We start from the raw sequence: 108,034 nt of genomic DNA, 5'->3' as shown, positions 1-108,034 counted from the left end.
TTGTTAGTTACGTAAGCCTGTTCACCACAGCAAGGCCGTATCACATCGGATGGGAAAAATCGGTTTTGAGTTGTCCTGAGGCCAAAAACCGCACAAAAAGCATGAATCACATCGGTTTTCAATTGTCCTAAGGCCAAAAATCACAATAAAAAGAATCAATCAAAATCAAATCAGGTTATTAATTTCCATGTGACTGGCGCAAAACATGTTCATTATGCCATCCACTGTTTTTTTGTAACAAGTTGAAATCGAGAAACAGCATGTTCCACAACTGATCGAAGTTTTTCTGGGGTCACGTTCAGAATGTGTTGTGCAATGCGTGCCTTCAACGCAGCTAAGTTTGCAAGCAGAACACTAAACACAGCATCTTTCAGATGGCCTCACAGCCAGAATTCACATGGATTAAGATCAGGTGATCGGGATGGCCAGTCTGTAGTGCAATTCTGATAATTCTAGCATTTCCGAAATAGCGCTTCAGCAGCTGCTTAACTGGATTTTCAATGTGCGGAGGTGCTCTATCTTGCATAAAAATGATCCCATCCACACATCCACACTGTTGGAGAGTTGGAATGACATGCTGTTGGAGAACTGGAATGACGTGATTGCGCAAAAGACACTCATAGCGCTTACCAGTGACGGTAAAGATAACAGGACCGGAAGCATTGCCTCTTCAAAAAAATATGGCCCTTTGATAAATGATGCCATAAACCCGCACCACACAGAGACCTTTTCAGGATGAAGTGCTAATGGTTCATTTGCATGTGGATTTTCCTTTGCCCATAATCGACAATTCTGTGTATTGACATATCCTGTCAGATGGAAATGGGATTCGTCTGTCCACAAAATCTTCCATGGCCAATCATTGTCCACTTCTATGCGAGCAAGAAATTCTAAAGCAAAGATCTCTGTTGCTGGCAGGTCAACAGGAAGCAACTCGTGTACATGAGTAATTTTGAATGGATAGCAAAGAAGGATGTTTCATAGGATTTTACACACTGTTCTCACAGGATCGCAAATGTTCGGGCAATTCTCCGTGCACTACACGTTTGCACACCACCACTCGTCTCCTCCTGCATTGCTGTGGCCACTGCTTCCACTGACGTCGAATCGATTCGTTTCCTCCCTCCACCATGTTGCACACCAAAAGAACTCGTCTCTTCGAATTTCTGAATCATTTTCTCCAGACCATAGCCAGACATCAGACCAAATCCTTTTTTCAAACACTTCAGTGTCCAGAAATTCAGCAGAACTACGTGTGCACAGTCATCATTCTTGTGATACAGTTTTATGAGCAGAGCGCGATCCTGCATTGAGACAGTCATGGCGAACGTTGCAGACGCGAAAGGAGGAAAAGCCATGTACCCGGTGTGTTTATACCAACATAAATGGGTCGTGCGCATGACAACTGTTTCATTTACGTATTCTGACACATATAGCGCCGTCTATTGATCAATTTCGACACTATTTTTTTCTCTGCCATACCTTTTCCCCCTTGCCCGATAATATTCTGTAGCAATTTGATGTCATTCTGACCAGTGGTGTTATTTCTACAGAGTTTTGAATGTTTAACTTTAATTATAATCAATTTGTAAATTGACAATACTTAAATTTGGGTCGTAAGCAATGGGCGACATGCACATAATCAGTGTCCTTCCACATATACAATTTTCATACAAGCAATGAATATAGGGCACAAGTCTCATTATAACAGTTAGGATGACGACACTTCTAATGCTCTCTGCTAGTCCGGGTCTACTAGTGTCCGTCTTCTATTGGTCGCTCGAGGCTGGCAGGATCGGCGCTTGTATTCTCTTCAGATAGAGGCCGCTCCTGTCGTGGTGCGGTCGTAGTCAGCGTACTACTGGCTGACGTCGTCTCATAGCCTTCTCTTCAGTTACGTTCTTGATCCTCGTGCCGGCGCTTGTCGTTACGCCGGAACATTCTTCTCCCCCAAAGCGACGGACCGTCGTCGTATAGGGAGTGCGACAATGGCGGGGGAGGCAATAGTGCGGGTGCACCGCTGGACCGGAAGCCGCGGCTGCAGGGGACGTCAAGCTTCCGGTCGTACCCCGCCATCCGGCCTGCACACTGGCGGGAACGTCCCCCGGAAGGAGGATGCTAAGTTCACTCAACCTGGATATGATATGACGTCATTATGACGTAGATACGCTTTAGTCGATTAACACATCTATCGATTTTTACGAACGTTCGAGATTCTAAACTGTCGTCAGCTAGTGGTTTGTTTTGACACGTGCGATTCTGATAACAGCTCAGTGTGGCAGCGTATATGTACTTCGCCAAAATAAAAGTAAAAGAGCTGGATATTAATAGAAATATTTCTGACCGTGGCCTTGAAAACACCACGCACAACACGTTTCGTAAAAAAGTGAAGTCTTCTTATGTCCCGACCAGATCAGATTGTGTGATTGTTGTACTGAACGCTTACGCCGAAAATAATATTTATTTATTATCAATATTTTAGTATGGTTTCATACAGTTGGTTTTGTCAGTACATATTAGATTGTAGCAGCACACTCTTGCTGACTTTTTTTTCTTAATTTATATAGCTGAAAGAGAACTCGTGCTAGTTTGTTAGCTAAGTAATTTATATGTCCATTCCAAGTAATTTTACACTCGGACGGCAGAGACACGTACCTTAGTGTCCAGTAATGACTAGTGTGTAGAATAATTGAATTTCGAACTTAAAAAGAAAAATATGAGGCATTGTTGAAGAAAAATTGTCGACCGGAGATGAAATACGAGGGGAAGTGGATTTCTCAATGTAATCTTAACCAAAGGTTAGTGTCTTGACGCATCTAAAGATTTTGGCTGCTGAGTGCTTCTCACCAAGTACGAATAACCGACGCACTTCAGCTGGGTCAGAAGTACATCAATTTCTGCTTGAGATTAACAATAACCACGCAATTGCCCGTCGTCATCGATGCTGAACTCTTTCAGATTTTCTCTCATTAGTCTCTCGAATGCTGAACACATAATTAGAGACGAGCAAACGAAAAACAACGCACAGGACACACACACAGTACAATACACGATTTAAACGCAAGGAACGCAAAACACATTTAAAAGAATGGCGCAGAGCACAGCGCTACCCTGTCACAACCTCTCGAAAGTTCACAAAAGTCGAATAGTCGATATACGGTTTCTATCGTTTTCGATGTATCGTGTATACGTCATAATGACGTCACATCGTATCAAAGTTCGGTGAACTTAGCATCCTCCCCCCCCCCCCCGGAAAACGACCAGAAGGTACGCGTCCATCTCCTGACGCCTGAACCAGATGAAGAAGGTGACGACTTCTGCGGTGTGGGCGAGTCCAGCTCCAAAGGTAGGACGACAGGAGGCGGAGAGGCGAAGGCTCCGTCTCCATGGGGTCGTCGTGATGACTCCTTCTTGCAGCTGCTGTGGCCGCGCTGTACACGGAATCCGTGAATATGGGGGAAGACACACTGAAAAATCATCTTGCACACGACACAGGCGAAGCAGATTTTGCTGTCAGCGATCAAGCCATCTAGACCTGAAATAAGATACACGCAAGCGCCAAGTCGACGCAAGATTTCGCCTCGCGCCCACCGTCTGCTGCCGCTAAAAACCCTGTAAAAGACAATATCATGCGGCTCGAAACGATACTTGCGGCCTTCCTTGGTCGCCGGATGCTGAGGTGGGTGGAGCAGGTGGCACAGTGTACGATGGCGGCGGGCGTGAAGCAGTTCCGCCGGCGATGGTCCATCTCGTGGATGCGAACATAGGAGGCGAGAAACGGTTGCAATGCTTGATCACTGGTGTTTGCGGAGGAGCGGAGTTCGGACATCTGCTGCTTGAACGTTCTGAAAAAAGGTCCCGCTTCGCCGTTTGACTGTGGATGGAAGATGCACTAGTTAGATGCTGTATGCCACTGCTTTCACAGAATGTTCCAAATTCATTTGACGTGAACTGAGGTTCGTTGCCTGACTATGTGACTTTAAGTAAACCTTCGAGGCAAAAAATAGAGGACAGCACCTGAATACGTACTACGTGATGTTGTCGAGTTCATTAGCACAGCAAAGGGAAACTTCACTATATGAGTCAACCCCAATCAACCAACGAGTATTCCAAAAACGTCCTGCAAAGTCTATGTGCACACGTTGCCATGGTGATTGCAACTTAGGCCAAAAAGAGAATTTTTGTGGCGGAGCGGACTGATTTTCAGCATATGGGTGACACTGTGATGTCATTCTTTCTCTTTGGGTGTTCATACCCTGCCAAGTACAGTGCCGTCGCGCTAACTGTTTCGTACAAACAATCCCCCAGTGTCGCCGGCTGGTGTGACCGAGCGGTTGTAGGCGCGTCAGTCTGGAACCGCGTGACCGCTACGGTCGCAGGTTCGAATCCTGCCTCGGGCATGGATGTGTGTGATGTGCTTAGGTTAGTTAGTTTTAAGTAGTTCTAAGTTCTAGGGGACTGATGACCTCAGATGTTAAGTCCCATAGTGCTCGGAGCCATTTGAACCATTTTGAACCCCCAGTGTCCTTGGTGAAGTAACTGCAATACTTCTTTTTGCAAAGCTTTAGGGATCAACACACGTGACTGTCCACTGTCATTCTGAACAAGAATCACACCTTTCTGTACAGCGATGCTATGCCGATGGCCAAAGTATCGGCGCACTACAGAGTTCTTTATGCTATTCAGTGAGTGTGCGAATGTGTGTTAGCAAAATGTTCAAATCTGAATTAGCTTCCGTGGCCTGTGCAATTTTCCTATAGTTCAGCGGAAAAGAATGAAGCAATTCAAAATCCTGAGCATCGATGTGACAACAAGATGCAATAGAAGCGTCAAAGTCTGTGTCACGGCCAATCGGAAGACGTGAAAGTGAGTCCGCATTACCATGTTGAGCCGTCGGACGATACACTATCTCGTGCTGGTATTGAGACAACAAGCCCATCACTGCAATTTTTGGGCAGTTCGTACAGGAACCGGTTCCGTTGGATGAAACAAGGACTTCAAAGGCTTGTGATCCGTTTCTAAAGAATTTTCTGCAAACAAATAATGGTGGAATTTAGTGACACCATACACAATAGCCAGAGCCTCTTTCTAAATTTTTGAATAGTTGCTCTGAGCTTTGGACAACAGTTTGGATGCGTAAGCAAAAGGCCTGTCTTTATCATCAATTCTGTGCGAAAGCACTGCACCGATTCCGTAAGAGGAAGCGCCAACTTGCAATACAACTGATTTGTCAGGATCAAAATGAACCAAGCATCGATCACTAAGCAATGAATCTTTAAGTTTTTGAAAAGCTGCTTGGCACTCATCTGTCCAAACAAAGGGAACATTCTTGAGACGTAAGCAATGCAATGGAGCCGCCGTTTGTGCAGCATTCGGTATGAACCGAATATGATAGTTCATTTTTCCTAAGACTGACTGCAATTCTGTGTCACTGCGAGAAACTGGCAAATCTTGTACGGCTAACAAAATCTCTGAAGGATGTTAAATAACTTCAGCTGACTAATAATTCAACATATGCTCGATCAGCTGAGAAAGGAGATGCATATGTTGATCGTCAAACAGCACCTTACATCAGCCCTGTTATTGGTCTTGAGATAAATGGTAAATTCAGATTTGTTTTCCTGTGGAATTGTGGATGTGTGTTCTCTGAAAGAGCTTTGAAGTTAGTGAAAACACAAACATTTCACAAGTGTCAAAAGCAGTTTGCTGCTGCTGCTGATGTTATCCTTGATCCAGTAGAGAAAGATATGCCCCTAGTAAAAGAAAAACTGGAGGAGAGGCATGCAGAAGTTAAAGCTGGAAAGAAACTTCATGCAGAGGCAAACAAAACGCCAGAAACAGCTATGTCTGGCACTTCAAATCAGAAAAATACCGAAGAAAAACAAGGACGCTGTAATTGAAATGTTACTGGATAAAACAAAAGCTCCAGAAAATGCTAAACATATAAAATTCTATCCTTATCGCCAATGTGGTGTCCTGCCCACTCGTCTCTTATAGGGTGACTAAAGGATGCTACTTTCTCGGATAGCTATACAACAACTCAAGCAATTCACATTAATGGTTTTTATTACAATAAAGTACATAGATAATACTTAACTTTGGGTGGCAAGCAACGGGCGACATTCAAATAATCAGTGTCCTTCCACGTTTACAGTTTCCATACAAGCAATTAATATGAGGCAGAAGTCACAATATAACAGTTAGGATGATGGCTCCTCTATTTCTCTCTTCTAGTTTGGGTCTACTAGTGTCCGTCTTCTACTGTCCGGTGGAGGCTGGCGGGAGGGGCACTTATATTCCCTTCGAATAGAGGACGCTCCTGTTGTGGTGCGGTCCTAGTCAACATACTATTGGCTAACGTCGTCTCACAGCCTTCTCTGCTCTGCGGTTATGTTCTTTATCCTCGTGCCGGCGCTTGTCGTTACGCAGGAACAGTTCGTAATTATAATTCCTAGGTATTTAGTTGAATTTAAGGTCTTTAGATTTGATTGATTTATAGTGTAACCGAAGTTTAAGGAATTCCTTTTAGCACTCACGCAAATGACCGCATATTTTTCGTTATTTAGGGTCAGTTGCCAATTTTCGCACCATACAGATATCTTTTCTAAATCGTTTTGCAATTTGTTTTGACTTTCTGACAGAGTTATCAGCAAACAACATAAGACGGCTGATCAAATTGTCTCCCAAATCGTTTATACAGATAAGGAACGACAAAGGGCCTGTAACACTACCATCAGGAACGCCAGAAATCACTTCTGTTATACTCGATGACTTTCCGTCAGTTACTACGAATTGTGACCTCTCTGAGAGGAAATCACGAATCCAGTCACATAACTGAGATGATTTTCCATAAGCATGCAATTTCATTAAAAGTCGTTTTTGTGGTACAGTGTCAAAAGCCTTCCGGAAATCCAGCAATACGGAATCGCTCTGAAATCCCTGGTCAGTAGCACACTACACTTGATGCGAATAAAGAGCTCGTTGTATTTCACAATGACCATGTTTTCTAAATCCATGTTAACTGTGTGTCAATAGAGCGTTTTCTTCGAGGTAATTCATAATTTTCGAACACAATATATGTTCCAAAATACTGCTGCATATCGACGTTAATGATATGGGACTGTAGTTAAGTGGATTACTCCTATTACCTTTCTTTAATATTGGTGTGACCTGTGCAACTTTCCAGTCTTTAGGTACGGATCTTTCGTCGTGAGAACGGTTGTATATGATTAAGTATGGAGCTAATGCATCAGCATACACTGAAATGAACCTAATTAGTATACAGTCTGAACCAGAAGACTTGCTTTCATTAAGTGATTTAAGTTCCTTCACTACTCCGAGGATATTTATTTCTACGTTACTCATGTCAGCTGTTCTTGATTCGAATTCTGGAATATTTACTTCGTCTTCCTTTGTGAAGACGTTTCGGAAGACTGTGTTTAGTAACTCTGCTTTGACAGCACTGTCTTCGATAGTGTCTCCATTGTTTTCGCGCGGAGAAGGCATCGATTGTGTCTTGCCGTTAGCATACTTCACATGTGACCAGAATCTCTTCGGATTTTCAGCCAGGTTTCGTGACAAAGTTTCGTTGTGGAAACTATTGCAAGCATCTCGCATTGAAGTTCGCGCTAAATATCGAGCTTTTGTAAAAGATCGCCAATCTTGGTGATTTTGCGTCTGTTTAAATTTGGCATGTTCTTTTCGTTGTTTCTGCAACAGTGTTCTGACCCGTATTGTGTACCAAGGAGGATCAGATCCGTCATTTGTTAATGTATTTGGTATAAATCTCTCAAATGGTGCCGATACTATTTCTTTGAATTCAACCCACATCTGATCTACACTTATATTGTGAATTTGCAAGGATTGGAGATTGTCTCTCAGGAAGGCGTCAAGTGAATTATTATCTGATTTTTTTGAAGAGGTGTATTTTTCGTTTATTTTTGGAGGATTTGGGGGTTACAATATTCAATCTCGCTACGACAAACCTGTGTTCACTAAGTCCTGTATCCGTTTTGATGCTCGTTATTAGCTCAGGATTATTTGTTGCTAAGAGGTCAAGTATGTTTTCACAACTGCTATTCCCGGAGGCTCATGAACTAACTGCTCGAAATAATTTTCAGAGAACGCGTTTAGCACAATTTCGGATGATGTTTTATGTGTACCTCCGGAATTAAACATGTATTTTCGCCAACATATCGAGGGTAAATTAAAATCACCACCAACTATAATTGTGTGGGTTGGGTACTTGTTTGAAATCAAATTCAAGTTTTCTTTGAAATTCTGAGGAATAGTATTATCTGAATTGGGAGGTCGGTAAAAGGATCCAATTATAATTTTTTTCCTGTTGCCAGCAATGACCTCTGCCCGTACTAGCTGACAGGAACTATCTACTTCAATTTCGCGACAAGATAAACCACTTCTAACAGCAACAAACGCGCCACCACCAACCGTTATTAGCCATTCCTTTTGAAACACCGTCAGGCTCTCCCCAAAAATTTCGGATGAGCTTATCTCCCACTTTAGCCAGCTTTCAGTGCCTATAAAAATTTGAGCATCATTGCTTCCTATTAGCGCTTGTAACTCTGGTAATTTCCCAACACAGCTACGACAATTTACAACTGTTATACCGATGGTTCCTGAATCTACATTCTTCCTGCGTTCGGCCTGCACCCTTAGCGACTGAAGCCCTTTTTGTATTTTCCTGAGACCCTCTAACCTAAAAAACCGCCCAATCCACGCCACACAGCTCTTGCTAACCGTGTAGGTGCCTCCTGCGTATAGTGAAACTCGAAACGGAACCACGCTATGCCTCGAGTCGAGGAGTCTACAACCTACACGTTCGCAGAACCGTCTGAGCCTCTGATTCAGACCCTCCACTCGGCTCTGTGCCGTAGGTCCGCAATAAGTCCTGTCGACTGTGCTGCAAATGGTCTGAATCAGAGGCACAGACCCTCCACTTGGCTCTGTACCACAGGTCCGCTATCAGTCCTGTCGACTATGCTGCAAATGGTCAGCTTTCATAATGCAAGGAAGACTGGCAGCCTTTATCACTTCTGTTAGTCTTTCGAAACCAGAGAGAATCTCTTCTGGTCCAAAGCGACATACATCATTGGTACCAACGTGAGCCACCACCTGCAGTTGGCTGCACCATGTGCTCTTCATGGCATCCGGAAGGACCTGTTCCATGTCTGGACTGACTACACACGGTATGCACAAGGAGTGCACATTGACTTCCTTCCCCTTCTTGGCAGCTGGGTCCATAAGGGGCCCATAACGCGCCTAACATCGGAGCTACCAACTATCAATAATCCCACCCTCTGTGATTGCCCAGATGTTGCAGGGTGAGAGGTTTCCTCGGAAACAGATGTGGTATTCCTGCTGTGGCCGCCAGTATTTTATCTTGCTAGAAGTTCGCCTTGGTGCAGCTTGATACATGTGAAGTAGTGTATGGTACAAAAGTAGTGTGAGGTACAAGTAAAAGATGGTACAGTATGTACTATTCCCGTGGGAGAGTCCGCCACTAGTACAGAACTATAATAGTGCAGAACTCTAATAGTATATTTTAAATACTACAGTATACCATCTTAGGTACTGTATAACATTAAAACACGTGATAATGACAACTTAAAGCAGAAATCTTGATCGTGTAAATGTAACACTGCAAATTAAAAAAAAAAAAAAAACAGTCTAATGGCGGCACTGACTTTAAAGGTTGCTTCTGATTGGTCGGCACATTCGGGTATTAGGCGCCAAAACGCCTAACCTCTCTTATTAATTATTTATGTATTTTTCATTGTATTAAACCCAGTTTTCAGTATGACAACCTCTCATAGTTATCCTAGAAGTCTAGCGATTTTGTTTATTAAATATCACTAGTTTTGAGAAACATAAGAGTAGTAATGTTACAATTGAAGTGCTTCGGGTATCTTCGTGCCACTTTGGTGTGCCTGGGAGACAAAGTACTTCGGCTGCACTAGTCACTCTGTTTCGGGTGTTCTCCAGAGCTGGACGTGTATCTCTGTTTCGTATGGACATTTCATATCCTATATCGGAAGTTGTCAATAAAGTTACCATACTATTAAGAAACAATGCCAAGGTTGTAGAAGACAGTGTTAAAGTGATATAAAATATAAACAAACAAGATACATTAATGAGAGGTGTTGCCTACTATCATTGTCAGTACTACAAGTCTTGCCCTCTGTAGATACAGAGACTAACCTGGGCAAGTCTCAGCCAACAAAAAAAAAAGCACAAACACAGGTTCAAGGTCGAGATGACAGCATAGCAACCTCCTCCGAATAAGCTCCCATGACCGACGAGCTGTCTTCTGCGCTGGGAACACAACTTTAGAAGACGACAGGTTGGTGGAAAGAACGGTTAGGTATTCTTATTCAATCTCTACAGATGTGTCCAGCTTCCAGGACTGACTTCCAACACGACAACGTGATAATTTCCACATAGCATCACTTGTGGGAACATGTATTTAAAGAAGAAGCAATCCATTAACGAGAACTGTGAACCGAGTGAGATGTGGAAATCATAGTGAGATCAGTGAACTGTAATGATTATCATAAAATGCTGTAATCAATAGTATATTAACAGTGAAAAAGATAAAAAGCGACACTGTGTGAACTGTTAAATTACATCCTGTTTGAACTTTTGTAGGTTTCTTTGAACTGTTATGCAACAAAATCTATAAATGCCGCCAATTAATCCGTGTCGCATAGATGAAAGTGAAAATGCGAAAACTCAAATCGAAGTGTAAAGTTATAAGTGTGTGAGCAGTCCAAATGAATTACGTTTTACTTCACCGCTACGAGAAACAACGATTCAGGGAGCACTTAACAAAGCAGCTTACAGCAGGCGAGGGGAATGTCTCAGAAGCAACACCTATCGCCTCCACCAGCTGCAGTCCAGCGTCAGAGAGCGGGAAATGGCAGGGATAGGCATCTGTGATCGACTACGGCAGCTGAAGACACCCAACGTGGCAAAGACAATGCGGCGAGCAGCAGCATAGAGCTTGAGGAGAAGATAGCTTGTACGCTAATCACTTTACAGCTAGAGAGGGAAGCTAGTATTAACAAACATAGGGATATTTAAGAATATTGTTAAATTGTTTCGTAATAATTGTGGGGGAAAGTGAAATGCAGTACAATCTTAGAAGTAGGCAGTACAGTCTCAGGGTAATGAAATTCAAGAGGCAAGCCAATTACAGAGTATGCCAGATGAAATTAGTAATAAAAGTAAAGAAGAAAGTGTACAAAATCAAATGGATGATAGCTATTTACCAGAATCATCTGATGTAGAAACTGAAATTTTCCAAGAAAACACAATTTCAGATAGCAGCAATGGTGAAATTAGAGAGTTGGATTCTGTTGTAGATGACGTGAATGTTAATAGTAAGTTAAACAAGATGAATGATGATGTCAGAGGTGATGACTCTGACACCATCGTTGCTAATGAATCAACAAGTAGACCAAGCCACAGAACAGAATCAGCTGATACATTGCGTACACAAGATAATAATAAAAGTGCGGTTGAAATGTTAATGTAGTTATTATCTGGGCAAAAAGAAATAATAAAGGATTCAAATAATTATAGAAAGGGCAAAAATTACTTGCTGATAAAATAGAAGCAACAAATGAGGAGATAGCAAAAATTAATCGTAAGTTTAAACATATAGAGACCAGGGTTGATTCTCACGAAACTAGAATAGCGGCTTGTGAAAAAAATTGACCATAAGAGTAAAGAATGGTGTCAAAAATTAGATAATGTAAGCAAGAGATTAATCATAAGATTGATGATTAAGCAGTGAAAGTAAATGACCTCATGCTTTTGTATTGTTAGTTAGGGATGACGTCATTAAATTAAGCAATTACCAGTATAAAATAAACAAAACTTGCAAAGATACCCATGAAAGGCAAAACAAACAGATCGTAGACTTAAAGGACGAAAATGCAGTCCTTAGACATAAAGTATCACAAATACAATCTGTTTGTATTGGTAACACAAATACGATTTGGGATCGTTCGAAAGAAATAGAAAAGAAGGTAGAAAACATACCTCAACCAAGTGACATGAGTAAAAACATAGGTAATGTGGAAGTTGTGCTAAAACAGAAACTCGAAATGTGGATTGAATGGAAAAAAAATTAGGGTGTCGTTCATATTATAGAAGTACTCAGTAATGACAATGCTTACAAATTTCATGACTTTTCTGGCAAACGTAGTATAAATCTTGTTGCTTTCATTCTTTAGTTTGAGGGTATCATACCTGCAGAAAAATCAAATTTGTAGCCAGTCGTTGAGCAGGGGGCGCAATATCATGGGGTACAGGAGCCAGTAACACTTATAAAATATACCAAGAATTTATTAGAGCATTCTTAAACCAATACTGGTCCAAAGTACACAAAACAGTATAAAAACAGTAATATTTGAAGCTATGAGCTTTGAAAACTGTGGCTGCAGTAGTTATAAGCAGTACTTTCAGCACTCCTGGGGAAAGAACTAGTATTTAACAGATCCTTTACGTGAGTCCGACTTAGTAGAAATGATAGTTTGTAGGTTTCCAGTGTCTGTGTAGGAGAAACTAATTCAAGTCAACAAGAGTGAAGTTAAAAAACTCCTGTATATGTTAGAACAGCTGGACGCCCTTTCAGGCAACAGACAAGTGCTGGAAGGCTGGTGTAAAAACAGTTGGTGTACAGTGAGCCGCATGCACCGTGACTCATACAGGAACAGCATCTCGAGAAACCTTAGGCGCCAATAGCACCCTTTGCATTGCTCAAAATGTTGTTCAAATGTGTGTGTGTTCTTAAGGGACCAAACTGCAGAGATCATCGGTCCCTAGTCTTACACACTAATTAAACTAGTCTACGCTAAGAACAACACACCCATCCATGCCCGAGGGAGGACTCAAACCTCCGGCGAGATGGGCCGCGCAGTCAGTGACATGGTTTGTATTGCTGGGTAGCCGATGCCTACTAGGTATTTGAGTTAACTAACAGTTTACTTCCTTTCTTTTCAAGCTGTTAGTTCGTCCCTCTTCATCACTCTGAACTAAAATCCGTCATCTATCCTTTTTCTCTATTCAAGCTGAAGAAAGAGAAAAATAGGGACCAATTGAAACAAAAGACATACTAATTGAAAAGTTAAGCAATCCATCGTAGACTATACTTATGCGTCACAAAACATAAAATGCTGCATAAAGTTTGTAAAACGAGTACAGAGCCTAGGCTATAAGACCTAAATTAATCATCCAAACAGGCAGCAGAACACCCTATAAACTACATACAAAAACTTTTCATACATGTTATGAAACACAAAGAAATTACATACACATATATACAGAGAAAACAATCTTCTGTATTTCTTTATTTAGCTAGCTTGCAGCTGATGCAGAGGAAGAGGAAGGTGCCAAACCAAGTAAGTGGACCCAATAAGAACAAACAGTACGCAGTGGTCCTGAGACGATTAGATTAAACTTTATTTGCAACATTTGGCAGATGGTCTGCGAGTGATTACAAGCAGTGATAGAGTTTCCGCTGCAGTACACTTGTATTTAGGCTGGGATGAGTCCAGACAGTTAAAATGATGATGAAACAGTTTTGGATCGACCAGAGCATTCGATCACTTGTACATAAAAATGGGAATAGGAAGGTAACAGGCGAAGTGAGAGTCGGCCACACATTTAGGGATTAGTAGAAGAGGTGTTTCCGCCAAAGCATTATCATTAATTGTGTCACGACACAGAAATGCTACCCACACAGCTAATGAACACAAAACACGAATCTCACATAGGACACAGACAATAATAAATACTAAGATACAAATCCATAATGCACATGAGACATGTTTGTTATATTCATAGTGTTTACATGTTTGAGCGAATTAAAGCAAGAGGATTTGTTTCGCTATTTTTCTCTGTTATCACGATCTAGGGTATCTTCAGTTCTCTCAAAAGACTTGTGAATCTTGTTTAAATGCCTAGTTAAGATATCAAACGAAATGAAAATAAAACCTGAAACATAAAATGAGAGCTATTCTCATATCATTTCCATTTTCAACACACAGACGAAAGATATGTAGAAGTGCATCGAGAGCCGTTATTAACTTGAATGAAAGAAAGCGCTGACTGGGATGAGTCACGCCTGATACATAACGCCAAAACATTTAAAGGTGGTGCGAGAGTGCACTGTCTGATGAGTCAATGTTAGGAACACTAGCCACGGAGGAGACAGTTCATATGAAAGCCTTGTGGTCACCATAGCAATAACAAAGACTTAGTAAATAATATTGTATTATGTTGAATGCAACATTTGTGTATATAATAAAACTATGTAACATCTATATATGAATTTTATGTAAGGACACTTATATCCTGGTTTATGGAACCTGCTTGGGTCTGTAGGCCGTCTTGTGCTGACATCGTCTTGACACATGATGCTTATTTCACGAGTGCGCTGCTGTTGCCTAATGGATGAACTGCTGTTTCTGCAGTCTGTGCATGCATTTGGCCTGGCCTGACAAGCGTCATCGCACTGTCGGCACGATATTACTGGCATTTGGAGTTCGCCATTGTTGTTACCTTGTGTAAAGTTGCTCCACAGCATGGTGACTGCTGTTTAAGTGTTTTCTTCACTGGTTAGTGTGAGCCTAAATCTTTCCAGAGTTCGTGTATTTTTTACCTTTTGCCTTGGATCCCTTTTTGTGCTGTGCCCTTTTTGTATCAAGTTTTCCTTGGTCAGACAGACCACTTTCTGATCCTTGTATTTGCTTAAATATATTTGCTGTCTCACAGAAACGTGTTAAATATTGGCCTGTAACTTGATACCATCCTGTTAGTTCCGGAAAGTTAAATTTGTTTTAACCTTTTTATTAAGTTTGTGCTAGTCATTGTTATTTTTGATTTTTAGAATCTTGCTTTAAATTTATCAGGTCTCTTAAAGGAATAGGCTAAATTTTGGTCTGTAATTTAAAATCATGCTGTTAGCGTGGACATTTTAATTTGTTTAAACGTTTTACTTGGTGCTAAATTTGTGCTAGTCGTTGTTACATTTAACATTCAAAATTTTGTTCTGTAATTTAAAACCGCTCAGCTAGCTTGCGACATTTAAATTTCTTTAAACAATTTACATCTTACTTAATCGGTGCTAGTTCTTGTTGCATTTGACCTTCAAAAATTTTCTTTTAAACATGTCAGTCTCTTAAATATCGTGTTTAATCTTGAGTCTGTAATGTACAACCATTTTGTTAGCCTGGGCCTTTAAGGTATCATATTTGTTTAAACAATTTGCCGTTGTTTGTTAAATTGGTCAAGCCATTGTGCTCTGTTGAATTTAAAGCATTCCACTCATTGTTTTAAGAACTGCTGATTTCTAAGATATTATTTAATTGTTGTTTTACTATTGCTGCTTTTTTAAAAGATTTTTAATAAATATGAATCACTCAGCAAATAACGAATGATGTCGTAATGTCGGACCTATCCTTCCAGAAATTAACCTTACTTGCTGGAGCTCAGCCCTAAATCGACTGAACCTCACAATACATTATGTTCATACTTACATATTTAGTAATCAAACAAATGCTAACTTCTATTACCTATGGCTTCCTATGTTGCCATAGGTTGTCATTTGAAATGGCTACGGGCCTGTACCTCAAAGCAACCAGCCGGAGTGGCCGTGCGGTTCTAGGCGCTACAGTCTGGAGCCGAGCGACCGCTCCGGTCGCAGGTTCCAATCCTGCCTCGGGTATGGATGTGTGTGCTGTCCTTAGGTTAGTTAGGTTTAATTAGTTCTAAGTTCTAGGCGGGTGATGACCTCAGAAGTTATGTCGCATAGTGTTCAGAGCCATTTGAACCATTTTGTACCTCAAAGCAATAAGTATAGCCGACCCAAATAATATGTATTTCAGAAAAAATTTTTTGGTGTTTTCTCATTTTCAGAAAATATTTTTTGGTGTTTTTTTTCAGTAGTTTCATCAATGCTTGTTTTTCATCAGAGCCTACTATCTAGTATATTTTATTATTAATCATATCTTTTATATTTTTGTTTCACCTAATAAAGTTACACTTTTTCCCCAAATCTTAAAGTCACTATTCTGGTTTATCATGCCACAAGCAGTATTATCTTTCTCACAATTCTATTTACTTGTGAGCACCTCGTCCTTGTTACCTACATTTGTCATTATTCTCTCAGTACAACAATTAACTTCGTTTTCCAAAATTCGATATTAATATTACTATGTTTGCTTTTTTCCAACTCATTTTTGCAGGTATTTCATCTTTTTTCTCCTTTTAACAATGCAGTTCTCATATTTTCTTTTACGATGTTTACGTCTAACTTAACTCCATAATTCTGAACTTTACTCCTTCCCGTACGTTAGTTTCATCAGCAATAACCTATCCTGACATTTCATGTGAAGTATTAATTCGTAATCTGAATTATCTATGTTCCTAGAAATCAACAAATTTTTTCCATTCTGTCAATTCAGAGATCGTTTGAGTCATTTCAGTTTTAATTTCCTTCCATGTGTCTCTAAAGTAACTGATCTACTGACCAAGTTGTTCATTGGCTTTATCAGTCTTATTGCTAGTTAGCTCATTGTTCAGTTTCGTCATTTTTATTTCGATCGTTTTTCTTACGAAAATTCTCACTGTGTCGTTGATTTTCTTTTGACATCTGTCTTGTTTCAAGTAATAAGCCTCAAAGACTAATACTTGCTGGGGTTCCAATACTAACCTCACTACTTAAAATTCTGCTGACTCAACGAGACTTATACAGTCATTAACATCCCATTCCCTATTTACTTCAACAGTGTCGTCATATGCTACATTATCAACGTGATTCATTAAAAACTTGCTCCACATTTACCTCAACAGTGATGTCATATACTACATTATGAGATTCATCCAATCTTAATATGGTCCTCATAATCAGCAGCATCCACTTGAATGATGATCTCCTCGCCCATATTACCATTAACAGACCTGATCTTACCTTATCTGCTATGGCAATAACTCACAAAAGACAAAATTGTATCCATAAAATTGCAAGAAACTATGATGAAAGTTCTTTTATGAAGTAAGTTCACCAACTGCAAATGTGCATTGACGCCTTCTGATGTGACACAAGACAATTTGTGGCGAACCAGGACTCAAACTCAGATTTTCTGCTTCTCACAAGCACTTTGGCTATCCATGCAGGGCTCCAACACTGATCCAGACTTCCATAAGTCAAGTAGTGACAACCCTTATGCTTGACCAATTCGTGATTCCTCAAGAGGTAGACGAATATGATATCACATTTTAGCCTGTCAAGACATGGATGCATCACTAGTGTTTACAATGTATGTGTTTATACAGTGAGCACATCTTCACAATACAATATCCTTCAGGCCTGAATGCATAACTGAAGGAACATACACTGCCATTGACTTGTACAGCTGTGGTAAACATTATGAAATAAGTTCAAAGACTTTGAGGTGACAAAAGTGATGGGATAGCGATATGCACATATGCAGGTGGCCGTGGTACCACATACACAACGTATAAAAGGGCAGTGCATTGACGGAGCTGTCATTTGTAATCAGGCGATTCATGTGAAGTGAAGTGATCTTGGCTGCACGATGGGAATTAACAGACTTTGAATGCGGAGTGGTAGTTGGAGTTAGACACATCGGACAATACATTTCGTAAATCATTAGACTGTTCAGCATTCTGCGATCCACAGTGTCAAGAGTGTGCCAAGAATACCACTTCAGGCATTACTTATCACCACATACAAAGCATTGGGTGATGTCCTTCACGTAACGACCGAGAACAGCGAATTTTGCATAGAGTTGTCAGTGCTGACAGACAAGCAACACTGTGTAAACTAACCACAGAAATAAATGTTGGATGTACAATGAATGTATCTATTAGGACAGTGTGACGAAATTTGACGTCAATGGGCTATGGAGGTGGACGACCGACGGGAGTGCCTCTGCTAAGAACACATCGCCTGCAGCAGCTCTCCTGGGTGCGTGACAATATTGGTTGGGTCCTAGACGACTGGGAAACCAGGGCCTGGTCAAATGAGTCCTGACTTTGTTTGGTAAGAGATGATGGTTGAGGTTGAGTGTGGCGCAGATCCCATTAAGCCATGGACCCAAGTCGTCAATAAGGCACTGTGCAAGCTGGTGATGGCTCTATAATGGTGTGAGCTGTGTTTACGTAGAATGGACTTTATCCTCTGGTCCAACTAAATGGATCATTGACTAGAAATGGTCATGTTTGGCTACTTGGAGACCATTTGTAGCCATTCATGGACGTCATGTTCCCAAACACCAGTGGATGACAATGCGCCATGTCGCATTTCGTTTGAAGAACATTCTAGACAGTTCGAGCGAATGATATGGCCACTCAGATCGTACGACATAAATTCCGTCAAACATTTATGTGACATAATCTTGAGGTCAGATCGCGCACGAAATCCTGCACGGGCAACACTTTAGCAATATGAACAGCTACAGAGGCAGAATGTCTCAGTAGTAGACTTCCAACGACATGTTGTGGCCGTGCGACGTCGAGTTTCTGCACTAGGCTGAGCAAAAGAACGTCCAACACGGTATTAGGCGGTATTCCATGACTTTTGTTACTAGAGTCCTGCATGACCGAGTAGGCGAGCACAAAATAAGAGATGGGGCGAGCACACCCTAACTGGATAGGCTGCCCGCACTAGTTGTAGTGACCGAGCATAGAAGCCGTGACCGGATACGTAGCACGTAACTGCAAACACATTACACGTGTCATTATCCGTGTGAGACTGCAGCCAGTACAAGCTTCTCATTTGTGGTGTGTCTCTCTCTGTAATCATGCTGTGCGAGGAAGCCAGTGGAGTAAGACGTAAGATTGAAACCAATGCTTACACACTGAAGAAACGGGAAGGTCTAAAAAGTCAAGTATGGAGTACATTTCTGTTGGTTGTAGACGAAAACAGTGCATCTACTGGGTACGTATCAAGCATAAACTGATCAACCTTATTGTGTTTAGAGTCGGGAACCACTCATCTAAAGAAACATAGTTGCAAGAAACCTCACAAAGATACAGCTCCTTGAGGGATACCGGCAATAATAAAAAATAGTACTACAGCAAAGTGTCTTGCAATATGTGCTAAAGATATCAGTCCTTTTAATGCTGTTTCTGGTGAAGGTTTCAGAGAACTAGGCCAAGAATTAATACATCTAGGTGCGCATTATGGAAAAGTTAACGTGGCAGATGTCATGCCACATCCCTCTACTATAAGCAGACATGTCAAAGAACAAGCTGATGCAATAAGAAACAGCTTATCCCTTCTGTTATTGCGGAAGTTATTAATAAAACATGTGCTACTACAGTTCATATGTAGACTGATTCGCGTAATCAGGTGCACTATTTGACGCTTACAACACATTACATTAACACAGACTGGTCTCTTGTGAACAATGTTTCATTTACAACAAAATTCCCGGACGTTAAGAGGACGGGAGTAAATATTATGAAAGAAATTGAAGATAGGATGGCTGATTGGGACATTTCGCCTGACATGTCGCACAGTTTTGTTTTTGTCTCCGACGAGGGTGACAATGTACATAAAACACCTCGTTTTTACGGGAACGTTTCGATGATTTCCACATCAGTTCTGTATTACTTGTTTCTTTTGTTTATTATCAAAGATCCTTCAAGTACTTTGTCATCACGAGCCAGAAAGAGATTTCGTTTCAAGGAGTGGAGGAACAACAGATCATCCGCAGCAGATGAAGTAGATCTCTGCATTTTAATGCACCCCAGCAGACATGAAACAGATCTGCCAGGCCTGACTGCAGTTGCAAGACGTATTTTATGTATCCTAGCAACAAGCACACCTAGTGAAAGATGCTTTAGTAAAGCCGGCATGTTACTAAAATATGGCCACGCCAATTAAATCCGGTACGCGTTAGTGATTTACTGGTGATCAACAATAACTATAATTTTGCTTCTGTTACAAGCAAATGAAAAGTATGACAAGTTAACGTCTGTAAACGTTTAATGTTCTTTGTATGCTTTCTTTATGATGATGGTTGTCTTGTAGATTACGGGAACAGCACTTATTTAATGTTTACATTAATGAAAAGAAAAATATATCTTCTTTTTGGAAATGAGACTCGTCTTGTATCCGCAGTTGTATTGAAATATCATTTTACTTTCCAAGTGCTTTATGAATTTAGCTGTGTCAAGTATGCGGTCTTGGAAACGTTACTTTTGTATTAAAAGAGAGAGAGACAGAGATAAATACGAGTACATTGTGTGTGTGTGTGTGTGTGTGTGTGTGTGAGAGAGAGAGAGAGAGAGAGAGAGAGAGAGAGAGAGAGAGAGAGATGCGTTGGCAGTACGGTGCAGTGAGCCGGGGCGAGGCGAGGTGAGACGTCAGCGGTGACCGGCCATGCTCGGTTATCCGCGTGTCCGGAATCCGGACATCAGACATGGGGCGAGTACGTGACCGAGCCGAGCCGCGTGGGGCCGGACACGAGCGGCTCGGGCTCCCCGTCAACAGGCGAGCCGTGACCGGTCAAACATTGAGCGTTGCAGCACTCTATTTGTTACCTCAGTGTATTGCATATATGCAATGACCTCACCTGTTTGTGGCGCATGAAAATTTGTCTCAGACTGGGACTCGAACCCAGATTCCCCACTTGCTGTGAACGGCTTCCTTAACAACTTGGACTGGGACTGGGACAGGTCCAGTCTTCCATGTGTCACTTAATCAGAACCCCTATGGTTGCACAATTCGCGACTCTCGCCCAGGAAGACAAATATTATGTCGCCTGGAAGACTCGCACTCGTTCAACACGTTTATCACTCTTCGTCATTCCACACTCTTCCCAGTGCGCACAGATATACAAAAAAAAATTGTTTGAGTTGCTCTTTCATTTGGAGTATTATTTACAATTGTAAGTTGAACGTAAGAAATGCTACAACGCCTTAAAACTGGTATGTTCATTTTGATACACCCTGTAGTTGAATGTTTCTCCCGCCGCACGTGAATGGTGACGTACAATAAATCTCGTCACTCGTTATGTGTAACATCGCTCGTTAAGCCAGTAATTTTTTTTTTACAATTCGTTTTACTCGTTACGCGAATTGCACGTTTTGGATGGTGCTCGTTATGTGAGGTTCCAGTGTATAGTGAACTAAACAGAAATCCACGTCCCAGACAGTACAAGATCGATTAAACAAATGATACGAGTTTTTACAAACATGAGAAAATTAATCTTCTACATTTTTCCTCGCTAGCACCACAGGCTTGATTTCTGTGGGCATACCGCGATATAATCTTTGCCGTAAACTGCTTAGGTGAATGAATGGATAAAAATATACATAAAAAATAAAACGTACATCGATGTAAGTGAACTAGCATGAATCCCAATAAGTGTCTCCCCCCTCCCACCGTATCATATAGTGGCGTGGTACACGATTACTGGACTACAGTACACAGTAGCAGTGCCCTTTCCGATATACAATCGTAACATATTAAAATTTATTTTCAGTTATATTGCATCTTTGCCCCGATTGGGGTTTAAAATACCTTTATTGATGGCCAATCTCAGTTTAATGTGTACTCTAAATAGGCCAGCTCTCTCTTATTTTACAGTATTATTTACACATTCTTAAAGTTTAATATTCCAAGTCCATCCTGCGACAAAGGGTATGTTCAAAGTTAGAATCCGCGGCTCCACGATTGCGGAGTAACCACTACACGCCTCTTGCACGGCTACGCTCCCACGCGCTCAGCAATATTTGATGCTCGTGTACCTTGCAAGTCCACTAGACGGTGCAGTCCACTAGGCGGTGCAGTTTGTTGACATAGTATTAACACTCTGCCGTGCGACGACACCACAGTTGTGTGCGCAACATTGTGCATTGGTCAACGGCCGGCGACACTGTAGTGGTGTCGTGAGCATAGTACCGCGCAGTGGCAGGCGACAGCACTTTAGTATCTTTTGCATTCTGTTGGTGTTTTATTCAGGTAACAGTAAGTTACACACGTCAACAAGTTTTTTTGTTTTTATAATTTCTTGTGCTCTTTCATCATGGCAGATGAAAGAGACGATAGGATTATTTACGATGAATGTGCGGACGTCTTGTCTGACGTTCCAGACGACTTGGCCAATTGAGAAGATGATGATGACGAAGTCCCATACTCCTTGACAGCGCGTAGGGGACGATGCGGGAGACCCGCATTGCTGTACTAGGCAAGGTCCTAGCGGAGGTGGTTTGCCATTGCCTTCCGCCTACCGTAATGGGGATGAATGATGGTGATGAAAACGACACAACAACACCCAGTCATCTCGAGGCAGTTGAAAATCCCTGACCCCGCCGGGAATCGAACCCGGGACCCTGTGCTCGGGAAGCGAGAACGCTACCGCGAGACCCCGAGCTGCCGACGATTGGGAAGAAGACAGTGAATATCGAAAAATGAAAGTGAAGCTGAATCGTCGGAAGATAGTGAAATACGTCCATGAAGAATTCGGCGAACGCTACGGTTGCCAACTGATTCGGATGAATCAGATGAAGAAGACAGTGCACAGTGGCCAGACTTTGATTTACTGAGGACCAATAATTTGAAGGATCTCCGAGTCCAAACATACTGCCCGAAAGATAGACAGGGCGTCGAGGATATCATACAATCATATATTAGGAACGATCTATTTGAATATAATAGCAACGAAACCAACAAGTACTACAGTCAAAACTGTAATACCGAGCGGGGTGGCGCAGTGCTTAGACACTGGACTCGCATTCGGGAGGACGACGGTTCAATCCCGCGTCCGGCCATCCTGATTTAGGTTTTCCGTGATTTCCCTAAATCACTCCAGGTAAATGCCGGGATGGTTCCTCTGAAAGGGCACGGCCGACTTCCTTCCCAATCCTTCCCTAATCCGATGAGACCGATGACCACGCTGTCTGGTCTCCTTCCCCAAATCAACCAACCAACCAAAACTGTAATAGAAGGAAACTGGATAAAAAATGCCAAATTTGGTTTGGGCTTGCTGTCCCTACGGGAACTGTAAAAAAAGCAACGATCGATGATTGTTGGTCAACGAATCCGTTGATAGATACACCGATATTTCGCAAAACGATGTCCCGCACTCGATTCAGAAAAGTCTTACCATTTTTACAATTTTCTGACAGCAACACTAAACCGGATAATGCTTTTCAAAGTGCAATTCGTAATTGATTATTTTTCCAAAAGGGTTAGATAAAAGATATTTGAAACAAACAAATTTTGTATTTATTTCCGTAAGCATATCTTTGAAATTTCATGAAATTAGGGGAACAGGGTTTAGAGGGTTATGAGAACTAACGATGTGATTAGTAATACTTCACAATTTATAATCTCCAGATAATGTCAAGAACGGCCAGCGACAAGCCAAGTAATCCGAATTAACGCTGCCGGCGCCAAGCGTATCAATTTGTATGTGACGTGCGGACGGCAAAGTGTTAAGATAACGACGAATTTGATGTCCTCAAAATGTCCGTAGAGCTGCTCCGTGGGATGGTGTTTATAGGCAAGTGCGTGATGGAGAGTTTCCGATGCTGCAACGGAAATGTCTGGCATTTCCGACCTGTGGTACTGGAACCACGTCGTGCGTCACACATTTCAGTGTCCAAGATCTGTCCGTACATTCCGCATCATGTCGAGATCTCGCAAAATTTCAGGTTAGTTCATAAACTGTTTTACCTTATGTGGTCCCTTGTAGCAAAGTCTAGCGTCCCTCGCCACTACAAACGAACCAAAAACGCTTCGCTCGTTGTAAACACTCGCATCCTCACTCACTACAATACATGTAAATGTAATGTTTTCATGGCACACGCCAAGCGTTTGATAATTAACTAGGTCATCTTGATCTTTTTTTTGTCAATACTTATGTGGTTTCATATATCTATAAAATAAGCATTACAATCAACATCATTTGATTTTATCTATGCATACATAAGCTTACATCGACATGTTGCTGACACGTCGGGTACATATATGGTATAATTTATACATTTTCACATCTTATGTAGAATAGTAATTAAAATTGTTTTTTTCAATTTCAAGCTTGAAATGACAATATAGATATACACAGTTTGATGATATGCAACATTTATAATTGCAAATTTATAATTGCAAATTTATAATTTATGCAGAAAACAACATTTCAGAACCACTGTATGTTCTTTAAGGTTTTACTTTCGTTTTGGGGTGCATATATTAAAAACTTATGACATTTGAAATACACAATACTTGACATTTTCCCTGACCATTCAAAGGTTGCTTCTCTTTTACAGATTTGTCATGAGCAGGTACTTCTCTTAATCTTTGAGTTCACAGAATAGTATTACCTTACATAGAATAGTAATTAAATTGTTTTGTTTTGAAAGACAGTATACATATACACAGTTTGATGATATACATAAACCATGTCCTCACGCCCCTATAAATCCAGATTGTCAACGAAAGAGAAGAAATCTTAATTGCATGTAAACCAACACAATCAGACATAGCTGTGCTTAGCTTCGCCACACTCAAGTCTACTAGAAAACCGTCTAATGATCTACAAGGAATGGTGACAGGGAATGGAAGAAGCATTTTTTTTATCTGCTGCTGAAATCCATCATCTACATGCCATACAATAATTGAATAAACTTTTTGTTCACACTTCTTTGTATTTTTATGAAACTACTTATTTAGTATTTTCTGAACTAATTGAAGAATTCTTACATTACACTTTCAAATAAGTTATCAGTATTACTTTTTTCAAAGTACATGTGAGTGTAATTCAGTGTACCTAACTTATATACATATCTTCAGGATACCACTCTAGTGATACTTAAATATGTCGCTACAAAGGTTGTGCCAAGAACATATTGGAGAAGAAGGTTCACATAAGTCATGATCCCGTGCAAATACGTCGTACCTACTCATATTTGGCGTTTATATCTATGGCTTGCACTTTTTAATGTGCGATCTGACCCCTTTTTCACTTGGTAGTACTAGATCTAAACTTCAGGTAACAACATTCTAAATACTGTAATCTCATCATATACACACACTCATTCACATTGTCAGATTCATAAATATACTTATATACATGTAATCACTCACATTGCGGTGTGACCCATTTTCTTTGGTACCAGCAATCTAAATTCTCCTTCCTGGCTTTACTAGAGCATGTACTCGCAATGTTATGTGGAAAGGAAACTTAATAATAACTTATAAACTAAGAATGTAGTCTCTCCATGCTAACCAACTGTTACAGTTTGGATGACAGCTTGTGCATCCTTACATCAACAGAAGACTACTTGATGGAAGATGCTTTCAAAAGGAAACAAAAAGTGACCTTCTTGGCCTTGGATATACTATGAGCCTAAATGACACTGTGCACATATGAACCACAAACCCACCAACAAAAGACAAAGGTGTTCCGTGTGTCCAAGAAACCTAGACAAAAAATAAGAACAGTTAATAATAATTGTGGAAAATTTTTATGCCCTTCCCATTCCAGACAGATTATGGTGTGCTTAGAACACAATAAAAATGAGTAAATGTGTTGTGCTGTCATGACCATTTCTAAGCACAGTAAAACTAACTGATATTTCATTGCATTGGAGTTTTCTTTTTTTCATATTTATGATCACTATAAAAATAATGTGAAGTGAGCAATTGAAAAAAATTTTCTTCAAAAGCATAAAATAAAATGGCATGTTCTGAAAATGTTTAATAATTAAGATAACAGCAGCATGTAAACTGTAAAAAATAAATAAAGTGACTATAACAAAAAGCAATTTAAAACAAAAGGTTGAAAAAATATATAATGTTGAATTTTCCCCATAAAAAACAAATTTACATTTCATGTGTGTGATCCAATAATAATAGAATCAGTGTGGAATATAACAATTTGATGTTACAACAAAGAAAAGATGAAGTGCTCCAGTAACATGAACTGAGGTCTTGAAAGACCCCCAAGTGCCAAGTCATGTAACTTTTCCAATGCGCACAACAGAGAGTTAAGAGGTTGTCCAACAAAAGCAGTATTGTTAGCAGCACTAGCAGCAAGCATCCTCATTTCAAGGATATTTTCAGTGAGGACAGTGGCCCATCGAACCTCTTCAATGATGAGACACCTGCTGCTTTGATGCGAGATGAGGAACTTGCACGCAAGTACCATCATTTCTATATGTCTCTCTATGCATGTACAAGAGTCTCAATGTGTTTTCTTTCACTTAATCAGCATCGTTGTTGATTCAGAACCGATAAATGTCCCTAGCCGGTTTAGGCATTGGCAGCATCTGAGGGGTGGCAGGTGAACTCACCCTCTGTATTCAGATGTTGGCTACCCCTTCGCAGGAGAGTGATAACGACCCAACTTTAAGGCTAGTGGCATCTAGTGACAGTTAGGAAAATGATGTAACTGATTCTCCACCATATGTGTGTGTGTGTTTTTCTTAACCTGTGTATCGTTTATGCCACTTTCTTCATATACATATATATTGCCTTCTGATATTCATGGGCTGCTGTATTGTTGATTCACAAGAAATGCTCAATGCATTTGACATGCCCCCCACCTCTGGTATCACCCCTACCTGTCACACCAACAATGAGGCAATCCACATACTAATAACGATGAGCTCTTGAAGGAAATGGAGGAGAGGCTCAATTGCGGGGGGTGGGTGGCGGCAAGGCAAGAAGCAGCTATGAGTTGATTGGGGGATGCAAAATTCCTTATCAAATGTCTCTTTTACTGATGCTTGCATATTGTTGTTCTGAGATGTTTGAAAATTGTTTGACAATCTGGATTTCCCATCCCTGACACCATCAATGCCTGCATCAAAACTCCAGAAGAAGCAACTCCTGTGGGCAGAATGTCACAAGCTGTTTTCCATCTATGTTTGGACCATGACCGATGATGGTGTCCAGACGTTTGCCGCCTCTTGCACCTGAGTTGACAGCTGGACCATCAGGATGGGGTATTCAGTAGTAACAGTGACATTCAACTATCAGTCAGCAGCAACCCCTCAACCCATACTGACAGTGAGGATGGGGATGTTCAGGTACATGGCACACAATTACCTCTTTCTGGTTTCAAAGTGCACTTGGAGACAACATCTTGCTTACTCACTTTCGTAACATGGTCGGGTATCAAGACTCAATCTTTTTCATGAATGGGTGCCTGACCATTCTGAAAAGGGAACTTTCCAAGACCTCAAAGGATCCATGGTATCCTGCCATAAAGTGCTTTGCTATGATACGTTGTGAGTTTACAGTCCCACCTGAGGAAAATGTGTCAATGGATGTCGTCATACATAAGCAAGGTAACAAACTGAAGTAAAGCAGGGCATCTCAATTGCGAAATGGTTTGATGATTGTATTGATAATTGTACTCTAAAGCCTATACAGGCACATCTCTCTGATTTCCCACAAAGAGATTTGGGTAAAGCTCTCTGTAGCATTCTGTATTTGGATGTTCACATACATGTGTATGCCCCATTATTGATGGGTTCTCACATATCCACCTTCCAAAAGATATTGCTGATAAAAAAGCCGTAGTTAATGTCAAAAATAACGATCAGTACTGCTTTCTGTAGTAATTTCTGGCTTTCGAAATAAATTGTAAGAGACATCCAGATTGTCCTGAATGATACCATGTGAATATTAACAGGATGGTATTAAATTCTCCATGAGACCTCAGGATATTCTTAATTTGATGGGTAGAAGCCCCAATTATCAATTCCTGTATACAGCATGAGGGAATCCAAATCAGATGATAGTGTTGTTACCCACATGGTCATTGGACCTGTCTGCTTTTCTGAAGCCTCTGGTCAGTGAGTCAAACATAAAGATTTGACGCTAATCACTGAGAGTGACAGACAACATCACTGCTGGGTCAGAAACACGTCCCACCTTCTTTCCTGCCAAAAGAGTAAAAACGATCGTAGATGGCATTTTTTCCAGGTGCCCGAACTAGTTTAAAATGAGTGAGAGGTTAACAAAGCATCAGGTAGATTGCTCTACCAAGGATCCAGTATGTGTTGTAATGCCTACCAAAGAGAAAAACTCTTAAAGTTTAAGATCTTTCTTCACAACGAGCGAGTCCCATTTGCTGTATACGCCAACTCTGTATGCCTTCTCGCTGTTGCGGCAGGCTGTGGAGGTGATACTACTACCTTACATTCCATTCTCACAGAATGGCATGTACATTTTGGTGCTGCCTATCAGCTTGTATGTTTGTGCAATTCAAGTCTTCATCATTTTGATTTGTGCCTTTGGGGTAAACCTACAGATTGCTTGCTCTCTGAGTTTGAAAACCTTGGAAGGAAAGCTGATGGCGTTTATGACGACATCATTCCTATGGCCGAAATGGGGAGGGTAAATTATTATACAAGAATGCAGTTGACTGTTATATCTGTGAGCAACCATTAGATAAAGAAATGGAAAAAACATGTATGGATCATTGCCATCTAACCAGCAAATTCCATGCTGCTGAACACAAGCCGTGCAAGTTGAATTACCAGCTCCCAGGGCACATACCTGTTTTCATCCACAATTTAAGCAGGTATGATGCTCACTTCCCAGTCGAGTCCCAGGATGAGTATGGAATGAGTAAAGATCAGGTTAGTGTTCTATCTGATACCACTGAGAGATCCATTTCGTTTTTGAAGAGTATAATTAAGATAGTTACTCCAAGGTTCCTCAATTCACTGAGATTCATGCTGCCAACACTACAGAAACTTGCTGAAACATTATATCAGCTGGACTTACATCTCAGTCGAGCTGCATTTATCAATGGTGCAAAGTTTCAGCTTGTAATGGAGAAGGGGATTTCCCATGAAAATATCTGGTTTCATGGGAGAAAACCCAACGAAGCAGCACTGCCTGACATAAGATCATTTTTCAACAAAGTTTCAGGCCCTGCCATGTCAGATATGGTGTATGGGCATGCAGTGAGTGTATGGCAGGAGTTTTATATCACTAATTTAAAAACATATGGAAAACTTTATATGGACATAGGTGTGTGCTTACTTTCGAACAATTCCAAAGCGTATGCATGGTCACATATGAACTAGATCCTGCCTACTGCTACACCAAGCCTGAGTTATCATGGGACACTATGTTAAAAGAACACATGTTAACATCGAACTCTTGAGCAATGCTGACTTGCGGTTGTTTATCGAATAAGGGATTTGTGGCGGAATTTGTCAATATGTCCGTAGGCATGCCTAGGCAAACAACTCACAAATGCATCTAGTGATTTAATCTACATCATTTACTTGGATGTAAACAACTTACACAGGCAGGCCATGCAACAACCTTTGCCTGTTGAAGGGTTTTGATAGCTGTCTGGTAAGCAATGCACCAGACTAGGCAAAAACATCGAACATGTGTGGGCAGATTCTGAAACGAGATATGTTCCAGAGGTAGATTTAATGTACCCTGTAAGTTTGCATGACGAGCATAGTGATTTACCACAGCATTCAGAGCACCGAGTTCCGGAAAATGGTTCTCATCCCAAGCTGACGACAACACTGGAGGGGCAAACAAGATACATACTACATTATCGAAATCTCCAGCTATGTCTCCATGGGATTGCAACTGGATAGTTATTTGCGTTGATTCCCTCAAGCAGCATGTACGGTGTTAGGAATACACTGATTCAGACACCGAAAAGAGGGCTCTCGTGATGTGTAAATTTGAGAAAGATTTTCGGCAAGATTACGCAAAAGTCAGAAAACATCTCGAAATTCACTTAGTTAGCAGAGGAAAGGGGCCTTATGGCACAGCAGATTACATCACCAGGCCATATTTTAAACAGTCCACAACCTTCAACAATAATTTCGTTGCTCTGGAGATGGTTAAGGTTTCGGTAGAGTTCACGAAACCTCCTTATGTCAGTATTTGTAAATTGGATCTATGCAAACTCCACAAGTACCAGTTCCATAACAATTTTGCGAAACCTCACTTCACAAATCCAATGTCGCTTTACATGAATACCGAATGCTTCATGATTAGGTGAACGGTTGTGATCCATATGAAGTAATAAGGTGCCACCCAGATGCATCTAACACATCTGGTTATGTGGCCAATAATACCTATGGCATAACACCTACCACAAACAACGTTGTCTGTCTCATGAAAAATGTGGCAAATGGGTCGCCAATTGTGAAGATCTCCACTCAAAAATGGATTCATGCAGGACCAATTGCTCTCATGGTTGAAGACTACTTGCAGCACTTGCATTGAGGTGTTGGGGATGCTCTGCTCCCTAGTCTGCACATGGTACGGCAGTTCAATATTCAGTCCTGAAGACATGAGGTACACACTATATCTCAGTTGAGAATTGGTTTGTCTTGGTATGATGACAAGCAAGTCATTTGTGCTGCAGGATCAAAACCCTATTGTAAGCATACTATTCATGTAGGCAATAAAATGTGAACATGTGCTGAATATAAGGCGAAAAAAATGTGGGTGTGGCTGTGAAATAGTATGAGATTATATATGTTGTGACTTGGCAAGACAACCAAGCCACTCTGAGGAAGTCGAAAGGCACGCGTTTAAGCTCACGCAGGCTGGCGTGAGGTCTGGAACAGTTAAAGGAGTTGAGTCTAGTAAAAAAGGTACGTAGCTTCTGGAATACTTAACTTTAATCCATAATTGGTGAACATCAGTCTGACGGTACATGCATCACGAGATAAATAGCAAATGATAATGGCGCCTTGCTAGGTCGTAGCAAATGACGTAGCTGAAGGCTATGCTAACTATCGTCTCGGCAAATGAGAGCGTAATTTGTCAGTGAACCATCGCTAGCAAAGTCGGCTGTACAACTGGGGCGAGTGCTAGGAGGTCTCTCTAGACCTGCCGTGTGGCGGCGCTCGGTCTGCAATCACTGATAGTGGCGACACGCGGGTCCGACGTATACTAGCGGACCGCGGCAGATTTAAATGCTATCACCTAGCAAGTGTGGTGTCTGGCGGTGACACCACATTCCTCCCCCGCAAATCGGCGGACGGTTGTGGTATAAGGCTTCCGCCCGCCTTGGAGAGGACCCCATGTTGGCGTATGCGACGAGGTGGGGAGCCTAACAACAGGCGAGGCTATGCCACCCGCACCCTGCCATTCGGCCCAAGGGGAGCTAGGAAACGCGTGAAAACCTGCTTCAGGGTGCATGCCAGCATGCGATGTATGCGCCCGTAGAGAGACAGGAGGGGCCGAAGGGTCGACCTCCATCGAGCCGGGGCACCCGACGGGCGAAGACGACATATGGTCCAGAGCGGGCAAGAGTTCCATGGCGGAGGACAACTGGTCACGAGAAGCGATCGGCGGCGCGTGACCCAGGGAGGCGCCCGGCGGTTGCAGCGACGCGTCCACTGCGGGCGTCGCCGGCGAGAGAACAGGCGGCGGCGGCGGTGACGGCGCGTCGCCATGGGGCAAAATGGAAGGCAGTGTCGGTAACACCTGGGGCTGAGGCGAGCCAGTAGATGCGTCCCCAGGACGCTGACCGGACGGCACCGTCGCTGAAAGCAGACGGGGAGCGGCAGAACCCAGGCGACGACATAGGCACAGCTGATTGAGATGCCGGCGCACCTCACCAGAGGCCCCCAAAACTAGATACATAGCGCGGCCGAGGCAGCGAAGAATGCGCCCTTCGAGCCAACGCTGTGAACCTCGATAGTTGCGATAGTATACAACGTCGCCTGGGGCAAAAGCAGGTGTCTGCCGCTGCACAGGAACCTGATGCGGCGGATGTAGCAAAGACATCAAGGTTCGATGAGGGCGACCGTGAAGCAACTCAGCCGGCGAGCGACCATCTCGAGGCTGAGAGCGATACGAGGACAAAAAGAGCAATAACGCGTCCTCCCGAGAATGTGACTCTTTCAACTTCAACATCTGTGACTTGAAAGTCCTGACCAATCGTTCAGCGGCACCGTTTGACTGTGGCGAAAACGGCGCGGACGTCAGATGTTGAATACCATTTGCCTTGCAGAATGACTGAAATTCTGCGGACACGAATTGTGGGCCATTGTCGGAAACAATAGTCTGTGGAAGACCTTCAATGCAAAAGATAGCGGACAACGCTTGAATGGTGGCAGAAGACGTCGTGGAAGACATCCGGACAACAAAAGGAAAATTACTGAATGAATCTACCACAACCAACCATCGAGCATTCCAAAATGGACCAGCAAAATCGATGTGTAAGCGTTGCCAAGGGGAAGTGGCTTTCGGCCATGCAAAGAATTTCCGCGGTGGTGCGGATTGGTGTTCGGCACACACCATGCAAGAAGAGCACATATTCGTAATCGCAGCATCGATTCCGAACCAAGTACAGTGCTGACGAGCAAGTTGTTTCGTTCTCACTATACCCCAATGTCCTTGGTGGAGAAGCCGTAAGACAGAGGACTGTAACGAACGTGGTACCACGACCCTGGACTGATCATTATCAGAACGCAACAGCAAAACACCACGTCGTACAAAAAGTCTCTCTTTGTGAGCAAAAAATCGGCGAACCAACGGATCCTCGATCCGTGACTTTGCTAAGGACCATTGTGTAGCAACAAATCGCAGAACGGTAGCAAGGACAAAACTCCCATGACATAGAACCTGTCCCAGTAGTCAGAATCCTCCCCCAGTTTTCCAGTTCAGCCATCCTGCATCGCCATCTTGTATTCTGACATCATAGCAAGAGTATGCCGATATTCCAAGTCTTGGGTTGTGACATCATATTAAGATTGCATCAGAATTCCAGGTCAGCCATGTTTCGTCCAGGTTGGGCATCTTGTGTCGGCCATATTTTATCCAGGTCGACCATCTTGCATTGCCATCTTGTATTCTAAAGTCACAGAGCTTGTCCCAGTATTCCAGGTCTCAGACTCTCTGTCCCAGTATTCCAAGTCAACCAGCATGATAATGCACTTTTTAGAGTTTTGTGTCAATTTATACTTATGGCAACAGTTCTACTTCCAAAGGAAGCACACAAGCGCAATTTGACTATTTTCGTAGACTCCTGGCAAAATTTTGAATTTCCTGCCAAAATTTGAATTCCTATCATTTTATACATAGGGCTGTTGGCTTTTGTCAGGTGGGGTGGGGGTGGGGAAATCACAAGACTCATCAGTGATCTCATCGATGACATCATCAGCGACACATTCTGTGCGAAAATTGGCCCAGGCTATCTACTGACAAACAGAGATGACATGGTGAAATGACAATTCCAGTGAGTAAACCAAGATCAAAACCTTTACTGAACGCCCTTCTTCAGCAAACACTGCTGCTCCTGTAAATTTCGGGGTGAAGTAAAGAGTCAGTAGCAGAAAAGTTGTGGCCAGTGGGCTGGATTGCTTCTTTATCGAACACATCTTCGAGTATTCCGCTTGCTCTTTAAGAAACTGTCATTTCTGTAAGCGGCACTTGAGCCCTGCATCATACAGCGTAGTAAGGAGTGTAGAAATATTGTGCAGGTGTTCCTGATGCACAGCACTTATAATAGTTAAGTCGTCGAAGTAGTTAGCACAACCTGGGATGGACATAGTTAATTGTTCTAGGTATCTCTGGAAGTTTGCCGTAGTGGAAGCCATACCAGAGGGAAAACTCTTGTATTCTCAGAAGCCAAAGGGAGCTTTGATGACCATAACACATTGCGATTTCTCATCCAGTGGGATCTGTGAATATGCAATGGCAAGGCCTAATCTAGAAAACTATTCACCTCTGATATGCGTCGTGAGGAGGTCCTCTGGACGTGGAATGGGGTAGGTTTCCACTTGCGCCTGGGCATTGATTGTCAATTTAAAGTCTTTACGTAGCCAGAGGATGGTTTTAACAGGTTCAATCACCCAAACTTCATAGAGGCGATCGAGTTTTTGCTTAAGGTCATCTGCAGAGGGGACATAAATAGCATATGGCCAGCAGAAACGGGGCACAGTGTATGGATGTACTGAGATACTGTATGAGCTGGAAACATATGGTGCCCCCCAGACCGGGTGTGAATAGAGGAGCAAATTAGCACAGAGGTCGTCGAGCTCCTGGAATGAAACTATGTCTGAGACAACCTGAACATCATCAGTGATGGGAAATCAAAACAGCGAGAAGCATTCAGACCGAAAATTTTCCTAGGCAACTGACTGTTGACAACAAACAGAGCTATCAACCATGTGATATGAAACTTCCTGGCAGATTAAAACTGTGTGCCCGACCGAGACTCGAACTCGGGACCTTTGCCTTTCGCGGGCAAGTGCTCTACCAACTGAGCTACCGAAGCACGACTCACGCCCGGTGCTCACAGCTTTACTTCTGCCAGTACCTCGTCTCCTACCTTCCAAATCTCATTCTGGAACCATGTGATATTTTCGTATTCAGCGTGGATTGTGAACTCACAGTGGTGGGGAGTCGAACTTTCCCTGTACGTGACCAACATGAGGGACGGTGACTCCAAGACAGGGGAACCGGAACAGAGCACACGTCAGAGGAAGCTGAAAAGAGCACACATTGAAGGTTAACCGAAGAAACGGTACCTCCTGTGTTCACCAGGAAACGGGCATCCAGGTTCGTTATCATGAGGTTCATAAACGATTTAGCGATGGAAGGATTGCCAGAGGAATAACAGTCTCAAGTTTACGCACCACTCATCAGACATATGGATAGTTGGATCCGACTGTTTCGATGATTTACGACACACAGTTTGGAGGTCACTGTCTTTCCCCCAATGTGTGCAGTTTGGAAATGATGGGAGACCTAGCTGCTTGTGCCAGTCTGATGTGACTGGCTGTTCAGAGGCAACTGACGCATTCGAAATTGAGGAGTCACGACGTCACAGGGCAAAAGACTTACTAGAATTCAACCCCTGAGGCGGCGGCTGGACCGATGCCACATGGGATCGAAACATGAGTCGTTTATTTGCCGCCTGTGCGATATCGAAACGGTGCACGATTTTCAAAATATCGTCCACGGAAAGGTTGTCGATTTGAGGGCAGCAGTACATACATCTAGATCAGGAGCCTATTGGACCACTATGTGGAATCTGTATAAGAACTTTCGCAAGCAACTTTCTTACAAGTGGAATGGCAATATTGACTCAACCTTTGCAGATCAGTCAACGACGAGCAGTACGACGGACCACGTTGCTTGTGGCACTGACGCAACTCGAAGTGCAATTGCTCACATGGAAATGCTGCAACTAATAAGGTGACAACAACGAACACGTCTCCTCAACAGGTCAGGATTCGAAAGCGAAGCCAGTTGCTTTGACAAGAAAAACGCCCTGATAAAGCCCGAGAAAAAAAAGAGCGATCATTGGAGAGCATCATCAGAAACTCTAAATGTGGCGAAGTGCTCTTTCAGCCACTGAAAATACGTGTCCCATCCTATTTGGCATCGTGAAACGGCGGAAACTCAGGTTGACAGCTCTCCGCAACTTTTGCTATTGCTGTACCACGAACTGAACGAGCTTTGCGTGTATGGGAAGCTGCTAACCTTTTACCTCGTCATCAGTTATGTGAACGAGATCTGACAAGACTGGGAACGACTCGAGTTTCTGCGGAGGCTGCCCAACTGACCGACAGCGCCAAACAGCAAGCCACCAGAGGGAAGCAGATGCTAAACAATGAGAGGAAGACAGTCAACAAAACGACAAGGCGGAACAGCAATTCTAGCAAGTAAACCAAGATCGAAAATCTAAGATGATGTCAGTCCAGAACCAAAACAACGATGTGTAGCGAGATCATCAAAATAGCATAGTCAAATCACGACTAACTGACTGAGTGACTGTGTTGCTAGCTTTAAAGAGCAGCTGTGATCGTTGATAGAACGGCAGGATGGGCACGTCTGCACACCCAGCCCTGCAGCGTCGACAGCAGCGGTTACAAATTATAGCAGTACCATCTAGCAGTCGTCGAGGTCTATGCCTTCTGGTGGGCTTCCAAACTCGCAATGCTGATATACTAGAAACAGAAAATTAGGAAAAAGCCTGAATATCTGCTTTGAATAGCGGTCTGAACATGAGGGGGAAATAAATGATTTTCAAGCCCCTCACCTATTGCCTCCTCTGCATGACAGAGGAGTTGTGAGAGTAGTATCGGGACTGCTTAATTGAACTGTGCTTCAAGGGCTACATGTGCCAATGAACTTGGTTCATTGGCACATGGGCAGAGGAGAAGAAAGGCAGCATGAGGAGAAGGAGGAGAAGGGCAAGGAGAGGGGGAGAAGGAGATGAAGAGACAGAGAGAGTGGGAAGGAGGAGATAGATAGAGAGAGTGGATGTGGGACGGAGAGGATAAGAAGGGTGGAGGAAGTGTTTTCAAAATACACTACTGGCAATTACAAATTGCACACCAAGAAGAAATGCAGATGATAAACGGGTATTCATTGGACAAATATATTATACTAGAACTGACATGTGATTACATTTTCACGCAATTTGGGTGCATAGATACTGAGAAATCAGTACCCAGAACAACCACCTCTGGCCGTAATAACGGCCTTGATACGCCTGGGCATTGAGTCAAACAGAGCTTGTATGGCGTGTACAGGTACAGTTGCCCATGCGGCTTCAACACGATACCACAGTTCATCAAGAGTAGTGACTGGTGTATTGTGACGAGCCAGTTACTCGGCCACCATTGACCAGACGTTTTCATTTGGTGAGAGATCTGGAGAATGTGTTGGCCAGGGCAGCAGTCGAACATTTTCTGTATCCAGAAAGGCCCGTAGAGGACCTGCAACATACTGTCGTGCATTATCCTGCTGACATGTAGGGTTTTGCAGGGCTCGAATGAAAGGTAGAGCCACAGGTCGTAACACATCTGAAATGTAACTTCCACTGTTCAAAGTGCCGTTAATGCGAACAAGAGGTGAGCGAGACGTGTAACCTATGGCACCCCATACCATCACACTGGGTGATACGCCAGTATGGCGATGACGAATACACGCTTCCAATGTGCGTTCACTGTGATGTCGCCAAGCGCGGATGCGACCATCATGATGCTGTAAACAGAACCTGGAATCATCCGAAAAAATGACGTTTTGCCATTCGTGCACGCAGGTTCGTCGTTGAGTACACCATCGCAGGCGCTCCTGTCTGTGATGCAGCATCAAGGGTAACCGCAGCCATGGTCTCCGAACTGATAGTCTGTGCTGCTGCAAACGTCAAACTGTTCGTGCAGATGGTTGTTGTCTTGCAAACGTCCCCATCTGTTGACTCAGGGATCGAGACGTGGCTGCACGATCCGTTACAGCCATGCAGATAAGATGCCTGTCATCTCGACTGCTAGTGATACGAGGCCGTTGGGATCCAGCACAGCGTTCCGTATTACCATCCTGAACCCACCGATTCTATATTCTGCTAACAGTCATTGGATCTCGACCAACACGAGCAGCAATGTCTCGATACGATAAACCGCAATCGCGATAGGCTACAATCCGACCTTTATCAAAGGCAGAGATGTGATGGTACGCATTTCTCCTCCTTACACGAGGCATCACAACAACGTTTCACCAGGCAACGCCGGTCAACTACTGTTTGTGTACGAGAAATCGGTTGGAAACTTTCCTCATGTCAGCACATTGTAGGTGTCGCCACCGATGCCAACCTTGTGTGAATGCTCTGAAAAGCTAATCATTTGCATATCACAGCGTCTTCTTCCTGTCGGTTAAATTTCGCGTCTGTAGCAATTCATCTTCGTGGTGTAGTAATTTTAATGGCCAGTAGTGTATGTATCGAATCCATATGCTGGTGAAGCCACACAGAAAAGGCTTATTGTATGTATGTCTGGGATCTATCCCCATACTCCACGGTAGAATTCAGCTAACTTTGACACACAAACAGCAAACTTCCCAAGTATTAACACTGTGGGGTTTATAACCCCGTAGGACCCATAGGGATGGAGATAGGTCATAACGAATTTTTTTAGACCATGATTTACTGGCTGCCCTGCACAACAGGAATGATGTGTGGAACATTGGCCTGCATTATTGATCTGCTTTGTGAGGCAGTCTACACATTGGGTGTAAGAAACCGTTTTCCAACTCTCTGACATGCCTACATCATCAACCTGCTTTGCATATGTCAGGGGAAAACCAGTTTTCAAAGCCTTGGTGTGTACGCTACCCTGCATGGTAAGCATGAGGTGGGAGTAGTATTGGCCTGCCTTATCAACTCTATTGTAGGGGCTACTCCTATGGTTAGGAATGGCTGTGGGGAAGTTTGAGATGGGCAGAGGATGGGTTGATGATGATGATGTTTGGTTTGTGGGGCGCTCAACTGCGTGGTTATCAGCGCCCGTACAATTTCCCAACCTTTGCTCAGTCCAATTTCGCCACTTTCCTGGATGATGATGAAATGATGAGGACAACACAAACACCCAGTCATCTCGAGGCAGGTGAAAATCCCTGACCCCGCCGGGAATCGAACCCGGGACCCCGTGCTCGGGAAGCGAGAACGCTACCGCGAGACCACGAGCGGCGGACCGTAGAGGATGGGATATACAGAGAGGGGCAGAAGGGGAAGGATAGGGAGATGGGGCAGTAGAGACTGATAGAGGAGGAGAATGAGATGATCAGGGAGGGGGAGCAAGAAGGAGATAGTCAGAGAGAGGGGAGATATGGAGATGGACAGAGAGGGAGGGGGTAGAGGAGATGTACAGGGAAAGAGGGGATGCAGGAGACGTACAAAGAAAGAGGGGGAGGACGAGATAGACAGAAAGACACAGGGAGAGTAAGGGGACAGAAAGAGGGGTGGCAAGTATAGATGTGATATGGGGCAGAGGAGATCTCCAGGAAGAGGGGTCAGTCGAAATGGGCAGAGATGGGGAGAAGAAGACTGCTAGAAAGGGGGAGGAGATTTGCGCAGAGAGAGGGTTGAGGGAATAGATTGGCAGAGAGAGGGTTGAGGATGAAATTGGCAGGGAGTTGGAGAACGAGATGGACCTAGAGAGGGGAAGAAAGAGATGAGTGCATTATGTGTGATATACTAGTATGCAGATGAAGCTGTGGGGGGCAAGGCTAGTATATTTACTAGTGTGTGTGTGGGGGGGGGGGCTGTGTGTGTGTGTGTGTGTGTGTGTGTGTGTGTGTGTGTGTGTGTGTCCATGACCACCTCCCAGACCCCTGGATCGTTTTCAGCCAAATTTAGCAAACAAACAGCAAAAGTCACATGTATCAGCCCTATGGGATTTATAATCTCCAAGCTACCATAGGCAGAGAAATAAGCAAAAAAAATAATAATTTTTTTAGCCCTTGCTCTATAGGCTATCCTTCGTGAAACACAAATTTTTTGGGAGAAGTATTGGCCTTCTGGGACTACTGAAGAATGAGATACAACCTGTCGGCCTTGAAAAATGACATCACAAGTCACCACAGATGACACATTGCAAAGACACAGACGAATCTTGAGAAGAAAAGGAATGTAGTACAGAGAACACAGATTGTAGATATATACCACATATATCCATATTACAAACGTCATTTACAGATATCACTTTTATCACAGTAGAAATTACTAGTATCCTATTCTTTAGTTGATTTATATAGGTCAACTTCTTAGTTCAACTTGGACACAAGATGCCATTGTTATGTATGCCACCGTTTTTACTTCTGCTAGTATTAGTAACAGTAACTAGTAAATAGAAACAGCAATTGGAACGACTCACTATGAGACAAAGGTACAATTCAAAATGTGTACACAAATAATTTAAAATTACCACAAAAGCATACTCAATATCTATCTCTTAATGACACATTCATTCATTTTTATTTACTGTTACACTTTGCCACAGAAGATAACTGATTTGTTATCTATGGCTCGAAAATAAACAGCTAATCTATGTGACTAAAGTATGACACCATTGCTCGAAGCTGACGAGTTGTATCCCATTCTTCAGCTGACCCAGCATTCCTTATCGACCCACTTTTAAGGGCAGCCTACATGTCGGGACCAAAAAACGGAGAGGACAACCAGTGAGAGGGGTGAAGAAGGAGATGTTCAGAGAAAGGGGAAGGAAGGGATGGTCAAAGATTTTCCAGTGCAGGAAGAAAGAGAAATAGGTCTATATGACGTGGCCTGCTCCTCATCTTTATGCAGTTTCGGTACAGGTAACACTACTTGAGTTGTCCAATCTTCTGTTAATGCGTTGTTCATCCAAAGTTAGTTAAATATCTATATCAATTTCTGGAGTGCTGTTTCAGAGAGATTCTCTATAATTTGGCAGTGGGTGCTGTCCTTGCCAGGTGAAGCATTTGCTGCACTCTTCATACTCCTCATCGGTTCGTCATACACAAATATCACCACGAGAGGATGGCTGTGATCCCTGTGTTCTGGGGAACAAAACGGCTACTTGGCTGCAGAAGCTGAAGCTATTAATTTCACGAAAGCTTCTAACGAAACATCAGTTGATGGCTGATGATTAATTAAGTTCTTGTGTTTAAAAAACTTTAATTCTTTCCATACATCAGCAAGACTAACATTATTAGTTCAAGATTCACAAAAAGTTTCCCAACTGTTCTATTTAATGTCATTTAATTGTCGTCGAACTCCCACAGCTATTTTCTGATACGCAAGGAAGTTTTCTATTGTCTTTTGTTTCCGAAAGGTACTGTACCCAAGTTTTCGCTGTGCTATAGCTCTAGAGCACTCCAGTGTCCACCAAATAGGGGGGCTTTGTTTTAAAGCAGCGATTTCTCTTTTCCTTGGAATGGATGCTGTTGCAGCCTTTTCAATAACTGAAAGGGGCTGTTGATAGGCATCTTTTGTAGCTAAGAAACTGTTACAGGAGTGAAATCCCTTGGCTTTAGCACTGTACAGTGGCCATTCTACTTCCTTACTATGCCAGCTGCTGGTTGGATAAAACATTAACTGGATTTATAGCGGAATCTAGCGCAATTTTCAGAGGAACATGATTCGAGCTAAGAGTCTTTTTTGACTGTCCAATCCATTACACAGTGGAAGTCAGTACAGCAAAATGTTTATCAATGGCTGACGGTTGTCTGTATGGCTTATGTATCACTTATGGAGAGACGTCGCTAAGAAGTACTAAATTGCGAATAACGAGAAGTATAAGAAAATCTTTATGTATCACTTATGGAGAGACGTCGCTAAGAAGTACTAAATTGCGAATAACGAGAAGTATAAGAAAATCTTTGCCACATACGTCGTCTATTTCACAACCTCATGCAGTGTGGTGTGCGTTAAAGTCTACACAGAGGAGAAACGGCGTTTGAACCTAGCCAAGAATCTAATCTAGGTCAAGGTTTCGTAATTTACACTGAGGGGGTGTGTATATGATGACAATGGTAAATGATCCATTAGGAAATTAAATTACTGCGGCCACTGTTTGGAAGTCCATTATCTTAAGATTGGTAACAGATTTCTTACACTGAATGGCATCCCTAATTAAAATGGGACACCTCCTGCTCCATCCTCTCTGTTTTGTCTAAGTGTTACATACCTGTAGGCTTTGAAGTACATATGCTGGGATGGCTTAAACCAAGTTCCGCAGATACTAGCTACCGATATGTGATTGCTGCTAACTTCTCTACAAAGACTTCCTCTGTTCGAAACAGACAATCTTGCATTCCGTTGGAGAACTTTAAAAGCCATTGTCAGATTTGTAGATGCCTTCAACAGCATTCCAAATGAGCCGATGTCCTTACTATGTCACCGACTTAACTAATTTTTTTTAAGGAAAGAAAGATCTGCAGTATTAAAGCTCAAAAAATTTTAAGCGGCTTCTCAGTCTGGCTGAGAGGCGGCCAGAGGAGTGGGAAGATATGGATTTCTTTGTATTGAGCGCTGTGCGCCCTGAAAGTCATATAATATGTCAGAATAGCCATGCCTGTATGGACTGTGAGTGAATGTCTTCTGTTTGTAATACCTGGGACCTGAAACCGATATAACTGCATGCTTAAACCCTGGATGGAGTCTGTTTTCTGTCATTGGCAAACTCACTGCTTTCCCATATATTTTAGGCCAGCCACAAGGGGAGAGATCACTCGAGACGGAGGAATATCGGCTGTAACGTTCGCAAATAATGGATGCTGAGGCTGAGCATCAAATACGTACGAAGTACTGTCTTCTTCACTGTGCTTGACTTCCATGTACTGGTGATAAATTGGGTAAGAGCGGTCGTTGGCAATGTGATTTGCGTTCCAGTGCAAACATCAATGTTCCGCTATGGAAGCACTGTGAAGTCTCATGGGCTCCTGCGTATTTAGCACAATGGAAATATCGAAGGCAATTTTAGCATTTCATAACTGACTGGTTGTACAGTGCAACTAGACAGCAAATACCGCACAGATATACATATTGGGGAAGTTGTAGAGATTTAAATGTTAAGGCACATTTAGGAGTGGGAGTGTGCCTCACCTCATCATCTCCAATGACTTTCTTGTGGAACCTTCTCATGTCAGTGACTAAAAATTCATACTTCATTTCCGCAAGGATGTCTTCATTAGATAACTCAATCTCAACATCTCGAATGACGCTCCACCTAAGACAACTAAGAATGTAAGCCTCCGTAATCCCTCTTCCAAAAGATATCAGACAACCATAATTTATTTGCTGACTGCCCAAATTTGGTTTCAATTTTATATATGTTTCTGCCAACAACAGAGATATTAAGAATTTCAGGCCACAAATAGTTACTTTCATTAAAGGACATTCTGCCCAGTGCTATTGGATGCATCTTCCCCATATTACCATTTTGTCTTCTACAAATACAACATACAGACCCACATCTGTTAACTGATGTGCATTATCCCTGCTAGCAGTCAATACAAGCATGGCTATTCTGATATGTTATATGCCTTTCAGGGTCCACAGCGCTCAATATGAAGCAATCTGTATCTTCCCACTGCTCTGGCCACCTCTCAGTCAGACCGAAAAGCTGCTTAACAGTTTCTGTGCTTTATTACTGCAGATACTAGGGAATGCATTGCTTTCTGCAAGAGTGACCATGGTGGCACTGATCTGTTTTTGAATATGCTGCCAATTGCAATGGCCATTTAGAGAAGTAGCACGAAAGTTACTGTCTTCAGCTACAATGTCCACAGTGCAAGCAACATTTGCAGGGTCACCCGTATCAGCATCCACTGCAACAGTATTACAATGCGTGTCACTTGCCTTTACCCTTTTCTGCAAATTTGCATCAGAAGCTGGTACCTGCCATGATGACAGTGAATGATGTCTTGACTTTTGTCTCTGTGTGTTGTGCATCAGAGGATGTCATGAGACAGCTGCATGTGAAGAATGATGTTCCGCTTCAATCTGATAATTCTGAGAACAGCGATCTCGTAATCACATTTCAATGGTACCTGACTGATGCAGGTCTGTAATTTGTACTGTTCGTGGAGAATGCGTCATGTTTGGCTCAGTGTTATGGCCTGCTTCCAGAATACAGACGACCCCTGATTGGTATCAGCAGGGATCACATCATTAGTTTCCATTTTAACTATAGCCGCTGGACTTACCGAATCACTTCTCATGAACAATGTGTGAGCTGCACGAATGAACACAGAACTGACACGTGAACCTAAACAGCCCAGACGAAAACACAGTACTGGTACACTAAGAAAAGCATGTTTGTGCACAGTAAGCTCGCTGTGATGTTGACTCTTCCGTGCCTCAGCGACTGTTTTCTCACTGTCTGAGGCATCAGAACGACTTTCAACTATAGTTTTCGACTAGGTCGTTTCTAGACCAGAGTCCTTTCCCTCAGATTTGTACATTTTACTCTTCTCTACCATCCCTGGACGTTTGTAACATCGTCACGGAACTGCCATATATATTTGTACTATTCCATATTCGTTCGCAAACAATTTCGCCAATCGTTCGGTTCGCCTTGTAACTTGACAAGTATATTAATATTTGAGTATTGCCGTCGCTTAGGGAGCCATTGTAGATGGTTCCATCTGCCTCTAGCACTAATTCATTGTTTTAGAAGATAAGTTACGAATACTGGCCTCAGAAGGATTTACTCCGTTTCGAGTTTGGACTTAAATATCCATTACAAGATGACTGGCCAGCAGCAAATTAATACTATGTGTTGTGGACGCACAAGTTTAACAGGTATTTATTGCATGCACAGACATATCGTTGCGTGTGGACAGGAGTCAGAGCCAGCCAGGTTGTTTCCACAGGCAAGTTTACACGCCGGCTCGGTCGTTCAGGGATGCTTGCGCAAGTTTCTTATTTGTGGGTGAGCGGTTTACTCTATGATACCACACAATCCGCTGGAAGCTACAGAACAATTACGGAAGGTAACAAAAATATTGTCGTTGAAAAACAGGAGAGTGCGTTGATTGTGTATCTTACTGGAATATGTCATTATTTATGACAATTTATTTAGGAAAGACCCTGATGATAAGACTATTGCTTGTGAAAGAAAGTCTCTGACACATCACATGACAGTTGATTGGAAGTGGAGCAAGTGGGAAGGGCTGAGTGTTATAGAAGTGCAGTGTAAATATATATATATAAATCAATTGTTATTTTCTTTACAAAATCGAAATGATTGGGTGTATGTTCAATATTGATGCTGGTTACTTGGAAGGCCTGTGTAGAGGGTTCAAATGTGGAATTTTGAAACAAGCTGATTACTTGAACTTAGTGCAATGTGAAACTCTTGAAGGTAGATATATGAATAATATTTTTATGACGTAGGACGTATTTTACTTCTGAATACTTTTGTCAGGAGTTTAACTTGTTCCAGATCTGAAGTTACATCTTCAGGGCACAGATTATGGAAGCTTCTTAGCAAATGAACCAAGTCCACTCCAAGTGTCTGTCATCGATGATAAGCTGAGGGAAAAATTGGTTATCGAATTTCAGCACATGAGACATCATGCAGTTGAACCATTGTCCACTTTTTTGGACTATATTACGTAAGTAACAGTATAGCATGTAAGTTCTCGTCTTCCCTATTTAACAACTACATTGGGTACTGCATCGATCTTATTTGCCATAATCTTTCGGAATTAATATGAAATTGATGACGAGAAGTTGAACATAGCGTATAAATCCCACAGCGCTTTGCGAATGAAAAGATTTGATGGCGTAGAAGGGTGCTAGGAAAGCCCCAAGATTCATTTTAGCCCTCTCCCTAAGCTGTATTGCATGATCGAATTTTTCTGACGGTGATTGATGTTGTGAGGATAATATTTTCTTTTCAGGTACAGCTACATGATAGATAACATCATTCTTCTTATCACTGGAACCTTACATCAGCGACCAATATCAGAATTGATCCCAAAGTGTCACCCACTCGGGAGTTTCGAACAGATGGAGGCTATTCATGTTGCAGCAACACCTGCAGAACTGTACAGTGCAGTCTTGGTTGACACACCACTTGGTAGGTAAAGCTGTATTCTGTGCTTATAAAATTAGTCACATAGCTACTAATTGGACTAAGATTAAAATGTGTATGGTAGATATAGAAAATTTCCATGTTTCTGTACTTAGCCAAGCATAATTAAGTATTATTGTAATTAAGTATTACATTGAAAATAAAAGCACTCGGTTTAAATTAACTGTTGAGGGAGGCATAAAGAAAAATATTTACAAAGAGACAAGAGTACTGAATGGAGGCTTGCCATGTGACCAGGATAAAAAAAAAAGCAATAGACAGTCAGTCAGAAACTGGCTGTTTACTAGCAGTTTGATACATTTGTTTTGGCAGTTTGTCTAGATACAAAAATGCACTGTCAGCAACCTCCCTCTGCCTGCTGTGTTTTCAGTGTTTAATAATTGTGGAGAGTGTAGTCATTTAAGGATTAGAAGTATGGGTTCTCAAAAAGACAACAGAGAAAATAATTTCTGTATGTGGTACTGTAGGATAACTTTACTAGTCAAAATTAGGATGATGGAAAATGCAATAAGCATGAGAATTAAAGGAACCCTTCAGGAATTATCAAGACATGGTTACAGTGGGAGAAGCTACCACATTTTGACTTGACTTACATCCCAGAACCCCGCACTCAACAGTATAAATCAGTTGAGTTGTGGCCCTACTGCGCTGATACATAAAGCATCCAGATCTTTCTATGACAAGTGAAAAAACCTGTAGAGATCAATTTCACATAGATGGCAGAGGCAATGGTGGCGAATTGTTCCCAATTCAAACTTTCATCTCTAGTTACCTTGTTTATAACTTTCTTCAATAGGATGGCTTTTAGTGTAGAAATGTGGCCAGTTTCAAACACGAATAAAAGTTTGATTAATATGCTGCATCAAAATTGACAAAAATCTAACACAAGATGTAATGAACTCGCATAATTTCAAGTAGTGTGGGTACTCAGGTGATTAAAGATTTTTTACCATATTGTTCGCCAAAATCTGGAATTTATAATGAACACTTCATAATCAAATTTCAGACTTTGGTTGTAATTTGCCATTATTCTATGAAATGAAATGCAGGCAGATACTATGTTCTGCTGCTACCGTGGTCAGATAGTCTTTGGGGTTTTACCATGTAGTAATATATACTTCCATCAAATCATAGTATATAAAAAATAAATTGCAGTATTTTGCATGTGCTGTGATCAGCACTTTAGCTTGTCGCAGTACTTCTAAAACTACTAAGTATTTCATTTATTCGCTTGTAATTTATCTATTCACTGAGATCAGTCACATCAAATGATGTATGACAGAAAATCTCCTCACATGTCCAATTACCATTCTTAATTTGCAGCAACCATAATTCCCATGCTGCATCATTGAACTGTGAGGCTAGAGACCAAAACAGTGTGGTTATTTTTTCATAATTGGAAGCTTATAAACTAATGTTATTAAATGACCTTAGTCCACAATGCTACTTTCACCTTATTAAAAGAAGTGTCAGTCTCTTGCTATTTTGTTTGACTGGGATATCTTAAAGATACCATGGGGTCAGATAATGACCTCATTCTGTTCACTTTGACTGCAGGCTCCTCTCGTCTGCTCCAAATAACTGGGCTAGTTAAATAGAAATATGACAAAGCTTATTGAAAAAGGTATTCCGCATAAAAAAGGAAAGGCCCCCATTTCTACTGCACATGTTAGGTGTTTGGCATGTGACTGGTTTGTGGCCATATCAGAGACAGTATCTTTCACACGCATCCCAGCAAAAATGTTCATGGCTCCCTGCAGTAAATTGACACAATATGGCAGAACCCAGAACGCTCTCAAGCTGTGGCTTTAAGACGATTAGCATTGAGAGAATTTAGACTACAGCCCACAGAGGATATGTACCTAAACTAAGAACAAGTTGGCAAGAGGGTGATGTGACCCCTGAAGCATTGTGAAAGTAATGCTTGGAAGTCTTTCTGTGCCTCACTCACATGCTATGCTGCTAAGGTGGACAGTTGTCAGAAGGTAAAGATAATTAGAAATAGAATACATTCTCAAAATCAGAAATAGTTACAGTCTGGATAAAAGGCTTTGTGAATGTGATCACCTCATCTCTTATTTCAGTTGGTGTCACTTTCTTGCCACACACATTACAATGAAGGATTTCAACTGATAAGCAAGCCTTCCCCAGGATTAATGTCATTTGTTACCCATACACATGTCATTGGTCTGCAGCAACTGCCTCTGTTTGTCCTCAGTGAAATGTAAGCAAAGAAGTTGCTCCTGCTGATAAGGGTGACACAAGTAATTGTGCTCATACACATTCAAAGAAAAGAGCTGGTCATGCCAACTGCATTAAGTTCATCATTAGCAAACACATGGATTGGATTGTTAACAAGACTAGAATGGTGGCTGTAACATACATGAGAAATGGCTTGTTTCTCCAGGATACTTGCAACAGTTTAGACGGTGTTGCCATAATACTTGATGATTGGTTGTTATAGTGGACTAACAATATCGCCTTAGAAATCACCAACTTGTTGTTTATTTTCAAATGTCACCAGCATCTTGTTCTGAAGATGAAGTTGGGAGATGGTACAATAACATCAACCTAAACTGCATGATTCTTGTGATTAATCTACAACTAAAAACTTATGTGGTGTACTCGTGAGATTTCTCCTTCTGGGGCTACAACAAGGAGTGTGTGTCTTGGCCCATACTTTATGGAGTCCGCATCCTACCTCAATGCTATCCTTTATTTGTGAAACCTGAAATGTGTTACGAAGTGGTTTTGTACCCCTGAGTAACTAAATTGGCACTCATCAAATTAGAAAAATTACGGTAGTGCTGTGTTAAAAACTGTGTGCCTTCAACACTAACCAATCCTCAGTTCTTGAAAAAAGCAGAAATGCTTCTTCATATTGGACACTTTTCCTGTTGGTTCAATTTGCTGCAGGGAATTCAGACTCTGGAATCACTCATTATTTAAAAATTATCTAAGCTATGGGAGTGTCTTTGGACCAATTATCGTATGTTTCTAGAAACTAAGTGTGTCATTAAATAAGTCACTAATCAACAATAACATTTCCTCACAACACAGTTCATGAGATTAAACAGCACTTCAAATTCCCCTCTCTATTCTAAGTTCATGCACCATTCATCTGTTACCCAAAGGTGAAATGTCAAATATTAACTACATATTAAGGGCAACCATGCAAAGGGAGTGACCTGGCGCAATTCGAATAGTCACTGACGGTAATACGGAAGCGTCCGATCCCGCCCGTCTGCTTTGACCCATGACGTCACAAATATGGCTGAAACGATCATAAACCACGATTCCAATATGGCGCATATAAAGTCGGTACGTACACATTATGAGGACGAAAATACATCGAGAAACAAACACACACACACGTTCCACAAAAAGCCTAATGACACTAACGGGACAAGCGCGGGAAATGGGGTGTTTTTGGATGCGAGAAAACTAAATATAAACAGATTTAGACACCCACCCCCATACAAAACCACACAAAACGACGAAAAAAAGCGACATCACAAAACTCCCCAAATACCACTAAACACAATATCATCTGGAATCTGACACTTCCCTTGACCTATATAGCTCAACAGCAGCTGCCGATTCCATAAATTAGGGTCAAACACTTCCCTTGGCCTATATAGCTCAAAAACATCTCCCGATACCAATATCAACACACACAACCACACATTGGGATCGAACACTTCCCTTGACCTGCGCACTGTTAATTTTATCCGTCATATCCATTCCTGAACAAGAACAACAACCGATTAATTTTACTAAAATTACCACACAATGTACAGCGAACAACACTAAATTAACCTTCACACAAAATCGTTAACTCACTGAAACGAATTCCACTACAAAACACAACCGACACTCGAACAATTCTGGATAATGAGCAAAAGCAAACTGAGCCCATTACACCACATAAACGAAAACCCTGAACATACCAACAGAGAGCACAACAAACCACAACACGACGACATCTACAAACACGCCACACTCACAAAACAAACTCCGCGCCGTCATGACGTCACACACAACACCCTTACGTCACAGGTCAAAGCCGACGCGTGGGATCGGACGTTTCTGTCGACACTCACTGACTGGTTGAAATGAAACTGCCATACAATATGTGGGTAGCTCCTGCTTTTGTCCTTATCTCTAAACAGAACATTCATATGATCTTATTAGCCCATAAAGTGTAACTATCAGCTACCAACACTCAGAAATATGGAAGGAAAACAATGTTCATTTTGTGAACATAACGCAAAAACTGGTTGAGCTATAGTAGTATATGCAACTGCAGTGAACTTTCTCTCTGATCCGTCACACCAAGGTCACCAATAAAACTAGTTAAGGGACATCATTTCAAGGATGCATCGTACAGCAAGCACTTACATGTCCCAAGTTTCAGTGCATTGAATCACATCCCTGAACTTAGAGAAATCATGTAATGCTTAAAAAGTAGTGTAGGAATAAACATGGGCATCAGTGCTATAATGACCAATTTGCATCCTGTGGAAGTCGGTGTTCCATGGACAGTACATTTGGCAGATGGTATCTTAATATCAGTCACCTCTAGAGGATAGGTGTTACACATTTTCCAACTTTGTGACTCAAAGGCAGAAAGTGATTTAAATGTGAGTGCTTTGGTGATCAGTAAGTAACTTTGTGCAAGAGACTAATCAGACTGAAACACTTAATTTCCTATAAATATCAGTGCTGCCCTTACATCAGAAAATACAAGAACTTACAAAATAGTTATTGTCTTTAACAGATTGCAATCTATACATTTAATTGTGAGCTACTATGTGCTCTGTGTATATTTACATGAGTTTGTTGTAGTCGTCAGATATATTACTAATTTGCTGATGTAGTATGGTGCTGGCTGCATGGTGTGGACAATATATGTCAATAAAATAAAGTAGTAATTTGCTCTAGGTGTACAAGTAAGTTTCTTTCACTTTGTTACATTTAGGCTTTAAGCTTTTGTTACCTCCATATTTCACTTAAACATTCACAAACAATAGTTTATTGTGGATGTATTGTGTGAAGATTGCAAAGCTCCCTTCATACTACTATTCTCTCCACAGTGGCTTTTGTATTATTGTTTAATTATTCCCTCTGACAGCTCCACAGCTCTGCAGAAATAACACAATTATCATTTGGAAATCAAGGTTTTTTTAAAAGAAAACCTATTCAGTGGGAAATTCAGTGCATGTGCAACAGTGCTGTGAAATAACGATCATATGATGGCCAAATAGTCTCGACTGTTGTCAGTAGTTCTGGAGCAGTGGTTGAAAATTGTGGCCCTTTTTGTTTTCTTCTTCCAACTGTGACGTTCGTTCTGTGATACCATAAAATAGGGTGAAGTTGACTGAATATCTGTTGTGATAATTGTAGATTGTTTGATACTAAAGTGACTTTGTTCTGAAACTTTGTCAGTAATTGAGAAATAAATTGAGCATAATAATTAAATTTAATACTAATTTCAGATATGAATATAATAGAGGGAAACATTCGACATGGGAAATATATATATATATATATTTATACACAAATATCCTGCACGTCCAGGGCCTCGCTGCGATGGAGCACTTCCTTTCACGCCGATCACCTGCCACCCTACCTAAAACCTCTTTCCTCATTACCTTAGCCAGCTTCATCCTGACCCACAACTTCTTCACTTTTGAAGACCAGACATACCAACAATTAAAGGGAACAGCCATGGGTACCAGGATGGCCCCCTCGTATGCCAACCTATTCATGGGTCGCTTAGAGGAAGCCTTCTTGGTTACCCAGGCCTGCCAACCCAAAGTTTGGTACAGATTTATTGATGACATTTTCATGATCTGGACTCACAGTGAAGAAGAACTCCAGAATTTCCTCTCCAACCTCAACTCCTTTGGTTCCATCAGATTCACCTGGTCCTACTCCAAATCCCATGCCACTTTTCTTGATGTTGACCTCCACCTGTCCAATGGCCAGCTTCACACGTCCGTCCACATCAAACCCACCAACAAGCAACAGTACCTCCATTGCGACAGCTGCCACCCATTCCACATCAAACGGTCCCTTCCCTACAGCCTAGGTCTTTGTGGCAAACGAATCTGCTCCAGTCCGGAATCCCTGAACCATTACACCAACAACCTGACAACAGCTTTCGCATTCCGCAACTACCCTCCCGACCTGGTACAGAAGCAAATAACCAGAGCCACTTCCTCATCCTCTCAAACCCAGAACCTCCCACAGAAGAACCACGAAAGTGCCCCACTTGTGACAGGATACTTTCCGGGACTGGATCAGACTCTGAATGTGGCTCTCCAGCAGGGATACGACTTCCTCAAATTCTGCCCTGAAATGAGATCCATCCTTCATGAAATCCTCCCCACTCCACCAAGAGTGTCTTTCCGCCATCCACCTAACCTTCGTAACCTCTTAGTTCATCCCTATGAAATCCCCAAACCACCTTCCCTACCCTCTGGCTCCTACCCTTGTAACCGCCCCCGGTGTAAAACCTGTCCCATGCACCCTCCCACCACCACCACCTACTCCAGTCCTGTAACCCGGAGGGTGTACACGATCAAAGGCAGAGCCACGTGTGGAAGCACCCACGTGATCTACCAACTGACCTGCCTGCACTGTGACGCATCCTATGTGGGAATGACCAGCAACAAACTGTCTATTCGCATGAATGGACACAGGCAGACAGTGTTTGTTGGTAATGAGGATCACCCTGTGACTAAACATGCCTTGGTGCACGGCCAGCACATCTTGGCACAGTGTTACACCGTCCGGGTTATCTGGATACTTCCCACTAACACCAACCTATCCGAATTCCGGAGATGGGAACTTGCTCTTCAATATATCCTCTCTTCCTGTTATCCTCCATGCCTCAATCTCCGCTAATTTCAAGTTGCCGCCACTCATACCTCACCTGTCATTCAACAATATCTTTGCCTCTGCACTTCCGTCTCGACTGACATCTCTGCCCAAACTCTTTGCCTCTGTATATGTCTGCTTGTGTCTGTATATGTGTGGATGGAGAAGAATAAAATTTCAGCGGCAGAACACAAGGCACTACGAAGCACTCAGCGAGGACCAGGACACAGTGATCTTGGCAGTGGACAAAGGGAACGTGACGGTGCTGCTCAAATCAGAAAACTATTGGCAAAATATCGATGCACTCCTGCAGGATCCCTCCTAAAAACAACTAGTGAAGGACCCCACCACAACAGTGACTCGCAAGACTGTTGAGATGCTCAACAACTCAGGACTAGAGAAGAATATCATCAGGAAGCTGTACCCAAGAGCACTGGCACCACCATGTCTCTATGGCCTCCCAAAGGTCCACAAAGGTGTCCCATTACAACCTATTTTAAACACTATTAACTCGCCAACATATGGTATTGCTAAGCACTTAGCACAGATGCTAAAACCCTTGTTGGGTTACGGTCCACACCATGTGAATAACTCGGCTGAGTTTGTGAAGGTACTACAAGGCATGCGGCTGGAAAATGAAGACCTACTAGTCAGCTTTGATGTGACATACTTATTCACACAAGTACCAATAGAAGACTCCCTGGCTTAACTTGAAGAACACTTTCAGGACGATATCATCAAGCTCTTTCGCCATGTGCTAACCACCACTTATTTCAAATGTGGTAGGAAGGTCTACGAACAGATAGATGGTGTAGCTATGGGCTCCCCCGCCCCCCCCCCCCCCCCCTAGCACCAGGCATAGCCGACCTATACATGGAGCACTTCAAAAAGCGAGCACTGGACACTGTTAAATACAAGCCTAAAGCTTTCTACAGGTACGTTGGTGATACTTTTGTAGTTTGGCCACATGCTAGGGACAAACTGGTAGGGTTCCATCAACACCTCAATGGTATACATGGAAATATCAAATTTACCATGGATATAGAAGAGAACAGAAGCTTACCCTTTCTGGATATCTTGATCACAAGAAACATGGACGGCACGCTAGGACACACAGTGTACAGAAAGAAAACACACATGAACCTTTATCTTAATGCCACCAGCTGTCACCGCTCTGTGCAATGTAATTCTGTTCTCAACACCTTAGTGCAGTGGGCCAGGTCCATCTGCAATAAGGCAAGTTTGCTAGGAGAACTGCAACACCTCAAGGACACCTTTGAGAAAAATGGATACAGTGAGACACAAATAAAGAGAGCTCTGAAGACCGACCACGAGAAGAGAGACCGGATGAAGATGAAGCAATGGGCTGTGTGTTCTTGCCATACGCTGGTCCTCCAGCGGACAACATCACGAGAATTCTCAAGAAACAAAGTGAAGACCGTTTTCTGCGCAGTGGGAAAAATCAAAGACCTTCTCGGTTCAACCAACAATCCACAAGGTCTGATGGCACCTGATGTGTACAAGATTGGATGCGAATGTGGGATGCAATATATAGGACAGACGCAGCGTTGAATCCCACAGCGCCGCAATGAACATGTCAGTCATGTACGCTTGTGTCAGACCAACAAATCTGCTGTGGCGGAACATAGTGTTGATGAGAAGCACACCTTCAGTTTCAAGGAGACACAGAAAATATGCAGAACAAACAGATTTTGGGACTCGGTAATCATATTCCATAGTAATAGGGTTACACGGCAACCTATTCAACCGCGACAGTGGCTACCATCTGAGTACAGCCTGGGAGCCTGCAATCAGGAAAATCAGAGAAGAACGTTCCATTCCACCAAGGGCCACGAACAGAGCAGACAGAGGCAGGGACACGAACCCCACACACGCATTCCCCCAACCACCGGCCACTCTACGCGCATCGGGCGATTCCTCGGGCGCGTGATTGGCCGGCGGCAGGAAGTGGAGAGCAGTCAAACAGAGATATCAGCCTGCAACTGACGATATCCTGACACTTCGCCTGAAGATAGAATGAAGACTTCATATATGAAATTCCCTGAGAAAGCCTGCACTCACATAAAAGTCAATCACTTTATTATAACTTTAGGAGCTACACTCAGATGCTGCAGCATGGTGGCCATGTCCCTAGCAGCATGTAGTGAGGTGGGTGTAAGCGGTGCGGTGTTGACCGGCATCCGACATATATGCCCCAGAATGCTGATAACTCTGACTGACTGACTAGTAATATGTAGCCCAGATATGAATGCCCCACTGTGCATGTGCTGTCCACAATGCAGGAGGGGACTGGAACTCTTGCAGAGGGTGCCAACCTCCAAGTTGGGGAGTCATGTGCCCATGAGTAGTGGTGCAAGGCACCAAGGTGCCTACACTAGCATAGACGGGAGGGTGGCTGTACCACCCCAAGTGCCCCCTAGCATAACCAACTGCCCCCTGGTAGGAGTCGAGCAGCTGCCGCTGCTGCTGCGTGAGCCTGGAGTGGCTCACCAGTGAAGTGAAGACAGTACCAGAAGGGAGATTTGGCACTAACAGGTGAAGCCATGGTGGCTACTTGGTATTCCTTGGTGTGATAGGGCCCGGCATAGCCCCTTCATCATTGGTCTGCAAGGCTGTGAATTTCTGCTAAAGAGTCACAGCTATTTATACGAGATAGTGTCTCATTTGCTGTGTCATGGCACTACATCTAGTCACGTTTCTGACAACATTTCTGCACTCTGCCGGTTGAGAAACTACTTGGCTCAGTCTGTAACACCCCTGCTTCATTGCTGTGCTGGATGGTTTGTGGTGCTGGGCCTGTTCTGTCTTTTAATACGAAAACAGCTGTGTTCTTTTAATCAGTGTAGCAACATCATGTGTCTGCTGGCTGGCTGTGGCATCTGGAATGCTATGCTTCTGCAGAAAATGGTGGTGGCTCTGCAATCGAGGCGAACGTCAGAATTCCCAGACTCCTGAAAAAGACTTGACAAGAGGCTCATTAACTTATACCACATATTGCTCACACTGCTCGTTTCGGAGCCAAAAAATACCCTCTGCAAATAAGACGACTTACCTCAGAATATAATACCATGTCATAAATGAATGAAAATAAGCAAAGTAGACTAATTTTCCTGTTCAACTATCACTTACTGCGGATACTGTTCTGATGGTCAATATAGCAGCATTCAGGTTTTGAAGAAGATCCTGAATATGGGCTTTCGATGACAGCTGGTTAGCTATTTAAACACTAGGAATTTGAATTGTCCATGCTGTGTAATAAAAATGTCAGTTTCAGTTGAATGGTGTGATAGAAACTGTAAAAACTGAGTCTTACTGTGATTTAGCATCAGTTTATTTTCTACAAGGCATGAACTTGTCTTAACTGCACTTTTTGATACATTGCCTATGTTCCACTTAACATCCGTTAGTACCAGGAATCATCTGTCATATCATATATAAGAAACAGCAATGGTCCCACCACTGACCCCTTAGACACTTCTTGTTTAGCTCTGCCCCAAACAGGTGCCACCTCATAGCCTTTCTCATTACTGTGTAGAATGACCTTTTGCTGTCTGTTCTTAAAGTATTTGTAGAACCAGTTGTGAACTGCTGTTCCTATTCCATAGTGGTTCAGTTTCTGTAGTAATATTTTGTGATCAACACAAATGCCTTAATTAAATCAAAGAAGACTCCTACTGTTCCAAATTTTTTATTTCATCTATCCATTGCCTTGCAGAGAAAAAAAGAAGATAGCGTTTTTAGTTGCTAAACTTCTTCCAAAATCAAACTGTACATTTGACAGCAAATTATGTGAACTCAAATTATCATTTGCCCTTATAAATACAGTCTTTTCAATAACTTTTGCAAACAACTATGGCTTAGAAAAAGCTCTGAAATAAAGCAGATTCACTATTACTTTAACTGGAAGCTGTGGAAGCTGTTTGATCATCTACCATACGGTTCTTTACTTGCTTCTAGTAATTTCCATCTTTCTGTAAGTCTTGAGAAAACCAGAAAGCATTTTTACAATGATGAAGAGCTGAAGACTGTCACACACCGGTTCCATTTCCAAGTGGCAGTCTTTAGAGACACAGGAATACAACATTTTATCTCACAGTAAGATAGATATCACAATTCTCTGGCGATTGTTGAAAAATAGCTCGAACATTGCTGTATCTGTTGCCAGTGAAAGCTCTCTTTTTTTTTGTAACACATTGGGGAAACTTTTTTGTAGATGTCCCTACTGTGGAGGCTAGTTTTGCCAACACAGATTCCCCTACAACTGTCACTTATTTGAATTCTGATGCTTCCACTTTAATCACAACATAATTTGAGTTGATTCTTCTGTTTACTTAAAGGTTTCTACTTCAAAGAATGTTCCTTTTAGACTGTCACTCCCAATAAAATGTCACATTCTCATTCATAATTTAATTGATGTAGACTTAAAATTAACTCTCCCTCTTTCGCCTTGTACAGAATCTTGAACTGAAAAGATGTACAATATTCAAAATTTTGTGCAATATTTGACGATTAAAAAAATTGTCTTTCCTCTGTGTCTGACTGCAGAATTTAACAAAAGATCAACCTGATTCATGCTGCAGTTGGCTGCATGCTGGTAGCAATTGCTGTAACTTATATAGGGTTCAACAGAATTAAAGTGGGATGTAAAAAGTATTTAACTTTGAAACAAATTGGCAAATTTATTGAAACACACATTGAAAGCAAAAAATATATATGCTGTGTACTTGTTTTTAATATAACATCATACGAATAGTCGCCATCTCATTCTGTGGATTCCTCCAGGTGGCAAAAAAGAAGCTTCCATCACCTGACCCAGTATGTTCAGTGGGATCTGCTCCACAGCTGCACACATTCTTTTCTTGCGTTCAGCCACAATGTGACGACATGTAGCTTATGCTTAACTCTTCAGTATCCTCACTAGAAAAATTCAGACACATTCAAATTGGGTGATTGTGCTGGCCAGTGAATGTCTGCAAACATGGAAATAAAGTGACCAGGAAAATGTCACTGCAAGACTTTCACTGACTGGCAAGCCATATGATTTGTTGCCCAGTTCTGGTGAAACCACATCATTGCTCAACATTTAAAGAAAAGAGTCATTTAATATTTGGACCTGTTGTTGTTGTGGTCTTCAGTCCTGAGACCGGTTTGATGCAGCTCTCCATGCTACTCTATCCTGTGCAAGCTTCTTCATCCCCCAGTACCTACTGCAGCCTACATCTTTCTGAATCAGCTTAGTGTATTCATCTCTTGGTCTCCCTCTACGATTTTTACCCTCCACACTGCCCTCCAATACTAAATTGGTGATCCCTCGATGTCTCAGAACATGTCCTACCAACCGATCCCTTCTTCTAGTCAAGTTGTGCCACAAACTCCTCTTCTCCCCAATTCTATTCAATACCTCCTCATTAGTTATATGATCTACCCATCTAATCTGTAGCACCACATTTCGAAAGCTTCTATTCTCTTTTTGTCTAAACTATTTATCGTCCACGTTTCACTTCCGTACATGGCTACACTCCATACAAATACTTTCAGAAAAGGCTGCCTGACACTTAAATCTATACTCGATGTTAACAAATTTCTCTTCTTCAGAAACGCTTTCCTTGCCATTGCCAGTCTACATTTTATATCCTCTCTACTTCAACCATCATCAGTTTTTTTCTCCCCAAATAGCAAAACTCCTTTACTACTTTAAGTGTCTCATTTCCTAATCTAATACCCTCAGCATCACCCGACTTAATTCGACTACATTCCATTATCCTCATTTTGCTTTTGTTGATGTTCATCTTGTACCCTCCTTTCAAGACACTGTCCATTCCATTCAACTGCTCTTCCAAGTCCTTTGCCATCTCTGACAGAATTACAATGTCATTGGTGAACCTCAAAGTTTTTATTTCTTCTCCAGGGATTTTAATACCTACTCCGAATTTTTCTTTTGTTTCCTTCACTGCTTGCTCAATATACAGATTGAATAACATCGGGGAGAGGCTACAACCCTGTCTCACTCCCTTCCCAACCATTGCTTCCCTTTCATACCCCTCGATTCTAATAACTGCAATCTGCTTTCTGTGCAGATTGTAAATAGCCTTTCGCTCCCTGTATTTTACCTCTGCCACCTTCAGAATTTGAAAGAGAGTATCCAATCAACATTGTCAAAAGCTTTCTCTAAGTCTACAAATGCTAGAAACATAGGTTTGCCCTTCCTTAATCTTTCTTCTAAGATAAGTCGTAGGGTCAGTATTGCCTCACATGTTGAAACATGTCTACGGAATGCAAACTGATCTTCCCCGAGGTCGGCTTCTACCAGTTTTTCCATTCGTCTGTAAAGAATTTGCGTTAGTATTTAGCAGCCGTGACTTATTAAACTGATAGTTTAGTAATTTTCACATCTGTCAACACCCGCTTTCTTTGGGATTGGAATTATTATATTCTTCTTGGAGTCTGAGGGTATTTCGCCTGTGTCATAAATCTTGCTCACCAGATGGTAGAGTTTTGTCAGTATTGGCTCTCCCAGGGCTGTCAGTAGTTCTAATGGAATGTTGTCTACTCCGGGGGCCTTGTTTCGGCTCAGGTCTTTCAGTGCTCTGTCAAACTCTTCACGCAGTACCATATCTCCCATTTCATTATCTACATACATCCACTTCCATTTCCATAATATTGTCCTCAAGTACATCACCCTTGTATAGACCCTCTATATACTCCTTCCACCTTTCTGCTTTCCCTTCTTTGCTTAGAACTGGGTTTCCATCAAAGCTCTTGATATTCATGCAAGCGGTTCTCCTTTCTCCAAAGTTCTCTTTAATTTTCCTGTAGGCAGTATCTATCTTACCCATAGTGATATAAGCTTCTACATCCTTACATTTGTCCTCTAGCCATCACTGCTTAGCGATTTGTATTCCTTTTTGCCTGCTTCATTTACTGCATTTTTATATTTTCTCCTTTCATCAATTAAATTCAATATTTCTTCTGTTACCCAAGGGTTTCTACTAGCCCTCGTCTTTTTACCTACTTGATCCTCTGCTGCCTTCACTATTTCAACCCTCAAAGCTACCCATTCTTCTTCTACTGTATTTCTTTCCCCCATTCCTGTCAAATGTTCCCTAATGCTCTCCCTGAAGCTCTCTACAACCTCTGGTTCTTTCAATTTGTCCAGGTCCCATCTCCTCAAATTCCCACCTTTTTACAGTTTCTTCAGTTTTAATCTACAGTTCATAACCAATAGATTGTGGTCAGAGTCCACATCTGCCCCTGGAAATGTCTTACAATTTAAAACCTGGTTCCTAAATCTCTGTCTTACCATTATATAATCTATCTGATACCTTTTAGTATCTCCAGGGTTCTTCCATGTATACAACCTTCTTTCATGATTCTTGAACCAAGTGTTAGCTATGATTAAGTTATGCTCTGCTCAAAATTCTACCAGGCGGCTTCCTCTTTCATTTCTTAGCCCCAGTCCATATTCACCTACTATGTTTCCTTCTCTCCCTTTTCCTACTCTCGAATTCCAGTCACCCATGACTATTAAATTTTCATCTCCCTTCACTACCTGAATAATTTCTTTTATCTCATCATACATTTCATAAATTTCTTCGTCATCTGCAGAGCTAGTTGGCATATAAACTTGTACTACTGTAGTAGGCGTGGTCTTCGTGTCTTATCGTGGCCACAATAATGCACTCACTATGCTGTTTGTAGTAGCTTACCCATACTCCAATTTTTTATTCATTATTAAACCTACTCCTGCATTACCCCTATTTGATTTTGTATTTATAACCCTGTATTCACCTGACCAGAAGTCTTGTTCCTCCCACTATATCTAACTTTAACCTATCCATTTCCCTTTTCAAATTTTCTAACCTACCTGCCTGTTTAAGGGATCTGACATTCCACGCTCCGATCCGTAGAACGCCAATTTTCTTTCTCCTGATAACAACGTCCTCTTGAGTAGTCCCCGCCCGGAGATCCGAATGGGGGACTATTTTACCTCCGGAATATTTTACCCAAGAGGATGCCATCATCCTCATAATCATACAGTAAAGCTGCATGCCCTCGGGAAAAATTACGTCTGTAGTTTCCCCTTGCTTTCAGCCGTTCGCAGTACCAGAACAGCAAGGCCATAGTGGTTAGTGTTACAAGGCCAGATCAGTCAATCGTCCAAACTGTTGCCCCTGCAACTACTGAAAAGGCTGCTGCCCTCTTCAGGAACCACACGTTTGTCTGGTCTCTCAACAGATACCCCTCCATTGTGGTTGCACCTACGGTACAGCTATCTGTATCATTGAGGCACGCAAGCCTCCCCACCAACAGCAAGGTCCATGGTTGATGGGGGGGGGGGGAGGAGGAGGTATTTGGACCTAGCTATCACTAATGACCATTGGTGCATCGCCGTGTTGGTCCTCTAAAAGATATGGAGTGGTTATGCCAAATGAAGCTACACTGCACCACACAAATGTTCACTGTATAGGGGTTTCTAATGCAGCCAGTGAAGATTATGTTGGTTATGTGATACTCAGTACCTGTAATTGTGTTTATTTACTCCACTGGCTACATGAAGTAGGCTTCATCCGTCATCAGTACTGTTTTGCATCTGTGGGTTGCATACTAAGAGTTCCAGAAGGTGCAAGGCAAAGCTTCATTGGGCAGCTGCATCTCTTTTATTTAGTTTCTGCACAGCCTGAAATTTGTATGGGTGGAAGTGCACATTATCATGAATAATGCTCCACCAGGAACAATCCTGACATTTTTAGCACCAAAGCATATTCGGCGGAATGGTAAGGACTTCGGATGAGTTGCTTGATGCACCTGCTTCACTTGCTTTGTGGTCTGCTGCACCCTTTGTTACCCTGCACTTTTCTTCTTTGCATAAGATGCAGTTGTCTGGAATTGTTGCACCCCTCTCCCTCCCCTCCCCTCCCCTCCCCTCCCCCATACAATCATCTGATGATCCAGGACTCTCATCATGCCATTTCAACTCAAAATAAATATGCTTTGACAGCGAATGCTCGATGCTGTGAACTACACAGGGTCGTAATTACAAATGGCCAGTACGTCAGTGCAGTATGTGCATACTTTCTTTTTGCAGGCACAATAGCGATGCTATACTGTGACTCAGATTGTACTATTCATTGTGTTGGACCCTGTATATGCTTTGCCAATTCATGGAGCTATATTTCTATTATCTGCCTTTCTGCAAAAGTTACCATGTAACTAAAGGGAGAGAAAAAAAAATTGCTACCCACGTTGCCGTGGGTGGTGTGAGTTTTAAAGTTATTTCATTTAGTGTAATTGTTTTGGAATAGTCACTGTTCTTCTTATCATTTTTTTATCACCTAACAAATAAGTATGTACTCTTTCTAATTAAACATATTGTATTTGCAATATTCCTCAAATTTTGTACTGATTGCTCCAGAAATATGTTTCTTGACACACAAATAGTTCTGACTGAACCTTCTTTATTAGCTGTCAGTTAACACCTTTTTCTGTTTAAGAGCATGGCATTTCTTTGTTTTTGAATGTGGACATTCTGACATTAATTTAACTGAAAGAATAACTACACAGCTGAAGACAGTCATTGAACTTGTAATATTACTTAACTAAATGTTTTTCTCAGCTCCGTTCTTTGTGGACTGCATCAGTGAACAAGATCTTGATGAAATGAATATAGAAATAATACGAAACACCCTGTACAAGGCATACTTAGAAGCATTCTACTCTTTCTGCAAAGAACTTGGTGGTACAACAGCTGACACTATGTGTGAAATTCTTGCTGTAAGTGAAACAGTACTTTTGATTTGTTATGGGTGATTAAGCTACTAATAATTTACATCTTTTGTTTGTGTGTATATTATTGTCTATGAATTTCTGCAAAATATGGGAGAAAGGCATGTACCCTACCTCTGCATGTCTCTTGTTTAGCTAAGATAGTGACTAGTAATTAGTGTTTGAAAATGTGTAAACTTAGGAAATGTTTCATCTGTAATACCATATCTTCCTTTAAATTTTCAGTGTTTAATGGAAAGGGAGTAAGCAGCAGTATTATCCTGTGGGATAACTATCATCTTTATGTGACAATCTAAGAGAGGTTTTGCAACATTTGACATTGCCTTTAATCACTGGAATTGAATGCATAGATGATTCCTTAAAAAGGACACAGCTTGTCTCCTCCTGTCCTTGCTGAATCTGAGCTGGTACTCATTGTTAATGACCTCCAGATGAATGATGCATTTAGTCTAACCTTAGTCCCTTCTTAATGGGCCCTTAGAGTATGTAGTGAACCCCTAAGTCATGCTAAGGCTGGGATGTGACAGTGTAAATTGAAATTTAACAACTCACAAAATCCAATCTCCATGATGATGAATATTTGGTGTACCCTTTGTGTTAATTGAACTGCAGTAGCACAGATTAAATAGGCAACATAATTGATGCCATTCATGTAGCACAAATAATGCTCTGAATGGTTTCGTCACTTTAAATTTGTCATCATTTGCTCCTGGCAACATTCCATAAGCAGATGTTCAGCAAGGCTAACTATACACTTTACAGCCAACAATCTGTGTTTCAGTATCGTTACAATGATCAGGAATGGTGAGGCACATTACAGTTGTGATTTGTCGAACTGCTGATGCATCCATTTTAAGTCTTGAGGGAACTTATGAAGACGCTTGTCCTGAGTGAGGAATGCTCGTCTGCAATGAGTGACAGGTGTGTAGCCCTGTGACAGTTCAAAAGCTGACAAACTGCGGAGAACTCCACAGACTGTTGAGTAATGAACACTATCTGTCATAGAACTGATAACCCTCTGACTGCTGTGGACTAGTTAACTCATCATGCCCTGGTGCTCCCCATGTGCTGTGGATGTGCTTAAGTGTGGCCTCTGCATAATCCTTAAACGCTGTTGACGTGTTTATATGTCCCATTCTGCCAGCCGTCTCATTGCTGTCAATGAGATTAAGCGCACTGAGCCACAGGTACATGTGTTTTCTAGAGTGTTAAGACACAGAACTGAATTTTTGCAGCATACTTTTGAGTTCCAGTTGCATATTGGAATGTGCATCTACATTTGCTGCTGTGGTCCCTCACTGCAGATTTCGATATCAATATATTTGTTTTTGTCAGTATTAACTTCACACTCTTCTGTTGTACATTACTGTGGTTCCACAGATAGTATCTGGAAATGATTACTAGGAGTGACAGAGAGTGTAAATTCTCTGATGTCAGTACAGTGACGAGTCATCAACGGTGTCTCAAAGTAATATTCCTCAGCCCTAAATATGAGCTGGTACAACACACTAGTTTGATGTTTCTACAAGAGATGGAGTCAGCAGACATTCAGGTTCTGTAGAATCAGAAAATGAAATATTTCGGGGAAAAAATGAAATACTTCGGGAAAGAACACACCTTAGCAACACTTTTGATCAGATGCAAACTTATTTCCAGCCATTAAATAATGTGTTTAATGAGTTGCCATCAGGGCACACATGTCAGTCGGTTAATGACTCAGACATACTGTTATTTTTTGATATTCCTGTGAGAAGACCTGTTTCATTTTACAGCAGACAAAAATGTTGATTTTGCATATATACCAAGGCAAACACTCGTGACTCTGCGCATTATTGGCTATCAAGGTGGAATGATAGGCGATTTGAGGAACTATAGTTTTGTTGCTATTTGTCTTCTGATTTTTCAAGTTAAAAAGTTGAAAATAAATGCTTATTGTTTCGTAGATATACTTTTAACGCTCCAGTTTTCAGCAAAATTATTTCCAGAGACCATTTTATTTTACTTTTGAAAGTGCTACTTTTGAAAATGCTACACTTTTGTGACAACTGTACAGGTGACAGTTTGTTCAAAATGAGGAATATTCATGATAAAGTTCATATGACATTTCACAGCTCATTTAGTCCACATTGGAAGCTTTACATGATGAAAATGTTTCATTGTTCCAAGGTTGATGATCTTTTAAACAATTTATCCATTCAAGCAAAGTAGAATCAGAAAATACATATCTGTGCTGTTTGCCTGCCGCACTGGGTATCTTTTGTAAGTCGTTGTATATACTGGTGCACTGTTTATCATCATCATCATAGTTAAAGGTTACCTACAACCACATGAATTAAAATAAATAAAACATTGATCTTGCCAAAAGCTGAGAAGTGAATTTTCTTTGTGTTATCTCTCTCTGGGCTGTACTTGGATAGTTAGTGTCCTTGGGTGACTCAGTGGCTCGATGCAGGCTTGATTCCACTTGTGCAACGAGAGCTGCATGTCTCCCTTAGCGTAGAACTTAGTCCCTGGCACATCCTGCAGTGCGTTTAGGTTTATTAGGCATGGCAGACATGTTTACCAAACCGGATGTGATTACAACAGTCACCAGTTACAGAAATATTTTTTGCAAACTCCATGTCTTTTAAACCAAATAAAAGCAGCTTCAGTACCCTCTACTTTTCATGTACTACAAGTACAGTGTGTCAAGGCTATATCAGAAACATAGTACGACCTACCAAAGTCTTTATTCGCAACCTCACCAATATGATGAGCGAGATAACAAATCAAATGACAAGAACACATTAGCAGTAGAAGCATTACTACCAGTGCTTAAAATAGCAGTGGTCAACCAATCATTACCATGACTGAAAGTATCATTGTTACTAATAATAAAGTTAAATACACATCCTGCAAATACACAAGTACCATCAAGGATAGAGGTGGAGGAATCTACTTTGTTTATTCTTCACGACACTGGCTAGAGGGGCATTCCCAATTTTAAGCCTATTGACAACATTGATGTGGAGAGAGGAACTGGAGTTAGTGTCATGAAGAATAAACTGAAAGAAGTTGCCTGTACCTCTGTCCTTGTGTATTTGTAGGATGTGTATTTAATTTTAATGTTAATAATAATTATACTTTTAGTCGTGGTAATGGTTGGTTGACTGTTGCCATTGTATGAGTTGATAGTAATGCTTCTGCTGCGGGATTCCAGAGTTTTGATTGTCATAACATGACTTGTTATCACACTTATCGTATTGGTGAAGTTATGAATAAAGACTTTGGTAGGGCCTACTGTTTCTGATAAGGTGTTGACTCTCCATAGTCATCAAGACCGCCCTAGGCAAATTTAGGTAGCAGAAACATTGCTTGAACTGAATGATGTCGCTTGGCTGATTACCTGAGAGTATCTAAAGATATTTTACAATATTTCAGACCAGCGCCATAACTAAACGAGTTTACAAATGGGTCTAAGCAGGACATCAGTACCTGTGCTGTGGCTTACCCCGATTGTGTGTACAAGATCTGCTTCCTGAATGAATTCACTGCAATATTGAGGACAGTGGAGGAGATTAAGCATAAAAGTTTCTCTCGTCTGTTTTGACTGTGTTCACTCAGTGATTCCTAGTACATGTATCCAAAAGGGAAACTATCCATTTATGCAGAATACTACTTGCCAGGCATTGTAATTGATGAACTCTGGCACAGAGTTGAAGCAGGATAGAATGATGTGCCCGTATTTGTCATCCAAACTCACTTCGACTCGGTGCCCAACTGGATTAGATCAGTTGTTGCTGCCATATGTGGCAGATCTGTGTAATAAATTTCACATCCTGTCTAACACCAGATAACCTATAAATTTAGTTGTGTATTCTCCATACTGTACTGTGTACCCATAGTAAGTAAAATTTTGAATTAATTACCCTTTCTGGTGTTACAGTTTTAGTGGCCAGCAAACACCAAATCAGAAGTTCCCAATTTTTTGCAACTCCAGATTCTAGCACTCTGGTGGAACTAGTTCTTTTTTACCTACAAGAGAAAAAACAAAATCTCTGAATACAATACATACATTTTCCTTGTACCATTAATGCCTACAACTATCTTTTCTCAGCCTGTGGCACCAAGAATTCCTCGCTTCGATTAACAAAACTGAGTGTTACATATGTTGCCATAAGTAATAAAGTTACTATTTTGCTTTATGGATATGTTAAGCATATACATTATGGTTTGTTCTGCTAGAAATGCCTCTACCTCCATAGTTTTGAGTTGCTGGTAGCAGTTCTCAGTATCTGCATCTACATCTACTCTACAAATCACCATGAGGTGTAGAGCAAAGGGTATGTCCCACTGTACCAATTATTAGAGTTTCTTCCTGTTCCATTCGCATATGGAGTGTGGGAGGAATGATGATTTGAATGGCTCCATGCATGCTGTAATTATTCTAATCTTATCCTCATGATCTCTGTGTGAGCAATATGTAGGGGTTGTAGTATATTCCTGGAGTAATCCTTTAAGTCCAATTTTGAAAATTATTAATAGACTGTCTTGGGATAGTTTATGTCTGTCTTCAAGAGACTTCCAATTCAGTTGCCTTAGTGTATAAGTTCAATATACCTGTTAGTCTTATCTGTAGGGATCCCATACATTTGAGCAATATTGTAGAACCGGTCGCACGAGTGATTTTTAAGCAAGCTCCTTTGTAGACTGATTGCGCTTCCGTAACATTCTATCAATAAACTGAAGGCACCTGCTTTACCCACAACCGAATCTATGTGATCATTCCTTTTCGTGTCGCTACAAAGTGTTACGTCCAGGTATTTGCAAGAGTTGGCAGGTTCCAACAATGACTCATTGATATTATAGGCATAGGATAATACATTTTTTCTTTTTGTGAAGTGCAAAATTTTATATTTCTGAACATTTAGAGCAAGCTGCCAAGCTCTGCACCTCATTGAAATCTTATCAAGATCTTATTGAATATTTATGCTGTTACTTTCAGATGGTACTTCATTATAGATAACAGCATCATCTGCAAAGATCCTGATTTTACCATTGATATTTCTTGCAAGGTCATTAATATACAAAATGGACAGTAAGGGTCTCAACACATGTCCTTGGAGTACACCTGAAATTCCTTGTACATATGATGATGACTCACCATCCAGGATAACGTGCTGTGTCCTCCCTGTCAGAAAGTTCTCAATCCAGTCACAAATTTCACTTGAATACCCCATATGGTTGTACTTTTGACAATAACTGTAGGTCCATGTTTCACTTCCATACATGACTACACTCCATACAAATACTTTCAGAAACGACTTCCTGGCACTTAAATCTATACTCGATGTTAACAAATTTCTCTTCTTCAGAAATTATTTCCTTACCATTGCCAGTCTACATTTTATATCCTCTCTACTTCGACCATCATCAGTTATTTTGCTCCCCAAATAGCAAAACTCCTTTACTACTTTGAGTGTCTCATTTCCTAATCTAATTCCCTCAGCATCACCCGATTTAATTCGACTACATTCCATTATCCTTGTTTTGCTTTTGTTGATGTTCATCTTATATCCTCCTTTCAAGACACTATCCATTCCGTTCAACTGCTCTTCAAAGTCCTTTGCTGTCTCTGACAGAATTACAATGTCATCAGCGAACCTCAGTTTTTATTACTTCTCCATGGATTTTAATACCTACTCCGAATTTTTCTTTTGTTTCCTTCACTGCTTGCTCAATATAGAGATTGAATAACATCGGGGAGAGGCTACAACCCTGTCTCACTCCCTTCCCAACCACTGCTTCCCTTTCATGTCCCTCGACTCTTATAACTGCCATCTGGTTTCTATACAAATTGTAAATAGCTTTTCGCTCCCTGTATTTTACCCCTGCCACCTTCATAATTTGGAAGAGAGTATTCCAGTCAACATTGTCAAAAGCTTTCTCTAAGTCTACAAATGCTAGGAACGTAGGTTTGCCTTTCCTTAATCTAGCTTCTAAGGTAAGTCGTAGGGTCAGTATTGCCTCACGTGTTCCAATATTTCTACGGAATGCAAACTGATCCTTCCCGAGGTCGGCTTCTACCAGTTTTTCCATTCATCTGTATAGAATTCGTGTTAGTCTTTTGCAGCCGTGACTTATTAAACTGATAGTTCAGTAATTTTCACTTCTGTCAACACCTGCTTTCTTTGGGATTGGGATTATTATATTCTTCTTGAAGTCTGAGGGTATTTCGCCTGTCTCATACATCTTGTTCACCAGATGGTAGAGTTTTGTCAGGACTGGCTCTCCCAAGGCTGTCAGTAGTTCTAATGGAATGTTGTCTACTCCCGGAGCTTTGTTGCGACTCAGGTCTTTCAGTGCTCTATCAGACTCTTCACGCAGTATCATATCTCCCATTTCATCTTCATCTACATCCTCTTCCATTTCCATAATATTGTCCTCAAGTACATTGCCCTTCTATAGACCCTCTATATACTCCTTCCACCTTTCTGCTTTCCCTTCTTTGCTTAGAACTGGGTTTCCATCTGAGCTCTTGATATTCATACAAGTGGCTCTCTTTTCTCCAAAGTTCTCTTTAATTTTCCTGTAGGCAGTATCTATCTTACCCCTAGTGAGATAAGCCTCTACATCCTTACATTTGTCCTCTAGCCATCCCTGCTTAGCCATTTTGCACTTCCTGCCGATCTCATTTTTGAGAAGTTTGTATTCCTTTTTGCTTGCTTCATTTACTGCATTTTTATATTTTCTCCTTTCATCAATTAAATTCAATATTTCTTCTGTTACCCAAGGATTTCTACTAGCCCTCGTCTTTTTACCTACTTGATCCTCTGCTGCCTTCACCACTTCATCCCTCAAAGCTACCCACTCTTCTTCTACTGATTTCTTTCCCCCATTCTTGCCAATTGTTCCCTTATGCTCTCCCTGAAACTCTGTACAACCTCTGGTTCTGTCAGTTTATCCAGGCCCCATCTCCTTAAATTCCCACCTTTTTGCAGTTTCTTCAGTTTTAATCTACAGTTCATAACCAATAGATTGTGGTCAGAGTCCACATCTGCCCCTGGAAATGTCTTACAATTTAAAACCTGGTTCCTAAATCTCTGTCTTTACCATTATATAATCTATCTGATACCTTTTAGTATCTCCAGGCTCTGTGCAAAATTCTATCAGGCGGCTTCCTCTTTCATTTCTTAGCCCCAATCCATGTTCACCCACTATGTTTCCTTCTCTCCCTTTTCCTACTCTCGAATTCCAGTCACCCATGACTATTAAATTTTCATCTCCCTTCACTATCTGCCAGTATTCACTATTTGCCAGTAACATAAACCAATGAACATAGTTGAAAACTGGCATTATGAGACCTTGGTACGTAAAAATAAAAGAGAATTCATTTCCATATTGACATATTTAGCCTCCCTTTGGGGTTTGACTTCCACTTTTAAATTTTCTCTCTGTAGTGTGAGCCATCTGTGGAAGAACTCCCTCCCTGGCATCTACAGTGTGGATTACTCTCCCACTTCCCCATCCCTCTTCTTCCCCTCTTCCTTCCACACTGTAAGCCCCTTCCCCCCCATACCACCCCACTATGTCACCAGCACTTCTAGCCAGTCAGTGAGGTGTGGATGTTATGTACACATCTGGCTGAACCCACTGAAAACACAGGGCTCACATTTATGTTACCAGAGCTGTTATCTCCCCATGTATGCCTAGGAGTGGTTGCTTGTCTTTCTAGAGCATTGGAACACCTGGCAACAGTCTCAACACAATACGGCCCTTGCTGTGGCTGGGTGGCATCAGGGTGGATGCTTTGTGTACAGGATGTATTAAACACACAAAAATTGTCCTTGTACAGCCGTCTCTTCCTTTCCTGGCTGCACCCTGGGAGGACAGTCAGGTTAGCTGGCTTGTAGTGAAACACTTTCCCCACTATCTGGTGTGCACCAGGACTGATGGGGGGTCTTTCAACACCACCAGGCCATTACATTTTGTGGAAAGTATAAAGGACAAGTTCGGTGAAGTGGGCTCTCAATAAGATGAGGTTGGATTCACTGTTGATCAAAACTTCTACTGCCATCCAAACTGCAGCCCTCAGTGCTTGTGACCATCTTGGTGACATCCTAGTGTCCAATACTTCTCACCAGTCTTTGAATATGGTTCAGGGAATCATTTTTCATAGGGACCTCATCCTTCAAACTGATGAGGACCTCCAGGCCAATATGGAATGATGGGGCATTTATTTTGTTCGGCACATTCAGAGTGGTAGTCAGGACAATTGCTCAGATGCTGGCTCCTTTATTCTGGCATTTGAGTGAGATACCCTCCTGCAGATGGTCAAGGTTGTGTGATGTGAATTTGTACGTCCTGTCACCCATGCAGCATTTTTCATGCTTGCGCTTTGAACGTGTCTTCCAGCTATACGGCGGACCCAGTATGCAGTGAATGTGGGCACCCATTCCGTGAGGGGAGCCCCTGTGTTTCGCTGCCCTTGTGTGTTAATTGTCGTGATTGTACTCTCCACACTCACCAAATTGCCTGGTTTATAAGAAAGAAAAGAAGATACACGTGTATAAGTCCCTTGACTCTTTTATCTTACACTGAAGCTCGTCAGAAATATGACAGACTTCATCCTGTGCCAATGACCTGTAACTTTGTTTCTGTTATGTCCTTTCTCCATCCTCCCTCTTCCTTACCCCATTCCCATCCCCCTCTTCTCTTCTTCTGCCCTGTGGTTCTCATGCCGTCCCCTCTGGGTGGCGCTCCCTCTCACTGGCTGGAGAAGTGTCCCCCTTCTTTGACACCCGCCAGTGTTGGAGATCCCTCCCAGGACCCCTCGCCCCTGGCATCTTAGAGGCTGTAGGCCTGCTGCAACAACTCAGCCGCAGGACCCATAGTCCATGCGCTGCAAGGATGCCCTCTGTGTGTCAGTTCCGGATCTTGCAGCAGCCGGCGCTCCCTCTGTGCACTGCCCTCCTCATCCTATGAAAGAGGAGGAGGAGGAGGAGGAGGAGGAGGAGGAGGAGGAGAAGAAGAAGAAGAAGAAACGTAAGTCCCAGGGCAAGATCTCCCCCCCCCCCCCCCCCCCCCAACAACCTGAGTCTGATCTCTTCTTTGATGTCACCTCATCATTGTTGGTGACGGATGGTGACCCAGCGGCATGATTGGCTCCAGCCCATTCGCTTCCCATTTTGATCCCTGTTTTCTTATTCAGTGGGATTGTAATGGATACTACCGTTACCTCCGGTAGTTGCAATCCCTTATTTCCTTTTATTTGCCAACTTGTGTCATTCTCCAGGAACTGGGTCAGTCCTTTGATAGCTTCCGGTGACGTTTGGATCTTGATCTGTATTGATGTTGTTAGTACAGGGACCCCCCTTCGTACCACATTGGAAGCAGTTGCTATCTGAGTCCACTTGGACTCTGCGGTCACAGTTTGCAATCTCCTTCATGACAGGCCACATTCACTTGATGCCCTAACTGCCCTCCTTCAGCAACTCCTCTCTCCCTTCCTCCTCTCTCCCTTCCTCCTCTCTCCCTTCCTCCTCTCTCCCTTCCTCCTCTCTCCCTTCCTCCTCTCTCCCTTCCTCCTCTCTCCCTTCCTCCTCTCTCCCTTCCTCCTCTCTCCCTTCCTCCTCTCTCCCTTCCTCCTCTCTCCCTTCCTCCTCTCTCCCTTCCTCCTCTCTCCCTTCCTCCTCTCTCCCTTCCTCCTCTCTCCCTTCCTCCTCTCTCCCTTCCTCCTCTCTCCCTTCCTCCTCTCTCCCTTCCTCCTCTCTCCCTTCCTCCTCTCTCCCTTCCTCCTCTCTCCCTTCCTCCTCTCTCCCTTCCTCCTCTCTCCCTTCCTCCTCTCTCCCTTCCTCCTCTCTCCCTTCCTCCTCTCTCCCTTCCTCCTCTCTCCCTTCCTCCTCTCTCCCTTCCTCCTCTCTCCCTTCCTCCTCTCTCCCTTCCTCCTCTCTCCCTTCCTCCTCTCTCCCTTCCTCCTCTCTCCCTTCCTCCTCTCTCCCTTCCTCCTCTCTCCCTTCCTCCTCTCTCCCTTCCTCCTCTCTCCCTTCCTCCTCTCTCCCTTCCTCCTCTCTCCCTTCCTCCTCTCTCCCTTCCTCCTCTCTCCCTTCCTCCTCTCTCCCTTCCTCCTCTCTCCCTTCCTCCTCTCTCCCTTCCTCTCCTCCTCGGGGTTTTAATGCCCATCACCCTTTGTGAGGCAGTGATTCATCGTCTAGTTGGGGGCTCCTCATAGACGAGTTTCTTGCAGACTACAACATGTACCTTCTTAATGATGATTTTCCTGCTCATTTTAGTGCCACATGTGGCACATTCTCTGCCATTGATCTTTTGCTCACTTCCCCTGCCCTTCTTTCTTCCTTACACTGGTCGCTGCATAGTGATAGTGCCCACTTCCTGTTGATTCTCTTGTTCCCTTCCCACCTTCCGGTAGCGAGGCTGCCCCACTGGGCTTTCCATCATGTCGGCCTCTGTTCACACCTTCTTTGTGAAGCTGTAGTGATGAAGTCTTTCATGATCTGTCTGATAAGGTAATTGCCACTGCCACTTGGGATCATCATCATGCCTTGCAGCATCTTAATGACATCTGTTGTGTGCCGTTCTTATTACCACTAGACATCTTCATGCCAAAGCCCATTACTTAATCAAACAGAGCAAGTGGATGTGTTAAGAATGCTGTCTCTCCTCCATAGGTTCTTGCATCCCTTTGTCACAGTTGTGGACTACATTCCATACTCTCCATGATTGTCAGAGGCCATCTTCTAATCTGAGCCTTGTGCTTCCAGGAGATCTTTGTACAGATCCATCAGTTCTTGCGGAACACCATGCGACCCATTTTGCAGCACCTTCGGCATCAACCTCATATCCTGCCACCTTCCTCGACTAGAAACACTGGGTTGAAGCTTCCCACTTATGTTTTACCCATTGTCAGGCAGACTCCTACAGTGAACCTATTACTGAATAGAAACTTCTTCTGGTCCTCTCTTCTTCCCATGATTCAGCCCCTGGTCCTGATTCCATCAATAACCAGTTGCTTCAACACCTCAATCCTCCACAATGACAATATCTGCTCTGGGTGTTTAACCGTATTTGGCTCCAAGACATTTTCCCCTCAGTGGATAGACAGTATTGTAGTTCCTGTCCATCATTCCTGGATAATTACCAGCCAATCAGTCTGACCAACGCCCCTGCAAATTACTTGAAACGATGGTGACTTGTTGGCTCAGTTGAGTTCTCAAATTGTGGGACCTTTTATCTCCTTACTGGTGTGTCTACTGGGAGGGACAGTCTCCTATCCATCCTCTGCTTCAATTGGAAACTGCAGTTCGATTGGCCTCTTCTCAGCGTTGCCATGTTGTCACAGTTTTCTTTGATCTTTGTAAGGCCTACGACACAGCTTGGTGCCACGACATACTACTTACGCTCCTTGAGCGGGGTATTCTGGGCCCCCTCCCAATTCTTATTTGCCAGTTCCTGTCCCACTGGTTGTCAAGAATTCAGCTTGGCACCGTTCTCAACTCTTCACGGATCCAGTAAAATGACTTTCCACAGGGCTCTGTATTAAGTGTCCTTACGTCTCTCATTGCTGTTAATGGATTTGTGGCCTCTGCCAGACTGTTGGTCATCCCTGCTCCGTATGTGGATTATTTCGCAACTCCGGGGTGCCATTCGGCGCATTTCCTTGTGGAGACTCTTTAAACAGTTTTCAGCTCTTGGATCGTGTTTTTTTTTTTTTTAACAATAAGGTTATTTGTTGTCCCAAATCTGCCTTGTAAAGGTTGGCTGTTTCCGTAAACTCAGTGTCCTTCGCTTCACCTCTTGGGTGCCCGAGCGTTTGACCCATTTCCGCCTTTATCGGGCATTGTTCTGTATAATCTGGACTATGGCTGTCAAGTTTATGGATCAGCTGCCCCTTCCCTACTGCTCCTTTTGGAACCAGTTCACCATTGTGGTATTCATTTAGCCTTTCGCATTAGCCCTGTCAATAGCCTTCTCGTTGACACTGAGTGTTGTCGTCGTCCACCCCCCCCCCCACCTCCCCCCACCCCCCACCCCCGCCCATCCCCCCGTTTTTTGTGGCGATCCCAGCTGCTGGTTTCCTGTGCCATCACTCTCCGCTCTTCCCCTGCCACAACTCCTGTTCTATTCTTCTTGCAGCTTCAGGACGTCGCCTGCCCACTTCCTGTTGTTCATACTTGGGTAGGTTTACCTGTTGGGCACCACCTCACTTTTCTCCAGTGTGATTTTCATCTTCCCCTCCTTGTCCTCTTCCCCATGTTCTCTCCTGACCACAGACCCCAGGGTGCTCACTGTTCTTTGGCAGCATCTTTCTCTCTCTGTGCTGCATGTCTACCCTCTTGCTATTCCTTTCCCCTTCCCTTGAGAACAAGTCTGGGTTGTTTTTGGGAACGTGTTTCGCATTTTCAGTAGATGACATAAGAACAGTCTCACCATTGTTTTTCGTTCCTGTTTTCCTATCTTCGTTCACCTTATCCTATACTTCCTCCACTTCAGCATTTGAGGCTCCTTTTTTTCTTCTTCCTCCCTGCGCATTCCTGAAGGCCAGCCCACACAGCCTCTGTGCCCTGTAGCAGCGAGTCTTTGAAGGCTGACACTCGGTATCCGCTGAGGTGACACCCCTTCATTTTTTCTGCCCTCCCCTTTCCTCTTTATGACTCTACTTCAATGGAACATTTGTGGCCTTCAATCAAAGAGAATTTACGGCTGCTCTTAGAATCACAGTGTCTGCATATCCTTTGCCTCCAGGAAATAAAAATGCATCCTCATAACCACTTTGAGCTTTCTCATTTCTTCCCAGTCCATTTCGAACTTTCCCCAGAGGACAGCATTCATGGGGGAGTCGTGCTGCTCTTATGGCATGATGTTCATAGTCAACCCGTCTCCCTGACTACCTGGGTTCAAGCTATTGCACCTCTCAGTGGCTCAGCAATCGTTTGCTGAGTTCGGGCTTGACGATCCTGGGGTTTCTGAGTTGGGGACTGGTAAGCACTACCAGTTCTGTCACCATAAGCCCTGGTCATATTTCAATGACCACCGTGCGGCGCAGTGGTGGAGTGTTGTGTGTTTCGGAGACTGGGACTTTTGGCTTCACTGCCTGGACCGCAAGGAACATACACACCTCTATAAAAAAAACCTCAACCTCAAGGTGTGCTACGTGCTGAGGAGGTGAATGGCTGTTGAGATAAAACAGTCTTTAGCAGGCAACCTCTGGGGCACCTGTCACCCCCCAGTTGTATCAGGCTTGTTCAGGCTTGCAGGGCTTTGCCTGGTTCGACAGTTGTTTCCCTAGCATCTCATGGGATCCCTATGGAACTGTCTCGTGAAACAACTACTACTACTGATGGGATGGGTGTACCATCAGGCAGCACCTACACCCACTCCTCAAAGAGAGCTCGGTTAGTCAGTACTCCCGAAAAGAAGCCTCAGAGTAATAGTAACAGGGCATTACTGTGCCATAACACTTTAATTGTTATCAAGCGAAATGGGGGAAGCTTTGAGAAGATATCCCCTTTCTATATTCACAAGGCATTTGAAGGTATTGCTGGGTCTCTGAAAAGTGTCAAACGACTTCATAATGCAATGCTTTTAATTGAAACTGCTAATTCCAACCAAATATCTAAGCTTCTTGGCTGTAAGGCCTTAGGTGTGTACCCAGTCAAGGCTGAATTGCATAACACCCTTAACTATAGTAAGGGCGTGGTTGCCTGCTCCAATATAATGGAGATGGACACCGCTGAGTTACGTGAAGAGTGGAAGAGTGTGGGCATCACAGAGGTGCAGAATTATATGAGGAGAGTCAATGGCAAATTGGAAAAATCTGCAACATTTATTCTAGTGTTTAGTAATCCCAAATTACCGGAACATATCCTTTCTGGCTGTATCCACCTTATGGTTTGCCCATTTGTTCCTAACCCCAAGTGATGCTATAAATGTCAAAGATTTGGCTATACCACTATGGGATGTAACGCGAAAGCTACCATGGCAATTGTGGAGGCTCTGCTCACGAGTCAGGGACTTCTTGTACACTTCCTCCTAAATGTGTAAACTGCTCTGGGGATCACCCAGTATGGAGCAGAAAGTGTGGGGTTTACATAGAGGAAAAGAAAATTCAAGAGTTGAAAGTAAAGAGACACATACATTATGGTGAAACTAAAAAGGTTTACAAAGCAATACAACCACCGGTGTTTGCTGCTTCTTTTGCATTAGCCCTTAAGACAACAATCGCTATGTGTGATGCCTCCACACAGACTCAGAGCACAGATCCCAGTACGAGCACATGCACTTGTCGATGTGCCTGTTGGAGAAACGCTCCACTTGCAACTGATGTCGTTTGGAAGCCTTCAGCAGTAGGCTTACCACCTAAGCCACATACCGCTCTCCAACATTAGAAGCCAACTAAGCCATCCCCGCAACCCAGACAGCTGCCACCTCCTGTCAGTAATGAAAAACATCCTTTGAAAAGTAGTTCTAAGTCCAAGAAAGCAGTAGGTAAACCTTCGGATCGATGAGCTCTCTTACTTTCTGATGGCGACTATGCTCTTGAGGATATAGACTTCCAATCGGAGGAACCAGAGAGCACAGAACTGGCTACCATTCCCCCTGACCTCCCTGGTAAATCACTGCCTCCGAGGGAGAAAGAAAAGAACCACCATCGCTAGCCAATGGTTTCCACAGGGACTTCTGAGTTGCAGTGGAATTTGAATGGATATCGCTCATATTTGGAAGAATTGCAGCTGCTGGTCCAGGATAAACCTTTCTGCATCTGCTTACAAGAGATGCATCTTAAAGTCACAGACGCACCTGCATTACAGGCTTCCACATATAAAGAAAGGACGATACTACTGGAGACAGGGCTAAAGGTGGAGTGGCTATTTTCCTTGATGACAGATGCCACTCCTCTCCCGTCCCTCTTACCATGACCTTGCAAGCAATTGCTGTGAAAGTTCTCGCACCCTTTACTATCACAGTGTGTTCTTTGTACCTGCCCCCCCAATTACGCTTTGGATGCGGACGCACTGGCAGACCTCTTTCAGGCACTCCCACACCCAGTCCTCCTTGGGGGGAACTTCAATGCCCACATTGTGCTGTGGGGCTCAGCTACTACTTGCTCCAGGGGTCGGATGATTGAGCGACTTGTCCATTCTGAGAATATCTGCCTTCTGAACATGGGTCAGATGACTCACTTTTCCACAGCTACAGGGTCTTTTTCAGCTATTTATCTTTGTTTTTGTTCCCCAGCTATTGCAGACTCAGTTCAGTGGTGAGTGGCTTCAGATTTACATTGTAGTGACCCCTTCCCAGTGTGGATTCATCTGCTGCCTAGGATGGTGGCCAGTAGGAGACCACACAGGTGGCTGATACAATGGGCAAATTGGTTACAGTACAGTCAACAGACTATTTTTGAATGAAAGGACCGTGCACAGGAGGCGGTGGCCCATATCACTCATGAGATCCAAAGGGCTCCGCAGAGTCCATCCCCAGGTCTAGAAAGTACCACAGATGATGGCTTGTACCTTGCTGGAATTACGACTGATGATTGGCAATCAGGGCCGACGGACAGCTCTACGGAACTTCAAACAGTGTCCAACTAAAGACAATCTTCATGCCTTCCGGTCTGCAAGCACACATGCAAGGTGAGTGATCAAAGAAGGGAGAGGGATTCCTGGAGGGAATTTCCAACTTCCATTAATCAGTCCACTTCCTCTGTGCAAGTTTGGGAGTTTATAAGACGGATTTCAGGTAAGGGTAGTCCACATCCCCTTATGGCCTTGTCAAATAACGGGGTCTTGGTGGACATGCCAGAGACACTGCTCCAGGACCTTATGAGACCCATTATACCATGCTTCATCATCTGTGTCCTGAAGTGAAAGGTCAGCTCCTCTCTTGTTTCAATCAGATCTTGTGTGATGGGCAGTACCCCACGACTTGGAATGAGGCAATATTAATTCCATTTCAGAAACCAGGCAAGGACCATAGTGCCCAGAACAGTTATCGGAGTGTCGCTCTTACCAGTTGGAGGGGATAAGACTCTTGAACGCATGGTCAGCCACCACCTTGTCTGGCTGCTCGAGTCCCGAGATCACCTGAGCCACTTCCAGTGCGGTTCCAGGTACTACTATTCCACTCTGGACACCTTAATTCTACTGGATACGGTGACACAGGAGTCCTTCTTATGGCAAAACCATTTAGTTTGTGTGTTTTTGACCCCGAAAAAGCATATGACACTACTTGGAGGTATAACATCCTTCGCCAACTTCTAGTGGGAACTACGTGGACGCGTGCTGTTTCTGATCCAGTCCTTTCTTGGAGACCGCCGTTTCCGTTATCGCATTGGCAATGCAATGTCTGATTGCTTTGTTCAGGAGAATGGTGTGCCCCAGGGCAGTGCCCTCAGTGTCACGTTGTTTGCCATTGCTATCAATGGCATTTCCTCCGCAGTCAGCCTCCCTGTCATATGCTCTTTGTTTGTGGATGACTTTGCCATCTCCTACTCTTCCTTTGATCTTAAGACAATGACGAGGCAGCTACAACTGACCATTAGGAGGCTGGAAACCTGGTCCTAGACAACTGGTTTTCGGTTCTTCCCTGAGAAGACGGTGCGTGTCAATTTGATTCGTGCTCATCGGAGTTTAAACCAACCAGAGCTTACAATGGGGGACCGTATTTTACATTTTCAAGACACTGTGTGCTTTTTGGGTTTATTATTTGACTCTGAATTAACATGGCTCCCACACCTGAAAGACCTACAAACAAAGGGCTTCAGATTGTTGAACATTTTGAAATGCCTTGGCTGAAAAACATGAGGAGCAGGAGCTCCTGCAGTTTTATAGGGCATTTGCTTGATCACGCTTAGACTATGGCAGCATGGTCTACATATCGGCCCATCCTTCCTACCTCCAGATGTTAGATGCTGTCCACCATGAGGGCATTTGGATATCAACTGGAGCCTTTCGGATCAGCCCAGTTCAGAGTCTGTGTGTAGAGGCTGGTGAGCCACCACTCAGGATTCAGCGAAGTATCCTTTTGGCTTGACAGGCGCTGAAAATCACAGCTTCACCTCAGTCTTTGGCATTTAGTTCAGTGATCCAACCCACCTTCGAACGACTGTTCTGGAATCAGTCACAAGCGACCCAGCCATTTGATATATGTGCTACGGACTCTCTAAAGGATCAGGATCTCTTGGGCATGAAAATACACACCCAGGGATGGAACCCGTTGCCACCTTTGTGTCTTCAGAGGCCCAAAGTGATTTTACGCTTGATACAGCACACGAAAAGTTGTACTCCAGATGTGATTTTCATAACTTTGTTTTCATCTATTTTAAGTATATACCATAGTTTTATCGTTACTTATACAGACAGATCCCAGCAGGAGCATGTTCTCAGCTGTTCTGTGGTTTTCCCTGATAGGATTTTTATAGTGCATCTTCCAGAACAATTTACAAATTATGATGCCGAGTTATATGGCATTCTGATGACACTGGAGAGGGTTCACAGACATCACTGTAAGAGTTTTCTTGTCTTTGAGACTCTCTTAGTGCACTGCAAGCACTTCACCAAATGTATCCGGTAGACCTGCTGATTCAGCTCATACATGACTCCTTCCAGCGGCTCCAACGCTGTGGCAAGGAGGTGATCTTTTGCTGGGTACCTGGCCATGTTGGGATACAGGGTAACGGCATGGCTGGCAAAGCTATCAAGGAAGCATGTTGGGATGATGCTGTTCATTAGTGTCCCATCTCGTTGCACACCATTATCTCATTTTCTGACAGATGCATCATGCATCAGTAGGAGACTGAAGGGGTTGCAGGTGTGGGACAGCAAACTGCGGTCACTCAAATTGACCACAAAGGCTTGGTGGACTTTGTGTCAGCCTCGCCGCTGGAAGGAGGTTTTGCTTACCAGACTGCGCATCAGGCATAGCCCTTTCACACATGGCTTCCTCCTCCGGCGGGAGGATCCACCATTCTGTGAAGTTTGTGATGTGCCGCTTTCAGTTCAGCATATTGTGGCTGTGTGTCTCCTGTATACTGATATTAGGGCAGCCCTCGGTCTCGCTGGAGATCTACCCACCATCCATGCAGATACCAATACCAGTGTTAATGGAGTGGTGAAATTTTGTGAACTGTCAGGCGTCATTCCTAAACTGGTGGGGAAGAGCAGCAGACTTTAGTACGTTATAAACTGCTCTGCATGAAGGGGCAGCCTTCGTCCCCACTCATGAGGTTTCATGTCGACTTTTCATCAGGGCGCTGATGACCACGATGTCGAGTGCCCCCCTCAACCCAAATAATAATAATAATAATAATAATAATAATAATAATAATAATCATAATCATCATCATCATCATCATCATCATCAAGCTGTTGCAGTTCACCTTTTCCTTCCTCACTTGACCTTTTCACTTCCTACTGTTACATCTCTCTCTCATTCAATGTCACCAGGGCAGACTTCCTTCAGCTTATTGGGCAGCTACCTCACACCTTTCTGCTGCTCGGTGACTTTAATGTGCACCATCCCCTTTGTGATTCTAACAGGACCTGTCAGAGTGGTGCCCTCTTGGCTGACTTTCTCAATCAACTTAATCTTGTCTGCCTTAACATAGGAGCATCAACGTTCCTTTCAGATTCCACACTGGGGGCCTTACTCCTCCCTGATGACCTTCGATGAACAACATTTCCCCAGTTGTGATAACCGGGTAAAATATCTTACAAATGTTATTCTTACTGCCGCAGGACGTTCCGTTCCTTGCACTTCCTCTTTACCACGCTGTGTTCTAGTTCCTTGGTGGACAGAGGTGTGCCGCGATGCAATTTGTGTGCAGACACATGCTCTCCATGTTTTTAATTGTCATCCTATGATGGCAAACTGCATTCATTATAAACTGTTGTGTGCACAGTGTCATTACATTCTTCTGGATAGCAAAAAAGCTAGCTGGATTTAATTCACTTGTTCTTTAAACTGTTCCACTCCCTCCTCAGTCATGTGAGTCAACCTCCGGCAGTTCTCTGGAACTGAGATCTATTCCCCAATTTCCGGCCTGACAATAGCGGATGGTATTGTAGTGGACCCATATTGCAATCTCAAACGCCTTGGGCCTCCATTTTGCAGAGATTTCGAGCTGCTTTCACTATCACCCTGGCTTCCTTCATCGGAAAGGAGTGGAGGAGGCACAAGGATACCCTTCTCTTCTCAGAGTTGTGACTGCTGCAATTCCGCCTTTACTATGAGGGACCTAGATTGTGCTCTACCTCATCCCAATCCTCTGCCCCAGGGCTAGGCGATGTTTACATTCAGATGCAACAGAACCTTCCTGTTGCAGGCAAGCACTTTCTCCTTCATATGTACAATCACATGTGGGCGGAGGGGACATTTCCCAGACACTGGTGTGAAGCTAGTCATACCTGTACCTAAACCTGGTAAGGACAAATACCTTCCTTCTAGCTACCACCCCATTTCTCTCACCAGCAGTGTTTGCAAGGTGATGGAATGTATGATTCATGCCTGGCTGGTTTGGTGGCTTGAGTCTTGTAATTTATGAACCACTGCATAATGTGGATTTCGAGCACACTGTTCTGCAGTTGACCATCTCGTCACTTTGTCCACCCATGTCATGAATGGTTTTCTGTGGAAATCCCAGACTGTGGCTGTGTTGTTTGTTTTGGAGAAAGCCTACGACACTTGCTGGAGGACTGGTATTGTCCGTACTCTTTACACATACGGCTTCTGTGGCCACATGCCCTGTTTCCTTGAGGAATTTTAAGGACTGTGTTTCCAAGGTAAGTGTGGGTTCTGCCTTGTCGGACACACATATCCATGAAAACGGTGTGCCCCAGGGTTCCGTCCTGAGTGTCGTCCTCTTTGTTATCACTATTAACCCTATAACGGCCTGTCTTCCACCGGGCATCTCTATCTCTCTTTTCGTTGACAATTTTGCTATCTATGGCAGTTCTCCATGGATTTGTCTCATTGAGTGGCATTTTCAGCGATATCTCAATCTTCTTCATTCATGGAGCCTCCGACAATGGCTTTTGTTTCTCCTCCAACAAAAATGTTTGTATGAATGGCACAACTGCTTTCTTCCACCATCTTTACATCTTGGGCCTGTTGCTCTTTCGTTTGTTGAAACTACGAAGTTCTTGGGGCTCATGCTCGATAGGAAACACTCTTGGTCTTCCCACATGTCTTACCTGGCAGTCCGCTGCGTGGCATCCCTCAATGTCCTACATGTCCTCAGTGGTACTTCCTGGGGAGCAGATCGAACCTCCCTCATCCATTTGTAATGGTCCCTTGTCTATTCGAAATTAGACTATGGTTGTTCCATTTATACATCTGCACGTCCGTCCCTGTTAAACTGTCTCAATACTATCCACCATAGTGGCATCCATTAGGCCACAGGCACCTTTTACACTAGCCCATTTGAGAGTGTGCAGAAGCTACTGAACTACTGCTGTCCTACCACCGGGACTTTCTCCTCAGCAGATATGCCTGCCAATATCTGCTATGCGTGGCCACCCATCCTATGCCTTCTTCTTCGATGACTCCTTTGATCACCGGTGTGGGGCGCATCCCTCTTCTCTCTTACTTCCTGGAGTTCGCTTTCTCTTCTCTCTTACTTCCTGGAGTTCGCTTTCGGCTTTTGCTCCACCAGCTTTCCCGGTTGGTGTGAACCCTTCACCACCTTGACTTCATTTGGCGACCCACGTTCATCATGGCGTTCATTTGCTTACTAAGGACACTATGCCAGCCTTGTTCTAGCACCTTCAGTTTCACAATCTTTGCATGGAACATCGCAATAGTACTTTTGTGTGCACTGTTGGCTCTCGGATTGACCACGGTGTCAGGTGTGCCTTCGCAATTGGCATCGATGTTTTTCGGTATCGGCTTCCAGAACACTGCTCACTATTTACAGAAGAGCTCCTCGCCCTGTATCAGACCGTGCAGTACATCTGGCAACACAGGCTTTTCAATTGTGTCATCTGCTCCGACTCTCTCAGTGCCCTCTAAAGCTTCTGCATGTTGTACACCATCCATCCCTTAGTGCAACAGGTCCAGGAAAGCTGTCACTTGCTCACTCTTGATGGAGCCACTGTGATGTTTGTGGGTTCCTGGTCACATTGGTCTGACAGGAAATGAAGCCACCGACACTGCTGCCAAGGCTGCAGTCCTCGTACTTGGGCCCATTGCTTCTTACATTTCCTCCGATAATCTCTGTATTGCTGTCTGTTAGCAGGTGGTTTCAATTTGGCATCACCACTTGTCCTCCCTTCATGGAAACAAACTTCGGGTTATTAAGCCTTTCCCTGCAGCTTGGATGACCACCTCTTGGCCCTCTCACTGTGAGGATATCATTTTAGCTAGTTTGGATATCAGGCACTGTCTTTTTAGCCATCACCGTTTAAGCGGTGCTCCCCCACCACATTGCACTCAGCCTTTGACAGTCCATCATTTCCTGACGTAATGCCCTTATGTTTGCCATATGAGTGATCAGCCGTTTTACCGAATGACATGCGGACTGTCGACCGCGTTTTATGTTGTATCTGTCATAGCAATCTGGCGAAGGCCATTTAATTTTTTGTACTTGTCTTCTCTTCCATCGATTGGGATTTAAGTGTAGCCATTTTTTACTCTGTCTTTGTGTTCTATAGTTTTGAAGTGGGCTTACGTGACCCTAGTTGTTTTTGTGCCCTAAAACAAAACAAAACAAAACCTCCACCACTACCCCCTCCCGTCCTGGCCCCCCTGCCCCCTTCCTGGATTAGTTCCTCGGCCCCAGATTCAAACTGTTTTTCCTGGGTCTTGAGAGCCTTAATCACTCAAACTGTGTTGCATTGTTTGTTCCGCCTGATCTTATGGGAGTTTCAGGATGCCAGTGATTTTTACACTGATAGTTCTAAATCAGCTTATGAGGTGGGATATGCCTTCATGTCTTCTGTTGGTACAGAACACCATCGCTTGCTTGCCATGTGTGGGGTCGTTACTGCGATATTGATCACCATTTAATGGGCTCTTTGCTTTATTAAATAGTCCTCCCTAACCTGAATTCTGCTCTTGCTCAGTGTTTTTCCTCCTACCTCTTGGTCTCTGCCTGGTCTCTGCCATCCACCGCTTCTTTAGTTGATTCCTTTGGGTTTCCCACCATGTGAGTATCCTAAATAATGAACTGGCTGATCATCTGGCTAGGGGGGTAGCCACCTACACCCTTGTTCTCCGTGATCCCTCTAGTTGGGAGGGGAGAGGGGAGGGGGGGGGGAATACCGCCTCTCTAGTAAACTACATGCAATAAACGAGACTGCCATGTGGCATTCTTCCCTCTTCCTCTCCCAGCAGTAATCTACCATCCTCTGCCATCTTCGTATCGGCCATACTAGGTTGACCCACGGTTTTTTACTCCACGAAGAGCCCCCCCCCCCTCCCTCATGGTGATTTGTATTTTGCTGGCCTGCCCTTGCCTTTCGGCCCCTCGCACTGGATATACCCTCCCACCTTCCTGGAACCAGGTGTTAGCAGATGACCCTCGCTTGGTTATGTCTGTCCTCGGTTTTCTACAGGAAAATGGTTTATCCTCCCAGGTTTAAGTATTCTGAATTTCCTTCAGGAATTGGTATCCCTTGGTTAGTGTTGGTATTGGTTATGGAGGCCTTGGCGTTGCCTATACACTGGCCAGGTACCCCCCCCCCCCCCTTTCTCCTTAAGTTTTGTCTTGTCTTCTGTATCATTTTATTTCCCTTTTTCTTGTGTCTGCTTCCCCTGGTGTTGTCCCTGTTGTCATTGTTATGGTATGGTATGGGAATCTGGAAGAGTCAGTGGCTGTGCTGGTGACCCAACTTGTGTAGTGTTTCTGGGGCATCTCTGCTCCCACCGTTCCCTTCCTCCTGTTCTTTACTCTTCCTACTGTCCCAGTGTTCGCTATTTGTCCCCCATATCAACCAACCACGTCCTCTGCATTACATGAAGACAATTAATGAGGAAGATGGTTTTTGTGCAAGAACAAGCATGCTCTATTCCAACTGCTAAAGAGTTTATGTAACCTAGGCATTTCAAAAGGGTGTTGCTGTTTTTTTTTTCTTATGGTACCTGTTGTTTTACAAATATGCATACACACACAACCAGTATGTAGTGATCTGCTGTGAGTTTCTACACATTTTCACTCAGTTGTTCATTTGTTTCTTCATCACCGATTTCTCCAGGACATTCACCATTTTTAGAATGGAAGTTTTATCCAGTCGCATCATTCCTCGCATCATTTTCCTACACTCTGTAAGGAAGCATGGGACTTCATTTCCATTTCCATCCAGTAAATACTCGAGTGAAGTGAAGTGCTCCATATTTCCAGTAATTCATATTTTTGCTAATTCCTCAACAGCGGCATCAACATTCATGAATCCCAGTGATCTGTAAAATATCTGTTGCTGTGATAGCAAAATCATGAGTTAACTGATATGTTTTCGTACCAATTCCAGAGGTACTGTAAGGCTACTTTTGCACTAGTAGCTGGAAAGTGCCAGTTTACAAATTTTTACAGCACTTGAATGCAGCAAGTTTTGCAATATCAGACTTTCTAAACATAAATAGGAGCACCATGTACTATACTAGATACAAGTTTTTTTATGATTTCATTGAAATTGTTACTATTTTTTTATATTTTGAATCCTTATTTTAAATATTCTGAAATTATTACTTATGAATTTATGATGGCTTTCAATATAAATTATGTTGTGATGTATGACTTGCAGTTTGAAGCAGATAGACGAGCAATTATTATAACAATAAATTCATTTGGCACTGAATTAACAAAGGATGATCGTGCCAAACTGTATCCTCGTTGTGGGAAGCTACATCCTGACGGTCTAGCTGCTTTGGCACGTGCAGATGACTATGAACAAGTAAAAGCTGTAGCTGAATACTATGCTGTAAGTATCATACTCAAGAAAATCTTTGGTCTGAACGTTTCAAATGTTATCAGTAGTAATAACAAAGATTAAAATATTTTAGAGCTTTTAAGGATGGTTTAGTGAGATTGTTAGCAAAGTAATCTGCTGTGGGGGCCTGATTGAAACTGTAAGATTTATTAAACATGTTAGCAAGATAAACAACATTACACAAACTCTCATGCAATACTGTCCAGAATAAAGAAACACAAAAGATATTTACATAAGTGAGCCGTAGATTCTAAATTCTCACCCTAATTATAAATTACAGTAGATAAAATTTTGCACTGATCAGTGATTATAGCCACAGGCTTAATGGGCTAAAAAAGAAAGAGAGCTAAGGAAAGTGAGTGATCTATCTTGAAAACAGCATTTTGGGAAATGTCTTCTATAAGGAGAAAGTCTTCCCTCCTGCCGTTACTTTCAATCTGACTGCAAAGTCTTGGCAACAATGAAATTCTAGGAAATGAATTTGGTCTGGCTGTATTATGTCAAAGTAATAACAGCAGGTGGTAATGAACTTTTTGGGAAACTCTAAAACTTACAAGGATTGCTGCATCCGAATTGAAATGGTAGTCCTACTTATTGCTTCAGGTTGTCACTGTAGGACTACTTCATGTGGAGTGAATTGTGGCTTTTGTAAGCTTGTTAATGTTTTCAGTTAGTACAAGGAAAATGTGAAAAGTTCTTAGCTGTTACTACAGAGATGGCATTGGTATTAATGACACATTTTTGTTACATTGACATATGTCGTACAAAGTGCAAATAAGGTGTTAAGTTTCTCTGTTGAATATATTATTTATATGGCTTTTTAAAGTTTTCATATTGTGTGTATTTCATTCATATGGTTTACTTTTTATTTTTTATTTATTTATTTATTTTCATTTTGTTGTTCAGCTAGTTTAGCCTTAAAAAAAATAGGTGAAGCCTCTTTAATCTTGAACTAACAAATAAAATTTCAGTAGATGTTTCCATGCCTCTCTGTTTTCTGCCAGTTGAAATTTGCAACTGTCTTAAATTCTTTATCCCAGAGGTTGGACAGTCTGCTTCGTAGTCTTCATCTTTCTCTGGCAACCCCCTCTGCTACTACTATTCATTCATAAACAAGAAACACCATCCAATTATAAAATTATTTATTTTGGTTTATTGTCTGTAAATATTCATTCATAGTTGATTAAGTTTTGTAGGTCACGCAAATTTATTTCAACTGTTTTGAAAAGTATGATTGTACTCTTGAATACGCAAGAACAGTATCCCAAGAAAGCAACCACAGATGAAAACATGGAGGAAGTGCACAAAATGGTATTTCACAGATTTTAGTTAGACATTTCAAGCCATGGGCTTATCAAAAGAAAGAGTGCAGAACATATTTACATCAGAAGTACATATGAGAAAGTTTCAAAGAAGGCGAGTGTGGCACTGTTATTGAATCATTTGATCGATACAGCTGATTTGTTTAGCAATTTGTTAATGATAAGTGGTTCCACCACTTTATACCAGTAACAAAATGGCTGTGAAAGCTGATTGAGTTGCAGAAAAGAGATAGATAGATAGGTAGGTAGGTAGGTAGAGAGAGAGAGAGAGAGAGAGAGAGAGGTATATATCAGATTTCCTCTGCTGGAAATGTGGTGACTCCGTTCTGGGATGTGGCAGAGATTCTTGTCTTTGATTAACTCTTCATGGGTGGAATCGAACCATTGTAAAAACATTGGTCTCATTTATTGACATAAAAGGAAACCAGTTTTAAAAAAGGCACAATTTTGATCGCAGAACAATTACTTGCCGTCAGCCTGACAAATTTTACATTGCCCTTGTTTTTATAGTGTGACTATTTCCCTAGAAACCTAATTATGCCCCATACATTTCACAGTAGACTATTCAGATGTTTGTGTGTGTTCTTTTCCTTCTCTCTATATGTGGGGTACAGTTGTAAGTGGTAACAAAAAGCTTATGAAAATAGTTAAATCACTTACAGGACAGTATAATGTTGTCAAAGGAAATAATAGTATAATAAGCTACCTTAAAGCATTGCAGTCCTGAATGGTTTTTTGGTCTGTGCTATAAAAAGGTTTTCAGAGGATGGAAGAACTGACTGTCAGATCAATTGATTATTCCTGTAGTTCCTGTCTTGTTATTTAGCATCTGATTCCATTGGGGTGAGTTCTTATTCAACCACACAAGTGTGCCTCTTTCTAGAATTAAAAAAAAGTGTGCTGACAAAGGAAAAAAGAAGCTAATAACATCAGAAATTATTGCTCCTAGAAATAGAGTGAGAAGTTAAAGTGAGTGAATTTGAGGTGAAAATTGGAACCATTCTTCAAACTTTGGAGGAGGAGGAAACACTATGAAAAAAATGGCCTTATGCAATCTAACATATAATAACAAAGATAGATGGACACATTTATGAACACCATATAAAATGATTCTAAGGTATACTTTTAACTTTTTCTGTTAATTGAGCTCTGTGCACTGTTACTTAGGGTAGTAACAAAAGAACTGATAATTTTTATAATATTGAAATTAGCTGTATTCTTTCTTCTTCAGGAATACAGTGCTTTATTTGAAGGTGCAGGGAACAACCCAGGAGAAAAAACACTGGAGGACAAATTCTTTGAACATGAGGTAATGCTACTGCTATGTTATATGAACTGTAAGAATATATACTGCACAATATCATGCATATTTGTGTACAGTAGAACATTTTAAGTGTGTGTGTGTGTGTGTGTGTGTGTGTGTGTGTGAGAGAGAGAGAGAGAGAGAGAGAGAGAGAGAGAGAGAGCAGGAGCAGTTACGGTTTTTACACTTTGACTTCAATAAATATCTGATTCTCTCACACAGTACTGAGACTAAATATCTATCACTTTGTATCCATTGATATTAGTGTGAACAAAGCAAATAAATGAAGAAAGTGAAGCTACTAGTGTAACGCCATATGCTTGACTTCATAAGACACATTCTAAATCTGCTGGTATTCCTGCGATTTAAATTAAACCCTTCATAAATGATAAATGATGGCTTTAAGTGGGCTAACAATGTATTTCAGAGTGATTGTTGTTTCTGTAATTAGCGTGGCTCCTATCCCTTTTACTACAAACATAATGGCAGGTTCTCCATGTGTGTACAAATGTATATTAACAGCACATTTTTCTCCCAGTCTACTCAGCTTTTACTTACACTGTTTGGACGCGTGACAGTACACTTGAGATAAATCTTGTAATTAAGGCATGTTGTTTGCAGAGCAAGGAGCATTGCCTTGCTGTCACAAAGTATCTCACAGCAGTGAACTCACAAGGCCTAAACTACAGCAAGCAATAGAAAATAGGGAGAAGAGTGTCGGGCAAGTTTCTTGGTTTGTTTGAACATTCTACTAAACCCACAAATTTGAGATGCCAACGTAAGGGTTTATGGTCGTCATGGCACATTACCAACAACGTTTTTCCCTAGAGAAGGTTGACAACAATTGGAGTTAGAGCCTACATAGTGATGGTGTACTACACTCTGACAATGGCCACTGACAACCAGGATCCAGTTTTCTACTGCTGTCAGAGACTGTTGCAATTTAGAATTGGAACTTTGGTTCTGAACAACAATGAAATGGGGAATGCTCATGTCTTATATTGAATCTGTTGTCTGCAGAGTCTGAGGTCCAGCAAACTGTACCTGGATGTCTTTGAATGCAAAACAGTATATTAGTGCACCGGAGAACAAATGCTAAGGGAGTGTTGGTCTCATTAGTATGAGAGAGTCTTATGTGATTCCTGGTATCCACGAAACTACTTTCCTCTTCCATTAGAGGTTCAGAAGGCATTTTTCCAACCATGAAAACGTGAACTTCCTGTAGATAGTAGGACATCACTCTCTATTATGCAGTTGTAATTTTTTTTAAATCCAGAATTGGTCTATGATAGCACTTGAAGGCATCATATCCTTGTACAGCTCCACATGTTAAGTTTCTGCATTCTTCTTCCAATGTTGAAAACGCCTTCTCTTCTTATATACTTCTGATATACTTAGATACTTAAACTTAAATAAAAGAATTTTGCCTCGCAGAGATCCAGTTAACGGTAAGTCCTCCATAGTACCTGCTGTAAAGTGTCTTGATATTGTTTATGGATAATTTTGTAATTTATAGTTCTTTCTCCTTGCAGCAATTACTTGTTAGTTTTGATATAGTTGGGTTAGTAGCAGCATCTTCAGTCCAGTTTCTTCTTTTTTTCTTATCAACCATGTCATTATTTTAAAGTTGACATTTTTTACTTCATCTGCTCTCAATGAGCATTTTGCCCATAAAACCCTGTTTAAAAATGCTATATGATTCTTGGCCTCACATCTGATAAATAACTTACATGGATATTGTACCTTAAGGATTTGAATGCATTGTGGGATAGGGATATCTTAAAAGCACTTCAGCTGTGGAAATATGGCTCTGAAACTAGCCTGACTCCAATTGGCTAGTCTAGTGGACGAGATAACTGACTTCAGTTGAGGAGGAGCATGTTCAGATTTCTGTGTGATCATGTAGATGAAGGTTTTCTTTATTCTCCATAAGTAATTAAGGCAAATGTCTTTATGGATGCTTTGAAGAAACCAGGCCCATTTTCATGCCACATCCTTGTTCCTGCCTAGCTATTACAAACTGTTCATTGAAGGATCAATAGTGGCGGGGGGACTAAAATGTGATATATGTTGGAAACTGATTAAAAACTGCTGCTTAAGTAATTAAAAGGGAAATTTTGAAAGAAATTGGAAGGTACGCATATCCTGAGTGAACTTTAACTGACATTAGTATCAACAGACCCTTAATATTCAATACATATATTCAGCATTTAAATTTACGTACTTCTTTTTCTGTTACCACCATTGTGCATTGAGATTGGTATGACAATACTGGTTCCGGATCGCCCATCTTCTGCTCACGTAAATTATTCTTGTCTACTTCAATCCTCTTGATGCAGGATTCTCAGCACATCTCGGAATGATGAACAGTCGGCTATGGTCATCGTGAATGTACAAATAAACTTTACTAGCTCGATCAGTTTCTATTACACCTTTTATGAACAATTGGCATATATATAAAGAAAAGAACGAGAGAGAAAAGAAAAGATAAGAAAATAATAATAATAATAATGTCTGAGAAAAGAAAGAAAGAATAAGAATAATAATAATAATAATAATAATAATAATAATAATATGTTACATTACAAGGAACATTAAACACTAATCCATCTCTTCATATTCGTCTTCTAAATTAAGCTTATGAGCTACCAATTGCAGCCTAGTGTTCTCTCTTTCCTTGTTGTGTGACCCACAACCAGTGACATTCCATATGTAGTTTGTGTAGCAGTAGAGTGAAATTTAATGTGCCGTCTTGAAACAATAAGGCCATTTGTGATCCGTTTCAAGCAGAATGTTGTGGCACTTGATGATAAAGGGTACAGAATTATTTATATTTTACAGGAATGCGAAGTGTACTGTGTTTATAAGATTTAGACAATAGTTTTTTTATAAATTTTAGTGCAGCTGTGCACATCTAATATTGGACATGTATAGATCTAAGAAGGCTGCATTGGTAGTCCCTGAATGTGCTTTGTAACTGGTTGTGTGTTAAATTATGGCAAGGACATGTTTCTTTTTACCACCTGAGCTGGCACCTAATAGGTTAGAAGAAGAGGAGGAAGTGATACATGTTTTATTGGATCCATCCAATTACATTATATCTTCAAAAAGTGGTAATTTTTATTGATATATTATTATGTATACTGGCACACAGACCTGTTTTTGTAATTGACCAACTTATATTTTTCCAATCCTTTCTTTCAGTGTATGACTCATCAGTGTATGTTAAAAGTATATTTCAAAACAAAGATTGTATGGGCAATTCTTAATGTAATCTAATTTTGTGCATAAGTCTGCCAGATAATATAAAAATAATGGGTTTCATCCCAATCACTACATAGCTTTTGGGTAAAAATTCATACATTATGGCAGCTTTGCCTTTTTTTTTTTTTTTTTTTTTTTTTTTTTTTTTTTTTTTTTTTTTTTTTTTTTTTTTTTTTTTTGAGCACTTTTGTCAGGTTTCTTCCACACCATGCTCTGACATTTTGTGCCGAGGTTCGAGCCATGGACCCAGGTCTTATCCCCATTTGAATGCTCATACAGCATTCCCTGTAGACAGACGTTAACTTCTGACAGATATTGACAGTGGATAGTTTTGCTGCGACAAAAAACAAATGACAGAGGCAACTCGCAAGCAGACACACTTTGTAGTGGTAATAATAATATGTCATTTCTTTTGTAATATAAAGGCAAAACTAATTCATTGATTTGCATTGTGCTCCCTTCATTTTATTAACTGTTTGACATCCTTTTGTCGTTTGGGACAACAATTGCAAAGTTAATTCAGTGTTTTTCATTTTTAATTATTTTTACGACATTTTGTCTCTGACCAGCTTCACCACGAAACTTTCATTCATTATAAACCCACAAGTTGAAGAAACTTGCATTTTCCGTAGCCAAACTCTGCTCCTACGTATTCTTTGTAAAATCTTGCCTAGTCTTTATATTCCTTCCAGTGGACCCCCCACCCGCTACCCCATTCCAATTTTTCCCAGAGATGTTACTCTCTTTTAATTCTTAAGGTTCCCCACTCTGGCATTACAATTATACCATTCAAGCATTGGTCTAGCTTTAAACTGTATCTGTTATTTTTGCATGATAACCAGGAACAATAACTTGCATGCAATATTTGTGAGATAAACATTTGGTCTGCAAAAGCTGAAAGAGCATTCTGGACATCAACCAAAGAAGCTGTCTTAAGCTACTTGTCTTATGCCTGCATGGGTAGATGTTACCCTGTCCAGTCTTGGAATCCTTGGACGAAGGGAAGCAATAGTTATTCAAAGATGCTCATAATTTCCCAGAGCCTTTGCAGAGTGAAAATATTCTGACCATGTAATCCAGAAACATATTTCACATGACACCAGGAATCCTACCTTGGCTGTGAATAAACCACTGACCAGTAATTCCCTTATCATGCAAGACTTGAGCAGGAAACTCTGCTACCACTTATCACACCTGGAAGTGGGTGTTATCCTGACCAAAACTCTATTGTGGGCCTCCAGAATGTTCTATTGCCTGCACAACCTATGTAACATCATATTGTGTTGCAATCTGGTGCCCTACAGCCCCCTTCACCTGCGGATGATCCATGTGCTATACCTGTCCCATAAACCAACTGATCCGCACCTCCTATTAAACACTTTTCACAGCCATTTCGTGTACAGTTAAAGGTAGGAACATGTATGAAAGCAGCCATGTCATCTAACAGCAGTGCTATAATTACTGAGCAGTGTTCTGTGTAACAGTGACAACTAACCTGCTCCCAACTCACACAAATTGCCACCTGCAAACAATGGCACCAGTTTTTGAACATTGTGCACACCACATCATCAGTATTTAAACAGCTGTTTTACTACCCAAGTCATTTACAGCCTCCTGTTTCCCCATTACTGTATGGCTACTCAACTGCTAGTCAACCTCTGGAAGCAGTCAACCCTATTAAACATCTGGAACTAAGTATATGGAGAGATTTAAGGTGACTTGAGCACACAAAATAAATAGCAAGAAAGGCAAATGCAAGACTAAAATACATTGCACAAATCTTTGGGAAGTGTAATCCACCCTTGAAGGAGGTGGCTTACAAGACACTTGGGTGACTTATACTTGAATATTGCTTGTCAGTCTGAGACCTGTACCAGAGAGGAATGACAGAAGAAATAGAGGAGATCCAGAAAGAGCAGTGCACTTCATGACAGGTTGTTTCGATAAATGGGAAAGCATTGTGGATATGCTCAACTAAATCCAGTGGCAGATGTTTCATAAGCTATCTTGCAGAATATAGATGTACTTATTCCTGTAAATTATAAATTTTATTCCACTTCTGCAATCTCTCTCTCTCTCTCTCTCTCTCTCTCTCTCTCTCTCTCTCTCTCTCTCACTCAGCATATGTATAGGTGTGCATTCCTGAGTGTTGTGATGCAATTATGCCAGAAGATCTTAATGAGCTTATGATATCTCAGTGTCAACATGACACCCATAAGTAATCCACTGATAGGGTGTTGCCTTCTTTCATTTCAGTTTCTTTTTAATAGTGAATGCATCACATCAAGTGGTAAGTTACTAGACACACAAGTAGGTCTTGAAATTATTATGTAGTAAGAGAACTTGGACTAAGAATGAAGGAAGCTCTCCAACATTATCTGAATCCTACACATTTCTCTTTTCAGGTACGATTGAATGTGAATGCATTTTTACAACAGTTCCACTTTGGTGTGTTCTATTCGTACTTGAAACTGAAGGAACAGGAATGTCGTAACATTGTATGGATTGCAGAATGTGTTGCCCAGAAACACAGGGCAAAAATTGATAACTACATTCCAATATTCTGAGACAATTTCCACTACTGTAATATATTTAAAAGTTATGTGCTGAAGACCAGTGATATGTCTTCACTTAGTGTGTAAAAACAAAACCTGATTCTTCGTTGCGTGTGTCACTCTTTTTATTTGGTAACTCATTAAATTATGCATTAATAAAGCGTGCATAAAGTACACCATGAATTTGTAAATAGAGTTGTCGTATTGTTTCCCACATCCTTTCACAGTAAAGTATTATGGGCTGGGGTATATAAGGGCAATAGGTGTAATAATGTTTTGGTGGAAGTATAGTGTGTACTGGATAATGATTGTATAAAAGTATTAAAATTGAAAGAATATAAATTCTTCAAATGTTGTAGGGTTTGTATTTTTTTGCCTTCAGTAATAATCGTACACTGTCATTTAGAGGAGCTATTTCAGTGTTTTAAATTAGAAGAACTTCCATGTACATATTTTGGCATGTGTTCAGTATTAATAAATATTGATTTATACCATAGAAGACATGTTTTTAAGCACAGTATGTAAAACTGACATTGTTAAAAAATACTAATTATTGTATTAAATATTCATTGTGACCCCAAATTTTGTACATATAGGATAGTGGTTTACGTAGCAAAAATTTGACTGCAGAAAATTTTATTGTGATGTAATATATTGTTTCCCAGTCTGTGTTGTACATTCCTGTTGTTACAGACGCATGTGTCATATACCTGTACATCATGTAATATTTGTGTGTGTGTGTGTGTGTGTGTGTGTGTGTGTGTGTGTGTGTGTTAAAGCCACAGATTGTACAAACTATGTATTATCCAAGAAATACAGTTTTCTTCACAAATCATTAATTTTCCATTAATTACTCAGTAAGTTAAAAGTGAATCTCAGTCCACTAGTTAAATCATTGACTTGTGAATATTATGCATTAATTTGCCTGCAGAAATTGCTACATATAAGCATAAACGTGACCAATCGTTACATAGGCTTGCATTTCTGGGTAATTGCATGTGCGCGCACACTGTTGACATTTTTGCAGATGTCCTTTCCCCATGACACCTGTGGTTATATAACCAGTGTATCAGAAAACTGACAGTACTTTCATCCACTTTCATATAGCACTTACTGAATTTTGCCTGTCTACATTTAGCATGGACTACTGTGCTAGTGAGTACTTCATTCTAAAATATCATGTATATGGATATTTTAAATTCTGTGAACTCTTGAGGCCACGACTGTTCAGAATGTAATATGTTTGGTGTAAGACCGAGCAAAGGGCACAGTGGTTATCACACTGGACTCTCATTCAGGAGGCTGATGGTTCAAACCCGGGTTCGGCCATCCTGATTTAGGTTTTCCATGATTTCCCTAAATTGATACAGACAAATGCTAGCATGGTTCCTATGAAAGGGCACAGCCGATTTCTTCCCCATCCTTCCCTAATCCGACCTTGTGCTTCATCTCTAATGTCCTTGGTGTTAACGCAATGCTAAACACTAATCTCATCCTCGTCCTCCTCCTCAGATGTCCATAGAGTGATGAAAACGTGTCCATGGTTCATCCTGTTTGAATAATGTTGCTCTACAAACTGGAGGAGGGGAACCTTGTTTGAAAGGCAGCAAGGCAGAAGTTCTGGCCCATGCATGATTACTGGAATTTAATCCACAAGAAGACTAGGAAAAGTACTCAACAGGTTTAATAAGCATACAAGCTTAAAACTCGGCAACAAGTGGAAGGGGGCATTTGATACAGAGATACTATCAAGAATTATACTTGATAGCCGACATTCTGCTGTGATGGTGTAGGTTAAGTAGCACTATGGACACTTACGTATCCTCGGATTGCAGGTGGTACTATTACAGAATTCACCCTCTTGTGTTTCCACCTTCTGTATATCACTAGAGACCAGATTATATGCATCATAAAAACTTAAAATAGCCATGAAAAATGCTTAAAAATGCATGAAAAGTGTCAAAATATGCAAGATCAAATATTAAAAAAAAACATGGTAGTTACTGTGTACATTATATCTCAGTCGAACCTGTGCATATCAATTACGAGGAAGAGTGCCGGCCACGTGAAAAATCAGTACATTTTGAACGGTGGTATCATTTTCTGAACACTTCTGGTACAGGTTAGGAAGGGGGCCTTTCTGGGATTATTTTCTAAAAATTTGGAAACTGGTGACGCATACCATGGTTAAAGTAGTTTTCCTTCTTTGGTATTGTTGTTGGTAACAAGCAGATGCGATGTGAGGGAGTCGCAATGAAACAATCAATATGTACAGAACCAACTTTGTGTATCGCTTGCAGAGGGACATGTTCAAAAGCTCCATAATATTTTATTTAAAAAACAATATACACTCATGAATTTTTTTGAACAGCATTAACTATTAATTAATACTACCTGACCAAAGCATCATTTACAATTCATTGTACGTTTTCCCAATATTTTAAACATAAATGACCGAGTACTGTTCCAAATGTTCATTAGTAAGATTTTGTCCTTGATCACTCAAATCATTTTTATAAGCAGAAAAGGACCATTCTACATCAACTGTGGTAGCTGGGCAGTATTTGAATTTGGGTGCTATGTTGGCAGTTATTATTTTTGGTAAAAGTACACCCATCCCATTAATAAAACTATCAATTGGCACAAGGGTTCAAAGCCTGGGTTATTGTTTAAGGGGCTCCGGAATGCCCTATACTTGCAATGTTAAAATAACGCTTATAAATTACATCTTTCCTTACAAAGTATTTGCGGTAGGAAGTTGAACTTTTTACAGATTATTTATTGGAATATGGGCTACAACTTAACACAGGGATTTTACAAAATTTTAGTTCAGTTATTAAAGATGATTTTTTTTCAATTGTAATGAAAATTCACAACATTTTTTGCAATTTTTTATTTATATATTCAAAAATATACAGTTTTTTGGAAAAAGGCTGTGTTAAATTATGCAGAAGGTACTGTGTAACATTTACTGAAAGTTTGAAACAAATATGTTTGGAAGATCTTAGAAAACATGTAATTAGTATGAGAAAATAAAAGTTTTGGGAATCGAGCGACAAAGATTGGATTAACTTTTTAGTGCATTCCAGGTCCATAGGATGGATTATCTTCATCCTCTGCAAACTCCTCCTCCAGCTTCCTCTTGTTCCTCCTCCTGTTTACTCTTGCTTGTATTTCTAGACTCTTTACAGCCCTGTCTGCAGCCCGAAGGCGTTCCTTGTCTAAAGCAAGCATCGCTCGTACCATGTTAGAACCTATCTTCATTCCCATATTTCTAAATACCTTGCACCTTACAATGTTGCCATCATTGAAAGTCGCAACAGCATCATACACACCAAAGTGAAGTGTTTCTATTCCAACAAATACAGTCTTGGGGATTCTCGACCATATAACACTATTTACACTTTCATTGGGGTTTTGAGTTTTTCCGTGAATACACTTTTTCAACAGTTCAGGTGCTGCTAAGTCTCTGAAAATAGGTTTTATCACCTCCATTATTGCATCTCACATCACTAAAATGTACCTGATGAACACGGACGTTAATAATAACACCATTTGACAGCAGTTTAACAGCGCCACAGTGGGTCACGCCCATGTAGAACACATTTTAAAAAAAAATTTAAAAATAGTTGTAGTCTTCGGAATTGAATAAATTATATATCTATTAAAAGGTAATAGTCTGCAGATTCAGAAAACGCAAAAAAGTAAAAATTGAACTTTTCATGATTTTGAGCCTTTAATGTTTTCAGACTTTTCTTTTAAGTTTTATTGGGAATACCTCCAGCTTATGAGTAGTTCACTAGAATAATTTGATCTATTAACTGAATAGTCATTTAGTGCCAAACCTGAATTCCAGGCTTTTTAATACTTGCAAGTATATGGGAAAAACGAGTGCTAATCACACCAGTGTCTCTTAATACCGGAATCGTTAAACACTTCGTTGCATTGGCAAACTGCCTAAGCCTCTGCACTATCGAATTCATTTAGTACCCCTCTAATGGCCTCAAAATGTTCATTGCAAAACACCACAGCTTCAACCCACGTACCCCAACGAGTTACCAGTGGTTTGGGAGGTAAAGGCACATTTGGTAGTTCCTCTTTGTAGGTCTTGATGTGAGCAGGAGCCTTTAGAAACCCTTTCTTTGTGTATGAGATCAGTTTATTTACATTCACAAACATGGAACGTACTTCAGCAGGGCGATGTACTCCATGAGCAAAACATCTCATATGAATTAAATTGGGATAAAATACTCAGTGGGCTTTTCCTGCTTTGAACATATAAGGAGCAGCATCTGAAATAAACACAAACACCCTTTCATCTGCAAAAGATTCATGAAATATTTCCTAATACCCTTATTCACAAATCTGGTGATCATAGAATGATTTACTTTTTCAAGTTTTGCAGGCTGCTAAATAGTAAGGAGTGGCTCTTCTTTTAAAGCACCAACAATTAAATTTGCAATTTAATGGTCACAAGTGCCTGTAATTTCATCAACTGAAATCCAGATAATGCTGTCCCTGAGTTCACTGCATATTGTAAGTTTGTGAAAAGGAATATTGCTTGCAATGAATGCTTCAAATAGATCCCTGTTAAACCAACTTTTTTTGTTACCTTTGGACAAATCCCTGCTATTGCAACTTGCTGTTGTCAGAGGTTGTTGTTGTGGTCCTTTCTTCTGCATTCTTGTGATATGAAGACTTGTCCTAACATGCTGGTCTATTTCAAACTTTTTTTTTTTTTTTTTTTTTTTTTTTTTTTTTTTTTTTTTTTTTTTTTTTTTTTTTTTTTTGCGCGAAATGTTTCTCTCGCAAGCTTGACAATATAAAACAATTCTGTTACATGTAAATGTTCCAGGATGGTCAGCTATCCACAAAACGTTTCTTTTTTCAGGCGGCATGGTGCACAACATGTTACGCACTACATGTCGTAACATGTTCAACTGTGTGCAAGTAAATAGAAAGCTGAACTGAAACAATGGACGTGCGACTAAAAGCTCGCATAGTTTAATTTAATTGTTGCTGACGCGTTCGGTTTGACAGCAGAAGGGATTAACCAGAGGGTTGGGCACAGGAGCATTGACTCTGTCTACCAGTTCCTGTTCCTCTTCTGTAATGAATTCGCTAGGCAGTGGCCTCTTGGTTAGCGATTGCACACAGTTCTAGGTTGCGGTCAATCTGAGAGACATCAAAACTAGATTGAGCTTGCCTGCCTGTCTAAATTTTTAAAATATTGTAAACATAGACCGAAAATATGCATCATCACTAGTTTTTGGTTAAAATATGCAGGAGCCAAATACGCAAATGCATATGCAACAAGTATCTCTGGATATCACAGTGTAAGCTGACCTATCAGAAAATGGGCATCTCATGTAAGAGGAGCTCCCATGTGTGTTTCTGTGTCGCATGCTTTTTCTGGGCCTATGAAATATTTTCCAAAAGTATGAAACTTTATGAATTTGAGCTGGAAAAAGTTTTAATCGAGAATACTCAAAGATAATGAAGCAATTTTCACCTTTGGTGTAACTTTACTTTGTAAGTGTAGTAGCGCCTCACAGAACTAACGCCTTAACATAGACCCTTGAGTTATCTTGTTTTTATTATTTTGACAGAAACTTAAAATCCAAAAGAATAATTGTGCAACTTAAGAAAAGACCTTTAAAAAATGAAACCCACTTATATCCATTGCAGCACTGATAGTTGTGTGTATGCCCTCTAGAGAGTACCTGTTACTACGTTTGTAGCCTGGCTGTTGTGTTTTGGTTGAGGTGGTTGCCACTAGATATTGTTTAGTTTTAGTTTTGTCATGTCCTGTAGATCATTTTCCTGATTATTTTATCGATATGATTTGGAACAGGTCAGATTACAAGATATATATACTCACACGTACAGTGCTAATATTAATATTACTGAAATTTTTAGTTCTACACATGCAACTACACCTAGATGTACAATTTTTTTTCCTCTTTTTTTTTTTTTACCATTTCTGAAACACTCGTCCATGAAGTAGAAGGAGTTGTCCAAAAGAAATGATTTTAAGCTAGATTTAAAACTTGATCACGAATTGAGATGGATTATTTGTAACGAATTTCATTACCGAATATATGTACTGTGATGGTGCAGTTAGGTATTTTAAATCCTTGGAAAGGTGCCTACATGATGTCCTTGGGTGAACACCACTAATTATTCTCACTGCTCTCTTTTGTGCAATCAATACTTTATGTCCAAGTATGAGTTACCCATAAAACTATTCCATAAGACATTATTGAGTGGAAATTGTCTTTACTGTGTGCAGCTTTGGATGCTCGGCGACGAAACACGCACTTTCAGACTCTCAAGGTACTGTTGTTTAGGCAATGCTTTCAAAAAAGAATTATGATAGAGAAGATTGACATTGAATTTAGCAGCTATGAAAGTGAAGAAGTATGTGATCTTACACCATTGGAGACTGAAAGTAATGACAGTTTGTAAGTTGAGGGATAAATGTCCTCCAGTGGTAAGAGATAAATACATCCAGGTGTGCTCCAGGCAGCTCCTCCAAGATTTATGTTCACAGGAAACCATTGTGAAATACATGGTTAGACTTCATAGCTACACAGAAACTAAAAAAATGCTTTCAAGTTTCAGGATAATTTAGTCAAAATCCAGTGCAAGACTATATGTGGTATTATAGTACTGATGATTTTCAAAATTTGGAACTCAGTATTTTGAGCTTTAAAAGCCTCCTGTACATGTCTATGTGTAATTTCCAATCATTGTAGGACTTTTTCATGAATAAAAAATATTTTTTGAAACGTAAGTTGAAATAAAAAAAGATTGTTGAAGGGTTAAATTAAAAAATGATGCATGTAATGCAAGCATTCTACCGTGATCAAGGAGTGATGCTATGTTCATTGTATTTGAGAAGCTACACATGTTCCTTGGTTGGTGCCAAAAGGAAAGCATCTCTGAGAACTCTGCCAGTGTTTAATGAGTACATGCTTGGCAAACTGGGGTTTTTGGGGCTGGAGGCTGGGGAGACCCACTATGTCGACATTACTCTAAGCTCTAGTATTGCATCAGTGACAAGTGTATGGTTCGACACAGGAACATTGTGTATCATAAGGAAAAGGGTGTTCATTTAACTGCCCCATTCATGCGGATGGTACCAACAACTGTATAAATTCTCAACCTCCAGGTGTATCTATTGCTAATGGGATGGATGCCTGTTGTTGTTGTTGTTGTGGTCTTCAGTCCTGAGACTGGTTTGATGCAGCTCTCCATGCTACTCTATCCTGTGCAAGCTTCTTCATCTCCCAGTACCTACTGCAACCTACATCCTTCTGAATCTGCTTAGTGTATTGATCTCTTGGTCTCCCTCTACGATTTTTACCCTCCACGCTGCCCTCCAATGCTAAAATTGTGATCCCTCGATGCCTCAGAACATGTCCTACCAACCGATCCCTTCTTCTAGTCAAGTTGTGCCACAAACTTCTCTTCTCCCCAATCCTATTCAATACCTCCTCATTAGTTACGTGATCTACCCACCTTATCTTCAGCATTCTTCTGTAGCACCACATTTCGAAAGCTTCTATTCTCTTCTTGTCCAAACTAGTTATCGTCCATGTCTCACTTCCATACATGGCTACACTCCATACAAATACTTTCAGAAACGACTTCCTGACACCTAAATCTATATTCGATGTTAACAAATTTCTCTTCTTGAGAAACGCTTTCCTTGCCATTGCCAGACTACATTTTATATCCTCTCTACTTCGACCATCATCGGTTATTTTACTCCCTAAATAGCAAAACTCCTTTACTACTTTAAGTGTCTCATTTCCTAATCTAATTCCCTCAGCATCACCTGACTTAATTTGACTACATTCCATTATCCTCGTTTTGCTTTTGTTGATGTTCATCTTATATCCTCCTTTCAAGACACTGTCCATTCCGTTCAACTGCTCTTCCAAGTCCTTTGCTGTCTCTGACAGAATTACAATGTCATCGGCAAACCTCAAAGTTTTTACTTCTTCTCCATGAATTTTAATACCTACTCCGAATTTTTCTTTTGTTTCCTTTACTGCTTGCTCAATATACAGATTGAATAACATCGGGGAGAGGCTACAACCCTGTCTCACTCCTTTCCCAACCACTGCTTCCCTTTCATGCCCCTCGACTCTGATAACTGCCATCTGGTTTCTGTACAAATTGTAAATAGCCTTTCGCTCCCTGTATTTTACCCCTGCCACCTTCAGAATTTGAAAGAGAGTATTCCAGTCAACATTGTCAAAAGCTTTCTCTAAGTCTACAAATGCTAGAAACGTAGGTTTGCCTTTTCTTAATCTTTCTTCCAAGATAAGTCGTAAGGTCAGTATTGCCTCACGTGTTCCAACATTTCTACGGAATCCAAACTGATCTTCCCCGAGGTCGGCTTCTACCAGTTTTTCCATTCGTCTGTAAAGAATTCGCGTTAGTATTTTGCAGCTGTGACTTATTAAACTGATTGTTCGGTAATTTTCACATCTGTCAACACCTGCTTTCTTTGGGATTGGAATTATTATATTCTTCTTGAAGTCTGAGGGTATTTCGCCTGTCTCATACATCTTGCTCACCAGATGGTAGAGTTTTGTCATGACTGGCTCTCCCGAGGCCATCAGTAGTTCTAATGGAATGTTGTCTACTCCCGGGGCCTTGTTTTGACTCAGGTCTTTCAGTGCTCTGTCAAACTCTTCACGCAGTATCTTATCTCCCATTTCACCTTCATCTACATCCTCTTCCATTTCCATAATATTGTCCTCAAGTACATCGCCCTTGTATAAACCCTCTATATACTCCTTCCACCTTTCTGCTTTCCCTTCTTTGCTTAGAACTGGGTTGCCATCTGAGCTCTTGATATTCATACAAGTGGTTCTCTTCTCTCCAAAGGTCTCTTTAATTTTCCTGTAGGCAGTATCTATCTTACCCCTAGTGAGACAAGCCTCTACATCCTTACATTTGTCCTCTAGCCATCCCTGCTTAGCCATTTTGCACTTCCTGTCGATTTCATTTTTGAGACGTTTGTATTCCTTTTCGCCTGCTTCATTTACTGCATTTTTATATTTTCTCCTTTCATCAATTAAATTCAATATTTCTTCTGTTACCCAAGGATTTCTATTAGCCCGCGTCTTTTTACCTACTTGATCCTCTGCTGCCTTCACTACTTCATCCCTCAGAGTTACCCATTCTTCTTCTACTGTATTTCTTTCCCCCATTCCCGTCAATTGTTCCCTAATGCTCTCCCTGAAACTCTCTACAACCTCTGGTTCTTTCAGTTTATCCAGGTCCCATCTCCTTAAATTCCCACCTTTTTGCAGTTTCTTCAGTTTCAATCTGCAGTTCATAACCAATAGATTGTGGTCAGAATCTACATCTGCCCCAGGAAATGTCTTACAATTTAAAACCTGGTTCCTAAATCTCTGTCTTACCATTATATAATCTATCTGAAACCTGTCAGTATCTCCAGGCTTCTTCCATGTATACAGCCTCCTTTCATGATTCTTGAAACAAGTGTTAGCTATGATTAAGTTATGCTCTGTGCAAAATTCTACAAGGCGGCTTCCTCTTTCATTCCTTCCCCCCAATCCATATTCACCTACTATGTTTCCTTCTCTCCCTTTTCCTACTGACGAATTCCAGTCACCCATGACTATTAAATTTTCGTCTCCCTTCACTACCTGAATAATTTCTTTTATCTCGTCATACATTTCATCTATTTCTTCATCATCTGCAGAGCTAGTTGGCATATAAACTTGTACTACTGTAGTAGGCATGGGCTTTGTGTCTATCTTGGATGCCTGTTAAGGTGTGAATATTATTTCTGGGTGAACTACTAGTTGAAATTTTTTCCACCAACAGCCAGAGAAGGGTGGGGCCTGGAGTAATCAACATCAAATGTTAGGTGGATTAATAACTGTACATGTAAAACAAAATTTGGGGGAAGACGTGACAATCAATAATGTGCCAAGTTCCTAAATTCATTCATCTCTAGAATCTATGACACCCCCCCAACCTTAAAATCAATTAAATGTGTTCAGTATGGGGCTCTATTTATTGAGGTAGCACCTTAATAAGTAAGGATGATAATCGAATTTGGGCAATACCCATTAGTGAACATGTCGTCATAGCGATGATGGTTGCTTAAATTAAGAAGTCCATCAAGAAGGCTAGAAAAGTTTTTATGCTGGAAAGAGCAGATAAACAGTTATCATCATCCTACTTAGACAACAAATGGACATGTTTAGTTCCAATACGATGGATGTAGAGCAATTATGGACAAAGTTTAAACTTAGTGATGTGACCAACCAACTGGTTGGTCAGTCAGTTTTTTTCATTCAGCTAGTTTTTTCAGTCGAATGGAACTAGTTCCTCTGGTTTATAGTGGCAATGTGAGACACCTGACTGACCGACCGACCCACCCACATCTATGACGGTTACGGCAGTTATGGATGGAAACTTCTCTGTGGGTTTGAGTGGTTTTACTTGAAAACTGTCTTCATTGTTTCAGGGTGTATGTGAACTGCAAGTAGATTTGCCAACTTTTTTTGAGAGACAAATGTATCTTATTTCAAGGAGGTTGAATAAAAAGCTTATTTCTAAAAATTATTTCCAAAATTTATGGATTTATTTACTTAAGTGTGAGTTGTTTGTGCTTCTAGTATTAAATGTTGATTTTTGGTTGGTTTTAAAAGGTTCATAACCAGTGCTGCATTATAAACGTATGCTTAAATAAATGAAAAATTAGTTTTTACTTCAGTTTATTGAATCTCTGTCTCCCAATACTTCTATTTCAATAAATGTTGGGGTGATGTGAACAAAATGCATGTAAGATACCATTTTTTGAATCCTTTGGGGACTTAATCACTTACATTTTAAGCTTATATTGCCACTTGTCAGAAGTATTTTTCACATGAAATATTTATCATCATTCATTAAGCTTCTTTGAATGTCTTTGATTAATATAGTCATTATCCTTGCAGATACTGTATGTTACACTGAATGTATCTTGTGGATCACTTTTATCCAGTCGTATGATTTCTTCCATTCCTTTGCCACCGAGTGGTTTGGAATTCTGACCCAGACATGAAGTTCACTATCAAGAAAAAGCCTATTCATACACATGAATGAAAAAGTGAACTAAAAGCTGCTTATTGGCACTCAGTAAAAGGCAAAAATTGGAGCAGTGATGCCAGCTATAACAGTGCAGCCAATAGTGATGATTTAACAGTGGCAAAACGATCAAATGTGTCTGCTCCGAACTGAATCCACCAGATTGTGTCAACTGTTTCTGTTTGGTTGCTCCCACAGATAAGTTTCACTCTAAAGACTGAACGAATAGTGCATTTGATATGTAAAGCTACAACCAACTGAATCAATAAATCATGCACTGGAGGGTATATGCCAAGCAAGTGGCTTAAGGACAGAAAATATCCATTGTGATTTAATAACAAAATTTAGAAAATGCTGAGGACACATAAATTATTGTACTCTCAGTTCAAAAGAGCACTGAAATGTCAACATGCAAATATTATTAAAAATTGTGTGCCTACAAAAACAACACACACACAGAATAGTGTTCATCATCCTACATCATCAAAAAATCTTTCCGAGAACTTGAGAAAATTCAAGTCCTACATAAATGCACTAACTGCATCATAGGCTTCTATCCAGTCACTTGTTGGCCAGGCTGATGCGGCAGTAGAAGGTAGGTAAAGGAAAACTGAAGTTTTCAGTTTTGCACCTAAGAAATCATTCACCATTATTTGACTGTCGCACAGCCTGCTGTATGGAGGACACAGAAGTAGGCATCCCTCACAATGAGAAGCAACTGAAAACAGATAAGTCTCCAGATGAATAGAATCCCAATTGTTTTGCATAGAGCTCTTCAGAATTGGCTCTTTTCTTGGCTTGCATTTACTGCAAATCTCTCAACCAGTACTAAGTCTCAAGTGACTGGAAAAAGTGCAGGTGGCTCCTTTGTATAAGAAATGTAAAATAACAGACCCGGAAAACTGTAGACCAATACCCTTAATGTTGGTCTGCAGCAAAATTCTTGAGCATATACTAAGATCGAGTATAATAAATTTCCTTGAGGTAAAAGTACTTCTGTCCACAAATCAGCACAGATTTAGATAGCATCACTTACGCAAAACTCAGCTTGCCCTTTTCTTGCTGGATATCCTGCAAACCATGGAAGTAGGGCTACAGGCAGATTCCATTCTCCTAGATTTCCATAAAAATTTTTGCACAGTGCCCCACTGCAACTGTTAACAAATGCCTGGGCACAGAATAACTTCCCAGATATGTGAGTGACTTGAAGACTTGTTAATAATAGGATGCAGTATGTTGTCCTGATTGGTGAGCGTTCATCAGAGGCAAAGGTACCACCAGGGCAGTGTGATAGGACTGCTCTTGTTCTCTATATACATGAATGATTTGAGGGATAGGGTGAGCAGGAATATGTGACTGCTGATGATGCTGTAATATATGGGAAAGTATCATTGTTGAGTGACTATTGGACAGAATTTATATTTGGTGTAAGGAATGGAAGCTTGCTGTAAATGTGGAAAAATGCAGGTGAGTAGGAAGAAACAGTCCTGCAGTGTTCGAATGTAGTATTAGTTTGTGTTACATGACACAGTTATGTCACTGTCTAGGTATAATGTGGCACAGCGATATGAAATGGGACAAGCACGTAAGGTTGCTAGTAGGGAAGACAAATGGTCAGCTTTGGTTTATTAGCAGAATCTTACAAAAGTGGAGCTCATCTGCAAAGAAGACCACATGTAGAACACAGATGTGACCCACTTTTGAGTGTTTGGGATATCCACCTGGTCAGATTAAAGGAAGACATTGAAACAATTCATAGATGTGCTGCTAGAGTCGTTACCAGTAGATTTGACAAACACTGAAGTATTGTGGAGATACTTTGTGAACTCAAATGGAAATCCCTGGAGGGAAGACAACATTTTCATGAAACACTAATGAGAAAATTTTGTGACCTGCCATCTGCAGCTTGCTGCACAATGATTCTACTGCTGCCATCCTACATGTAAAATAAGGACTCATATGGAGACAGATAAACAGTCATTTTTCCTTGCTCCCTCTTTGACTGGAATGGGAAAGGAAGCATCTAGCAGTGGTACAAGGTGCCCTCCACCACACACTATATCATAGCATGTGGAGTATGTATGTTGATGTAAATGTAGTGGCTGAAAAGCATAATTCCCATAAGTGAAGTTATGACCTCCTGCCACAATATTAGGTATACTTATGTGAAGGAATCTCTGAATGCTGAAGCAATGGTGTGATGAAAGGGAAGTAATGTCAGAAACATTATGATGGGAGTGAATGGCAAGATTTGGGGGTGGGGATGTAAAGTCTCCTTTATTATTGCTGTTGAGTTACCAACAGAGTACATTAAGGCAGAGTTCCTCCATCTAATAATACATCCCTATGTATCAAATATGTTGAAATGTTTTGAGTGACAGCCATATGGTCATATGAAGCTCATATGTAACAGTTGGTAGGAACAGTTGAAGAAGGAGTCCTAACTTTGCACATGATATGAATTAAATAATTCTGATA

General features: G+C 41.6%; 1 protein-coding gene across 1 annotated transcript; it reads left to right on the top strand.

Annotated features, from left to right (window-relative positions):
- Nucleotides 1-44,411: 44,411 nt before the first annotated feature.
- LOC126191433 (V-type proton ATPase subunit d) lies at nucleotides 44,412-95,265 on the top strand. Its single transcript, XM_049932309.1, has 7 exons — nucleotides 44,412-44,646; nucleotides 44,728-44,899; nucleotides 45,188-45,366; nucleotides 61,901-62,058; nucleotides 85,803-85,979; nucleotides 88,542-88,619; nucleotides 94,283-95,265. The coding sequence occupies exons 1-7, from the start codon at nucleotides 44,526-44,528 to the stop codon at nucleotides 94,442-94,444; spliced, it is 1,047 nt and encodes a 348-aa protein (XP_049788266.1). The 5' UTR covers nucleotides 44,412-44,525; the 3' UTR covers nucleotides 94,445-95,265.
- The last annotated feature ends 12,769 nt before the right edge of the window (nucleotides 95,266-108,034 follow it).

The sequence above is a fragment of the Schistocerca cancellata genome, chromosome 6, assembly GCF_023864275.1.
Source record: "Schistocerca cancellata isolate TAMUIC-IGC-003103 chromosome 6, iqSchCanc2.1, whole genome shotgun sequence".
NCBI lineage: Eukaryota > Metazoa > Arthropoda > Insecta > Orthoptera > Acrididae > Schistocerca > Schistocerca cancellata.
Note: the sequence above shows the minus strand (reverse complement) of the source record. Positions and strands in the feature narration are given on the sequence as shown.

What these genes read in the sequence shown, in the direction of transcription:
- LOC126191433 (XM_049932309.1), top strand. Translation starts at nt 44,526, where the DNA reads ATGATTGGGTGTATGTTCAATATTGATGCTGGTTACTTGGAAGGCCTG. An exon ending in ACTTTTTTGGACTATATTAC is followed by an intron (nt 44,900 to 45,187) that starts GTAAGTAACAGT and finishes TTTTCTTTTCAG; the next exon opens with GTACAGCTACATGATAGATA. An exon ending in CTGTAGCTGAATACTATGCT is followed by an intron (nt 85,980 to 88,541) that starts GTAAGTATCATA and finishes TTTCTTCTTCAG; the next exon opens with GAATACAGTGCTTTATTTGA.